Below are 144,179 nucleotides of genomic sequence, written 5' to 3'. Positions count from 1 at the left end.
CACTCTCAGGCCCAGCCCCACTGCTTCAATTGGGCCTGAAGTCCAGAGGCCATACCTACATCCTCAAGAGTGCAGTTCACCGAATCCTTCAGGATACAGCAAACATGCCAGGTCATTCAGACAGTTCAAATACACAATTCTCAAAGGAAAATCACAGGCTGCAGATTGCTATGATCATAATCCAGAAGCATACTTAAGAAAACATTTAATAGTTCTGCTCACTCAGAAATGGAAAATACTTCAAAACATGTTTGCCAGCACTTCAAAACAAAACAATGATGGTTTGTGTGCTTCATACAGCACTTCATTGCTCATTGCTAAATCTGGAAAGCCCCACATAATTGAAGAAGAAAGGATTCTGCAGGCAGTAAGGGAGATTCTGGGTACAGTTTTGCCTAAGTCACCAGACCAAATAATTAAAGTGATTCCACTCAGCGACAACTCTGTTCAAAGACGAATAGATGAAATGTCTGAGAATGTGGAAGACACATTGTGCAACGTACTTAGGACAACAGAATTTGCTCTACAGTTGGATGCGTCGACTTTGCCAGCTAATCTTTGCTTCTTGGTTATGTTCACTCCATAAAAGATGAAAGAATGGATCAAGAGTTTCAATTTGCAAGGAGACTAGAAACAGATATGAGGGTGGAGTCATTATTTCAGTTTGTTAAGCAATTATTTCAAAGAGAAGAATATTCCACTCACGAACATTCTTGTTTGTGCAACAGATGGGGAACCATCAATGTCAGGATGCAACCATGGGGTTATTATTTCCTTTAAAAATATGTAGCTAACTTCTTTGCCATTCACTGTGTAATTCACAGACATTTTGTTGCAAAAATCCTGAGTGATCAGCTGCACAAATCGTCAATTCTCAACTATCTTGGGAGTTTTGTATTGAGGATGATGAACAGTTTGAACACTTGCTGTTGTAGTCTAAAGTCAGATGGCTCTCAAAAGGAAACTGCCCGGAACACTTTTGGGTGCTTTTTGAAACTGTGATGAAATTCTTTGAAGACTTGAATGCTTCATTCAGTAATCAGCTCAAGAACATGAGGCATGTCTTTGCTTATTTAGCAGAATTATTCACAAAGTTTATCAAAATCAATCTTCAATTGCAAGGAAATTCTGTGAATCTTATCAAAGTCAAATCAGTGATCCCTGGTGTGTATTTAATATTTCAGTAATATTTGAGAAGCATTGTAAATATATTGCTGATTAAGAATTCATTGTTTATTTGAATAATTATTATGGGTTACATGTAAAAGTACATGAATGACATATGTCGTTACGCCGCCACATCATATGTGCACAGCTTGCTGAAAGTAAACCAAAAATAAACATACACAAGTTACCCCCCACCAGCGCTCACATACTTTTCTTTTGATTAGTTTTGGAGTTACAAAACATAACAGTGACGACAAATAAGTTTTAAGATGAACCTGAGACAACTACCTACCTGTTGAAACAAGGTGTTCAAGCTTTTTAACAAATGCAGCACGTTTCATTTGCAAGTGAAAACAAACATACCATGCTTTCTTTGCAAGAGGAGAAGACAGTTGAGTTAAAAAAAAGGACAGGAACATTTAGAATGCAGGAATATTTAGAACTAAAACCATCACAAAAAAGAGAAAATCTGCAGGTGCTGGAAATCCGAGCAACACACACAAAATGCTAGAGGAACTCAGTAGGCCATGCAGCATCAATGGAAAAGAGTACTGTTAATGTTTCAGGCTGAAACACTTCAGCAGGGCTAGAGGAAAAAAGCTGAGGAGTAGATTTAAGAGGTGAGGGGGGAAACACACGGTGATAGGTGAAACCTGGAGGGGGAAGGATGAAATAAAGAGCTGGGAAGTTGATTGGTGAAAGAGACAGAAGGTCATGGAAGAGAGAAAAGTGGGGAGGAGCTCCAGAGAGAGACAATGGGCAAGCAAGGAGATAAGGTGAGAGAGGGGAAAGGGGATGGGAAATGCTGAAGGGGGGGCATTACTGGAAGTTTGAGAAATCAATGTTTGTGCCACCGAGTTGGAAGCTACCCAGACGAAATATAAGGTGTTGCTCCTCCAACCGAAGTGTGGCCTCGTCAGGACAGTGGAGGGGGCCATGGATAGACATGTCGGAATGGGATTGGGAAGTGGAATTAAAATGGGTGGCCACTGGGAGATCCCGTTTTTCCTGGCAGATGGAGGATAGGTGCTCAGAGAAGCAGCCTCCCAATTTACACTGGTTCTCACCAATATACAGGAGGCCACACCGGCAGCAATGGACACAGTATATGACCCCAATAGACTCACAGGGACGTCCATTTCAATTTAATTGAAGAAATTGAGCATTGCAGTTATGTAATGGCTTAGTGATACACTGAGAACATTCAGTTTGTGAAATCTCATTTAAAAAAATCATTCAAAAACAGTTTCTAACTGAAATACAATTCTCATCTAAAAGAGCAGTTGAATTCACTTTATCAATGGAAACCGCAGACAGAGATGCAATTGAGTTGCAGTCAGGAATGAAAGTGGACATGAACAAAAATGCAACATCTAAAAGAAACCTGCCTAGCCAAACAAACTGTGTTGCCATTGTGTCAGTGGCATATATTCACCAGGCCAATGCAGGTTTAAAGGTGAAACTTGCAGAAAATTCAACAAAGTAGGACAAAGATAAAAAGTCAAGTTGCAATTTCAAGAAGAGCACTAATCTGAATGCTGTTGATGAAAAATCTGATAATGATGAGAGTGACACAGGACTGAGTAGCCTTAAAATGTACAATGTGAAAACCAACAAGAGACAAGCAATATGGCTTACACCAGAAGAGAATGGCAAATTAATTAAAATGGCATTGGACACTGGCTTGGCTGTTTCAGTCATTCCACAAAATAATTGTGCGGCATTTCAAAGATACTGAACTGAAGCCAGCAGATAGCTAACAAAGAACTTATACTGGAGAAAAGAGAACTCCTGTGGGAATGACATCGGTAATAGTGAAATACAACAACCAACAAGCCACATTGGGCTTACATGTGATAAAAATAGGAGGGTCAACATTATGGGGCCATGATTGGCTGAGACAACTACAACGTGATTGGAGATTCATCCACCATTTGCATGCCATATCTCATGCAATGGAGTCAACTGAAAGCGAATTAAGGAAGGTACTGGATGGTGCCACAGCAGTGTTCAAGGATGGCATTGGAAAACTCAAACATATCAAGGGTAAAATAATGTTAAAATGGGTCCATCAGGATCTGTGCTGATTTTAAGATCACCATCTTTTAATTAATTTTGCAGTTACAAAACATAACTGTCTCCACCTTTCTGTCTAAGTAAAACCTATTTAAGTTGCACATTGGCTGTTGTGACCTTTTCCAATTTCCAAGCTTCTCTGAGTTGGAAGAGAAAGAAAGAATTGCAAATGATGATCTTCAAGTATAGGGTGCCCACCTGGGTGAGCTGCATAAAGTCATGTCAGAGAGATTTCAATCTGAATTCCAGAGCACTTGTAATGAGGAATTAACAGGAAGGATGGAGGAAGAACTGATCTCGCTACAAAATGTCTTTGCGCTGAAGCCAACGATTTGAAAAAATCATATCAAGACTTTTGGTTGCAAAAAAAAATCTCTGAATACTATCCGGCACTGTGGAAAAAAGTCAAGATGTTCTTTATTTCCTCTCCAATGTCATATTTAGTGGAGCTCAGTTTCAGTACAGTCACTCATTTCAAAGCAACGAAATAGATGGCAAATTATTGAAGGTGGGGATCTGAGGCTCGTTCTGAGTGACATTCAGCCTGATGTTGAGAAGCTGATATCACTCCACCAAGCCCATCCATCTCACTGAAAGGTGAAAATGCAATGAAGTAGTGAATAGTTGGACTACTAATGCATGCTCTAAAATTGTTTTTACTGTAATTAAATAAATAATTTTATTTGTGGCTTTAAATAGATTAGAATAATTTTTGCAAGTATTTGTCACAGCTTTGAATTTGCAGTTCCTATTTTCTTTCACTGTGCATCATCAGCCAAAATTCTATATACTTTTTATGTAGTGGCGGGAAATGGAGAGGGGAGTGCAGGGGATGTGGTCTGGGTGCCAAGGGGAGGTGGGGCTGCAACCCAAAAAAGTTTAGGAACCACTGCATTAGATGAATTGTTAATATTCAATATGACTTGCCGGCGTCAAAACAGCATAGCATATCTTGAAAAACAACATTGCATAACAGCTACAAATGCTGGTGTGTCCAGAGTGAAAACAGAGAATGCAGGAAACACACAGCAGGTCCTGGCGAAGGGTCTCAGCCCGAAACGTCGACATCGCTTCTCCCTATAGATGCTGCCTAGCCTGCTGTGTTCTACCAGCATTTTGTGTGTGTTGTTGCAGGAAGAGCAGTATCTGTAGAGACAGCAAAAGAGTTATTATTTCAGACCCCCCGATAGAATGGAGAAAAGAAGAAAAAAAGTTAATTTTCAGTTGCTGAGAAGTTGAGGGTGGATGAGAGGGATGGATAGCAGAAGGGTATAACCTCTCCCGATCTCTCTACAAATTAAAACCAACATACTTTGCCCAATTCTAAAAATGCATTTACCTCCAAACATTACCTTCGTTCCTCTGTCCACAGATACTATCTCACCTGTTGAGTGCTTCCACTGTCTATCATGGCCTGCTCGATGAAAACACTTCCAGTGTGCATGAGCAAACATGCTGCAATCTTTACTGACATTAAGGAGAACACAATCTGCCCTAAGGCTCCATGTGTGTGCACACCGTGCTTAAAATTCAAATTAGTACCCACAACACTCAAACAACTGGCACTGCTAAATCTACATTCAAGTTTCATATTGACCTCTGACCAATGAATTCAATCCAGGTGCAGTGCTGCACTTAGAGTGAATTTTACCCTGACTATTCAATCAATTGAATCAAAACACATTTATTAAGAAAGAATGTATAAATTATACACCTTGAAATTCGTCTGCTTACAGGCAGCCACAAAGCAAGAAATCTGAGTTCCCCAATTTAAAAAAAGACCAAAAAAACAAAAATCACTGCAAAGAGAAAGAGAGAGAGAGGAAAAAACACACTTCATGCAAATAATGGAAACAAGCCAACGGCATTCCAAACGAGACTGAGTTCCAGATCTGCTCCTGAGTAGGAGCAGCCAGAGTAGGCCCAAACCTCAGTCCCCGGTTTATCATACCAGCAGAGCAAAACACACACAGTAGCTGAATCAGTTCACAGCCTTGGTGCCGCAGAAAAAGGAATGACTATTTGATACTATCTACAAATTGATTTCCATCGACAATGTCAAATTGTAGATAGTATCGAGTATAAATCGTTCTACAACTAAACTTCAAAGATGGTATATAACTAAACCCTTTTAGAAGACTTCTTCTGAGAAAAATGCAGAAATGCATGTGATGGATATCTAAAACAAAACTGCTGTAAAGTTGATTGTAAATCCCAGAATAAAGATTTGGCTATGAACCAAAATATGCCCAAAACCAAGGTCAGCTGGTAAGATGTGACTTATCTGCTGCTTTCAATGTTACTAATAATGGGCTACCAATAATTATTACCACTGTATATTTGAACGAGATAGCAGAGTTATGTGAACCAAGGCCATATTCCACCAAATAAAATTTACCGTATAATTCCTACAATAAGTAGCTGTAACACTCAAAGATTGAGTAGTGTCTTGTTCAATGTTTATTCCTCAATCAACATAATTAAAAACAGATATTTGCTATTCATCACAGTTTGTTAGAGACATTTGATTGTTTGTAAATGGCTACAATGTTTCCTAGAGTATAATAGTGGCCCACAGATTTAATTGTGCTTTACAAGGTCTAAAGCTCTTTGAATCAAATCAAATTCACTATGCAAGCAAATTGTGCAAAAACTAACAGACCAAAATGCCAACCAGAATTTTCACTTTCGTTGGCTTTCTAAAATATTCACGTGAATGTTGAACATGGGAACAAATCAAATTGTCATGCCCCCTGTAAACAAATAATTCATTAATACTCACATCCCAGACCCAATAAGTACTGCCACCAGGGTAAAATTTCAATTGGTGGTCAAGATTCATGCAAATATGAATTGCTTCCTTCAGGGCTGGAGGGAGAACGTTAGGTAGAAATTTCCTATTCAGTGGCATTTAAGATCCAACTTACAGGCAGCAGTGTAAGAATTTAACTCTTTCTCGAGGGCAATTTGGATTGACAATGAATGCTGGCAATGTCACCAACATATAAATCTTAATGAATAATTAAGAAAAAGCACAACAGAAAAAATCTGAAATATTCATGTTACCCAAATGTTCATCTGATAAGATTTTCCTTTCCAATCATAAAGTTTATACTTCCCCTTCATTACCAACTGCAATCTCTTAAAAGTTTGCTGCCTGATGCTGGAAATGGCCGTGCTGGCATTGGTCACTTCTGCAGGCTCACTATTGACCATCCTCACACGTATGTGTCGGAAACCATCACAGAACACTTTGTTTTTACACAGAATCCAAACACCTGTGATTTCCAGAAGTCTTTGGAAAAAATGAAGAGAAAGGTCCGTGGCTACACATTTCCTGCTGATGCACCATCAATAACTCTCTCTGAGACGTAAAGTCGAGATATCGGCTTTTATTGACTGGAAGAAGGAACAAGCAGTGGTTGACCACCATACTACATCCTGGAGACAGAGAGGCCGGGCTCAGACCTCTATCGCCTTTATACCGGGGTCTGTGGGAGGAGCCACAGGAGCAGTCATCAGGGGGCGTGTCCAGACAGGTATATGTAGTTCACCACATTCACCCCCCCCTTTGTTTTAAAAAAAAGAGTCCCCATGTGGCGAAGTTTCTTACAAGTATATTTACAGGTTAAGTCTATCAGGTGGTCGAATCTGTCGCTGCGATCTACGTAGCACCGGCTGTGATTGCACAGGTGCCGGTGGTGATTACACAGGTGTCGGTGGTGATTGCACAGATGCCGGTGGTGGTGATTGCACAGGTGCCGGTGGTGGTGATTGCACAGATGCCGGTGGTGGTGATTGCACAGGTGCCGGTGGTGGTGATTACACAGATGCCGGAGGTGGTGATTACACAGGTGCCGGTGGTGGTGATTACACAGATGCCGGTGGTGGTGATTGCACAGGTGCCGGTGGTGGTGATTGCACAGGTGCCGGTGGTGATTGCACAGGTGCCGGTGGTGGTGATTACACAGGTGCCGGAGGTGGTGATTGCACAGGTGCCGGTGGTGGTGATTGCACAGGTGCCGGTGGTGGTGATTGCACAGGTGCCAGTGGTGGTTTCACAGGTGCCGGTGGTGGTGATTGCACAGATGCCGGTGGTGGTGATTGCACAGGTGCCGGTGGTGATGATTGCACAGGTGCCGGTGGTGATTGCACAGGTGCCGGTGGTGATGATTGCACAGGTGCCGGTGGTGGTGATGGCACAGGTGCCGGTGGTGATGATTGCACAGGTGCCGGTGGTGGTTGCACAGGTGCCGGTGGTGATGATTGCACAGGTGCCGGTGGTGGTGATTGCACAGGTGCCGGAGGTGGTGATTGCACAGGTGCTGGTGGTGAATGCACCGGAGACGGAGGTTGTGCTGGTTCCGGCCTAACTGGAGGTGTCAGCCCACTAGGCGTCAGTGATCCCTCACACGTGTGCGAGCCGCCTGGTATATACGCGTACAAGACGCCCGGTATATGAGTGTCGTGAGGGGTCAGTGTAGGGCTTGGTGTGCGCGGTGTCACCTCGGGTACAGGGTTCATAGTTACCATGGAGTGTTTGGGGTAGTGATCTGCTGCTCCTGCGGGCGCCAGGTCACGGACGGAGACCGTGTCCTCACACCCATCAGGTAAGACCACGTAGGCATACTGGGGGTTCGCATGTAGAAGGTGAACCCTCTCGAACAGCGGGGAGTATTTATTACTCCTCACATGTTTCCGGAGCAGCACTGGCCCTGGGGACGTCAGTCAAACCGGTAGGGTGGTCCCAGTGACAGACTTCCTGGGAAAAGAGAATAGGCGCTCGTGAGGGGTGGCATTGGTGGACGTACATAACAGGGAGCGGATAGAGTGGAGTGCCTCAGGGAGGACCTCCTGCCATTGAGAGACCGGCAACCCTTTTGACTTAAGGGCTAAAAGTGCAGCCTCTCCACCCTCAAGATCCCTCCCCCACCGCTGTTCGCCAACCTGACCCCCGACTGTAAACCTGTGGCAACTAAAAGCAGGAGGTACAGCGCGGGGGACAGGGCCTTCATTCAGTCAGAGGTGCAGCGGCTGCTCGGGGAGGGGATCATTGAGCCAAGCACAAGCCCTTGGCGGTCCCAGGTGGTTGTTGTTCGGACTGGGCAGAAAAATAGGATGGTTGTGGACTATAGCCGTGCCCCTTCATAGGTCGGCAGGTCCCTGATAAGTGAGTAAACTTTTGGGGTGACCCTCGAGAGGAGAATTCGGTGCATAACAGCGGGGTCAGTTGCACGAGCCTCCTCTAAGTATGATTAGAAGCATGCAAGCCAGAGTTCAAAGGCAAGAGCTGCTTTAGGGTCTTGGGGGTCCAAATCCAATCTTTCCGGATGTAAAACGGTTTCCATGTTTTAAAACTTCCAGTCAATAAAATTGATGCACCATCAATAACTCATTCTGAGACATAAAGGCGAGATATCGGCTTTTATTGACTGGAAGAAGGAACAAGCAGTGGTTGACCACCATACTACATCCTGGAGACAGAGAGGCCGGGCTCAGGCCTCAATCGCCTTTATACCGTGGTCTGTGGGAGGAGCCACAGGAGCAGTCAGCGGGGGGGGGCGTGTCCAGACAGGTATATGTAGTTCACCACACCTGCTGAGCACAGGTCAATGGCATCGCACTAGCTGAGGCCCAATAGGACCATGAGTCATAGAAGCAGTAGTAAGGAGTAGGCTGTTTAGTCCCTTGTTCCTGTTCTGCCATTCGTTAAGATCATGACTGATCTTGTAGCTTTGCACCACTTCTTCCCATGTCTCCTGATACCCTTAACATCCAAAAATCTTAACAAGCTTTTTCAGGAACATAGTCTCCAGGGACCTCTTAGATAGAGAAGTCTGAATATTCAAAAAAAAGTCTAGCAACTTCTCAGTACAAATCAAGTTCTGCATTATCTTAATTATCCAGTAACAAAGGAATCTAATTTACCATTGTGGTCACATGATATGTTTATATATTTTCCCAATAACAGTGATTAATTTGCTTTCAATAAAAATGAAAGCAATGACTCCAGTCATTCTGATATAATATGTCAGAAGAAAGCTGATGGTCCAGAGAGAGCTGATGGCTAACAGCATCATGTGGATCAACGTGTTATGTTCCTTTTATTTTGATTAGCATTCAAAATGTTTTAATCAATTTTTATCCCTTAAGAGTACCCTTAAGGAAGTACATCAATTAAAAAACAATTATTTTTAAATCTAATGCTCTTATGATTAGAGCCATTTAAAAGCAGTTCAATGATCTTTAGATCACAAGATATAAGAGCAGAAGTGGGCCACTTGGCCCATTGAGTCTGCTCCTCTATCTCATCATGGCTGAAAGATCATTACTAATGCCACCTCTTTCAGAAGTCTATGGTGTACACCATCTGGTCCAGGTGACTTATTTACCTTCAGATTTTTCAGTTTCCCAAGAAACTTCTCTCTACTTATAGTAACTTCACACACTTCATCATCCACACTCCCCCCCCGACAGCTGGAACTGTCTGTGTCTTCCACAGTGAGGACTGATGCAAAATACTTATCCAGTTTGTCTGCTATTTTGTTGTTTCCCCATTACTAACTCTCCAGCATTGTTTTTCAGCAGTCCAACATCCACTCTTGCCTCTCTTTTATATTTTTTATATCCAATGAAAATTTTGGTATCCTCTTCCATATTATTGGCTAGCTTACTTTGTATTCCACCTTTACCTTCTTAATGACTGTTTTAGTTGCCTTCTGCTGGTTTTTAAAAGCTTCCCAATCCTCTAACTTCCCACTAATATTTGCTCTATTATATACTGTTACGTATCCCGTAACTGGATCACTTACCAGCAAAGATAGAGAGGTCCGCTGAAGTCTGATGGTACCATTTTCAAACGTTTTTATTTATAAAGGGGCACAAAAGTAAGGTTAATACAAACATTCAGATAATATACATCGTCAATACTCAATCTAAAGCGCAGGTATAGTAATAATCAATAAGAAATAAGCTCTATCATTGTCTAGGGGTAAGGTATATATTGTCCGCTGTATATCTAAAAGTCTCTTGCGTTCACTGCAGTTCCACCAGCTGCCGTCTTCTGGGGTGTCGCGGTGGTGCACTTTTGTTAGAAAGAGAGAGAGAGAGATTGAATGAAACAGTTACCCGGCGGGTTTTTTCCAACCTTTAGGAGTTCGATCTGTCGGAGTCTCGTTGGGGGGTGGCCGTCCACTTGTGGCCTCTCCGGTAGCTAAAGCCGTTCTTTCGTGGTGAGGTCGCCAATCCCAGGCAAGGAAAAGACGCACACGAACCCCCCCCCCCCCCCCACCGGCTGTCGCTATTAAACGCTGTCACAGGATTTCTAGCGTGTCTTCTGGTGCGTCTGGGGGGCCGTCTTTACAACCCCTCTTTTATCTGAACTCAAGGGGTCTCAGATGTCAATCAGGTTGGGATGATGCAATCTCTCTCCATCCACATTGCCCTGAGGGTATACACGTAGTACAGTTCCCAATTCACAAAGGTGTCTCCACGAGACAATGACCACAGTCGCCAGCTTTGCCTCGCCGTGAAACGAGGGACACCGCACGTATCTCTCTCTTCTCTTGGGTCATTGACCCCCCCCCCCTTCACTAGGGCTCTGGCGATTCTCACAAAGGAGGGGGCTGGGATCATAACAATACCCTCTGGCTTTTATGTTGGGTTTAACTTCTCTTGTTAGCCACAGTTGTGTCATTTTTCCTTTAGAGTACTTCATCCTCTTTGGGATGTCTATACTATGTGCCTTCTGAATTACTTCCAGAAATTCCAGCCATTGCTGCTCTGCCATCATCCCTGCCAGTGTTCTTTAACAATCAATTCTGGTCAACTCCTCTCTCATGCCTCTGTAATTTCCTTTAATTCACTGTAATACCGATACATCTGGCTTTAGCTTCTTCTTCTCAAATTCAAGGATGAATTCGATCATATTATGATCACATGCCCCTAATGGGTTCGATTACCTTAATGTCTCTAATTAATTCTGGTTCATTGCACAGTGCCCAATCCAGAATAGCTGATCCCCTAGAGGGCTCCACCATAAACTGCTCTAAAAAGCCATCTCACAGACACTCTAGAAATTCCCCCTTCTGTAATCCAGTGCCAACCTGATTTTCCCAATCTACCTGAATATTGAAGTCCCCATGACTATTGTAACATTGCCCTTTTGACGTGCATTTTCTATCTCCCATTGTAATTTGTAGCCCACCTCTTTACTACTGTTTAGGGGTCATTATACAACTCCCATCAGGGTCTTTTTACCCTTGCAGTTCCTTAGCTCTATCCATAAGGTTTCAACACCTTCTGAGCCTGTGACACCTCTTCCTGATTTGATTTCATTTTTTACCAACAGAGCCACACCACCCCCTCTGCCTTCCTGCCTATCCTTTCAATACAATGTGTATCCTTGGACATTAAGCTCCCAGATAAAATCTTTCAGCCATAATTCAGTAATACCTACAACATCATACCTGCCAATCTGTAAGTTCATCTAACATATTCTATGTACTGTGTGCATTCAGATACTACACCTTCAGTCCTGTATTCACCCTTTTCAATTTGTCCACCTTTTACATTGTTGACTGCGTTTGCCCTATCAACAGCCTCTCCTCACTACACATTGCCTCTGTTTGTGAACCAGTGACCTCATCTTCAGTACTATTATCCACCTTGTCCTACGATACTTCTTGTATTGAAATATATGCAGCTCAGGACACTGGTCACACCATTCTACACCTTTTGATTCCTAACTGTTCTGGGACTCTGGTTCCCAGTCCCCTGCAACACCAGTTTAAACTCCAGCGTGCAGCATTAACAAACTTTCCTGCTGGGGTATTAGTCCCCCTCCAGGTCAGGTGCAAACCATCCCTTCTGTACAGGTTTCACCTTCCCTGGAAGAGTGACAGTGCTATGCCCAGAACTCCCTCCTACATCAACTCCTCAGCCACGTATTAAATTCCATAATCTTCCTAGTTCTAGACTCACAAGCATGTGGCATGGGTAACATGGGCCCCTGCCCTTCAACTTAGCACCTCTCTATGCAGAATCTCATCACTCATCTTATCTAAGTCATTGGTAGCTACATGGACCACGACTTCTGACTGTTCACCCTCCCACTTAAGAATGCTGAACATAGAACATAGAAATCTACAGCACATTACAGGCCATTTGGCCCACAGTGTTGTGCCAACCATATTACCTACTGTAGAAACTGCCTACAATTTCCCCTAGCACATCGCCCTCTATTCTTCTAAGCTCTTGGATATGTACCTATCTGACCCTACAGTATCTGCCTCTACCACCGTTGCTGATGGTGCATCCCACATACCCACCACTCTCTGTGTAAAGAACTTACCCCTGACATCCCCCTTGTACCTACTTCCAGGCACCTTAAAACTATGCCCCCTTGTGTTAGCCATTTCAGCCCTGGGAAAGAGCTTCTGGCTATCCACACGATCAATGCCTCTCATCATCTTGTACAGGTCACCTCTCATCCTCTGTTGCTCCAAGTTCACTCAACCTGTTCTCATAAAGCATGCTGCCCAATCCAGGCAACATCCTGTAAATCTCCTCTGCACTCTCTCTACAGCATTCCACATCCCTCCTGTAATGAGGTGACCAGAACTGAACACAGTACTCCAAGTGGGTTCTAACTAAGGTTTTATATAGCTTTAACATTACCTCACGCTCTTGAACTCAATCCCACGGTTGATGGATGAATTCACACCATATGCCTTCTTTAACAACACTGTCAACCTGTGCAGCAGCTTTGAGTGTCCTATGGTCACAGACTCCAAGATCTCACTGATCCCCAACACTGCCAAGAGTCTTACCATTAAGACTCTGTCTTCAGATTTGACTACCAAAATTAACCACTTCACAGTTATCTGGGTTGAACTCCATCTGCCACTTCTCAGCCCAGTTTTGTATCCTATCAATGTCCCATTGTACCCTCTGACAACCCTCCAGACTATCCACAACACCCCCAACTTTTGTGTCATCAGCAAACTTACTAACCCACCCTTCTACTTCCTCATCCAGGTTATTTATAAAAATCACAAAAGAGGACAGGTCCCAGAACAGATCCCTGTGGAACACCACTGGTCACCAACCTCCATGCAGAATACAAACCATCTACACTCTTTGCCTTCTGTGAGCAAGCCAATTCTGTATCCACAAAGCAAGGTCCCCTTGAATCCCATGCCTCATTCCTTTCTGAATGAGCCTTGCATGGAGAACCTTATCAAATGCCTTACTGAAATCCATATATGCTAAGGGCTTGAACTGAGATATTCTGAACCCTGGCACCTGGGAGACAACATACCATCTGGGAATCTCATTTTCACCCACAGAACCTCCTGTCCATTTCCCTAACTAACAAATCCCCTATCACCACAGCATGCCTCTTCTCCCCCCTCCCCCCCCCCACCTCTGAGTCACAGAGGTAATCTCAGTGCCAGAGACCCAACCACTGTGATTTTTCTCTGCCAGGTCACCCCACCCCCCTCGACAGTATCCAAAAGTGACATGTGTTGTTGAGATGGGGATGGTCACAGGGGTACTCTGACTGGCTCCTTAACTCCTTTCTCCTTCCTGATTGTCACCCAGTTTTCTGTGTCCTGCACCTTCTGTGTAACTACCTCTCTATATGTCCTAAAAATCACCCCCTCAGCCTCCTGAATGATCTGGAGTTCATCCAGTTCCAGCTCCAACTCCTTAACACAGCTTGCTAGAATCTTCAGCTGGGTGCACTTCTCATAGATGTAGTGACCAGGGACACTAGAGGTCTCCCTACCTTCCCACATCACACAAGATGATCATTCCATTCTACTGCCTGACATCCCTACTGTCCTAGCTGAGCAGATACAAAGAAGAGCAGATATAAACTTAAACATTTCTTTCCTTTGCTTTCTTTCAGTGAAGCCTCTCTTTGCTGAAGTCTTAAAATCACCACTCTGACTCTGTCCACTCAGATGACAGCCACTGCACTTGCCTCTGCCTTCCTTTAAATTGCTCGTACTAATCAATCCCAAGCACCGACTGGCTGCTGGCCAAAGCTCTATTACTCCGTCATCTCCTGCTTCTGCCTTTTATCCCTGGGAAATGGACCTGATTGAAATCTCTGCCTCTCCAAACTTCCGATGTCCAGATTGGCCATTGGTCAAAGCTCTATGTTTGACAGAAGTGAGATGTCTTATGGTTTGGATCAGGGCCTGAGGTTGTATTTCTGCTTGTAGACTATGCTGCTACAGTGAGGAAATGGAGTTGAGCTTCTCCCATAAGATCTCTGAAGGTTACTGTAACTGCTGGAATATCATGGGCAGTCAATCGGAGATACGGGAGAAATAAAGCGTGATTCAGCCCACTGCTTTCTACAATACAGTAAACCCAGTTTTATATCTATATCTACAGAGAAGAGTAAGGGCCAAGGCCCTTCATCATGAACCCTTCAACTGATGAAGGGTTTCGGCCCAAAACATCAACTGCTTACTCTTTTCCATAGGTACTGCCTGGTCTGTTGAGTTCCTGCGGCATTTTGTGTGTGTTGGTTTAGATTTCCAGCATCTGCAGATTTTCTCTTGCTTATCTACATCTATACTGATTCCCCTTCACTGAAGTTAGGTGAATGGATTTATTAGGCCAGAAAAGATAAAATGGCCACTGAAACCACCCTACTATTTCTCTTCAGGATCTCATGTACAAGTGACTAGTAACTAATGTGAATATAAAACTAGTCCAGAATAAAACATAGAGACAGGCCCTTCGGCCCACAATGAATCTTAATATCAGGCTACTAGGCAATAGCAGACTACTAACCTGAGTATCTGGCTTGCTTTGGCAAATACGAGTTTCACTTTACTTGTACCATAACCTAGGTATATACTCTGCCGTATACATCCGGATATTCAGGACCTTCACACAGAAGTTCTTCAGTCACTCAAAAAGACCAAATAAACACCCGACATATGCCTTTAGTATGAACCATCAAGCTGCATTATTTATCAACAAGCTTATAATTGTATTCACTCTGGAAATCAATATCACTATCCTTGTGCACTGATAGATTACAAGAAATGCTGTAAATTCCCTCCACATGGGTCATCTTAGTTGATTTAAACATAGTAACTCATCCTTGGACAGGGCCACTTTACGCAACAATCTCTGAACCTTTTTTCAACCTTACTCCAGCTTAGCTTTTGGTTAAAACGATTAACCCTAAATCCTCTCTCCTCTGAACTCAATGGCTACTTTTAAAATGCACAATGTCAAAATCAAAATCAGAATTCTCCAACATGACAGAGAAACATATGTCAGTCTGCTCCTTGTCAATTACAGCTTGGGTTATACCATCATCCCTTCACTACTAATCAACAGGCTTCAGAACTTGGGCCTCTGTGCCTCCCTTCACTTCCTCACTGGGAGAAAACAGTCAAAGGAGATCATTTCCCACTCTCCGACAATCAACACAGATGCACCTCAATGTTATGTGCTTAGCCCACTGCTCTAATCTCTCTATACTCATGACAGTGTGGCTAGGCACAACTTAAATGCCATCAATAAATTCACCTATGACACAATCACAGATGGTGACAAGGAGGCATACAGGGGTTGAGTGATGTCACAACAACCTCAAACACAACATCAGCAAGACCAAGGAACTGATTATGGAGAGGACACACCAATCCCCATTTAGGAGTCCGTGGTGGGAAGTGCAAGCAACTTCATGTTCCTGGGCATCAGCATCTCAGACAATCTATCCTGCGCCCAACATATTGATGTAATCATGAAGAATGCATGCCAGTGGCTGTATTTCATTAGGAGTTTGAGAAGATTTGGTTCGTCAACAAAGACTCCAGCCAATTTCTACTGATTTCTTTATTTATCTATTGAGATACAGCACGGAGATCTTCACTCACTGCATCAGAGCCTGTACAGATGATAAGAGGTTCTGAAAGACTGTAGACTCATCCATTTCCATCATGGACACAACCCACAGCAACATCGAGGACAACTTCAAGATAACTGCCATCATGAAGGAGGTACAGGAACCTGAAAATCTACAGTCAATGTTTTAAGAATAGAGATCTAAAGACCTAGAGATAAGGATTAGCTTTATCTGTCACCTAAATATTGAAACATACAGTGAAATGCGCCATTTACGTCTATGACCTTCACAGTCTAAAGATTTGCTGGGCGTTGCCCACATGCTTCTAGTGCCAACATAGCACCCCAGTACCTACTAACCCTAATCTGTACCTCTTTGGAATGTCGGAGGAAATCCACATGGTCACTGGGAGAACACACAGACTCCTTACAGACAGCAGTGGAGTTGAACTTACTTAACCCTTCGTCATTTAACATCATCATTGAACACCTGAACCTCACTCCTTCAGAGCACCCCTTTCCTTCCGCAACCTTCACTTCTTCTGGAAGATCCTTTCTAATCTGTGTATTCTGGGCACAGCGTATTAATGCAATTGTGGAGAAGACAGGCCACTAGCTGTGCTTCATTAGCAGTTTGAGGAGATTTGGTATCTCACCAAAGACTCCAGCAAATATCGACAGATGCACTCTGGAGAGCATTCTGACTGGCTGCATCGGGGCCTGGTTTGGAGGTTCCAATACGCAGGATTGAAAGGGGTTGCAGGGGGTTCTGAGTTCAGCCAGCTCATCGTGGGAACAAACCCTCCCCACTACTGAGGACAGCTTCAGAAGGCTGTGCCTCAAGAAGGTGAGATCCATCACTAAGGACGTTCAGCACCCAGGACAATCTCTTTTATCATTATTACCATCAGGGGGCAGATACAGGGGCCCAAAGAACCACACTCAACATTTTAGGAACAGTTTCTAGGCAAATGAGATAGAAGTTGTCTGAACAGAACTTCATAAGCTTGGTCCTTAGACCAAAAGTTTACACTAGGATGCTGGTAATTTTCAATTAACAATGATGTTCCATAATCTGATAGCATAGCTTGTCTATTCAACACACATAAAATGCCACTGGAATTTAGCAGGTCAGGCAGCATCTATGGAGGGACAATCGACATTTCAGGCCAAGACCCTTAACCACAACTGGAATGGAAGAGGGCAGGAGCCAGAATAAATGGATTGGGATAGCGGGTGGAGCATGAGCTGGTAACTAGTTCCAGGAGAGAGGGGGAAGACAGAAGGATAGGGGAGGGGTGCATAAAGGGAATAATATAAGCTGGGAGGTGTTAGGTGGGAGAGATAAAGGGCTGAAGGAGGAGGAATGTGATAGGTAAGTACAGTAGACAATAGAATGAAGGAGAGGAGGTGGGAACCAGAGAGAGGAAGGTGAAGGTGATGGGCAGGGTAGAGAGGGGGTAAAACAGAGGTGTTGGTGGGCAGGGTAAAAACAGAGGGGAGTGGTTATTGGAAATTAGAGAAATCAATGTTGAAACCATCAGGTAGGACACTACCAAGACAGAATATGAGGTGTTGCTTCCCCAGTCTGCATCTGGTTTCAACATGGCGGCAGAGAAGGCTGTGCACAGACATGTCCGTATGGGAATGGGCAGGGGAATTAAAATCGTTCACCATTGGGAGATCCTGGCTGTTGTGGAGGATGGAGTGGAAGTGCTTAACAAGGTGATTCTCCAATCTGCATCCAGTCTCACTAATGTAGAGGAGGCCGCACTAGATACAATAAATGATACACATGGATTCACACATGAAGCACCTCCTCACCTGGAAGGATTGTTAATAGCCCAGAAGATGATGAGGGAGGAGGTGTAAGGGCAGGTGTAACTAGCTGACTTTTAAAACCTAGCCTTTTTACATTGTGTATTGATTTTCCTCAAAAATATCTGAGGGTGTGTTTTGTGAATTTTTAATCTTGTATATTTGGGCTCATCTTCTTTCACAAGTTTGGTAAACACTACTTTAAATTTCCATCTGTATGAATGGAAAATGTCAGGTTATATTTCATAGCAATTTCATTTAGAGATTTTAATATTGTGAAAATTGTTTTATGATTTCATCTAAACAAAAATTTATAACAAATGGACACCATTCTTTTTGTGTTATTTCAATGTGCAGTGTTACAAAGGCAATAAACCATCTAGAAAAGCAATAGTGATGATAACAGAGTGTTTGTGACGATTAGAGTCAGGTCAGATTCAGTGATAGAAGGATGTTCTGATGTCTGACTGTCATAGGCTTGTCCTTTCTCATACTTCCTTGAAACAGATATCCTAGATAGAAAAGTGACAAATCGTCTTGGCATTCAATGGCACTGCCATTGTAAACTTCCCCACCTTCAATATTCTGGAGGTCCCTAAAATATCTCAAGAATAAATCCAAGAGAAAAGTCACATAAATACTTTAGCTCCATAGGCAGAGAAGAAGCAATGTATGCTGTCGTGAAAGAGTCATTTTCTAACACCCCAAAGCATTGCTATTTTCTATATGGCACTGATCAGTGAAGGAAAACTCTCCATTTATCTGGATTAGTGTCACATTAACAGCAATCCAGATGGCTGATATCATTCAGGTCAGGGCAGTCTTCTTGATTGGTGCTCCAAGCATTCGCTCCCTCCGGGTCTGGCACACGCTGTGTATCATCTACAAAATACACCACACTTACTTGTCCAACTTACCTCAACAGCGCCAAGTTTCAGGCACCAGAGAACACCACCACCTGCATCTTGTCCTCCAAGACTTAAGAGTAACAATGATGACAACGACAGTGTTTGTCACAGTTCAGGATTGTCCTGTCCTTAGCTTTGATTGCAAAGCCTTGTCATTTCTCACCATCCTCTGAAACAGATACCCTCAGTTAAAATAGGATTGGTTGTGAATCTTGGAACTTTTGTCCTCATAGCACTGAGGAAATAACTTCACCAGAAAGTCTTCAGCTATTCAAAAACCTGGCTCATGACCACCTTCCATGCAAATACTCAAACGGCAAAATAGTACAACCATGGCTGACAAGGGAAGTAAAAGCTAATGAAAAAGCAAAAGAAAGGGCATACAACAAAGCAAAAATTATTGGGAAGACAGAGGATTGGGAAGCACCTAAAACCTCACTGAGAGCAACTAAAAGAATCATTAGAAGGGAAAAGATGAAATATGAAAGCAAGTTAGCAAACAATGTCAAAGTAGATAGTAAATGCTTTTTCAAGTATGTAAAAAAATAAAAGAGAGATGAGAGTGGATATAGGACCGCTAGAAAATGAGACTGGAGAAATAATAATGGGAGCCAAGGAGATGGCAGATGAACTAAATGAGTATGCTGCAATCAGTCTTGACTGTGGAAGACACTAGCAGTGTGCCTGATGTTGAAGGGTGTGAGGGAAGAGAAGTGAGTGCAGTTACTGTGGTAACTTCTACTTTACAAAAAGACCACTCGATAACTTGATGGCCAAAAGAGCATCTTTATCTGGGAAGGCAAATGATATCTACAATACAGAGGCTTCCAGGTACCTCGTGCGGCATGGGTGGAGGAACTACATACAATGCATACTGGGAGTAGAAAGAGCGGAAGTAAAGACCCCGCCAACCCCGGATCCCGCCTCTTGCTACCAACAGCTCCCCCCGATTAGTATTAACTTACTTTTAATAATACTCACATTACAACAGTTACTATTACAAGGGGGAAGGTGCTCAAAAAGCTGAAAGACCTAAGGGTACATAACTCATCCGGACCAGATGAACTGCACCCTAGGGTTCTGAAAGAGGTAGCGGTAGAATTTGTGGAGGCATTAGTAATGATCTTTCAAAAATCATTGAACTCTGGCATAATATCAGCAAGTGTCACTCCACTCTTTAAGAAAGGAGGGAGGCAGCAGAAAGGAAATTATAGACCAGTTAGTCTGACCTCAGTGGTTGGGAAGATATTGGAGTCATTTGTTAAGGATGAGGTTATGGAGTACTTGGTGACACAGGACAAGATAGTACAAAGTCAACATTGACATTCTCTAACTTCTGTTAATGCCCCTCCTCCCCTTCTTACCCCATCCCTGACATATTTAGTTGTTTGCCTGTTCTCCATCTCCCTCTGGTGCTCCCCTTCTCCCTTTCTTTCTCCCGAGGCCTCCCGTCCCATGATCCTTTCCCTTCTCCAGCTCTGTATCACTTTCGCTGGCCACTAATGCTGGCAAAACATTAATTCCTGCCCCACCTCCAATAAATAAATAAAATTTTTGCTCAGTTATCCACAATTTGTTCAAAAGACGACACTGATCCATTTTCCCCCTTTAGATTGGAGACTGTTAATAGCTTTGACAAGCTATGGACACATATAGGAAGCACGAGATTCATTAAACCCCTTGTTACCCACTCCAGACGGGAAAGGAGAGAGGAACTGACAAACCAGTATGAAAGGTGAGTGAGGTACATAGTGCAATCAGAAAACTCCTTTTTTCTTCATTACCTCAAGCAAACCATTGTTCAGCTTGTTTAGACTGCACGGTCTTGTTGTTTTAAAGCAGGAACTTTGAATACCATTAACATAGTTTCTCTGCTTTCAGAGAGCGCATCTTTCTCCTTCCTGGAGCCTTCTCAGGTGAAATTACCAACCTTACAATTAAAATTCTTCCTTAATACACGGGTGTGTGAGTTTTATTGAAGTTGATCTGCTGAATGGCGTGCATGCCTAAGGCCATCCCCCATTGTGAAAACTGCCAGCTATGTTCCTCAGCGCAGGTGTGGCTGGTACAGGAGATGTCCCTGTTCTTCGCTGCATGTCTTTCATTGCAGCAGACTGGTAAAATCTTTGCTGAGGCCAGCAATTACTTGTGTGGATAACATTTATTGTAAATAGAATTGATTAACTTAGCAGTTAACAAAGCTCAAAAGAAAAGTAAGCACTTCCACAAAGGACTAAGGGATCCTATAATTTAAATTGGGTGGATGTCCTTGGAATGTAAATTATAGCACCAGGAATGATTAAAATCAGGACCTTCAAATTCCGACTGTGCCTGTTACAATGGATAATCAATCCAAAACAAAAGCAGACACATCCATTACAGGGACAGGCACTTTACGAAGACTCACCAGTGAGGTAATGCTAATGCATTAGGTGCCATTTAGGCAAATGCATTTGCTCTGTCTAGATTAGTGTTGGATTATCCAATTTTAACCAGGGTATTATCTTAGAGTGAAGGGCCAATTTTAGCTAAATTCACATGCAAGACCGCTTGGACTCAGCCGCTTCCATTCCAATGAGACCATCTGTTGCCTTTCAGCAGCCTGGAGACAAGAGGAAATGCAACATGCAATTCATAACATCTCCAGTCATTTACTAACACTTTAATAATTAGCATTATTAAACTTTGGAAGCATAATTGCAATTGGGGGGCACAATAGTTTTAGTGATTCCTGGTCTCCTCGCGCAGCTGTTCTCACCCTGAATGGTGGTGGTTGGCATCCGTCCGTCTCAGGGGACAATGGGTGCTGGTGATCATCATCACAAGCCTGGGTGGGAGGTATGGAGATCCTGAGATGCCCAGTCGTCCAGATCCCCCTCTCAGCCTCACCAGTGTAGTCCGAAGGAAAGCTTATGAAGCAATACGTTTGGCTGCAGGAGCTGTCGGAAGGATGTTCAATGACGTCCAGCCTCCTTAGAGCCTCCGCTCTGGGCTTGCTGTCTGAGTTTACTTCTGTAGCCTGCGTCTTTCCCTCAGGCAGTGGGGCTATTGCCCCCTAGCCAGGGATCTGGTTCACGAGCACCAGGGCGTGTCCACACACTGGTGTGGGCCTGCGTGCTACAGGTGCAGGAGTCAGACATCTTCCCTGCCCTCTGTGGTTCAGCCCGAATCCGAAAGGAGTTCAGTTTCCATGTGTCGCCCAACCTGAACGACATCGCTCATGAAAGCCGAGGATTATAAGAATAAGGAACAAGAATTTCATTGTAGCGAATCCAAATGGTTAACATGTCATTAACTTTGGTATGTAACTTCAGAAACGATGCTACCTCAGCCTTAGGGTCAGCAAACAGATCGCCATACACGTTGGGAGCTGCCACTGAATCCTGGAACTAATGCAGCACAGAGGCAAGGACTGATGCAAACACAAAACAGGAGAATTTCGTCTGCTTTCCAAGGACGCTATATGAAAAGGTGTCTGCAGAACCTGAGGCACAATTCTGGAACATTCCAATCAGGGTGAGATGGCAGCGTAGCGGTTAGCATAATGCTTTACTGTGTCAGTGCCCAGAATCAGAATCAGGTTTAACATCACAGGCGCATGTCATGAAAGCTGATGTTTTGCAGTAGCACTGCAACGCATAATAATAACTATAAATTACAATAAGTATATGTAAAAATAAGCAAGTCATGCAAAAAGCAAAAAAAGTGAAGTAGTGTTCGTGAGTTCATTGTCCATTCTGAACTCTGATGGCGGAGGGGAAGAAGCTGTTCTGAAACATTGAGTGTGCTTCTTCAGGCTCCTGTACCCCCTCCTTGATGGCAGCAATGAGAAGAGGGCGTCTCCTGGGTGATGGGTGTCCTTAATGATGGATGCCGCCTTTTTGAGGCATCGCCTGTTGAAGGTGTCTTCAATGCTGCGGAGGGTCGTGCCCATGACGGATTCCATTGCCATTGTTGTCTGTAGCAGTTTGTACGTTCTCCCTGTAACAGCGTGGGGTTCCTCTGTGTGGTAAGAGTCAGTAAGTTGTGGGCATGCTACGTTGGCTGCCCCCAGCCTACACCCCGACAGTATTGATTGTTGACGCAAACAAGTAATTTCACTGTACGTTTCAATGCACATGTGACAAAGCTCATCTTTGAAAATAAAAGCATATTCTCTTGTGGAGCCTGCATTCATATGAGGCATATTTATAAAGAATGCGGGTTCAACAAAGTCCAGGACTGTTTGGGACAGGACTCAAAGTACATCTCAGAAAGCATTCCTCAGTGAGAGTTTAGCCTGAAGCACAGTCGGCTGGATCAATATTCCTTCTAATTTGTAATGACTGGTGTGTGCAAAAATCTTGTGCTGTGCAATTTTTTGCCCAGTGACAACAATGTGTGTGCACTGAACAATTTCTTCAATAAACAGGGTATAAATAAGTCAGTTCTAAAATCTGCAGTCAAATCATGGCAAGCTCCACTGTCCGCATCAGAAACTGAAAAAGGAATTGCGATTGTGTCCGATTGTGAAATATACTTACACGCCAACGAGCTAGAGGGCGACAAACTTTTGTGCACAGTTTAAATTCCTTTGTGTGCTAGTAGAAAAAGATACATGCACACTGTCACAGGTAACCCTAGTTTGGAAAGGGGTCCAGAATTGACCCTATGAACTGTGCTGCTATTAAGGGGGAGAGAGGGAGGCGTCCAGTGCAATGAGAGAGAGAGACAGAAACTGCTCGAAAGATTGATGTTATGGTTTCTCTGCAAATTGTTTACCTTTCCCCGCGGTCACTTGCCTGATTGTAGAGTTCCTGCAGAAAGAGGAGGGCAGATCAGGGTGATGGACAGCTGGTGTCCAACGTGTGGAGATAAAAACCAGGTCCGCTGTTACACAGACAGACACATCACAAGACACACGGTTTCGGACACTGAACGAGCTTTGTGAACCCACGTGAAGGTGGGGTTTTGGAGGATCGATTCGGGGAAATCGATCAGTGGCTCACAGAGTGAAAAGGTGCGACCGGTGGGAAATTATTTGTGTGTCCACCCTTGCCTGGATGATAATTCCACCACTGAAGAATGGTCGTATGTGTTATGGTCATAGTCGGTGACCACAACAGGACTTCGGAAGACAACAGGAAGATCGACGCCAACACCTCTCACCTCTCTCTCTCTCCCTCCAATGTTACTCAACTAACTACCTCAAACTGAACTGAACTCTCTCCGTCATCGTAAGACTGTATCCAATCACCCCTGGGTTTGAAAGAGCCTAGTTGTGTTCCTATTTCCCTACACACACACACACACACACACACACACACACATATATATATATATATATATATATATATATACACTAACCTGTTCAATATATTTGCATTTATATTACTGTATTGCTTAGTTCCTAATAAACACTATTAGTTTATAGCAATACCAGGCCCAGTGCGTTCTCCATTTCTGCTGGTTCTTTAACCCAGTCATGGGGACACGATTGTGTCCGATCGTGAAATATACCGGTACTTAACATGCCAATGAGCTAAGAGGTGACAAACTTTTGTGCGCAGTTTAAATTCCTTTGTGTGCTAGTAGAAAAAGATATGTGCACGTGTACACACCTTAGAGGGAACATTGGTTGGGAGCAAATGTCAGTGAAAATTCGATTTTTGAAGTGGGAGCGCAACATGTTCTCCATAGACATGTTTGTGGACTGCTAAGAAAGCTTAAGTGGGAAGTTTGAGAACCAGACTTCACGAGTATTTCTTGAATTCCGTTAATTTGTAAGGAAGTGGTGGTGAATTCATTTTAAATTGCTTTTATCATAGATCTAAATTTAATGTAAGTGGCACGTGCTTCATGGGACCCAGGAAAATGTTTGAGGAAAACAAAGGGGAATCTGAGAAGCAGCAGTTCTGGTAGGTGCTTAAAAGCTCATTGTGCTTTCAGTATAAAAGCTGACTATTGCAGCTGCTGTCTTGGTTCCCTCCAGCAATGTTTAATAGAGTGGGCTTTGTGTGAAGAGAATTTGCTTCGAACTTTGATGCACAGATGAGACGTAGGAGCTGTCTGAGCTTAGTTGATTAAGAGATACCATTGACTGAGGCAAAAGGAAAAGCTCCCCTATTTGCCTTCAAAATAATGCCATGGGCTCTTTCACATGCATTTGAAAGAGGAGGCAGGACCTCATTTTAACATGCCAGCCGAAAGACCAGACCTCAGGCATTCCTTCACCATCAGCCTAGATCCTTGTGTTTAATTCTCTGTGCTAGGATTTGAACTCACAAGAGGTGAGAGTGCTTTCCACTGAGCACGACTAAAATCTACTTTTTCACTTGAAGGATACAGTACTGGACAGTGCATAACGTTTGGATGAGTATCAACTGTAGATGGACAAATGGGCACGCAACAAGGTACATAGAAAGTGATGCTGCTGAAAGTTGAGCAGCTGTGATGGAAAACATTCAGCAGAACAGAGTGAAGATTTTGGTTATAGTTGTGGGTTAGTTTGCTGAAACATCTCCAGTCATTTTTCCATACCTGCTTAGTGAAGTTGTCCACTTCCTGCATTGTGCTCACGACTTGGGAATAACACTGCTGGTTCACTGCTTCTGCTATCTCCAGACGTGTGCTTTCAGTGCAAGAGTAAAAGGTTTCTTAATCTTGTTGCTGGAGAAAAGCCATGGTTCTCCTGATCGGAACGTGCAGTAATACAATGAGGTTTCATTAAACTTAAATATCATCCACAATTTGGATCACCAACCATTGTGAATATCTCCAATTTCCATTTGTATGGTTTCTTCTTAAGTACCTCTGTGTTTCTTTATATTGATGGGCTTCACACCAGCTGCAGAGCTTGGGAGAACATCCTGGAAGATAAAATTAACCAGTACAGTTGAGGTACAACAGCAAATTAACCTCTGGGTTTGCTCCTCACAATTAGATAGATAGATAGATAGATACTTTATTCATCCCCATGGGGAAATTCAACTTTTTTCCAATGTCCCATACACTTGTTGTAGCAAAACTAATTACATACAATACTTAACTCAGTAAAAAAAAATGATATGCATCTAAATCACCATCTCAAAAAGCATTAATAATAGCTTTAAAAAGTTCTTAAGTCCTGGCGGTAGAATTGTAAAGCCTAATGGCATTGGGGAGTATTGACCTCTTCATCCTGTCTGAGGAGCATTGCATCGATAGTAACCTGTCGCTGAAACTGCTTCTCTGTCTCTGGATGGTGCTATGTAGAGGATGTTCAGAGTTATCCATAATTGACCGTAGCCTACTCAGCGCCCTTCGCTCAGCTACCGATGTTAAACTCTCCAGTACTTTGCCCACGACAGAGCCCGCCTTCCTTACCAGCTTATTAAGACGTGAGGCGTCCCTCTTCTTAATGCTGCCTCCCCAACACGCCACCACAAAGAAGAGGGCACTCTCCACAACTGACCTATAGAACATCTTCAGCATCTCACTACAGACATTGAATGACGCCAACCTTCTTAGGAAATACATTCGACTCTGTGCCTTCCTGCACAAGGCATCTGACATTACATATCACTCCTCAACCATTCCCCCTCCACATCTCTCCTACCTTCAAAATGTAGAATCTATATTCATATCATTGGGTTCTGTGCGTCAACAAAAAAAAAATGTTATCTCTTCATTCTTAGAAAATACACGATACTGTCCAGCACTTATCATCTTTAACTAACCTCTGAACTGAAGGCTTATAAGAACTTTCCAGGGAGCATTTTAGTGTCAGCCACAATGCTGTGAGTTTGGAGCCACATAGGCTAGAACCGATTAAAAATATGTATTGGTTAATCTGGTGACACAAGAGACTGCAGATGCTGGAAATCTGGAGCAGCACGGAGAGGAGATGAAGGATCTCTGTGAGTCAGGCAGATTCTATAGAAGGAAATGGACAGTCGTTGTATCGAGTAAAGACCCTTCTTGAGGACTGGGTCAGGATGAGCACCTGGTCGAAGAGTCAATGGACAAAAGAGATCGCAGAGAAGGGGGCAGTGAGAGAGGGTCTCACAGGATTCCAGCAGGGGGGCGGGGGAGGGTGCTTCCATTGATGAAACTTCAGAGTAAGGGTCTTGACCAAAAATTTCAACTATCCATTTCCCTTCATAGATGCTGCCTGTCCTACTGAGTTGCTCCAGTTCTTCTAGGTGTTGCTTTAGTTAATCTGGTGGAGCTTTGAAACGGTCCAATGGTGTTAACGTCACATGACAGTTACCAGCTCTGTGATGTGCATTACCGACACAGACTCTTTTCTAGAATTACATTTATTAGGGTAGTCATAGAACCTAGAAAGACAAATGACTTTGTCTGTTTGAAAGAAGCTACAGGGCTAAAAAAATAACTCCCAGAGTTGCCCTTCCAATTCTTTTACCAATTATCTTAAATCTGCATTAACCCATCCATCAACAAACATTGTTTACTCCTCTTGTGTTTCCACTTAACTGAAGCTTCCTATTCCTGCTATTATTCCAATAAATCAGCTGTGAACTTCTCCAGGAACTTTCTGAGCTGGACCCAAGACGTCAGCTCACTGCAGAGTGATTTACGGTACATTGTTCTGGTCAGGATTGGAAAACTGTCGCAATGAGAAAAGACTGGATCTGCTAAGGTTATTTTCTCTGGAACAGAGAAGGTCAAAGGGAGACTTAATTGTGGTGTATAAAATTGTGAGAGGTCTAGAAAGAGTAAAGAGGAAGGATTCATTTTCCTTAGCAGAAGGAGGGAAAGACAGGGGATATGGATTTAAAGCAGTAGAATGATTAGAAAGAGGATGCAGAAACTTCTGGGTGGTGGGAGTCTGGAATCTGAAAGATTAGTACGAGCAAAACCCTCCTCACAGTAAGGACGTGTATTTGAAGTGCTCTGACTAGAAAGCTATAAACTTGTACAACAAGCTGGAGGAACTCAGCAGGCCGGGCAGCATCCGTGTAAACGAATAGTCAACGTTTCGGGCCGAGACCCTTCGCCAGGACTGAAGAGGGATGGAGCAGGACCCTATAAAGAAGGTGGAGGGAGGCTGGTAGGTGCTAGGTGAAAAACAAATAAGAGGAAAGATCAAGGGGTGGGGGGTGGATAGGCAGGAAAGGTGAAGAAGGAATGTAAGTGGAAAGCACTGTGTAGTAGAAGAAGGCAGAATCATAAGAGAGGTGATAGGCAGCTGAAAGAGGAGGCAGAGTGAAAGTGGGATGGGGGAAGGGAGAGGTAGAGAATTACTGGAAGTTGGAGAATTCAACGTTCATGTATGCCTACCCTGAAGAAGTTATAACCTTGATGCCAGAAGGTAGGACTACAGTGGGCTGGAGAACATTTTTTCAAATGAGCAAAGATATTATAGACGAAATGTTCAAAGGCAAAGAGAAAATCTGCAGATGCTGGAAATCTGAGCAACACGCACAAAATGCTGGAGGAACTCAGCAGGCCGGGCAGCATCTACGGGGAAGTGAAACAGTTGACGTTTTGGGCCGAGGCCCTTCATACTGAATGTTTGTCTTCAGACTCCTGTACCTCCTCCCTGTGGTAGTAATGAGGAGAGGGCACGTCCTGGGTGGTGGGGGACCTTAATGACAGATGACGCCTTCTTGAGGCATCACTCCTTGAAGATGTGCTGGATGCTGGGGCTAGTGCCCATTACAAAGCTGACCAAGTTTACAATTTTCTGCAGCTTATTATCGGTGCCATCCCACCCCACGCCCCCCAATCCCAGCCAGTGATGCAAACTATTAGAATGCTCTCCACAGTACATCTGTAGACATATGCCAGAGTCTTTGATAACCTACCAAATCTTCTCAGACTCCTAAAGAAATATAGTCACGGGTGTGCCTTCTTCATGATTGCATCAATATGTTGGGCACAGGATAGGTGTTCAGAGATGTTGACAGCCTGGAACTGGCCCCTCAACAACGACTGTTGTGTGTTCCCCTTCCTGACGTTGAGCGCAAGGTTATTGCCGTGACGCCTCTCGATCGGCCAATCTATCTCGCTCCAGTACGCCTCCTCATCACCGCCCGTGACTCTGCCAAGAGTTGTGTCGCTTGCCGACAGGATGTTGGTGTTGAACTCAGTAAACAGCAGCCAGAACACCCACATAGAATATGCAAAAAATAGAAACGTAGGTTTCTATATAAAATGCCATAAATGTGTCCATTTCCAACTTATTTAATCATTCCCAATAAAATGACAAAAAAAGGTGCAGTGTATCTGCTCCTGTTTTTGTTTGTGGTTTTGTAATGGGGAAAGCATACTCTGAGGAGGTGGGCTATGCTTTATGATTGAGTCCTCATGGTGCACCAACATGGTGGTTTTGTCCCGGTCCTGCTCACCCAACCTGGAACATCTAGAGATCAAGTGTCGTCCATTTTTTCCATTGTGGGAGTCTTCGGCCATCATCCTGGTAGCGGTGTGCATTCCACCACAAGTCTGTGACAAACAGGCTCTAGACGAACTGAGCAACGTAATCAACAAGCATGAAACAACACATCCTGATGCCTTCTCCTTCATTTTGGGGGACTTTAACCAGGCCAGCTTGAAAAAGTCTCTAAATAATTATCACCAATATATCACTTGTGGAACCAGAGAAGCCAACACGCTGTTATACTCCCATCGAGAGTGCTTACCGTGCCAACCCACACTTTCCAAAGCCCGATCACTTCTACTCACTGAGCACAGGCAGAGACTGAAGACTGCAGCACCAGTAGTGAGGACAACAAGGTATGGTCAAGGGAGGCGGAGGAGCACTTACAGGACTGCTTTGAGTTGGTGGACTGGACAATATTCAGGAATTCACCTTCAAGTCTGAATGAATAAGCCGCGCTGTCACTGACCTTATTAAAACCTGAGTGGACGATTGTGTGCCTACGAGGACTTACTGTACATAGCCAAATCAGATTCATAGTCTGCCGAGGGCCAGATCTGTACCATTCAAGTCTGGTGAACCAGGACTACACAAGGAGTGCAGGTATGACTTTAGGAGGCTACCTCGAGAACAATCCCGAGCGAGGCTGGAGGTGACATCAGATGCACATCAACTCTGGCAGGACATTACTTCCTACAGAGCGAAACCCAACATCGTGAATGGCAGCAATGCTTCACTGTCAGATGAGCTCAATGATTTTTATGCCTGCTTTGAATGAGAGTATACAGCTACAGCAGCACCCGGTGACCCTGCGATCTCTGTCTAGGAGGCCGATGTCTTTCAAGAGGGTGAACCCTTGCAAGGCAACAGGCACTGATGGTGTACCTTGTAGGGCTCTGAAAACCTGTGCCAACCAACTGGCAGGTGTGTTCATTTTCAACCTCAGTCAGAAGTTCCCACCTGCTTCGCACAACTCTCACACCAGTGCCCAAGGAGAGCAGGGTGAGTTGCCTTAACAACTATTGTCCAGTAGCAATCACATCTATGGTGATGAAGTGCTTTGAGACATTGGCCTTGAAATTTGCCTATTTCCAGAACAGGTCTTCAGCAGATGTGATCTCATTGGCTCTTCATGCAGCCTTGGATCAACCTATTTATGTCAGAAGGAGAGGAGTAGCCCTCAACTCGGCAGTGAAGTTATCTGGCACCGCCATGACGGTGTTTCCGTAGCAAGCTATTCTTGTTTTTACCAGGCCGAGTTGCTAGCTCGACGCTCAACCCGACTTGGATTTGAACTCGGGAACCTTCGCTCCGGAGTCCGGCGCTGATATTATTGCGCCACCAAGCGGGACCTATTCATGTCAGACTGCTGCTTATTGACTATAGCTCAGAGTTTAACATTTCCATTCCTACCAGTCTCATCAAAAAGATCAGACCTGTACCTCCCTCTGCAACTGGATCCTTGACTTCCTCACCAGAAGACAACAGTCTGTGCGGATCGGAAATAACATCTCCACCTCGCTGATCATCAACACTAACATCAAGGACGTGTGCTTAACCCTCTGCTGTGCTCTCTCTACACCCAGGACGGTGTAGCTCAAATGCCATCTATAAATCCTCTGACAACACCGCTACCGTTGGCAGAGTTTCAGATGCTGACAAGAGGGTGTACAGGAGCGAGAGAGATAACCTGGCTGAGAGGTGTCACAGCAACAACCTGGCACTCAACATCAGTAAAAGCAAAGGACTGACTGTGGACTTCAGAAAGGGTAAGACAGGGGAACACTCATCAGTCCACATAGAGGGATCAGAAGTGGAAAGGGTGAGCAATTTCAAGTTCCTAGGTGTCAACCTCTCTGAGACCCAACATATCGATGCAATTACAAAGCAGGCACAACAGTGGCTCTATTTTATCAGGAGTTTGAGGAGATTTGGTAGGTCACCAAAGACTCTCACAAATTTCTACAGATGTACTGTGGAGAGCATTCTGACTGGCTGCATCACTGTCTGGTATGGGTGGTTGGAGGGGGGGAGGGGGAAGCAAAGCGCAGGATCAAAATAGGCTGCATAAATCTGTAAATTCAGTCAGCTCCATCACAGTCACTAGCCACCCCAGCATCCAGGATACCTTCAAGGAGCGATGCCTCAAAACAGAAGCATCTATTATTAAGGGCCCCCATTACCCAGTACATGCCCTCTTTTCATTGCTACCATCAGGGAGGGGTACAGCAGCCTGAAGGCACACACTCGATGATTCAGGAACAGCTTCTTCCCCTCTGCCACGGACATGAAACCCATGAACACTATTGCACAATGGTTTTCTCTCTTTGCACTAATTATTTAATTTAACTTTTTAAATATACTTCTTACGTAATTTAGCTTTTGTTATGTACAGTAATGCACTGCTGCATAACAACAAATTTCAGGGCATATGCCAGTGATATTAAACCTGATTCTGACTTCAGCTGTATTGTTTGTGGTGTAGTGTCACCTGGTGGCTAGCAAAGGTAGTGCAGCAAAGTTTTGTTATGGAACCGGATATTCAAAGTTCAAGGTAAACTTATTATCAAAGATATAAATATAACCTGTTTAAGATTCCAGCAAAAAAAATTATGTAAGTGTAGTTAATTTCACCCAGACTTTAAACATAAATAAAAAATGCATGTAATAAGGTGGCTGAAATTTGCAATTCAGCAATAGATTGATCAGGCTCCCCCCGTTAATAGTAAACTGCAACAGGACTGGGAGGATAAATGGGAAAATATTTGCAACATACACAAAATGCTGGAGGAACTCAGAAAATCAGGCAGTATCTATGGAGGGGAATAAACAGTTGATGCTTCAAGCTAAGTCAAATCTTTCCCTTCACCTGGTGTTACTTATCACCTACCAGTTTGTTCTCTTTCCCCTCCTCCCACTTTTAATTTTGACCACTGCCCCTTTCCTTACCAATTCTATGGAAGGGTTTCGGCTTGAAACATTGACTCTTTATTTCTCTCCATAGATGCTGCCTGACCTGATGAGTTCCTGCAGCATTTTGTATGTGTTTATAAAAGGGAAAAACATCAAGTAGGTGAGTTGTGCATTAAAAGGAGTTTTAATTTGGCCTGTCCAGGAACATTTGCTTGTAAGGAAGAGAGTAATCAGGACCCTGTAAAAGTCAATACATGACCATATTTGGAGGGCAGGGTGATTGCGCGAACATTTGACTTCCTGGGCCGTGCTTATGATGATTTGCGGTAAACAGACTTGATCTTTGTTTATAAATGTCCCAGCCTGTTAAGGTAATTTTCTGGTATTTTGCAAACAACACTAAGGTCAAACACTACTTGGCTTAAAATATGAGAATCAGGTTTGCCCCCAACATCCCAAAAAAAATTACAATTTCTATCTTCGAGATATGTTAAAATTAAAAATGTTTTTCCCAAAGTGAATCTGTTAAGGATTGAAGGCACAACATATTAAATCCAGGTCTAGCTAATGGAAAATATTTTCTGAACAATGGCATAAAGCAGCTTCATGTGAAGTTTCTCTCCTCTTGAGTTATAAAAGGTAGCAAAACCCAAGAGCTGGCGTGACACTTCCTGCCAGCTCCCTCAGAAACGTATTTGCATTGTGTAATAGCAGTATCACTATTAGCCAGAGACTCTAGTAGTGAAGTAAGAGGGTTTGTTTCCCAACCAGACATCAGCCAATAGGACCAAGCTACAAAACATCAAACTGGTCCTTTACTGTACTACAAAACATCAAAACCCTTTACTGTAAACCATAGGCTTTCATGCAGAACGTTTAAATAACCATGTCAGGACAGGATTGGGCAACTTCTAGCTGGAACAGAAGCACTCTCCTTTCAACCACATTCACAAATCTCCTTTATTGTTCAAAGGCTAACCTTTTTTGGAGAAGAATTGCAATTTAAACTCCATATGACGCTGACTCATACAGCAGAATGAGGTCAGTAGCTGCAGTTGCTGAAGAGGGATGTCAGCCAAATAGTTTTCTCCCACATTGAAACAATTGGCCTCTGGAACACTAAAGTGGATGGAAATGGCAAATGGAGTTTGATTCTATCATGTTTAAGTATCAGCCGGTTGTATTGTGTAAACAGCTGACATGGACTTGGTACTCCATGAATCAGAATCAGGTTTATTATCACCGACACGTGTCGTAAGATTTGTTAACTTTACGGCAGCAGTTCAACGAAATACACAATAAATAAATATAGAGAAAAAACAGAATTACATTAACTATATAATAGTTAATTATATATATATTAACTATATATAACTATTAAATAGTTAAGTTAAAATAAGTGGTGCAAAAAAAAAAGTAATGAACTCATGGGTTCAACGTCCATTTAGAAATGAATGCAAGATGCTGCAGAACAAGATGAGCAAGTGTTGCTTTGCCCAAAAATTAGATTTTTAGTTTGAAAATTCTCTTCCCCAGCCACTTTCAGTAAATGACACCACTTGACCTTAGTGGAATTTAAAGTGCTAATGACATTCTAATGGAATGGACAGACCAGTAGACTTTAAAGCCATTTTTAATGGAATTGTATGTCCTTAAAGGAAATATCATCACTTTCCTACACTTTAACAAGTGACATTTGAGGATTTTCCGACATGGGTTAGTTATAGGTTCCTGGCTGGACCCATTAGATTCTGTTTCCTGTGGCTTCCTTCAACTCAACTGTAATAATACAGAGTGCTCTTTGTCAAATAATGGGCAATTTATCTAAAGGATAAGAAAAGTGTCTTCAATTCCACAGAAGAGTTACACTGAAGCATGTGGTGTGCAGGACATGAAGGGACATAAGGGACTGCAGATGCCGTGATCTGGAGTAAGAAACTAACTGTCCTAGGAAATCGGTGGGTCAGGCACAATCTATGAATGCAAAGGGATACAGTGGATTCCAGTTAAACCCAACAGCTGCCTATTTGGGACAATTCTTAAAAACAAAACTAAATCGAGAAAATAGCTGGGATTCCCTTTGTTTATTTGGGACACGATGCTGTTTAATTGGGGCAGGAAACTGCTGCCAGAATGTTTCTAACTAACGTAAGTCAGATGCACTTGCATGGCCGCTAAGACATTTCACCATGTTTAGAGCAATCCTGATAGGATGCTTTCCGTGGTAAAATTTGGTGAGGGTCATTGGGCTATGCCAAAGGAAGCAGGGTATGCAGGTTACCAGGAACTGGAAGGTTAAATGTTCAACGTACTGTAGGCTACCCAGCTAGAACGCAAGCGCTCTTGTTTTGGTTGATGTTTGGACTCACCCAGGTAGTGAAGGAAGCAAAGCGCAGATCAGTCATGGTGGGAAATGGCTTGCAACCAAGTGCTCAAGGTGGGCACTGCCGGCAGAGCCCAGGTGCTGGGCAAAGTGGTCGCCCAGTCCACACTTGTCGCACCAAATGTCAAGGCTGGAGGAAGTACATGTGAATGTCTGCCTCGCCCGGAAAAAGATGGATAACCTCAAATGTGGATACTACTAGAGCAGAGTGTTGTGACCCATATATAAAGTGCACCAATGTCACCTCACCCTTTGCACACTGTCTGAAATTCATTTCCCAAACCAACTCTGCCCTTCCAATTTGCTCTTTTTTTTTAAAAGACTCCTGGGAGTTTATCCAATCAATGGTGAGCCAATCAGATACTTTAAATATTTTCCTCTCACGCTCAGCAACATTTCTATCCCATTTCCAACAATCCTCTTAACAACATGGAAGACATGATGGAATTTCAGGCTACTAATGTCATTGACACTCTAAACTATAGACTGAGGTGGAGAACAGAAAAGGCAAAGGGGAAGCTGCTAGTGGAAATGTTATATAATGCAATAGTGTTCATTTTATATAACCTGGGTCCACTATTAATGAGCAACTTCCTGAACTTTGCTTAAACTGTGCAGAGTCATCACTATTGCTTCTGCTAATAAACCGGCACTGCCACGAGCTCATTTTGTTAACAGAAATAATACAGGATGACAGGAAGTGAAATCTGTAAAGTATTTTTTAACTCCGGAAACTATTCAAAAGAGAAACACAGGAGCCGGGAAAGTGTGTGTACTTAGTTTCTTTTCGTTAGTGAGGTGCTCACACATGATGAGCTGACATGATGACATATGTCATTCATGTACTTCTTACGTATGAATTATGTAAACAACAAAAAATGCTTTATTAAACATTTACAATGTTACTGAAATATTAAATGCACTACCCTCCTCCCAGCTTAGCTCTAAACTCCAACTCAATGCAACTTGCGTCTCAACTCAAATATATAACGTATTGCTCTCTAGTCATCTCTTATACGCAGTATACTATGTAATACAACCGCTAAATAGACATCCACAGCAGGGTAAATTTTAAATTGTCCCATTCAGGTCTGAAGATTTAATCGCTTTGGAGGATTTCTTGCTCTTGTGGGATAACGTCTTTCCTGACGAGGGGAGAGGGTTAAAAAAACCAGATTTATCCAAATATTTACAAACTTGGCATCATTTTTTTTAAACAGAGCATCTGCTATTCATTAACATGTCTCTTACTGACCCTAGCACAAAATAGTGCCCCTGTAGGTATGAAGGAGTTAAGCAAGCAGCCTTCAGCAGGCCCAAACCCTGGGGGTTCTATCCAAACCTTCACCATGTACACTGAACTTCCTGCACAGCAACTCAGTAAAAGAAAATATTAACTGGATTTACCTTTTCACTGCATATGCAACATAGCTCACCAATATTAATAGAGTCAGAAGGCACAAGCTAACAATTATTGACAGAAGCCGTCATTGCGAAAGAGGCAAACATTGTGAAGTTGAAGAGGGACATCATAGGACTAAAACTTAAACTTACTCTTCCCGTTAACTTAAAGTATCAACAGCTCATAATCAGTCATTTCTGGAAGACTTGTTCAATTAAATGACAGCACCACGACTTCAGCACATTCAACATCATCTTGTAACATCAAAAAAGGTAAGATGGCTCAATTTACAAAGCAACAAGTCAGGTTTGTAACGGTAGCTTTGCAGCTGAATCTTCTGAGAGATTTCACCACTTGCCAGGGTTTGAATTTCCTCAAGCTGTCAAAAGGCCATCAGGGCAGACCAGGGGCAGAGCCCAAACATCTGCCACCTGAAGACTACTAACTCTTCCACTTTTGGGGCAACCATATAAATGACAACTAGAGATTTATCTAACCGGACACAATAAACAGTGCTTCCCGGTGAGGCGACACTTCACCGGGCTCTGTTGGGGTCAAATACTGTGTCTGGTGCTCCTAGTGTGGCCTCCTGTATATCAGTGAGACCCGATGTAGATTGGGAAACTGCTTCGCTGAGCACCTACACTCCGTCCACCAGTAGAAGCGAGATCTCCCAGTGGCCACCTATTTTAATTCCACTTCCCATTCCCGTTGCAATATGTCAGTCCGTAGCTTCCTCTACTGTCATGATGAGGCCCCACTCAGGATGGAGGAACAACACTTTATATTCTGCCTGAGTAACCTCCAACCTGATGGCATGGACATCAATTTCTTGAACTTCTGGTAATGCCTCCCTTCACCATTTCCTAACCCTTTTTCCCTCTCTCACCTTATCTCCTTGCCTGCCGATCGCCTCCGTCTGGTGCCCCTCCCCCCCTTTTCTTTCTCTGACCTCTCCTTTTCGATTCCCCCTTCTCCGGCCCTGTATCTCTTTCACCAACTTCCCAGCTCTTAACTTCACCCCTCCCCCCTCCAGGTTTCACCTCTCACCTTGTGCTTCTCTCTCCCCTCCCCCCACCTTTTAAATCTACTCCTCGGCTTCTTTTCCTCCAGTCCTGCCCAAGAGTCTCAGCCCGAAACATCCACAACACTTTTTCCCATAGGTGCTGCCTGGCCTGCTGATTTCCTCCAGCATATGTTGCATGTTGCTTGGATTTCCAGCATCTACAGATCTTCTCTTGTTTGTGCTCAAATTCACTTGGTCCATCTCTGACACCTCTCTCCACCTCTTTGATCTCTACCTCTGGAGACTGCCAGTCTAATAATATCTTTAATAATAGCCACTGACTCTCACGGCTATCTTGACTACCTTGTCACTTGTAAAAATGCAATTCCCTTTTCTCAGTTCCTTCCTCTCTGCTGCATTTGTTCCAGAATGAAATTTTCCATTCCAGAACATCTCAGATGTCCTCCTTCTTCAAAGTACAGTGTCTCCCTTCCTCTACTATCGATGTTGTCCTCACCTGCACCTTCTTCATTTCCCAGACATCTGCCCACAACTCATCTTCTTACTGCCATAAAAGGGTACAGAATTTCTCTTGTCCTTACCGACCACCCCGTGAGCCTCCACCTCCAGCACACCATTCTCCGAAACTTCCTCCATCTTCAATTAAACATATCTTTGCCTCTCCCCCCACACCCTGCTTTCGACAGGGATTACTCTCTCCATAACTCCCTTATCCATTTATGCCTCCCCACTTAAATCGCTGCTGGCACTTATCCCTGCAAACAGAGTGCTACACCTCCAACTTCACCATCATTTAAAGCCCCAAACAGTCCATAAGACATCGGAGCAGAATTAGTCCATTCTCCATACACCTGACTTCTTGCCATATCCTTTGATGCCCTGACCGATCAGGAAATGATCAGCTTCCACCTTAAATATACCCACAGACTTGGTCTCCACCACCGTCTGTGGCAGAGCATTCCACAGATTCACCACTCTGGCTAAAAATGAATCCTCCTTACCTCTATTCTAAAAGGTTGCCCCTCAGTTTTGAGGCTGTGCCCTCTAGTTCTGGATACCCCGCCAGAGGAAACAACCTCTCCACATCCACCCGATCTAGTCCTTACAACATTCATTCCAGGTGAGGCAACACCTCACTCACGAGACCATTGTGGGTTCCCAGTGCAGTCCCCCCTACACCAGTGAGACCCGACGTAGAATGGGGGACACTTCGTTGAGCACCTTCAGAACCCAACAGGCAGGATTTTATGGTGGCCACCCATTTTAATTGCACTCTCCATTCCCATTCTGACATGTCAGTCCTTGGCATCCTCTACTGCCACTCTTGGGGTGGATAAACAACACCTCATTTTCCATCTGGATAGCTTCCAACTTGATGGCATGAACATCTACTTCTCTAACTTTGGGTAATTTCTCCACCCTCCCATTCTCTCTTTTCCCATTCCCCATTCTGGCTCCCTTCTTCCCCCTCTCTTCTCCTCATCTTCCTATCACCTCCATCGGGTGCCCCTCCTCCTTTCCTTTCTTCTATAGTTCTCTCTCCTCTCCTATCAGATTCCCCTTCCTCAGTCCTTTACATTTTCCACCCATCACCTCTCAGCTTCTCACCTCATCTCCCTTCCCCTCACTGGCTTCAAGTGTCACACATGGTCTCAGTGAGATTTCTATGTACTGTGTAAAGAAACTTCCCCGAGCACATTTGACAAACTATCACATCTAGTCCTTTTATATTATGGGAGTCCCAATCAATATGCGGAAAGTTAAAACCACCCATTGCAACAACCTTCTATTTCTTGCAAACGTGTGCACTCTCTACAAATTTGTACCCGTAAATCCCTAGGACTGTTGGGTGCTCTGTAATATAGCCCCATTAACATGTTCATACCTAACTTATTACTCAGTTCCTCACCCATAACACCTCACTAGACAACTTCTCCAGTCTGTCCTGACTGCACTGCTGTGACATTTTCCCTGACTACTACCCCTTCTCCAATAATCCCTCCCACTCCGTTGCATCTAAATCAACTGAACATTGCACTGCCAGTCCTGCCCCTCCTGTAATTAAGTCTCACTAATGGATGCAATATCATAATTCCAGGTGTTGATCCATGCCCTGAGCTCATTTGCCTTTCTTACGGTGCTTCTTGCATTGAAACATACGCAGCTCAGGACATTAGTCACACCACATGTACTCCTTCCCTTTTCTTATTCTGGCTTCTTCCCCCTTCCTTTCCATTCCTGATGAAGGGTCTCAGCCCGAGCCGGCAACTGTTTATTCCTCTCCATAGATGCTAACTGACCTGCTGAGCATTCTGTACGTGTTGTCACAGAAGGTCAATGGCAAAGAACGGGAGGAAGGTGAGAGTGGAAGAGAGAGCACAAGGCGTAATGTGCCACCTTGTGAAGCTGAACCCATAAATGGAGAGAGAAAAACACAGCCAATAATGCAGTTCTCAGCTGTGTTTGCAACTTTTACATGTCTCTTTGTTTTCTCTACCTCTTGCTCTCTCAATCTCTCTCGCTCTCTAATTATCTTCATTAACCTCTCAGCCTGTTGGCTTCACTGGCTGCATATCATCATGCTACCCCTGACGTCGTCCTTTGTTCTATCATTCCACCCTCTCTGCAAATTAAAGTAGCCTTTTTTCTCTTTCTACTAGTTACAATAAATCTTCTCAAGTAAATATTCTTATTTATTTAGTTTCTCTTTAGACTGGTGCAGCCAGACCTGCTAAATATTTCCTGCATTTTCTCTTATTCTACAGATCCCTCTGCTCTTTCACTTCACCAAAGATTTCCAAACCCAAACAATACTTCTATCATTGATGAAGCCACACTGTTCACAACACTGTTGCCTATTTTGTTCTCACTCCACCATCCTACTAATAATCTCTTGAAGCTTTTTGATCCTTGGAAAATTTACTGTACTTCTGGCTTCAGCATCCTCTTCAAATGTGACCAGTGTTGTTAGACGTGTATCCAGAGATGTACAGAGAATCCAACAATATAAAAAACATGTTCAGGAGCAGCTCATTTGAACGCCTGTATCTGCTTCAGCATTCGATAAGATTACGGCCAATACTTTATCTCAGCACCACTTTCCAGCACCAATCCACTATTCCCAATATGAATTCCTGCACTGGAACGCCTACCATTCTCCCGGCTGAGAAATGCTAAGGATTCTTTTTACCACCTTAGCAAAGGGATTTGTATCTTGAAGAGCAGCCTTTACTTTAAGACCTTGCTTTTAGATGTCCGCCCATGGGCACCTAGATCAAACTTGCATCTAGCCAGTCAAGTCCCAGAAGTATCTTGTAATTTTCAACGGCATCACCCGTCATTCTGCCAACTCAAGAGACTACTACTATTGTCTGCTCAATAGCTTCTTATCAAACAAACCCAGCTGCAGGGGGATGGGGACCAGAGTGCCAGAACAGATGGTGGGGAGGTTACGGGGACAGACGTTGGTAAGACCTCAGACACAGTCTGTACTCTGAAGGTTGAGCATGTTGTGACTAATGTCCTGAATGACATATATTTCAATGCAAGAATGATCACAGCAAAGGCAGATGAACTCAGGGCGTGGATCAACACTTAGAATTATGATATTGCATTCATTAGTGAGACTTGGTTGCAGGAGGGGCAGGACTGGCAGCTCAGTATTCCAAGGTTCATTTGTTTTAGGTGTGACAGAGTGCGAGGAATTGAAGGAGAAGGAGTGGCGTTACCGGTCAGGGAAAATGCCACAGCAGAGCACTGTCAGGACTGATTAGAGATCTTGCCTAGAGAGGCGTTATGGGTGGAACTGAGTATTAAGCATGACCACATTAATATTACAACTACACAACAGTCCTAGGGATTTACAGGAACAAACTTGTAGAGAGATTGCATGCTGTTGCAAAAAATATAAGGTTGTTATAGTAGGTGATTTTAACTTTCCATATATTGACTGGGACACCCATAATGTAAAAGGACTGGATGTGATAAGAGTTTTTCAAATGTGTTCGGGAAAGTTTCCGTAGCCAGTGCGTAGAAGTCCCGATGAGAGTATGAGTGATACTGGATCTGCTGTAAAGGGAATGAGACAGGGCAGGTGACAAAGGTTGTGCAGGGGAACACTTCGCACCTAGTGGCCACAATGCCCTTAGTTTCAAAGTAAACATGGGAAAGAGAGGTCTGTGTCGTGAGTTGAGATTCTAAAATGGGGAAAGGCATTTTCATGGCATCAGAAAGGATCTGGCAAGTGTGGATTGGGACAGGCCGTCTTCTGGAAAAGAAGGCCTTCAAAAGTGAAATGTTGAGAGTACGAAGGTTGTATGTGCCTGTCAGAATAAAAGGTAGAGGTAACAGGTTTATGGAATCTTGGTTTTCAAGAGATATTAAGACCCTGGTTTAAAAAAAAAGGTGCATAGCTAGTATAGACAAGGTAGGAGCAAATGAGGTGTTTATGGAGTACAAGAAATGCAAGAGAACACTTGCACAAGAAGCCAGGAGGATTAGAAGGCAAGAAGTTCCCCTAGCAGACAAGCTGAAGGAGAATCCTAAGGGATTCTGCAGACATGTTAAGAGCAAAGTGATTACTACAGACAAATTGGTCCTGTGGAAGATCAGAATTTGTAATCCATGCACGTAGCCAATAGATTTTAAATAAATTTTGCATCTGTATTCACTCAGGAGATGGATACACAATCTATAGAAGTAAGGCAAAGCAGCAGAGACTTCATGGCCCCTGTACAGAATACAGAGGAGGAGGTGTTTGCTGTCTTGAGGCAAATGAGGGTCGATAAACCCCCAGGAACTGACAAGGTGTTCCCTCAGACCCTGTGGGAGGCGAGTGCTGAAACTGCAGGGTGACTAGTGGTGTGCCGCAGGGATCAGTGCTGGGTCCATTGTTGTTTCTCATCTATAGCAATGATCTGGATGATAATGAGGTAAACATTAGGCTCGATTAACTCATGTTCATCTAGGGGAAGCTGGCCTTGGCCCTGCCAGATGGTGTAATACCTTTGGGTGGATGCTATGTAACGCACCCCGGTCAAACCCACAACATAAAATATCAGACAGTACACAATATGCGATTAAATGATTGCACTTTATAACTCTTAATCGGGCTATGTGGTTAGCAGAGAAACAAAATAACAAATAAAATAAAAAAAGAAAGGAGCCACTTTTAATAAAATAGTTTGTGCACAAATAAATCATTGGAGCTCTCATCCACCAAACAACCTCTGCTGAAAATGCCACTGACACTCCGACCCTTGGATTCCCGTCTCCCCACTCTCCACACGTCCTTCCTCTCGTTCCTCCTCCACCGAAAACCTGGTTCCCAGACATACAAGAATAATGTGCCTCCCATTGGTTAACTGCCCGTTATCTAGAGTTATAACCCAAACGTCGCAGCTACAGAGAAACCGTTCCATTAGCCTTAGCTTTACTGAGAACCCTACAACTGGATCAGCAAACTTGTGGATGATACCAAGACCTGATGGTGTAGTGAATGCATGGAAGAGTATCAGAGCTTGCAGCAGGATCTGGACCAGATGGAAAAGTGGACTAAAGAACGAAAGGTAGAATTTAATGCAGACAAGTGTGAAGTGTTATACTTGGTAGGCCCAACCAGGGTAGGTCTTACACAACGAATGGTAAGTCGTGTAAGATGTTGATTGAATATTGCATGCAGTTTTGGGCACATACCTATAGGAAAGATATAAATAAGGTTGAAAGAGTGCAGAGAAATTTTACAGGGATATTGCCAGGACTGGAGGACCTCAGTTATAAGGAAAGATTCAATAGGTTAGGAAATTATTCCTTGGAACATAGAAGATTGAGGGAAGAACTGATAGACATATACAAAATTATGAGGGGTATAGATAGGATAAATGCAAGCAGGCTTTTTCCACTGAGGTTGAGTGGGACGACAACCAGTGGCCATGGGCTGAGGGTGAAAGATGAAATGTTTAGGGGAAACATGAGGGAAAACTTCTTCACTCAGAGGGTTGTGAAAGTGTGAATGAGCTGCCAGTGCAAGTGGTGCATGCAAGCTTGATTTCAGTGCTTAAGAGAAGCTTGGATAGGTATGTGAATGGTAGGGGTATTGCTGGGGGTGGGGTGGCTAAGGTCCCAATGCAAGACAATGAGAGTAGGCAGTTTAAATGGTTTGGCATGGACTAGATGGGCCAAAGGGCCTGTTTCTGTACCTCCATAACATCACAGTGTCAAACTAGTGATATTCACTGTATTTCTACTATCACAAATATAAACTAAACTCACACAAAATATCCTATGTGTGGTCTCACTCTACATAAATGGAGCAAGATGTTTCTATCCCCTTGCTTCATAGCATTAGGCTTCCTAATTGTTTATCACGCCCACAGTGTGACTTTGTGATTTGTATATAAAGGTCTTCTGGTCTCTCTGAACACCATCTCCTTTCAGTCTCTCAGCTTTTGAAGAACATTACACTTTGAACTAAATTGGATGGAGGCACAATTTTCTCACAGCATATTCCATCTGTCATTTCTGCTGCAGCAGATGGTCGGTCCCTCAGTTCTAAACGGCATCCAGGTCTTCACCACCACCCCATGTACAGCCCATGCAGGTGAATAGGCATTTGGGAGGCAGGCAGGATGGTTTTGCTGCCTGCTGCAGGCATCTTCTGGTGGGAACTCAGTTCACAGTCACATTTCCCGTTTGTGAACTGTCCGCGTTATAAACAGTTCACAGGACTGAATCCTGCCGTGACCTGGAGGACCTGCTTGTTCATTCACTTGGTATAAATCCCTGAAATCCAATCTACGTCATCAATACATTCTCTTCAGATTTGCAATGTAAGCAAACCAGGATTTATTATATGATCAAAATTATTGTTATTGATCGTGAACAGCTGGAACTGCAGCAGTAATCCGTCCTCCCCCATGTCACAGATTTCTAATCTGAAAATGACCTGTTCATTCCTACCCTCTGCTCTCCAACTATTAACCAATTCCTCAGTTCACACCAGTATATTACCCACAATACTGTGTACTTTCATTTTGTTGAATAATATATTTCTTCAATTCAAAATGCTTCCAAACATCCAATTAAACCATGCTAATTGGTTCACCCTTACTCCTTCTCTTCATAGTGAAAGGACACTACGTGGGACGTAACCAGGACATGCCCACGTCTGTAATCAGAATCAGGTTTAACATTACCAGCACATGTCGTGCAATTTGTTAACTTACTGGCAGCAGTACAATGAAGTACAAGTTAATATAGAAAATAAATACAGGTGTCCCCCGCTTTATGAATGTTCGCTTTACGCCACTTCATTTTTACAAAAGACTTACATTAGTAACCTGTTTTCGCATTACAAAGAGGATTTCGCTTTTACGGAAATTTTTCCCATATAAGTGAATGGTTCTTGGCTTTACGCCATTTCAGCTTAAGAAAGGTTTCATAGGAACGCTCTACCTTTGTAAAGGGGAGGGGGGGTGGACACCTGGAAGTGAATTACACTTTAACTTTACTAACTTTAATCCAATTTGTTTTAGCCTCAACATTAATCCATTTTCCTCAATCATCTCCACCGGACTTGCCTGTGATGTCATGAGTTGAAACATGTCAGTCTGTACGTGGCAAATCCACCGTTTTTTCTTCATCGATAGATCAGTAACCTCTCGAAAACTTTTTTCAAGTTCCATCTTTTCTGTTACCTAGCACCAATATTTTGTTTCTGAAGGAAACTGGTGACAAACTATTTTTTTTTGGGTGGATTGAAAAGGCAGCAGAGGAAAGGTTGCATCAAGTTTAAATCTTAACAGATGTAACATATTTCTGGATATCCCCCAATTCCAGAAACAAACAAAAATATTACCAAATAACACAGGAACAGGCCCATTATGCTGTGTCATACTAATCTCCAGTTAATAATCCCTTCTGCCCACATGCCTGCATTCCTCCATTCTCTGCAAATTCCAGTGGCTAAAATCCTCTTAACTGCCTATATATTTGTTTTCATTACCACACCCCGCAGCGCATTCCAGACGCCCGGAAACTCTTGTGTGAAAAAAACTGGACCCACACATCGCCTTTGAGCTAAAATAAGATCTGAAATGAACGTGGTCACTAACATCTGAGTGGCAGCAATCTGCTCCTACACCCTGCTGATTACTAGTTTAATCCATAAAACACAGGAGCTGAGTTAGACTATGACGGGGTGGCAATGGGGTGGGGAAGACTTTAGCCTCGAAAGGTCAACGACAGCACAAAATAATCTGTACACAAACAACAGAGTTCATTCCCAAATCACATGCCGCCTAGTTTTCACCCATTCACTTGCGGAAACTGGGTGAAAATCTGGGGACTCCATGTCCAATAACATCTCTCTGGTTGTATAGAGACGGGCAAATAATGTTGGCCTAGAACCCCAAGAGATCGGTTTTATTCCTCTAATGTAACACATTTGTTGCGGAGGGTAATATTGGGCTGGGAGAAGATACACACAAGCCTTGTTGCCTGCTGTAGCAACACCTTTATACTAACTGGTGAGCAGTGGCTGCTCCCAAGAAGGGCAGTATGATGTACATCATTGACTGCAGTCTGGTGTGCTACTGCCCATTTCTACCAGGCCGCTCAGAACACCAATCAGTGCCCCAATTTAATGTGGAATCCTCGACAAACCAGGAGGACATCTCTGAGATATTTAAAAAATACTCACCTGGCAGTTTCCCCTCCTTCACTAGCTGAAGATCTGAGGGGAATGTGTTATGAGTTGAAAGTTTTAGGCAATTTTCTGTTAACATTCTTCTAGGAATACAAAAATATTCATTCAACATAGTAGCTTCAGTGAACTTTTGAGCACCTTTTTGCAACAGAGTAACTCCTGGGAGCACGACATGTCTCAGAGCCCGCTAACGACTCACGCCCTCAACACGGCCCGAGGGATGCCCGCTGCTCGCCTGGCGGTCACCGTTTCCCGGTTGGAGAATGAGGGATGGAGAGAGGTGGCAAGAGGGTACGTCCTATCACCATAAACAATGAGCGATATGTAAATGCTTTCATCGGCCTTACTCAGGCCCAGACCTCTGTCAATCACAATTCCATAGTCGAGTTTATTGTCTATGCACAAGTACGTGTATGCACAAGTACGTGTATGCACAAGTACGTGTATGCACAAGTACAATGAAAAACTTACAGTGTTGCATCATATAGACAACATTCACAAAAATAAACATAAATTATTTGCTACCTACCCCGTAACGGGTTTAAAGAGCCAGCAGAAATAGAACACACCTGGAGTCTGGTTTTGTTATTAACAAAACACTATTTATTAGTAGCAACGTAATATAGTAATATAAAACCAGATAAATCAAACTGGTTAGCAGAGTTTATGCTTATATAAGTGTGTAAATATAAAACCCCAAACTTCTTCAAGTTTACATGGCAAATTATCATCTTACGATAGTATAGGTATGAAGTCAGTTCAATTCGTGATACTGAGTTGAGTAGAATTGAGGAGAGAGAGAGAGAGGTGATTTGTTTTCCAAGTAAGCCAATGCCGTCGATCTTGCCACATTGTCCTCTGAAGTCCTTTTAAAGTCACCGACTGTGACCACACTAAAGGGACCGTCTTCACGCGGTAAAGCTATCAACCCAGGCAAGGGTTAAGCACACCGATAGCTTTCCACCGGTCACCCCTATTCCCACACTGCGAGCAAAACCCACCCTTTTGTGGGCACTCAAAGCTCACCCAGTGTCTGTCTGAAAAGCCAGCTGACCTTGTATATATCCCAAACATGCTGAACATCAACTGTCCATCATACAGCTCCGCCCTTCCGTAACTATAGCGACTCACGAGCTGCTCGGTGCTCTCTCTCTCTCTCTCTCTCTCTCTCTCTCTCTGAATCAATGACACACCCTCTCTCTCTTTTTTAAAGGCACAGCCATTATGAATAAACCTTAGGATTTCGTCACATATACAACAATTTTTACAAGAAAGAACACAATCAGAACAATATAAAATAAAATCCATGTTAGTGCAGTGATCAAAGTGATTCGGGCGCATAAGGACAGTAAGAGTTCCAGAGCCACACTTAGAAAATGCTGGAGGAACCCAGCGTGTTATGCAGACTTGATGGAGAGAAATGGACAGTTGACATTTCAGGTCAAGACCATATCTGTTGTGTTTCAAAGAAGGAATTCTGGTCTCAGTTAGCATCTTAGTAAATCTGAATGAGTTCCGGGAGTGGGGGTGGGGGGGGGGGAGCATTCGATGCTACCGACACATTAAAGGAGAATTATTTAAATCAGTGCTGTTCCAGTTTGTCGGAGACTTCAGCCTCTACACTGTTAAGTCTAATGGTGACAACGTAAACAGACAATGTAGGAATCCGTTTGTATAAACATGAGAATCGATGGCTTGGGATGCCCTTCTTACATAAACGTCCTGAACACACACTGTGTAGATTTGAATTTCTAAAGCATCTTTCACATCCTTATAACTACAGGCTAATTAATGTATTTGAAAGATGGTCCCTGTTGTAGTCAATTAGAAGGAAGGAAATTTTCAATATTTAAAAAGGAGTAAATACACGAGACAACAAATTTTTTCAAAGTGTTGCTTCCTCATAATTTTTTAAATGATAGACCCAGTGATGCTAAACACAAACATAATTTCAGATTACTTGTATCTCTTAGGAATTTGGAGAAACAAGAAATTACCGGTAGCTTTTATTGAATATGATGTATTGAGTAATGGTGCTGATGATTTGCAACAGTTCAGCTAAGTTAAAATGTTTTACCGATGATTTTTGTTTGTACTCAGCATCTGAGGCTTCTCGCTTAAGTGTCCAATCACCCAGCATTGATGGATTCCAGTTTCCCAGATATCATTTCTCTATGACTGCAATGTCTTGGTGAAATCTTTTGCCATGTTTGTCATTGATAGTGCCAAGATTTGCAAGGAAGAAGTCTAAATGGAAATGCAGAGAATGAATCTTTAGTGACATGTTGCACTTTGTGGTTTTGTACACTTGAAGCATTTTGTCAACCGGCTGCTAGAAAATTTTTAACAGCATCCTCAAATGCCTTTCATGCAATTTTCTCCAGTCTCACTAGAAGTTCCTCAAGTTGCCTGTCATTGATTTGTGGACCAACAGAAATGCCTACCTTAACCTTTGCATCAATTATTCTGTGAAATATCCATCTCATATATTGAAATCCTTTGCTGAAATGTATAGCCTTCCTAAAACTTGTTCTGCCATGCAGCATTGGCCCTGCCTAAGCATGCCTGGACAAGATAGAAAACTTTTCAGCTTCCATTGTGGGCAACATTTTAATTAACTCGAATAATGAATCGAAATAACAAATATAGATTATTTTTTTAAATAGTGCATGATAGGGAAACTTCATGGTAATTTTCATGATCTATAAGATATACCCAAAAGTAATCAGGAAGAAAAATCTTTACAACACACACAAAATGCTGGTGGAACACAGCAGGCCAGGCAGCATCTATAAGGAGAAGCACTGTCGACATTTCGGGCCAAGACCCTTCGTCAGATTTGTCAGAAAAATCTTTGTTGTCTGATGCTATTGGCTTCTGAGTGCTAGGGGTTATTGGCTTGCTCTTCAAAATATTTGATGTGAGGAGGAGCCTCACTGGGAATAGTTGAGTTTGTTAGGATTTAAACTCGTATGGCAGTGGGATGAAAAGAAGAGAGAAGTAAAACACTAGAAGCAGAAGGTGGGGTGGGGGGTTCAGGCAAGTAGGTATTCAGAAGGAAAAGGCAATACTGTAGTGCAGTGCAACAAGAGCTAGAGTTTGCACAGTATGCAAATGTTTCGGAAGCCTGAGACAGAAAATGATAAAGTTAAAGGCAATAAAGCAAGATGAAATGAGGAAGGCAGTTCACACTTGGTCAGCGTAAGGAATTTAACTGTGTTGATATTGCAATACACCAGTGAGATTATGTCACAAAAAAGTCAAGAACAATCTTATTAGGTAAAACTAAGAAACTAAAAAGGGAACATTACACTGGTGAATGTATTCTGTAGGTCTTCAATAGCTGGGAGAGATAAATGGGAGCAGATATCTAGGAGATAATAGAGAAGTGTAAAAACTACAGGGTAGGTATAATAGGGATGTCAATTAGCCCAACTACTATTACTATGAGTTAAGGTAGAGTAGTTGAAAACTCTCTGAAATGTGTCTGGGATATTTTGTAGTGCAGGATGTTTGACTTTTACCCCAAAATTTCATAATATCTACAGTAAAGACAACTGGGGCTTCTTCCTCTATTGACATAATACAGTTACTATGTCAAAGCCACTTCCATTATCTCCTTTAGAAATTTGTCCTTGAAGCAACAAAAAAAGAACTGAGCCAGGTGTATCAAGTTTTGATGGGAAGCATTTAGGGAGCAATCTTAATATTTATGTTCATAGTCAAGATAAGTATATAAAATGTACATTTCAAAGTAAAAGAAAATCATTGGAGGAAGATCAATTTCAATGGGAAGTTTGTCAATCCAGCCCAGCAATATATACACAGATGTTGAGGGGAATATTAAGGCACTAGATGAATACTTTGCACCTATCTTCACTTGAATATGTCATTCCTAAAGTATTCTTTTAGTTTTTAATTTAAATATTTAATATTTGATAATTTTGAAATGTATATATACTTACTAATAATATAAATAATTATACCAGATAAATGATAACCTAAATTTTTAAATTAAACCTATACAGTATAATCTAAAGCATTTATAAACACATCTAATGTGAGATAGTTGAGAAAAGTTGACAGCATAGACATTATCAGAAAAGTTAGTTGAACTTAAATAGGTAAGTCACCAGATGGGACACATTGTAAGATTTGGAGTGGGAGGGAATGCTGGAGGAAATTAAGGGGATACTGACCATAATTTTTCAATGCTATTTGAATACATGGATGGTGCCAGAGGACCAGAGAGTGGCAAATGTTACTCTCTTATCAAAGTCACTATAGGCTAATTAATTTAACATCTTTAGTGGGAAATCTTTCAAGATAAGATGCTGGGACAAAGGATGCTGTTATAGAAGGAATGCAGGAGAAAAATGATCAAAGGACATGGGTAACCCAGTCATTGAAAGAGGCAAGGCATCATGAGAAAGTGGCTAATAACTTTATCGAAAGAGGCATAAGCTACAACAGCAGGAAAGCCATGCTAAACCTTTAGAAAGTACTGGTTTGAGCTCATCTGGAGACTTGTGTTCAAATTTAGTCACATCATTATAGGACAGGATTGATTGCATTGGTGAGAGTCTGGAAAACATTTGCGAGAATTATTTCTGGGATGAGGGATTTCAAATACAAGGACAGAGAGACTGAGACTTCTATCTTTCAAAAATACTAAAGGGAGCTTTGATGGAAATATATTTTAAAGGAAGAGGTGTCATGCCTATTCTCACTAGTTCAGAGTTCTAAGACCAGAAATCACAAGTATAGACCAGAGAAAGATAATTAAGCATAACACAACAAAAAAGTTATTTTCTTACACTGTGTATGGTTGGAATATGGAATGCACTGTCTGCATGAAGGCAGGTTCCACTTTGACCTTCAAGGGGGAATTGTACAAATACATGGTGAGGAAGAAATTGTGGGACTACAAGAAAGAGCCAGATATTAGAACAAGTGACTTGCTCTGATAGAGAGCCAGCATAGACCCAGTGGGCCAAATGGTCTCACATGCTGTGCTCTAATAAAACTTGTGTATCCATTTCCTCTCCTTTCAAGATCTTCCTTAATAGTCACCTCTTGATCAAACTTTAAGTAACCTTACTCAGTGTCATTAACTTAGCATCCATTTTACAAAATGCTCTCTTGCGGAAGTTTATTTTTTAACTGTTGTAACTAATATAAATGTTTAGAGTTGGCAGTTTTATCAAGAGAAATCCTATATCAGGAAACAGAATCATCTTCATATGGTACTGCTTCCTTAGTTCAAATACTGTTGACAAAAATGAGTTTGATGCAGTCTATTTTTCACAATATACAGTAACTTAAAAACAAAGAGGATGAATTATACAATGTGTTTGCATTAATATTTTAAGGAAATAATTGGTTAAAAACAATATTGAAAGCAAGTAAATTTATCTGCATTTCTGTTGTGTGTAGGGTTACTAATTCAGATGGCAGATGCCCTGGTCTGCTAACATCACAGACTTTTATTCCTGGGATATACAAGATGAAATTTGCAACAGATGAATATTGGCAATCATTAAAAGTGGCCAGTTTCTACCCATATGTAGAGGTAATAACAACAAAAGCTTTAATTTTCTATACATATCAATAGAAATCACACTTTTCAGAAATGAAAAGTAACATCTACTATGCTCAAGTCGCTTCAAAAGTTAATGGAATATGATTTTAGTTTAACATGTAACTGAACATCATTATTAACTGCAGTGAAGATATCTGTTTCCATTTGCAAAGTACCTATCCACTAGAGGTAAAATCAGTCATAAATGTACAGCAGTTTTAAAAGGTAAATGTTACTTAATTAAAGGATTTTTAAAAAATGTATTGGAAATATTCAGCAGGTTCGATAGTTTCAGTATTGAAACAAAATCAGCATTTTAATATTAATGCTTTTTTTCTCTTTCTACCAGATATTTTCTGACCTGCTAAGTATTTTCACTAATATTTGCTTTTATTTGAAAAGGAGATCTTTATTTTTACATCAGGATACAGCTTAAGATAGATTTAAATGATTTTATATGGGGTAATTTCAACATTCTATGGCGATGTAAAATGTGTGATGGCAAATTGCTAACTAATTTTAAATCTCTCCCAATATTTTCCAGTTTCATCTATTGTAAAAAGATAAAATAGCTGAAAGGCAAATTTATTTAACTTGATTATACATCTAATTTTCTCATTATGTTTCTTAGATTGTCTTCAACATTTCAGATACAAGTCAGAAGTACCACATTGCTCTTCTCCTGAATCCATTCTCATATACTACCTACCGAGGATCCTAAGTGTCCTTATCATTACAATAATGCAGTGTGGATTAATTTTTACATTGTAATAAGATTCTGTATGTTAATATGTGTATTTTTCACTAACTTCTATACAATGATATAAAGTATTAGTTATAGATTCAAATAGAAAAATAAAAGCATGGCCTTTATTTACACAAAATTGAGGAAGCTATGTATCTGCTATATTTTCTTATCTTTGGTCAAACCCTGTTTATGGCACTGTGTTAAGTTTTGGGACGCGGGTTTTAGACTTATTTTTAAGACAAATTGTTTCAACTTGGCTTGCATTCACTTCAATAATAAAAGTAATGTAATTAAGTTTTTTAAATGTTTCCTAGAATTTCCAGGGAGAGGTTATGATACAATACTGATAGCAAAGAATACCCTGAAGTAAGAATTTTTATTTTAATGCCAAATTTGAAACTGGATTGGTGAAATGAGCAGGGCCTGTCCACTACATAATTAGTTGGGCTAATCTCATAAGTGTAGTTAAAACCTGGAAACTTGTTTGAACATCAGGAATCTTTCTGTAATTTGGGTTGCAAATTTGAAGATCAGACATTGCAAGAGGCTAAAATTCTGAGAGTATCCATGATGAAGTTACTTTTTAGTGGGGAAAATTGTTTCAAGCTCACATGTAATCAGGCTACAGACTTAAAGTTGGTGGGAAGCAAATCATAAATATAATTATTTGAAGAGAAACAACAATTATTTGTTGGAGGAAAAGATATTATTTTGGAGACATCCGATTTGCACATTTTGGCTTTTATTTCTCTAATAGCTAGGAGGGCGCTCTTGCTTAAATGGAAGGATGTTGCTCCGCCTACTCATGCTCAATGGTTACATGATGTTATATCATGCTTAAATTTAGAAAAGATCCACTATTCAATTTCTGAATCTAGTCAAGACTTTCAGACATTGTGGGGACCATTTTTGAACTATTTTCAAAACCTTTGATTTGCTGTTAAAGTACAGATGTTGGCTAATAATATATTTCACTATATGATAAGAATTTTTTTTCCTTTTTTCTTACTTTACCAAAGAGCATCGATCTTGGTAGTGGCTTTAGATTTTTTTTGGTATAATAAAATTATCACATTTCAATATTACAATTTAACTTAATTTACATGAATATAGGATAATGAGATTGCATGTGTGATTCAAATATAATGTATTTGGTATTATTTTATCTTTTTTGACTTATAGTATATATCTTCTTGTACTCTGTATTCTTCTATGTAGAAATTAATAAAAATATTGAAGGAGAAGCAAAACAATGTTATTTTAAATTTAAAGAACATACCCAAGTTCAAATAAGGCAAAAAAAAAGCCAGGTAAACACGTGATCTTGCTACTAGTGGTGGAAAACCTAGACATTGAGCATTAGATTTAATTTTTTAAAATACTAAACACAGGCAATGCCAAAATCTCATTTATTTTAAACCATGGAGACAGGGAACAATTGTGACCAAGAAGAATTCTGAACGTTTGTAATAGTACAGAGCATTTTGTACATTGTAAATTATTCATGTAATTTCCCCAAATAAATTTGAGGATTTTTTTTTGTATAAGCTGAAAATAGAATTGACAGGACAGAATTCAAATGTTCTGTGTGTTCTGTGCTAAACCATCTGGTAAGTAGAACTTGTAGCCCCTCACTGAATTGACGTTGAATAAAAGCACAAATGATGAAAGTTATGAAGAAATTATACTTCAATAGGCATGGTGGCCGCATCATTAAGCCAAGTTATTACATTAGCTATCATTTTCATGAGTTTCATATATTAGTCTGCTGAAGGAATGGGCTGGGTGGGGGTGGAGAGTATTTTCCATGGATGTCTCCACAGTCACAATTAGACATCTAATAAACCAGTGTATTAGTCTGCATAATCACAAAGCAGATCTGATACTGCTTAAGGAAGGTCATTGTACTTACAGGAGATTGAAGCCTGGTGGAAAGAGGATTCAGGGTGAGGTCTTGATGTGGCATGTTGGTGTAACAGCCCAAGGAAAAACTTCATTGTGGGCAAATATTAACTTTACAGCTGATATTTGAGATTTTAAAAGGCAATTCTTGAAAGATTTTGGAAAACTTTAATTTTAAAACATGAGAAGCAGTAACAAGCAATGTTACTGTAAGCACAATGTCTCAAAAATACAATTATATAATGCACCACACACAAAATGTTGGAGGAACTCAGTAGGTCAGGCAGCACCTACAAAAGTGAATAAACAGTCGACCCTTCGTCAGGACTGAGAAGGAAGGGGAAAGACATCAGGATAAAAAGGTTGGGGGAGGGATGGAGGCTAGCTGGAAGGTAATAGGTGAAGCCAGATGGGTGGGAAAGGTCAAGGGCTGGAGAAGAAGGAATCTGATAGGACAGAAGAGTGGACCATAGGAGAAAAGATAGGACGACCCAGGTGGAAGAGATAGGCAGGTGAAAAGATGGGAAGTGTCAGAGTTGGGAGGGTTTACCAGGAGGAAACTGAATTTCATGCTACCCAGATGGAATATCAGATGTTGCTCCTCCACCCCGAGATTATATAATTTCTAGTTTTGACAAACAATGTACTGGCTGTTGGGTAATTTGCAAACTGGTAACTGCACTATTGGTAGTTCTGAATGCCCCACTGTAAAAAGGGTATTGGATTCTTGGAGGTGTATTGTTACATAGATTCAGCAGCACATCAAAGACAAGTAACTATAGTTGAAAGAAGGATCTGAGATTCAGATATTGCTTTATTGTAAACATAAGCATGGACATTTCTGAAGTTTTTGTATCATATACAGGAAAAGTTTGTTTTCTCTGGTTAGTAAAGCAAAGAGTTAAGTTTTTCAAATTGATTAATAAGGGAATTATCAGAATGGTTAAATCTTTTAGTGATAGAAGCAATAGTAGATTCAAGCCTAGATGACAAGTGAGGTCACAGGATTAGCTCTGAATTTCTCTAACAAAATGGCCCTAAATGTGTTCTTTTGTACTGCTAACAGGTTTCAGTTTCAGTTTCAGTTCACTGGTTTTTATCCCTCCATTGATTCTTTATAGGATTTTCCAGCAAAAGATGTAAAATATAAATAATTGTTTCTTCAAAGAAGAATTGAAGAATAAACCCATAAGACTACAGGACATAGGGGCAGAATTAGGCCACATGGCCCATTGAGTCTGCACCACCATTCCATCACAACTGATTTATTATCCCTTTCATCCAATTTTCTTGTCTTCTCCCTGTAACCTTTGATGCCCTCACTAACCAAGAATCTATCAACCTCTGCTTTAAATAACCTCAATGACATGACCTCCACAGCTGTCCATGGCAATGAATTCCAGATCCACCACTCTCTGCCTAAAGAAAGACCTCCTCATCTGCATTCTAAAAGGGTGCCCCTCTATTCTGAGGCTGTGCCCTCACACACTATAGGAAACATCCTCACTACATCCACTCTAGGTCTTTCAATATTCAATACATTTCAATGAGATCCCCCTTCAATCTTTTAAGTGAGTACAGGCCCACAGCCATCACTAAATGCTCCTCATATGTTAATCCTTTCATTCCCACAATCATTCTTGTGAACCACCTCTGGATACTCTCCAACGTCAGCACATCTTTTCTTAGATAAGGGGCCCAAAACTGCTTACAATACTCCAAGTGCAGTCTGACCAATGCCTTATAAAACCTCAGCATCATATCCTTACTTTTATATTTCAGTCCATAAGGCAGAGGAGCAGAATTAGGCCATCTGGCCCATCCATTCAATCACGGATGATCCCTTTTTTTCCTCTCTCCTCCTCAACCCCAGTTCCTGGCCTTCTCCCAGTAACCTTTGATGCCATATTCAATCAAAAACCTATCAATCTCTGCCTTAAATACACCAAACAACCTGGCCTCCACAGCTGCACATGACCACAAATTCACTAGCCTTTGGCCAAAGAATTTTCTCCACATCTCTGTTTTGAAAGGGCGCCCCTTTATCCTGAGGCTGTTCCCTCTTGTCCTAGACTCTCCCACCATGGGAAACATCCTTTCCACATCTACTCTGTCTAGGCCTTTCAACATTCGAAAGGTTTCAATGAGATCCCCCCTCATCCTGAATTCCAGTGAGTACAGACCCATAGCCATCAAATGTTCCTGGTATGATAACCCTTTCCTTCCTGGAATCAATCTTGTGAACCTCCTCTGGACCCTCTCCAATGCCAGCACATGTCTTCTAAGGGACCCAAAACTCAAGGTGAGGGCTCACCAGTGCCTTATAGAGTCCCAGCGTCACATTCTTGCTCTTGTATTCTAGACCTCTTGAAATGAATGCTAACACGGCATTTGCCTTCCTCACCATCAACTATACCTGCAAGTTAACCTTCAGGATGTTCTGTACAAGGACTCCCAAGTCCCTTTTCATCTCAGATTCCTGGATTTTCTCCCCGTTTAGAAAATAGTCTGCACATTTACATGCGTTTGTATTTCTACTACCAAAGTGTATGACCATGCACTTTCCAACATTGTATTTCATTTGCCACTTTCTTGCCCATTCTCCTAATCTGTCTAAGTCCTTCTGCATCCCACCTGTTTCCTCAACACCACCTGACCCTCCACCAATCTTTGTATCATCTGCAAACTTTGCATCACCTAAATTATTTATATACAGCATACAGCACTAGTCACTGGTAGCTAACCAGAAAATGATCCTTTTATTCGCACTCACTGCCTCCTACCAATTAGCCAATGCTCTAACCATATTTGTAACTTTCCTGTAATACCATGGGTTCTTAACTTGGTAGGCAGCCTCATGTGTGGCAGCTTGTTAAAGGCCTTCTGAAAGTCCAAATATACAACATCCACTGCATCCCCTTTACCTATCTTACTTGTAATCTCCTCAAAGAATTCTTACAGGTTTGTCAGGCAGGATTTTCCATGAAAGAAACCATGGTGACTTTGTACTATTTTGTCCTGTGTCACCAAGTGCTCCATCACCTTATCCTTAACAATTGACACTAACATCTTCCCAACTGAGGTCAGGCTAACTGGTTTATATACAAACTTTGTAATTTCCTTTCTGCTGCCTTCCTCCTTTCTTAAAAAGTGGAGTGACAGTTGCAATTTTCCAGTCCTCTGGCACCGTGCCACAGTCCAAAGATTTCTTAAAGATGCCACCACAATCTCTTAACGCTACTTCTTTCAGAACTCTAGGATGCAGTTCATCTGGTCTGGGTGCCTTATGTACCTTTAAGTCTTTCAGCTTTTTGAGCACCTTCTCTCTTGTAATAGTAACTGCACCCACTTCTCTTCCTTCACACACAATATCAGGCATACTGCTAGTGTCCTCCACAGTGAAGGCTGATGCAAAATACTCATTTGGTTCATCATCCATCTCCTTGTCCCCCATTATTATTTCTCCTGCTTCATTTTCTAATGGTCCTATATCCACTCTCATTTCTCTTTTATTTTTAACATACTTGAAAAAACTTTTACTATCCACTTTGATATTATTTGCTAGCTTGCTTTCATATTTCATCTTTTCCTCTCGAAATAAGTGCTAACATTGTATTGGTCTTCCTTACTACCAACTCATCTGCAAGTTAACCATTAGGAAATCCTGCAAAGGGATTCCAGAGTCCTTTTGCACCTCAGATTTTTGAATCTTCTCCCTGTTTATAGTCAATTTCATTCCTTTACCAAGATGTAGGACCATACACTTCCCTACACCATATTCCATCTGCCACTTCCTTGCCCAGTCTCTCAATCCGTCCAAGTCCTTCTGCAGACTCAGTACTTCCTCAACACTACCTGGCCCTCCACCTGTCTGTGTATCGTCTGCAAACTTGGCCACATAGCCATCAACTACATCATCGAAATCATTGACATGTAACACGAACCAAAGCGGTCCCAATACCGACCCCTGTGGAACACGACTAGACACTGGCAGCAAACCAGAATAGGTCCCCTTTATTCTGACTCTGCCTTTTGTCAGTCAGCCAATCTTCTATCCATACTGCCACCCTTCTTGAAATACCATGAGGTCTTATCTTGTTAAGCAACCTCATATGCAACACCTTGCCAAAGGCCTTTTGAAAATCCAAGTAAACAACATCCACTCACTCTCCTTTGTCTATTCTGCCTGTTATATCAGAATCAGATTTAGTATCATCAGCATATGTCATGAGATTGTTAAACGCAGGAGTACAATGAATCCCTGATAAATAAATAGAGAAAAAAACTGAATTACAGTGAGTGTATATATATGTCTGTAAAATAGTTAAGTTAAAATAATTAGTGCAAAAAAAAACAGAAATAAAGAGTAGTGAGTTGAACCAAGGGTTCAATGTCCATTTGGAAAGTGGATGCAGAGAAGAAGCTGTTCCTGATTCACTGAGTGTGTGTCTTCAGGCTTCTGTACCTCCTTCCCAATGGTAACAATGAGAAGAGGGCATGTCCTGGGTGGTGGTGATCTTTAACAATGGACGCTGCCTTCCTAAGGCACCAGTTCTTGGATACTATGAAGGTGAGTACCCATGATAGAACTGACTAATTTTACAAATTTCTGCAAATTACTTCAGTAGCCACCCCCATCCCCAATACCAGACGGTGATGCAACCAGTCAGAATGCTCTCCACAGTACATTTGTAGAAGTTTTTGAGTGTTTTAGTTGACAAACCAATTCTCTTCAAATTCCTAATGAAATATAGCCACTGTCTTCCCTTATTTATAGCTGCATCAACATTTTGTCAAAGAATTCCAAAGGATCTGTCAGACAAGATTTCTACTTAAGCAAATCATGCTGACTTTGACCTACTTTATCAAGCACCTCCAAGTACCCCAAAACCTCATCCTTAATACTGGACTCCAACATCTTCCTAACTACTGAAGTCAAGCTAACTGGTCTATAATTTCCTTTCTTCTGCCTCCCTCCCTTCTTAAACAGTAGAGTGACATTTGCAGTCCTCTGGGACCATTCTGAAATCTAGTGATACATCTACAAATGTTTGTAGACTTCAACTCATTCCACTGTCTGCAATTTTGCCCTATCATCTCCCTGTCCTTCCTCATAGTCTCACATTCAGGTGCAAGTTTAATTATCATTCAACCATACATGAATACAGCAAATGAAACAGCACTCCTCCAGAGCCAAGGTGCAAAACATTCAAGATAGCAAGCAAACAAAGTCACACAAAAAAAAAATTTCGCCCAATTCCCTGAGTGACATGCCCCGCAAATTGATGGTGCAGTTCCTGGCAGTCCGCAAATGAACACATGCAATCCAGCTTATCGTTCCACCGATCAAACGCTGGAGGACAACATTGACGAGAGAAGCCACCCCCCAAGTGAGCATGGATTCTACACTACACTGTCTCTGATGTCTCCTCTAAGGGACTGTAGCAGCAGGCAAGCCCACAGCTTGAGGTCTAGTCCTCACTACAACCAAGGCCACGCAGCTCTCCCACCATCTGTTACGCCAACAAACAAGGGAAACGGACCTGCGGCATCTTACATTATCAATGTCCAACGGGGTCTTGTGATCACAAGAGAGATGTCCCAGACAATCACTTTTCATTATACTACACACCACATTTGTGCACCAACTCTAATACCGTCGATGCATTCCTGTAGCAGGCAGCATCATGATCTGCTCCAAAGAGCAGCTCGCTGATGGGATAGACCTGCAGTACCCATAGTTCTTCAAGTCCAGCAATCTCTTGTGATCGTAAAAATTACATTTAAAAAAAGACAAAAGCACATTTGATTGGCTCCCGAGAGACCTCTGCGTCCAAGTGCACTGCCATTTTACCAGAAGCTTGCACAACAAACTGCATTGACTTGTACACCAACTGCCCCATCATTAGCTCTGTCATTCCGGTTCCTATGAGTGAAATTGTGAGAAATGTCACAACAAAAAGCTATATTTAGTCTTCAGTGATCAACAAAATGTTATGGTAACAAAATATTTCCCAGGCTTTTTCTCTTAACCAAAATAACTCATTCTGGGTTACAAGAATCTAATAAGACCATAACAATTTTTCACTAAATATATATATGAAAATTTTATTCATTTAGAAAGACACATGTTCATAAATCAAGATATTTTCACATTTTGTTCATTTTCATTTTCAAAAAGTCTGAACAGCCAGATGGCTATTTTGATAGAAATGAAATCTGACAAAGTGTAAGATCGATGATTGTTCTTCTGCTTTGGGAGTCATCATTTGAGAAAGGAATCTTGAACACAAAACTAAGAGACCTTCTTCAAATAATACCGTGGTATTTTTAACATATAATCTGAACTACCAGAATGTGCTGTGTGTTTTATCATAATCCAAAGATGGTACTTCACTTCTACAGAAGACCCTTAGTAATGTATTCACAATACTGGGCTAGAACATGACCAGTCGATGTTCCGATAAATTTCTGATGCATCATAATTAGAAATATTACCAATTACATTTATTGATACCACAGGAAAGTGTAATTTATTGTCAGTTTATGACCCAGAGGCGACCAGCCCAGCTGGACCCTGACCAATAGTCTGGCCACACAAGGCAGTTTCCAGTGGTTTGAATCCAAGCTCCTCTAGTGGAATTCCGAATGCAGTAAGTTTTGACTCATATGTTCGCAGCAAGTCATTGTGAGCCTGTACAACAAGCAGAAAGGTGATTTTTAATAGAAATTCCTTAGAAAATATATGTTTTTGGCTTATCCATTGTAACCATACAACTTTAAATAGGCATTGCTTTATGAAAAATGACAAATTAACACCATTATAGAGACAAATTCAGCAGCTGTTTTGATTACAGTGGAAGTCATCTAACTGTATGAGATTATTAACCAATTTGATTTGATAATGCTGGTAGAGACTACCAGCATTATCTTATATGCTGGTAAAGACTAAGGAGTTGGTGGTGGTGGATCTGAGGAGGGCTAAGGCACCGGTGACCCCTGTTTCCATCCAAGGGGTCAGTGTGGACATAGTGGAGGATTACAAATACCTGGGGATACGAATGGACAATAAACTGGACTGGTCAAAGAACACTGAGGCTGTCTACAAGAAAGGCCGTCTCTATTTCTTGAGGAGACTGAGGTCCTTTAACATCTGCCGGACGATGCTGAGGATGTTCTACGAGGCTGTGGTGGCCAGTGCTATCATGTTTGCTGTTGTGTGCTGGGGCAGCAGGCTGAGGTTAGCAGACACCAACAGAATCAACAAACTCATTCGTAAGGCCAGTGATGTTGTGGGGGTGGAACTGGACTCTCTGACGGTGGTGTCTGAAAAGAGGATGCTGTCCAAGTTGCATGCCATCTTGGACAATGACTCCCATCCACTCCATAATGTACTGGTTAGGCACAGGAATACGCTCAGCCAGAGACTTATTCCACCCAGATGTAACACTGAGCGTCATAGGAAGTCATTCCTACCTGTGGCCATCAAACTTTACAACTCCTCCCTCGGAGTGTCAGACACCCTGAACCAATAGGCTGGTCCTGGACTTATTTCCGCTTGGCATGATTAACTTATTTTTATTTAATTACTTATGGTTTTATACTGCTATATTTCTTCACTATTCTTGGTTGGTGCGGCTGTAACGAAACCCAATTTCCCTCGGGATCAATAAAGTATGTCTGTCTGTCTGTCTGAGACAGCAAAGTTGGTTATTACATCAAATGTCGTATGGAATTGTTAACATGGAGACAGCGGAAAGCTGTAGTTTTATCATCTAAAAATGGTACTATCAGTGATACTTCAGTTCACTCTTTGGCCCAAAGCCAGAATATCCCACTATCTCACTGGGGTTAGTAGTACTAATGCAACCAAATGGGATCAACCATACATTGTCATGAGAGACCCAAGAGCCTGCAGATGCTGGAATCTGGAGCAAAGAATAAATGGCTAGAGGAACTCAGTAGGTCTATGGAGGCAGAGGGATGGTCAATGTTGTGGGTCAAGAGCCTGCATCTAGACTAAGAGTGTAGAAGAGGGACAGCCAACACAAAGAGGTGATGAGGAGAAGTGACGCAGAAACTGGCTAGCCACTTCTTTCCAGGCCACTTCCTCTAAGCCTCCCATTACCCAGTTTCTCTTCCTTCCCCCACCTGATTCCACCTGGCCATCACTTCCCTCTCCATCTGTTTCCACTTGTCTGACAGTTCCTGTGTCACCCCTTGTCCTAACCTCTTTACACTGACCAATTTCTCCTTATGCAAATGCAGCACTTTGACCTGAAACATCACCTAAGCCTCTGCCTCTATGAATACTGATTTCCTCTAGCAGTTTGTTTTTAGTTCATAAATTGTCATGCTGTTTTATCGCTTGAGAGAATTTACGATTTGGAAAAAAAAACAGTGAAAATGTATTTCTGCCTATTACTTGGGCTATTTTTTGTCAATATGTCACTGAGCAATTACTGAAGTACCAGTCATTATTTATAACAGAGAGCTTGACACAGGGATTCTCTGACAAAATATCCTAAGCAAATAGTCTTTTTTAACAAAATAAAGGAGTAATAAACCTCCATTAAACTTTATAGACTGCTATTAAGATCTACAGTTTAATTTAATCTGGAACCATCACAGCTTAATAAGGCAAATGGTTTGCCCAAGACCACAAGAAGCTGCAGAGCTGTGGACACAACTCTGTACATCAAGGCAATCAGCCTCTTGTCCATGCATTCTGGCTATACTTCTCACTGCCTTGGTAAAGCACCAATAAAATCAGACTCCACCCGCCCTGCATATTTTCCTCTCCCCTCTCTCACTGGGCAGGATATACAAAAGTCTGAAAGCACACACCACCAGTCTCAAGGACAGCATCTATCCCGCTATCATAAGACTATTTAACAGTCCCCTAAAAATGATAAAATAGACTCTTGACCTTGCAATCTACTTTGTTATGGCCTTGCCCCTTGCTGTCTGCCTGCACTGTACTTTCACTGTAACTGTAACACTTTATTCTGCATTCTGCTTTACTATATTGCTTTGTATTAACTCAATGCACATCTGTAATGAAATAATCAATATGGATGGTGTGCAAACCAAATTTTTCACTGTACCTCGGAACGTGACATTAATAGTAAACCAAACTATTCAATTTTTTAAATCAAGAATCCAAAAATCTGCTCTGCATCTGGCAGTGTACTCAAAGACAGCATAATGATTTAAAGGCACGGAGGACGGAAAACGTCTTACTGAAATACCAGACGTTATTGAATGAATTTTCTAGTTTTGAATACACGAAGCAAGATACCAGCAGCCTGCTAAAAATGCAATTTTTGAATATTTAACTTATAACTTACCTTACAAACACGAGCCAATTCATACTGTAAGTCTTTGATTACGTTATTCTTAGAGTCCAGAACATCCTAAGAGAGAACCAAATAGGTAAGTGAGCTTGATGTAATATTCAGAATCTGAAACAGCTAATAAAAATATCAACAAAGGTATATGAATCTGAAATAACAGGTATGTAGTTAAAGATTACGCTCTATCCAGTAAGTAATGTAACACAAAATATACTCGTTCACAAGGAACAATAAAAGTTAAATTAAACATAAATTATTCCCAGCGTTTTGTGTGTTGCTCTAGAAATTACTTAAGATATTTTTTTAAATGTTTCAAACATCTCTGAATGCACATAGTCCAAATAACCCTAACCAGAATCTTGTTTGCCTTATTATTTGTCTTAGACCACTGTTCCACAGAAATATCTTCCAATTCACCTACCTATCCATGAAATTAAATCGAATACATTGTGCAAATTCAGTTCCAAAAACAATACTTGATTTCTCAGTAATCTTCATTGACCTGCAAGATGTAGTTTGAAATATTCTAAGCAAAATGTGAGCACTGAATGTCTACCCGATGGTATTGGGGAGTAGGGGTTGGGGGAGGAACTAAGCTGGCCTTAAGGATTTCAATCTATTTGTCAAGTAGTCTCTTTGTCCTCTATCCCTTTATGATCACACTTCCCTTTGTGCCTTTCTTTGATCTTTTAAAGCTCTTTTATCTCAAATTTTATCCTGTTCTGATGAAAGATTATCAACCTGTAACATTTACTCAATAAAGATATTTAATATCAGAGAAATGTACACAGTATGCACCCCGAAATGCTTCATTCTCTAAAGATGCTGCCAAACCCGACACCGCTTTCCATTTATATTTCAGATTTCCAGCAACTGCAATATTCTGTTTCAACATGATTTTAATATGACGTTATCTCACAAATAAATCCTTTATCTTCAGTTTGTTCATGGAATCTCGCCAAAGGCAAAGGATTCTGGGTACAGATAGGGTACATTGAGACAAGTATATTTTAGCCCAATTAAGCAATTGCCCAATTAGAGCCACAGAGTCATAGAAAAGTACAGCACAGAAACAGGCCCTTTGGCCCATCTAGTCCACGCCAAACCATTTAAACTGCCTAGTCCCATCGACCTGCACATCCATACCCCTACCATCCACGTACCTATCCAAACTTCTCTTAAATGTTGAAATCGAGCTCACATGCACCACTTGCACTGGCAGCTCATTCCACACTCTCACCATTCCCTATAACTGAGGTCCCCCAGTCCGGTAACATCCTTGTACATTTTCACTGTACTCTTTCAAACTTATTTATATCTTTCCTGTAGGTAGGTGACCAAAACTGCACACAATACTCCAAAATTAAGCCTCACCAATGTCTTATGCAACTTCAACAGAACATTCCATCTCCTGCACTCTATAGTTTGATTTATGAAGGCCACTGTGCCAAAAGCTTTCTACCTGTGACACCAGTTTCAATAAACTATGGAGCCATATTCCCAGATCCCTTTGTTCTACTGCACCCAATGCCGTACCGCTCACTGTGTAACACCCACCCTGGTTGGGCCTACCGAAATTAACCAAAGTTTCATGGAAACTGTTAAAAAGGTATAAAAAAACAAACTGAGTAATAAATTATATGTTTAAATGAAATCCAGAATAAATTAGAATACTATCAATACTGCTACAGTACTATAAAATTGTGTATTAGTTCCTAAGTTACCGATGGAGAATTCATCCAGTGTATGCTGCCATGTTCTTTTGACTGACTGTAAATGAACAAAATCAGCAGAGATACGTAGTGTAGATAATGGACTGCCTTCATTCAATGCTATCGACAATTGCATCCTCCAACTCTTCACTTTCATTGTAACATTTAAGATTATTGACTGTATCTTCAAATTCTTTATAGTTTCTAACTTGAAGTAGTGAAATTGTTTCATTTCACTCCTGGCCATTTCTGGCTTCTCCAAGCCTGAATGCTTGAAACCGCAGTGAGAAAAACAGTTCTGAATTGTATTACTCATCAACTATCAGCAACCAAATCACTGCTTTTTGAGCATTACATGCACAATTGATGCTATATAAAAACCTTTCGCTCTAAGCACAGGGTAGTACCTAATGGCCATACACAGGCACACTAATTGAAAGTGTTTGGCAACAGTCTCCTGCTCCAATTAGTGTAGTGTTCCACATCAACGAAAGGAATCCCGGCTATTTTCTTGATTAGCTTTATTTCTTTAAGAGATGTCCCAAATAAGCGGCTGCCCTGATTAACTGTGGCTCCAATTAACCAGAATCCATTGTGGTTTGTATCTGATAATCACATTTCGTTGGCATTAAGAAATTTCCCAGTGAGATGGGTATTGTTCCCATACCAACCACAAGAATAAACAAGAAAGATTATTATTACCTCCAGTTTGCGAGTGATCATAGTGAGTGCAGTTGGGTCAAGGTTGGAAGCAGCAAGCACCTCGTTCAGTTGTGCTTCCTTTTTCTCCAAGCAGTCTGACAGCGCATTAAGTTTTTGTTCAAGAATAATATTCTTCAAACCCGTCTTCTGCTGAACCTCCTGAATGGCTTTTTCAAACTTGTTGTACAGCTGATCTCGCTCTTCTTGAACCTCAATGCAAAATAATATTTAAAACATTGTAACGGTAGTAATGTATGCTGATATGAATCAACCATGTTAATTCTGCTGAAAGTATGCCACATACCAATTACCGTAGATTCCGGACTACAGAGCGCACATGATTAAAAGCCGCTGGCTCTAATTTTAGAAATAAAATCAATTTTTTACTTGTAAAGGCCGCACCGGATTTTAGGCCGCACCGGATTTTCGGCCGCAGGTGTCCCACGTTGTAATATGAGATATTTACACAGAAAGATATTACACGTGAGGATTTTTTAACTTTTAATTAAATCCATATGGTAACAAAAACAAATACATATTGCAAATGCTTTTTTTCGAACCGTGCCCGCAACGCGGCTACTTTTAAATATACGTTGCGTATACTTCTTTACTGAACAACATTCCAATATCTCCTAACGACTGGTAAAAAATATATATACTGCAGCCTACCAGGAAAAGTTATTGATCGCCTTTAACTTAAAAGCAGCGTTTTCGCTCCGCCGCTCCCCCCCGCCGTCCCGTTTATCGCAAACCGGTATCCCACAAGACGTGGCGAAACCGGGTGTGACGTCATAGCATCCCGCGATGTAGTACAGAAAACAAATATAGTTAAAACTCTTCTAACTTTAACTAGAAAATGAATTACTAAGCGAAAATATTATAAACTAAATAACTGCCATAAAGGCAGCACAATGCTTTTCTTCGAGTGTTTTCCATGTTGATGAGGGTGAGTACAAATGACTGATTTACAATAATTTAATTGTGAAAGTGCGCTTGATTTATCGTACAATTTCATTGGACCTCTGTGAACTACTCATCAATTTTATTGGTCTACTGTTACGAGGCAAAATATTTTCGGCGGCATGAAAAAAAATAATATATTAGCCGCTCCGTATTAAAGGCCGCAGAGTTCAAAGCTGTTCAAAATGTGGGAAAAAAGTAGCGGCTTAAAATCCGGAATCTACGGTAGTTGAACAGATATTGGAAAGTATTTGAAAACTGTTAACTTCTTATGTAAAATAAACATTTTTCCCTTCCTCGAATTGGTTTATTTCTTGTAGTTATCTGACAGTGTATTATTGCATCCAGTTCTTGTTAACTATATTTCAGAAGCAATTTAGATTTAGATATAGAACATAGAACAGTACAGGTCCTTCGGTCCACAATGTAGTGCCGATCTTATAACCTACTCCAACGCTTCTTTCCCACATAGCCCTCAATTTTCATTCATCCATGTGCCACTGAGTCCATTAAATGTCTAATGTATCTGCCTGTACCACCACCCTCAGCAGTATGTTCCAAGCACCTACCTTCGACTCACCCCAATATTTCCCTCCAATTACCTTAAAATTATGTTATCTTGTAATAGCCATTTTCATCCTAAGAAATAGGTGCAGGCTGTCCACTCTATCTATGCCTGTTATCATCTTATACATATCTATCAAGTCACTTCTCATCGCCCTTTGCTACAAGGAGCCCTAGCTTACTCAGCCTGTCCTCATAAGACATAATTTTTAATCCAGGCAGCACCCTAGCACGTTTCCTCTTTTATCCCTGATCAGTCCTACCCTCGGTCTAAATCTTCCACAAACTTCATATAATGAGGTGACAGAAATTAAGACAGTGCTCTGAGTTTTATAAAGCTGCAGAATTACCTCGCAGCTGCTAAACTAACAATATCCCCTGAAACTTCTTCATATTATTCCTCAGTTAATTTTGTTTTCATTGCCTCTGTCTGTATCTCCGATGCTTCTTGATTTTCCTCTTCCGTAACCCAACATACCATACATCTTTCTAACCACCCTACCAACTTGCATGGCAACTTTGGGGAATCTACAGATGTAGATCACAAGTCCTCCACATGGACAAGAATCCTGCCATTCACCCTGTACTCTGCCTTCCAAAGTGTATCATGTTACACTTTCGGATTGAACTCCATCTGCTACTTCTCAACCCAGCTCTGCATCCTATAAGTGTCCCTTTGTAACCTACGATGACCTTCTGCAAACTTACTAACCACACCTCCACTTCCTCATCCAAGTCATATATAAAAATCAGAAAGAGCAGTGGTCCTAGAACAGATTATAGCAGAACGCTAATGGTCACTAACCTCCAAGTGAATACACTTCATCCACTACCACTCTCTGCCTTCTATGGGAAAGCCAACATTGAATCCACGCTGCCAAGTTTCCCTGGATCCATTGCCTTGTAACTTTTTGAATGAGCCTACCACGGTGAACCTTGTTGAATACCTTACTAAAATCCATATACAACATATCCACTGGTTTTCCTTCATCAATTTGTTTTGTCATTTCCTTGAAGAATTCAATCAGGCTAGTGAGGCATGACCTGCCCCTCACAACGCCATTCTGACTGCCCATAATTAGACTATGCCTTTCCAAATGCTCGTAAATCCTGTCTCTGAAAGTCTTCTCCAATAATTTACCCACCACTGATGTAAGACTCACTGTTCTATAAATCCCAGGATCATCCCTATTACCTTTTATGAACAAAGGAATAACATTTGCTACCCCCCCCCCACCCCAATCTTCTGGTATTACGCCTGTGGACAGTGATGACTCAAAGATCATCACCACAGGTATAGTAATCTCTTCCCTTGCTTTCTATAGTAACTTAGGACATATTCCACCTGGAACCGGAGACTTGTCTGTCCAAATGTTTTCAAAAGTTCCAGCACATACTCTTTCTTAACATTAAAATGTTCCAGCATATCTGTCTGTTTTAGGCTGTCCTCACATTCACAAAGGTCCCTCTCACTGATGAATACTGAAACAAAGTATTCATTAAGGACTTCCTCCAACTCCAAGCACGTTTCCTGTTTTTGTTCCTAACTGCTCCTACCTAGTCTGCTCATCCTCCAGTTCTTCAAGTATGTATGGAACACCTTGAGGTTTTCCTTAATCCTACTCATCAAGGCTTTCGTATGTCCTCTTCTAGCTCTCCTTAGTTCCTTCTTAAGTTCCCTTATAACTCTCAAGAACCTTGTCTGATCCTTGCTTCCTAAACCTTAAGTATGCTCCTTTCTTGTTCTTGACTACAACCATGGACTCACTTTCAACGACTGCATTTCTCATGTTCTCAATATTTATTATTATTACTATTATTATTCTTTTTTCTTTTGTATTTGCAGTTTGTTGTTTTTTGCACATTGGTTGTTTGTCCATCCTGGTGGGTGCAGTCTTTAACTGATTTTATTGTGTTTCTTGGATTTACTGTGCATGTCTGCAAGAAAATAAGCCTCAGGGTTGTACATGGTAACATATATACATACTTTTATAATAAACTTATTTTGAACTTTGAATATATTCCACAAGACTTATCTTGCTTACCATCCTTTCCCTGTGTCAATGGAATACAGTTTGAATAGTCTTGCTGAAAAAGTGACTGTGACTTTTCCAAGAGAGTTCAATGTCAGTATAAAGTATAATGTGAATTTACTTCATATAATTAATTATATTTTTTTCATATCCTTTTCATGGACTATAATTGGGCTATCACCTATCCTAATACTATTTTCTTTATCAAAATAATCATCTTTATTTCTGTTAATGTTTCTTGATTAACTTGTTCACCAGTACATTTACTCGGAAAACATTTCATATTTAATTCATTTCACTATTGAAACTGAAGATCAGAATTATTATCATCATTATTATTACTTTATTACTAATGATTATCTCTGATCTTGAACTTTAAATTTCACTTACGTCTCTCCTAACTCAGACTGGTGATGGACATCTGCTCAGGTTTAACATTATAACAAAAATCAAGACTAACCTGACCAAACTGAACCCAAGAGCAAGGATTTATAATTTTTTTGATGCCCTAACCACACCACACTCAAATTGTTGGATCCCATCAAACTCAAGTTGAAAATCAGGCTCTAAATAAAGTACTCACACATTTATTTTATAAAGCCTGAAAGGACTTAACACTAAGACTATTTGAATTTTTGATGCTATCAATATATAACTAGGACCCTTACGACTCAGGTCAGGTTGCTAAACTGTAATTTGCTCTGTATGGATATCAAGCAAAATGGAATTAAAGTGAGTAAATACAGCTGAGGTAAAGAACAACTATAACCTAACTGGATCAGGAGAATGTTCAAGGAGCTGAATAATTTACTCCTGTTCCTAAACTCTGGTTTCAGTACACCTCTTGTCATACAACCACTGCCAATGCAATTTCTCAAAATGACATCTGATTATAAAGCACATGATTTTTAAACAAATAATTACTTTTAATAAAGTTCCTCTTCTGGTGTGCAGGGCTGTGGGTGCGCTTTCATCATTGGCATTTTAAACGCCATCAGTTATATTTCAATAAGTAACTTTATTGTGACCAACCTTGCAAAAACGCTGCTCCAGTACTTCATATTCCCACCTGAATTGCTTCATTTCTTTATCCATCATTTTAAGCTTTGCTCTAGCTCGCTGCAAGAAGAAAATCAATTAATTCAATAGTTAAATTCCGTGTTCTTTACCAGTGGTTTGTGCCTTCCATCTTTACTTTGAAGTCAAGGGATGGGTCAACCACAGCTCGGATATTTTAGTAAGTAGTCACTAATACCACGCTCATATTTATTGACAGTGCACATAATTGTCAGCCACAAGATGGAGCTGTGTTACTTCTGGAAAATCTTTAGCTTATATCTAGTACGACAATTATAACTCAGAAACGGCCAGGAAATCATTCAGTCTTCCAATTTTTTTTATATACCTAAAGCAATTATTGCTCACATTTGTTAAAAAACACTAATATATTTTTATTATCTATGAATAAACTGGTATATTTAAGTTTAAAAAAGAGCTTTTTCTATAAAACAAATACATATTTTGGTCAAATATTCAAGTATCACAAATGTAAAGTGCTGATAGCCTTGAATTTTTACAAGCCCCATGTAATTCATAAATAGTTTTCAGCACATCCATTTTCAAAAAGGAACCCATGGTACAGTAAGCAGGTTAGTGAAGCAAAAGAAGACCAGAGCCACCAAGTGATGAGTAATGATCATCTACAACAGCCTATCTACCTTATCATCATCAGGCCTTCTATCACCAAGTTCACGAGGGTCACCGCTTACCAGAAACTCAAGAAAAATCACAAAAACACCATGAAATAGCACAGCTACAGAAGGTATTTCTTTAAGTAGCTCACCTTTTGAGTTTCTATCCACAAAGTAGTGATAGAAAACACCAAGAGAGGACAAGTAATGAACCAAGGTTAGAGTTACTATATCTGAATCTTGAAACTCCTTACAAAACAACTTTGAGGGCATACATTTAGCACATTGACTTCAATCTTTCATTGCTGACCCCTATATATTTAGGTTAAACACAAATGACAATTTGCTCAGAACATCCACAACAGCCTTTCTCAACCTTTTTGTCTTGGAGAAAACATTGAAATAATTTTAGGTCTCAGGGAAACCCCGCATAAATATTATTCTATCGACAACTCACAGTACATTAGTATTATCAGTAAGTTGTAGATATAATAATCCACAAATAATTGTCAATGCTCTTTTGAATACAGAAAGAATTTTTAGCTAGCTTTTCTTTTAAAAAACAGGTAGTTAAGCTTAGCTTACCTTTCTTGAAATTAATCTATTTCTTTCCCTTTCACAAATATTAAAAATTCATAAGGCAAACATAATAAATTTCTGTTAACTAACTGGCTTAAGCCAAAAAGGGATTATTTTTTCTAAACGCTCAGGAGATTTAACTTAAATAAAGATTGTAAATTGATTTTAATTGATGTTATTTACAACATGAAATTTATTGACAGTTGAATAGTAAACTTACTAAAAACCATAAGCCAAAGCAATATGAATGAAAATATAGCCTAAAGCACAATTTTATACAAGACTTTGAAAAAATCATTTTCTTACTAAGTGGCATGATCAGACTCAAATATAGGCCTAGCATGTAAAACCTGTGCTTGTTTTTTGCTGCACAAATACTCAATTCTGGGTTGAACTTGAGATAAGCACATACAGAACTCACCTTCAACTGAAATGAGACAATCTCTATCCTTGCTACTGATGCTTATTAAACAAGAAAAAGCTTGCTCACACATGCAAGAATTTGAAAATTGCAGCAAAAAGTTCATTGTTTTCTTCTGATTGGCAGGATACTCTTTTACAGAAATCCAGAATTCATCCAGGGGCAGGCAATAAATCTCATCTTGAGTGCAAGAACAGACTGCCTCTCACAAAGTTTTTCCTCTTCTCTCAAAGTCAAGTCCTCAGGCTGAACAGAAGATTCATAGAAAGGGCTCCTCATTCAGCCATACACTTGTGTTGAGAGGGAGGAAAGTACTGCTCAATTTTGTTCTGTAGTTCTTCCAGTTGGTTTTCAATAAGACTTGATACTTTCTGATCCTCCCCCGCTCTCAAACCCAAGCAGCAGTGGAACCATTTCAAGATTTCCTCTTGCAACATTGTGGGTTTTTTTTGCAACAAAGATTCAATTTCCTTTTAAATCCAAGAATATTGTCACTTTAAGTTAAAACATTTTCTCCAGGGCCTCGCAGACATTTGTTCAAATGGTTCATATGATGAAAAATGTCTGCTAAGTAGGCTATTTCTGCAGCCATTCTTCATCTTCAAAGCACTCTGCAAAATCTGGCTTACTATTTTCCTGAAAGTACCCGGTACTCTTGCAATTCACCTTTCAGCTCAGATACCCTGCTGAGAATTCTTCTTCTACTAAGCCACCAGATTTCTGTATGCAGCAGGAGATTGGTGTGCTCTTTATCTTTAAAAACTTTATACAGTTTTTTAACATTCTCAAGTGAACTGGTCTTTGTTTAATAAAGTTAATCATTTTTGTAGCATGATCCAGAACTTTTTTCATTTCATCTCCAAGAGTTTTTGACATCAGCACCTCCCTGTGAAGAAAGCAGTGTGTTGTGAACAAAGTCAGGATTTTCCTTTTTTACAAGAGAAACAAAACCTCTAATGGAGCCAGCCGTTGATGGGGCACCATCAGTACAGATGCCAACACAGTTCCTCCAAGACAGATCTTTTGTTTCCAAATCTGAAGACAAAACATTAAATATATCTTGGCCTTTGCTTGTTTTTTGGCAATTCTTTGCAATAGAAAAAGTTTCCTTGAATTTCACCATCATTTACAAATCTTACAAATGCTACATGACATTTTTAGTGAAACCTGTTGACTCATCAACCTTGATAGAGAAGCTGCTGTTTTTCAGTTCATCACACAAATCCTCATCAGCTTCATGAGACATTAATAAGTCAACTTATCATACTGTTTGAGTGACCACCTTCTTGTCTGAACAAAAACCATGCAAGAGCCCATTCTCAAGTTACTATATACAGACAACTGTACTCTTCTCACGCACACAGAGGACATGCTATATGCTGCAGTCACAGTTCGCCAAGGCTGCGGGAGCTTTCAGGTTAACAGACAGTCTGAAGAAAACAATGATCCTCCATCAGAAGCCCCCTTGCGGCATTTACAACCAACCTCTGATCATTATTGATGAACACCCTCTCACCACAGTTGAGCAGTTCACCGACCTGGGCAGCATCATCTCTAACGACACTACGGTAGTAAGGGACATTGCCAATCGACTCCCCAGAGCCAGCAGTGCCTTCAGGTGCCTCCAGAATATGTGTGGAAGAACCACCTGCTGCATCTGTCCACCAAAATCCAGGTGTACAGGGCTGCCATCATCACAACATTGCCACACAGCTCCAAAGCCTGGGCCTTGTAGCACAGGCAAATCCGGCTGCTCAAGTACTTCCATCAGCACTGCCTCCACTCCATCATGGGAATCGGCTGGCTGGATTGTGACTGCAACACGGTCCTGGAGAAGGTTCAACTTCCAAGCATTGAAGCCACTTTGCTGCTCAAGCAACTCCGCTGGCCAGGCCACGTGTCTCGTGTGGACAACTCCAGGTTACCGAAAGCAGTACTCTACAGAGAACTCTCTCAGGGCAAGAGAGATCATGGTACCCCGTACAAGTGGTACAGAGATCAACTTAAGCAGCAGCTCTCTCAGGCAAATCTCAAGGTCAACGAGTGGCAGCAACTGGAGAATGCTGATCCAAGGCACAGCCAAGAATATTGAGGAATCCAGAAGAGTGACTGCTGAAGAGAAGAAGAGACATAGGAAGGATCCTACTACCCAAGCACCTGCAACCCAGCTGCTCGCATCTCCCTACAGGCCCAGAGTCCGCAGATCCAGAATTCGCCTCTACAGTCACCAACGATAATGCTCTCGCTCCTGAGGATTCTTCTTCCCTCCTGATCTTCGCAAGCGAAGAACCAGCCATCATTGAGCATGAAGCCTTTTCAATTTCTTGTACTGCATCTTGTCCTAGTATTTTACCCACTATAATTTTACGTGCTGGCGTTATTAGGTTCTCACCAACTGTGGGACTTTTGCTTTTCTTGGTAATAAGTTCTGCTACTAAGTAGCCTAAATCCTGGTTCTTTTTACTAACTGTGACTTTATTAACAAAAGCTTTACTCTGGTTGTTTTGCAATTCCAATAGCTGTTTAAAATAATTATCACATTTATGAGTCATATGGCTATGATTTGAAGTTAAGCATCTTTTCAGTTTTGCTGGAGCCATTGCTGCATTTGTAAATGGTTTGTCACAGACTAGGCACAACGGAATCAAACAACTAGGATCACCAGTCCATGCAAAACCTTTCATGTAATGACGTATTTTTTGTGTCCGTTGTTGCACTCGTGCCGTGAAGTGACTCAGAAGATTGCAATTCAAAAATCGCCACATTTGACCATCTGACATCTCTGTAAAACACAGGGGTTAATAAAATATAAAAACAGGCGAGTCTATTCAATGCTCGTAAAACGCACTTCACTTTCCTCCTCAGCCTACCGTCCTCCCCTTCGTGCAATACAGTATTCACCAATTACCACAGCATCCCCTACCTTGGACTCAACCAAATAAACACGGTCATACAGTGCACCACCATACTGGGCTGAGAAGCCTCTAATGAGATTGCTAACGAGGCTGCTCAGTCACTGTCCAACACTGTGAGCACTAGCATTGTGCAAAGTTAAAAAAATGATTTTTAAAAAATCACAATCTCTTGTGGAACCCTGAGCGACCTCTCACGGAACCCCAGTTGAGAAACCCTGGTTACAGAAAATAAAATATGACATTGTAATATTTTATACATATGGACTTGAATATTTTCAAGAATTTCACAAATAACAACTTATTCTGTTATCATCTTGTAAAATTATAACCTGAATTATAATTCAATATTTGTGTTGTGATATTTATGTTGATATTGTGATAATATTCTCTGGATTTAGCAGAGCTGTTTCAGAAATATTAAATTACAATTCATTATAATATACAGATAGATTGGATAAAATAAATATTGGTTCAAAAATCAGTATCATAATCATAATTATTTCCTTAAATCAATTCCAGAAATTGACAAACTAGTATACAAATTGCCAAGTTACCAAAAAACTTACTGTAAGGAAACCTTTATCCCGCTCATAATTAACCAAAAGTTTAGTAAGTCTTGCCACCTCTTCCCGTGCCTTCTGAAGTGGCTCTGTCAGATGTTTGTTCTGAATGCGAAGGTCTGCCATTTCATTCTCCATTCGTTCTTCTTTTGCTTTCATTTCTTCTATTTGTTCCTGAAGAATGAGAACAACATCTGATCATCCCATTTCCCCACTGCTCAGTGACAGCACAGCAATTTTGTTGCAGCAAATCACAAGCAAGAAACATAACTTACAATTGTGTATCCAAATGAACTTATTAATACCTATCACACAGTGTATGAATATGAGGAATTTTTAAATAGTGCAGGAAATTATATATTTGGTCTATTTCGTTCAGCTCCCAAGACCTTGCCGTTACTTTACTATCTTCGGGTCAAATCTATGGAACTCTGTCCCAAATAGCATTGTGAGAATATGTACACCATACGTACTGATCTGGTTCTTTGCCACGTTCTCCAAGGAAATTAGGAGTAGGCATTAAATGTTGATCTTGCTGGCAAAAGCAAAATTATTTGATGGAACTTAAAACATCTTCATACATTTAGATGCAAGGTAGCTCCCTTATAATGAACCTTCACAATAAGAAGTAACACTTAGATTAAGGTAAATGCATGAAATAAATATGGTTCAGAGATTACATCTTTTTTGGTAAAATCTATATTTTATCAATGTTCAGTGAGTGATCAATATTGCAGATAACCTGCAATATTGCTATACTGCCTTGCTTACATTCATCTGAAGGGTAGAACAGAAGAAATTTACTGAGTACCTTTTGCGTACAAATGCATAGATCAGAAGCCTTTAATTGACAAATGTCTCATATCCAACCCTCAAAGAAAAAGCTCTCCATTCCTCAGAGTTGATTACTTTCCAATGGAAAATTAACAAAAATAAATGGATTAATGACTTAGAAACCTAAAACTGTGTTGTGGTTATCTAAACCCATTTTTCATGGGTGCTACAGCCACCATGAAGAAGATATGACATCAAATTGAACTTGATTTGAACTCAGATCCAGGAATGGATAAGACAGTATACAAATACATCCAGCTGTTAGTTTCTGGCAGAAATTAAGCTTTTGTGTCACTCAGCAAAGAATGCAACAGTTCTAATTTTACTTGTAACCATGTACAATCATTTACAGCAAATCTGTTTAATGATGTGAAAACCCCTAACCTTCAATGAATTAATGAGTGCCAAGTTGTTAAGAGTGATATCATTGTAGTAATTTTTAATATCACTGAAAGCTTTTTCATGATTTTTCATCAATGCGTTGATCTGACTATTCTTTCTCTCTTCAATTTCATGAATTTCTGTTTTTCTTTTCAATTCCATCTCTTCACGCAGCATGTCCATCTTCTTCTGATACTTGGCTTCGATATCTAGTATGAAATCAAGGTTAAGTGATTTTCTGTCTCAACAAAATTTTCATTTTTTCCACTTAGAAACTATAATTCAATTACATATGTTAGATCCTAATGCTCGAAGTTTCTGAAGTGCAGGAGAGTGAAACTTGGGCAGACCTTGGATTGGATTGAAGGTACAGGCGGCCCCCACTTTTCGAACGTTTGCTTTACGACAGCTCGCTGTTACGAAAGACCTACATTAGTACCTGTTTTCGCTAACCAAAGAGGATTTTCGCCTTTATAAAAAATAGACGCCCGCTTTATACTTGTGTTTACCCGAGAAAGACTACCATGACCGTGAAGCCTTGTGCGGGCAGTTGTGTGTGCATGCGTGTACGTGCATATGCGTGAACATGCGTACGCATGTACGTACGTATGTGTGTACGTGTGTAGGCGTGTATGTGCCAATTTTTTTTCTCCAAATCGATTTTGGCTCACTGTCTTCCCGATTTTTATAAGTGAAGCTACACCGTACATACAATATTTCTACTTCATACAGGCTGTATATTTATCATATCATTCCTGCTTTTACTATATGTTAGTGTTATTTTAGGTTTTATGTGTTATTTGGTATGATTTGCTAGGTTATTTTTTTGGTCTGGAAAAACTCAAAAAATTTTCCCATATAAATTAATGGTAATTGCTTCTTCGCTTTATGACATTTGGGCTTACAAACGGTTTCATAGGAACGCTCTACCTTCCAATAGCAGGGGAAACCTGTAATCAATTTAGTTGCAATAACAGCAATGATTTTCCTTATAAACCTCTGAAGAGACTCAATTCCTATCAGAGGCAAGTTACAAGTTTGATTGCTCATCTTTTCATTGGGCAGGTGGCTCCACAATCACAGACTAACCTCATAATCATCCTATTTTTAGAATATGAAGCATGATCATATATCCAAAGTTACTGACAGTATGAAGCCTGCCTTACCATATTTCTAACAGCAAGATGTGATCCTTTAAAGTGTATGTCTTAAAAGTTCCAAAAGCTGTATCTAAAATGTACTCAAATGACAAATATTCATATCATGGTTTACTTTTTATGTACTCTATTTAAAGAGCAGTAGAATCCAGCAAAGTATAGTGATAACACTTGATCTGGAAATCATATGTATAATTTTTTTAAAAAGTCTGGTTTCTTTAACTAGAAGAACTTTCGCGTTCATATTTAGATTCTGCAGTTACTGACAAAGCAGTAATTCCTGCCACTGTTGTCAAAGGAATCTGCCCACAAAGCTCTCGAGTTCTGTTGCATTTCTCTGACAATGGTTACTGTCAGACAGCAGCTGAAAGAGATTGCTAGAATTCAGAAACAGAAATGACATAAGGTTCACTGTATAGCCATTCACAAAAAGGAATATTCACAGATTGCAAAGCAGGAAGTAAAGCATTTAGAACATTTTACAGAATGAGAAAGACTGAAGCTTAAATATCAGACTAATGAAATATTTTTAAATGTCACTCTAAAATCTATCTAATATGAAATATTTCTCCTAACTACAAACCACATTAATTTAATGACATTGAATTAATGATCTAGAATGCTATTGAGAATTTACCTCCACCTAGTGCAACAAAGTGTTAAGTTTTAGGGATTTCTGCAGTAAGGGTAATTAGCAATTATCCATTTTCTCTATTTCCAGACTTTCCTTGACAACAATGGAGAATTTTGAATTTCCAGTGATTACACTTAGTTTTCTAAAGAACTCATGAACATCTCTCAATCTCAAAAGATGCACTGAATGCTATTTTTGCTATCATTACAACTACACAATCCAGGTCAAAGTTCCATGTTATTTATATTCAGCATATACTGTATGTGCCTAACCAAAAGCAGGAAGCAGATGCTGAACCAAGTAACATCATCATTAAAACATCCAGACTGACTCCAAAGGGGGAAAGAAAATCTAATATTTGACCTTCGCCACTTTAAATTTTTTTTGAGATCACTGCTGTGGTAAACTATGGATTTTATTTACATAGGCATTCAAATAGATTAGTAATATTGCATGCAATTAATAACAAAATATAAGTACGAATAACTGCAAATCAGAAACTGGCTAGAAAGTATAAGACAAGAAATTGAAATAAAGGCAAACAACTATGATTGGCAATTTGTGTTTTCCAGGAATCTGTACAGGGGCAACCATTGTTTAATCCTCTCCTGTGTGTTAATGACTTAGAAATGAAGTATAAAAACATCCAGAAGTTGATCATTTAGGGGATGAGAACAGGAAGGTGACATGAATTGATTAAGTGCATGGATCAAATAGTGTCAAAATAAATTCAACATTGGAAAATGTAAGGGCATCTATTCTGGACTGCTCTCCAACTGGACCACCAGTCGAAACTTCACAGATAATGAATGCTACATTTTTTTGTCCAAACAATTACTAAAACAGCAACTACAGCCTTTTGCTCGTCATTAGATTCTAATTTTCATATTAAACTGCAACTAACCTGCTTTTGATGGTGCTTCTGAAACCATATTAAGCTTTAAGTAAACCAGCAACAACCACACGATCAGCAGGGATGCAGCCACACGTCAGACTCCAAAATTTTTGAAATGCTACCATCCATTTTCACTAGAGAGAAGGTCTCACAAATGCAGCTCTGTATCTTATTTCATGGTATGCATTATACTAGTATTATTTTAAAAAGTTATCTTGGCTGCTGCCTATTTTTCTCCCCTGCTTTTTTGCTAGTTAGTTAAATTGAGTAATCATAAGTCCTTCACTTTTATTGACAAGTTAGAACTCAATGCCTTCTACATTTTACAAAGATCTGAATTTTTAATGTGATTAATATAGGTTTCATTTTAAAATCTACCAATAGATAAACCATACCAACCTTCTATTTGTTTCTCAAAGTCACTCCACAATCTTGTAATTTCTTCATCATTTTTCTGTTGGTGAACATGAAGCAAATTTTCAGCACAAATGTATTACAGCAATAGTGAAGGATGAACTTTTACTGATAGACTTCTAGCATTTCTGTCCTTACCTCAGAATTCCAGAATTTTCTAGAATTTTGCTAGCATTTGCCTTCTATGTCTTGGTGACTCACTTGCTGGCCTAGATTCTTCTAAAATGTTGTGAGAGTACCTGGATTTGCCGACCACTTGGGGAGAGCATTTCAATTTCCAATTACCCTCTAGGTGAACATTTTCTTCTTTGAATCTGCTTTAAATCTCTTATCCCTTACCCTAAGCCTTTACCCTCTAGTCTTAGATATCTCTGTCCAATGCGCTGTACAGCCATATAACTATACAGCCTTAATCAATACATTTTGTGATCTCAAAAAGGTTCAATCACATTGGCAGGCAGAATTTGGCTCTAGCAAAACCATTCACTTTAATTGACACTGTGCTTCCAAGCGTAGATTAATCCTGTCTTTTGATTTTTTTCCCCAATAACTTCACCAGAAACATTAGTATTCTAATAATGCATTCAATGTTTGTGCTAGTATTCAAATAATTCAAGATATCTGGCAACGTATTCAAGGTTTTTATCAATACTTATTGAACCACATTTGCTTTAGATATCCTTAAATATGCTCTGGGTTTGCACTTATCAAATTATCTGTTCATAAAAAGGGTCTTAGCTAATTCTAACCTCTCCTCTCAATACTTTTCAAAATTTTATATTCCCCAACTTAGACATCTTGGAGAACATTTTAGACTCAAAGTGATGCAGAAAGATATTGACCCCAATATTTTTTCATTCCGGAACACAATTTTCAAACATCTTTCACCAAGACCACCACCTTGCTCCCATTCTCAACTCAGCCTAAATATTTATCATCTATCAACTGCTTTGCATTTTTTAGGATATTACATACTTCTAAATGCCGATCTGAAATCTAGCTAATCATTACAACACCTATAAATTTACAGTTGAGTTTGCAGTAAACACATTAAAAGGACTTAACCATGATTCTGCAAAAACGTACCAGCTTCAAGATTTTCACCATGTTTTCATTAGAGAGTTCCTGTTCCCTCAGTTCTAGCTTTAGATTTCTCATATCATTTACTAAATGACGTTCCTGATCATGATGCTCTTTTTGATCCAGTTTCAGGGCCACTGTATTTTCTATCTTCAACTCAGCAAGATTATTCTGGTGTTCATATAACAGATGTTTGACTTTTTGCTTGTAGACCTATTAAAAGAACGTAAACCAAAGTAATCAAATTAATTTTGCAATTAAAAACCCTATGTACAAGAAGTTTTAAGGAATTATGAACCCCTATATTTGTAGTGGTTATTTATCCAACAGTGTTAAATTTCCTGGAGCATAAGTAAAAAATAAACAGCAATAGTAGCTAGTCTTGGATTTTTTTTACATGTGAAATAGGAATTGTAAAATTTAGAAATTTCAAATAAACTACTTGCTTTTAATAAATTGAGTTCTCCATAATTTGAAAATTCTCCCATTACACTTTACTTACATTATTATTAAAGGTTACTGAGGTGTCCAGAACAAAATATAAGAAAGTTTAAAAAGGGTTAAGAACTTAACTTTTGGCAACATGGAGATAAATTTAAGAGGGGTGGTGAATACAAAGTTCAAAGTTTAAGGTAAGTTGATTATCAAAGTACATATATGTCAGCATATACTACCCTGAGATTCATTTTCTTGCAGGCATTCATAGTAAGTACAAAGAAACGTAATAGAATCAATGAAAAACTGCTCTCAACCAAGATGGACAAACCACCAATGTGCAAGGAACAGCAAACTATGCAAGTATAAAAAGAAAAATAAACAAAATAATAATAATAAGTAAGTAAGCAGTAAATGTCGAGAACACGAGTTGAATAATCCTTGAAAGTGAGTCTATATGTTGAGGGATCAGTGTGGAGGTGAGTGAAGTTATCCCCTCTGGTTCAGGAGCCTGATGGTTGAGGGGTACTAACTGTTCCTGAACATGCTGTACATTCTTCCTAACGGCAGCAGCGAGAAGAGAGCAAAACCTGGATGGTGGAGGGCTTGATGATGGGTGCTACTTTCCTGTTACTCTGCTTCTTGTAGATGTGCTCAAAGGTGGGCAGGACTAAAGGTATTATATTTCAATGCACATAGTATAGGAAACAAGGTCGATGAGCTTAAAGCACAGTTAGAAATTGGCAAATACAATGTTGTGGGCATCACAGAATTGTGACTGAAAGAAGATCATGACTGGGAGCTGAACATCCAATGATGCAGGTACATATCACTGGTGACCAATCCACTTTCAGCTTTCCAAGCACCTTCTCCCTAGTAATTTCTGGCACTTTGCGGCATCTTTCATTGTGAAGACTGATGCAAAATATATACGTACTCAATTCATCTGCCATTCCTTTATCTCCTACTACTACTTCTCCAGCAATCCAATGTCCACTATTGCCTTTTTTTTACATTTTAAATATCTGAAAAAAACTTTTGGTATCTATCCTCTTTTATATTATTGGCTAGCTTACCTTTACATTTCATCTTTTCTCCTGTTACTGCTTTTTTTCCAGTTGCCTTATATTGGTTTATAAAAACTACCCAATCTTCTAGCTTCCTGCTAATTTTTGCAATATTGCATGCCCTTGCTTTCACTTTTACGGTGTCTTTCACTTCTGTTGTCAGCCACACTTGCCACACCCTCCCTTTAGAATTCTTCTTTGGGATAAAATAATCCTACATCTTCTGAATTACTCCTAGAAACTTCTGGCATTGCTGCTCTACTGTCATCTCTTTAGCGCGTGGCCAAGTGGTTAAGGCATTCGTCTAGTGATCTGAAGGTCACTAGTTTGAGCCTTGGCCGAGTCTGCGTGTGTGACCTTGAGCAAGGCACTTAACCACACATTGCTCTGCGACAACACTAATACCAAGCTGTATGGGTCCTAATGCCCTTCCCTTGGACAACATCGGTGGCGTGGAGAGAGGAGACTTGCAGCTTGGGCAACTGCCAGTCTCCCATAAAAAACCTTGCCCAGGCTTGTGCCCTGGAAACTTTCCAAGGCACAAATCCATGGTCTACTGAGACTAACAGAGGCCTACTACTACTACTACTACTACTGTCATCTCTGGTAGAGTCACCTTGTAATTAACTTTGTCCAGCTCCTCTCCCATGCCTCTGTAATTCCCTTTACTCTACTGTAACACTGATACTTTAGCTTTTCCCTCTTATACTGCAAGGTGAATTCAATGATATTATAATCACTGACCCTTAAGCATTCCTCTATCTTAAGCCCCCTAAACAAATCTGGTTCATTGTACAACACCAAATCCAGAATTGCTGTTTTCCATCTGAGCTCAACTACAAGCTGCTCTAAAAAGCAATTGCATGAGCTTTCTACAAATTCCTTCTTTTGGGATCCAGTATCAACCTAATTTTCCCAATATACCTGTATGTTGAAGTCCCCATGATCAAAAATAAGTCAGAAGGGAGCACAAACTGCAGCTCCATTCAGTTGGAAGAGAGCATAGGGACCAAAATTCGAGAGTGTCCATAGGAAATGTAGGAACTGGTGCTGCAGTGAGTTTGAAGGAAGCACAGCAACCGAAGCAAAGGTATGTTGAAAAGGAGAGCAGGAACCATCATCTGGGAAGCCAGATGGCAAACATCAGGACTTCCACATCTGGATAGCAATTATCAGTGTTAAGGAACCTATGGCCATAATAACCAAGGCTTATGTCTTATATTGATCCAGGGAAAGATTAAATCCAGCAAAACGAGCCCAACAAAAATAAGAAACTAATACCAAAAAGTAATAAAAGATTCAGAAAGGAATTTTAAAAATGAATTCAAGGACTTATTAAATATTTTTATAAACATTTAAGAGTGATAAAAGGAAATATGGGTTCATTAAAGATTAACATAGGCATGGTTACATTGTATAGTAAAAAAATGAACATTTATAATTGGATACAGTACTGAATATCATTAAGACACCACAGAAAAAGTTAAGACAATACAATGCTTTGTAAAAGCATTCCGCCCCCAACCCTTTGTTCACAAAAATGAGTATTACAACCAGAGATTTTGATCAATTTAATTGATAATTTTTATATATGAATCACATGCTCCTTTTTTCACAGTAGAGCCGAAAAGAACAGGGAAAAATTGTAAAGGATGAAAAATTAAAAATTAAAACTCAGAAATGTCAGCAGTCCAGAAGTATTCATCCCTTTGCTCAGTACTTAGTTGAACCACCTCTCACTGCGACTACAGCCTGCAGTCTTTGGATAAATCTCTATTAGCTTTGCACTATGTGATGGAGCAAGATTTGCCCATTCCACCTTGCAAAAATGCTCAAGCTGTGCCAGGTTAGTTGGAGAATGGTGATGGACTGCAAACTTGAGATCTTGCCACAGATGTCTGATTGAGTTAAAATCAGGACTCTGACTGGGCCACTCACGGACATCGATTTTCTTCATTTGAAGCCCCTCTGGTATTGTGCTTTAGGTCATCGTCCTGCTGAAAGACAAACTTACTTCCACGTTTAAGCTTTCTGGTAGAGGCAGGAGGTTTTTATCCAGGATCTCTCTGTATTTAGTAACTTTCATCTTCCCATCAGTCCTGACCAGATTTTCAGTCCTTGCTGCTGAAAAGTATCCCCACAGAGTAATGCTACATCTGCCATACTTTACAATAGGGATGGTGTTACCACAGTATTAAATTTACACCATGCATACCGCTTAGTGTTGAGGCCAACTTGCTCCACTTTAGTCTCATACAATCACACTTTGCAAAGTCTTTACAGGCAAGGATATGCCTTTTAAAGTGGTGCATATGGCATAAATCTAATATTAGCTGGGCAGTAGGATATAGGTAACAGCAATAAAAGAAACTTTCTTCAATTGCTGATATATGGCAAGTGGTCTTCTCCAAGAACGTGTATTGACATCTCAGCTTTTCACCTTAAACGTTATTGATACCGAAAAATGAAGCAAGTAATAAAGAATTCTGATCTGTAGGGAAGTAAAGATACTTACATGCCTATGTAATCACTAAAAATAGAAAATGAAATATTAACTCCTGAGAGCTGGAGTTTAATAGTAAGATATTGTACACAACCTACTTGAAATTCTGCTTTGCAGTACCGGACACTGAATTTCAAACAGGTATATTGTCCTTAGAAGGGGACCAAAGTAGTCTGCAAACAATATGTTAAATGAAAAGATTTTGCAACAGAGCAAATGCAGAGAAACTACTTTTCTTGCTGGAGGAATCCAGTATTTTGAAAATCAGAGTTATGCCAATTAAAAGCCAACACTTAGACCATAAGACTGGAAGGTAAAAGAGCAGATTTAGGCCTTTTGGCCAATCAAGCCTGCTCTCCCATTTGATCATGGCTGACTTTTAACCACCATTCGCTCACCTTCTACTCGTGACTATTAATCTCCTTTTCGATCAAGAACCTCTGCCTTAAATACACCTAATGACCTGGCTTCCAGGGAACTCTGTGGCAACGAATTCCATAGTTTCACCACCCTCTCGCTGAAGAAATTCCCCATCATCTCAATTTCAAAGGGGATGTCATTTTAAAACTGAGCTGTGCCCCAAGATCCTAGACTCTCCTACTTATGGAAACATCCTCTCTCCACATCCACTCTATCCAAGACTTTAAGTATCTGGTAAGTTTCAATGGGAACTTCAACATTGAAAAATTGTTAACTTCTTCACATTTAGTTGTGGAAAAAACAACTAAATGTTTCCCCAAAAGACGATAGAAATCTGCTGAATTGAAATCTTAGAAACCTGCTGAATTGGATTATTCAAAAACCTGAGATATTTACATTTTTGTTGGTCAGGGATTTTTGTTAGCATTCATTTCAAGGGGTCTAGAATACAAGAGCAGGATGTGATGCTGAGGCTTTATAAGGCACTGCTGAGTCCTCACCTTGAACAGTTTTGGGCCCCTCATCTTAGAAAACATGTGCTGGCATTGGAGGGTCCAAAGGAGGTTCTGGGAATGAAAAGGTTATCATACGAGGAACGTTTGATGGCTCAGGGTCTGTATTTGCTGGAATTCAGAAGGATGAGGGGGGATCTCATTGAAATCTTTCAAATGTTGAAAGGCCTATACAGAGTAGATGTGGAAAGGATGTTTCCCATGTTGGGAGAGTCTGGGACAAGAGGGCAAAGCCTCAGGATAGAGGGGCACCCTTTCAAAACAGAGATGCAGACAAATTTCTTTAGCCAAAGGGTGGTGAATTTGTGGAATTTGTTACCACGTGCAGCTATGGAGGCCAGATTGTTGGGTGTACTTAAGGCAGAGATTTTACAGGTTCTTGATTGGACATGGTATCAAAAGTTACAGGGAGAAAGCTGGGAAACGGAGTTGAGGGGGAGGAAAATGAATGATTGAATAACAGAGCAGACTTGTTGGGCCAAATGGTCTAATTCTTCTTCTATGTCTTATGGATACCCAAGAACAAAGTCAGATACAAATTGCTGATATTAAATACCAAAATAAGTCTAGGGAAGCATACATCCCTCCATGTTAATTTCCCAGTGATCTTGTCGAATTACAGCATTACCTTAATTTCCACCTGATGCCGTTCCTCTGCATCCTCTATTTCTCGGTCTTTGTTTCTTAATTCTGACTTCTTCTCCTCCAGCTGCCGTTTTGTGATCTCCCAAAATGTATGGATTTTATCACGTTCAAGCTGAAAGTAATTCCGTTCTTCTCGTTCCCTGTCAAGCTCTTCACGTAGCCGAACAATATGTTCTTCCAACTATGAACAGTTAGAAAATAATTATTTTAACCTATTGAAAATCTTGAACTATAAGTTATTAAAACAAATCACTGTGGCAACTCTGCCCATCATTCATAAACCTTGTCCTAGAAATTAGTGCCACTCCCATGTTTTTTTTTTCATGGTGCTGTAAATTATTCCTTTCCAATTATTTATCCAATTTCTTTTTGAAAATTCTTCTACTAACTCTTAGGAAAGGGATGATAAATTAGTGTTCCCCCCCCCCCCCCCCGTTAGCCCTCTTGATCTTTTCTGAATTGCCTTCCTACAAATATAAAACCACCTTCCCAGAGTGGACTCAAACAACCAAAGTTGTTTTTTTTAAACAACTAAATGTGCAAGCTGGGGTGCACTGAATAAGGTTCATGCAAAGCTTCATTTTATATAACATAAGAATGTTACCTGCTCCTTAGACATATCCTCTGTGGAAATGCCATCGATCACAGCTGCTGTTTTTGCTTTCTTGCCAGCTTTCCCCTTTTTCTTTTTTGGTGCCTGTTTAATGGATAATTTTCATTATTATTACATTTGTTTCGATATAAGCAACTAAGTATACTGAAATTATCCAGTCAAACTGACATTATTCACTTTAATATTGAAGATGTGTTTTCTCTTTCAGAGGTACGATATCAAGACAAGCATCGTGCCTCTTGGCTTGATGTAATTCTTGCAACAATGAAAGTTGTACGGAGGATGTTATGCCTTGATTGGGTGAACAACTCCCATGGATTCACAAATCTGAAAACTCTTTGAAAACACATTGTGAATGAAGCTGGGTTTGATTCAGTAGACCAGAATAATGTGGAACAGTTATTAAAATTATAAGGCAAAAGAGAGATTACAAATGAAGAGCAACAGAGGTTACAGGAGAAACTAGAAGTCAACAATATAGCAGTATCATCACCAACACATCTCATGATCAAAAGACTTTCAGAGAGGTTAGTTCCCATTCTAAGAAGTATCATTCTCAAAGACGATGATCTGAAATAATAAATGTGGTTACATGATAGAAAGTGCTGTGTTTTGCTGTAAGCTTTGTAAGATGAAAGAGAAAGTTATCCGGATTTCCACTGGCATCTATTATAGTCATTATTCATCAGCTAGCCAGAAATAGTCACAGGAATGATGGTTGCCATCAAATTCACAGACTCCATCAAAGTCATTGACATCATCCAAATGCCGGTGACAACTCTGCCTCTCATCTCCTGCACTGACAACTCAACGTAAAGCACTATAACCACTGACATACAAGAATATGAATTAGGAGACCACGACTTGTATCATTGCAATAACCTTTCACCTCCTTGATTATCAAATATATGTTAAAATATATATATCAAATATATCAGAATGTTCAAAGAACATTCTGGTCTTTCAGAAAAACAGTTCCAAAGACTGTTGATACTCTAAGAGAATATAAAAATTCACCTCATCTCTGCCTTAAAGAGACAGTAATCTCCTTCTCCCCTGTTCCAAATTCTCCCACAAGACCAAACATCCTCATGTCATCTGGGGTATATTATGTATTTTTATCTTAATTTTAAAACTTAGTTGATAATCAAATTGTATTTTATTATTTTCAATAATGATGTATTAGGCAGCATTTCCTCTGAAATCTTCGTGCTCTGGAATGCAACCAAAATTTTACATTGAAACTAATGGCATTATGATTTATGATTTTTTAACAAAACTTTTTCCAAGTTTGCAAATCTTTCATAAATTGAGCACCTGTATTCGCTTTCAATTTCTTTTTTGTTTGGACATCTATCTTTAACAGCATTTTTCAGATTATTTAATGTTTGTAGTGAGATGCTGAAGATGTTCTATAGGTCAGTTGTGGAGAGCGCCCTCTTCTTTGTGGTGGCGTGTTGGGGAGGCAGCATTAAGAAGAGGGACGCCTCACGTCTTAATAAGCTGGTAAGGAAGGCGGGCTCTGTCGTGGGCAAAGTACTGGAGAGTATAACATCGGTAGTAGAGCGAAGGGCGCTGAGTAGGCTACGGTCAATTATGGAAAACCCTGAACATCCTCTACATAGCACCATCCAGAGACAGAGAAGCAGTTTCAGCGACAGGTTGCTATCGATGCAATGCTCCTCAGACAGGATGAAGAGATCAATACTCCCCAATGCCATTCGGCTTTACAATTCAACCACCAGGAGTAAGATAGGTTAAAGTGCCGGGGTTAGGACTCAATGTATTTAAGTAAACTACTTAAGAACTTTTTAAAAGCTATTATTAATGCTTTTTGAGAGGGTGATTTTAGATGCATATCATATTTTTACTGAGTTAAGTATTGTATGTAATTAGTTTTGCTACAATAAGTGTATGGGACATTGGAAAAAATGTTGAATTTCCCCATGGGGATGAATAAAGTATCTATCTATCTATCTTATAGGTTGAACAGACGGAATGATGCGGTAGTAGTGGATAAAATACTAAACAAAGATTATGTCCCTGTTTCATGTTGAGGTAAGAGCTAGCGCAGGACCCTTGCCCTGATGACTGGAGCAAAGGGAAGCAGGAAACGTTTGCTGGAAGGGGTGTATGCGTGGTAACCAGGTGAAGGCACAAATTGGCCCAAACGGACTAAATGATGTGTCCTCTGTGGAACGGCCCGCACTTTCTTAATAGTCGAACACGGGACTTCAGAGCGGCCAGCAGGGAAACCCAGCCAGGAATCAGTGCCTTCGGGGGGCGGAGTGGGTGTAAGTCCATCTCCTTCCCTCTCGGTAGGCACAAACCACTCTCCCTCAACAACAGCTGCCACTCACCATGCTGCCGGCGGTGTTCACTCCGGGTTCCTCCGAGCCTTCTGTTTACCAACAGCGCCATGGAGACATCGCGAGAGCCCGGCGCACTAAACACCGCGAGACTACGTCCGCCATACCTTTGCGGGGCAGTGGGACGACGGCTTCGGGAAACGGTCGGAATGTTTCTTTGTAGGGAACCTGCCAGCGCAAAAGTTATCTCGGACAGGCTGGAGCATCACCCGCCTCCCCCCCAATCCATGGGGAAAGAAACAAGTCGAATCAGAGCACCGCGAGAATAAACCCATTTGCTGGAGCAACTTGCAAACAATTCCAGGCGGTGAAAGCGGGGTTGCCTTCTCCGCCGTTTTCATGGGAGCCGGTCGGCACTTATTAAATTGTTTCACGGCCTATAAAGACCCGGTTAATGGTCTCTCAGCGTCCCACAGACAGCTTTGGGATAAAGGCTTGATGTCAGTAATAGAGAAGTTTTGGGTAGGAAAATAATGGTCCTGCTCTGTTTCAAAATCACGCCGCGATTTTCTATGTCCATCTGAGTAAACTTTAAAAATGTGATACCATCAGCTGTATTGTAGAAGCATGCCAAACTAGGTTATTGTGCTCAGGTCAAAATGGAACACAACCTCAGACAAGTTTGTCATCCTTGTCAAAAAAACAGCTCACATCATCATCATGCTGAAAAAATAACAATTATTTGTGACTTCAAAGTAAATTTTATTATCAGAGTACATACATATCAAGACATTCAACCCTGAGATTCTTTTTCCTGTGGGTGTACTCAGCAAATCGATAGAAAAGTAACCATAAATGGGATCAATGAAGGATCCAGTAGAGCATAGAAGACATGAAGTAACAAAATAATGAGTCCTTAAAGTGAGATCATTTGCTGTGGGAATAACGCAAGATAAGTGTCCTCATTCTCTTTTGCTCAAGACCCTGATGATTGAAGGGTAGTAATTGTTCTTGAAACTGATAGTGCGAGTCCTGAGGCACTTGTACCTTCTACCTGGTGCCAGCAGTGAGAAAAGAACATAGCAACGTTTCATGTAGATATGCTGAATGGATGGGAGAGCTTTAACCATGATGTACTGGGCCAAAGCCACTACCTTTTGTAAGCTTTTCTGTTCAAAGGCATTGGTATTCCCATACCAGGTCATAATGCAACCGGTCAATACGCTTTCCACCACCCACCTAAAGAAGTTTGCCAAGGTTTTTGATGACATGCTGAATCTCTGCAGACTCCTGAGGAAGTAGACGCACTGTTGTGCTTTCTTTGCAATTATATTCATATGATGGGTCCAGGACAGGTCCTCTGAGATAGTGACACCCAGGAATTTAAAGTTACTGACTTTCTCCACTTTTGATCCTCCAAGGAGGATTGGCTTGTGAACGTCTGGTTTCCTTTCCCGACGTCTACAATCAGTTCCTTGGTCTTACAGACATTGAGTGAGAGGTTGTCCTTATGACACCACTCAGGCAAATTTTCAATCTCCTTCCTATATGTTGATTCATCACCACCTTTGATATGGCCCACAACAGTGGTGTCATCAACAAACTTGAATGATGTTAGAGCTGTACTTAGCCCACAATCATAGGTGTAAAGTGAGTAGAGCAGGGGAGCTAAGCACTTCCCTGTGCTGCATCTGTGCTGATGGAGATTGTGGAGGAAATGTTTTTGCCAGTCTGAACTGACTGGGGTCTACCAGTGAGGAAATCCAGGATCCAATTGCACAAGGAGGTAAAGAAGGCCGAGGTCTTGGAGTTTATTGGTTAGTTTTGAGGAGTTGATGGTATTAAATGCTGAGCCGTAATCGATAAAGAGCATCCTGATACATGCATCTTTGCAGTGCAAATGTTCCAGGGTTGGGTGAAGAGCCAATGAGACGGTATCTGCTGTGGACCTGCCATTCCAGTAGGCAAATTGGAGCAGATCCAAGCTGACAGTTTAATGTTTGTGAATATAAACAACACTTTTAACTACACATTGCTAACTGGATTATATTGATTAGCAGGGAATAGAATATCTGCCTCTTCTAAGTAGAGAAAGAGGAAATATAGGTAAAATGAAAATATTCTTTATGGAAAATGACATTGCATGCTCTAGGAGTACCTGTACAGTCATATCTGAGTCCAATTTTACGCATTTTCAGTAACAGTCAACCGTTTAACTTCATTTTTCTCTTGACTGGTTCCACAGAATGGTTAATATTTCAGAGATCACCTGCTTACAGATTTAGCATCATATATTCTGCAACTATCAGACAGCATATGGTTGAGAAGAGTAAAAGCAAATTAGCTGTTCCTTCCATGCTGGAGCAGAGGGGAAATATGTTCCCCTGCAGCTCTGTGTCCCATGAGTTAAATCATCTACCCTCCTCTTAGATCAATGGTATTGCATAGCATGACATGGAGAGGTGGTTAAACTGAAGACAGAGACAGTAGATTCACAACAATTCTTCGGACCATACTGATTTGGAAATATATGCTATTTCTCCATTGTCACTGGGTACAAATCTTAGTCTTCCCTTACCAACAGCAGAGAAGGGAGTTGAAAAAGGCAGCACCGAAGAAGCTGATGCCATTGAGAAGGCCTCGAAGTCACCGGAGACAAAAAATTTATATGTCTTTCAGTGTGCCCCAGGGGAACACTTACTCCACCTCTCAGTCTATATCTGACAGTTGTACTAGCCAAGTGACTGGTGATACCTCTCCTGGGGGCTGAATGCAGGTATGGCCGCAGCAGCCGTTGTTATAGTGGACGTAAGACTGGATTGAGGCTGCAGGACCCGGGCCCAGGAACAAATAACAAACCAATGATTATCCGATCTAAGCACCGAGCCAGATTAAAAAGATTAAGGCATCCAGGTGAGTGGCAAAGGTTGAACCGGTGTTCAGCTCATTACACCATGAGGCTTTACTCACCTCTGTGCTGAACTGACTCTGGAACCGAGCTCCTAGACCGGCTGCAGCTCTGAGCTGGCTTTGTGGCTGTGGACTGACATTTGTGGACTTTGTGGTTCATGTTCTGTGTAATATCTCTTCACTTTTTTTATTGTTTGCACGGTTTGCTTTTTTTTCACACCTTGGATGTTTGATGGTCTTTGTGGTGTCGTTCCTTTTTGAGGATTCTTTTGTGTTTCTTTCTTTGTTTTGTGAAGATGAATCTCAAGGCTGTGTATGGACTCCAGGAAGACAATGAATCCCTGCTGGAGGGATTGCTTCAGAGTTCCTCATCCATGACTCTGTGCCTGATGCAAGTGGCCTTGACTCCATTCCACAGCACTCTATTCAGCACAATTTTGCTTGTACTTTGAACTTTGTTCACTACTAATCTCAGCAGACTGCAGGACTTAGCTTGGAGCTTTGCACCCGTGACTGGTCTTTCTCAGATGCAAAGCGTGACAGACAATCATGGGATGCAGTCATTAGAGCACATCAGTACAAACAGGAAATGATTATTAATAGAAAATGATATCACACCATAAGGCTGCTGATGGATATTGTGGAAGTCCGTGTAAGGTACATGGTATTTGGGTTCTCTATTTAACTATGGTGTGAAGTACTGACAAACTCAGGAGCTCCAACAACCTTTACTTTTTATTTCAATGAATTTATCAGATTGTCTCTGGAAACTTCTACAATTTTGTAGCCCACATAAAAGTTATGCAAGTAACACTTAAAGGGGTAACAACCTTGAAGTGACAATTATCCATAATGAATATCGCATAAACAATATGTACCTGGTAAGCTAAATGTTTCACTGGGAAGTCAGGAGAAAAAGGTAGAAAAAAGAGGCCTAGAGGTTGCACATAATAACATTAGGTAAGTAGCAGAATTAACTATTGATTTCCACATAAAAAGACTAAGTTCCCTTGCTTCTCCAAGCTTCTCGTGTTTTTCTCATATTCATTTTTGATGCATGAATGTCACTGCGAATAAGTCTATGATGACTCAAAGTTTGGCTTCCTAGCCTGTGCAAATGTGAGTGTCATCTGCATAATGCAACTCAGCTACTGAGGTTTGGGTAACCTTGGTTCAGAGTGTAGATGCCATGGTTTTACATTAATTTTTATTAGCTCCATTCCAGGTAACTTTATTGGGGTTGGTACATGTTAATAATAAACCATTATCTACCAATAACAAAACCAGTCAGTAAGATTGACAAACCGGTGTAGGGGAATGATGTATCTTCCTTTGACAGTCTTCCTCACCGAGGCTGTCTGTGCTGTGGCTCTGTAGTTTAGGACATGGCTTGCATGGTTACATGAAGAACATTTAAAATCTGAGGAGTGCTGCACAGTCCCTCTTGGTTGACGGAGTCACACACAGGTTAACGAGGTTGGAAAAGGCTTGGCCCAGGTGGTTCATGCCACTCACTGCATGTTTATTTATTTATTTAGAGTTACAGCAGGTAACAAGCCCTTCCAGCCCAACGAGCCATATGACCTATTACCCCACTGACCCATATGTCTTTGGAATGTTGGAGGAAACCCACATGGTCACAGGGAGAACAAACTCCTTACAGACACTTATTTTGAAATTTATTTTAGGGAGAAGTTTAAGTTAGATGTATCAATGTAACAGTGGAGTCAAGGGAATTACAGAGGCATGAGAGAGGAGCTGGCCAAACTGATTGGAAGGGAACACTAGCAGGGATGATGTCAGAGCAGCAATTCGGAAGGTGCAGGGTAGATACATCCCAAACAATAATTCTAAAGGCTGTTTGAATCAACCGTGACTGACAATGGAAGTCAAAGCCAACATTAAAGCAAAAGAGAGCGCAATCAATAGCGCAAAAATTAGTGGGATGTTGGAGGATTAAGAAACTTAAAATGGGGGGGTGTAATATGAAGGTAAGCTCGCCAATAAAGAGGACAAAGGGGATACGAAAAGTTTGCTATTACTAGGGAGAACGTGCCTAGAAAACTGAAAGGTCTGAAAGTAGTTAAGTCACCTGGAACAGATGGACTACACCGCAGTGTTCTAAAGGAGTAGCTGAAGAGATTGTAGGGGTACTAATAATGATCTTTCAAGAATCACTAGATTCTGGAATGGTTCCAGAGGACTAGAAAATTGCATATGTCACTCTACACTTCAAGAAGGGAAGGAGACAGAAGAAAGGAAATTATAGGCCAGTTAGACTGACATCAGTGTTTGGGAAGATGCACAAGTCAATTGTTAAGGATGTGATCTTGGGGTACTTGGAGACAGATGATGAAACAGACCAAAGTCATAATGGTCTCCTTAAGGGAAAATCTTGTCTGACAAATCTGTTGGAATTCTTTATGGAAATGACAAGCAGGATAGACAAAGGAGAACCTGTTGGTGTTGTGTACTTGGATTTTCAGTAGGCCTTTGACAAGGTGCTGCACAAGTGGCTGATTAATAAGTTAAGAACCCATGGTATAACAGGAAAGATACTAACAGAGATAGAGGATTGGCTGACTGCCAGGAGGCAAAAACTGGAATGAAGGGGGCCTTTTTTAGTTGGCTGCCAGTGACCAGTGGAGTTTCACAGCAGTCAGTGTTGGGACCATTTCTTTTCATGCTGTATGTCAATGATTTGGAAGAATTGATGGCTTTGTGGACAATATGAAGATAGGTGGAGGGCCAGGTAGCAGGGAGTTGAGGAAGCAGGGAGGTTGCAGATGGACTTAGACAGATTAGGAGAATAGGTAAAGAAGTAGCAGATGGAATACAGTGTTGGGAAGTGTATGGTCATGCACTTTGGTAGAAGGAATAAAAGTGTAGACTATTTTCAAAATGGAGAGAAAATTGAAAAATCTAAGGAACTTAGGAGTCCTTGTGCAGGGTTCCCTAAAGGTTAATTTGCAGGTTGAGTCGGTGTTGAGGAAGGCAAATGTGATGTTAGCATTCATTTCAAGAGGACTAAAATATAAAAGCAAAGATGTAATGCTGAGACTTTATAAGGAACTGGTGAGGCCTCACTTGGAGCACTTTTGGGCCCCTTGGAAAGTATGTGCTGACATTGGAGGGGGTTCAGAGGAAGTTCACGGGGATGATTCTGGGAATGAAAGGGTTATCGTGTGAGGAGCAATTGATGGCTCTGGGCCTTTCCTCACTGGAATTTAGAAGAATGAGGGGGTATTTTATTGAAACCTGTTGAATGTTCGAAAGGTCTAGATAGAGTGGATGTGGAGAGGATGTTTCCTATGGTGAGGGAGCCTAGAACCAGAGGGTGCAACCTCATAATAGAGGGGCATCCATTTAGAATGGGGATGAGGAGGAATGTCTTTAGTCAGAGGGTGGTGAGTGGAATTCATTGCCATAGGCAGTTGTGAAGGCCAGGTTATTGGGTATATTTAACATAGAGGTTGATACGTTCTTGATTAGTCAGGGTGTGAAAGATTACAGGGAGAAGGCAGGAGAGTGGGCTTGAGTAGTAAATGGATAAGCCATGATGAAATGTTGGAACAGACTCAATGGGCCAAATGGCCTAATTCTGCTCCTACATCTTATGGTCTTATTAATAGTGTTAGATTAACCACTACACTACTGTGCTGCTCTTTGTTTGGGGGGACAGCGAAGATCATAATCAGCGTACCAAAGCTACATTGCACCAGAGAGCTGAGCAGCCCTTCCATAATCAATATAGTTGGATTTTTCTTCTTTCTTAAAGCTAGTCATTATCACAGTTTTCCTGAGATCCTCTGGTGTATTAAATTATAGATTCATAACTGAAGCCCATACTGAGTTTAGAATTTCAGAGGGAGGATTATCTGGTTACAAGATTTTGCTATATTTTAGTTGGGATACAGACTTTGCAACTTATCTGGAGCAAAAGCAAGGCTGAGCTGAATAGAGTGCTGTGGAACGGAGTCAAGGCCACTCACATCAAGCACAGAGTCATGGATGAGGAAGCCTGAAGCAATCCTTCCAGCAGGGATTTATTGAATCACTGTACTTAATATTCCCCTTTATTCTTGGCTCTCACCTGTTTGAGGTCTTGGGTGTTTGTACCATAGATCATCTTGACAGTGCTGAAGAATGTCAGAATCAGGTTCTTTATCACTGATACAGCATTTTGTGAAATTCACTGTTTTGTGGCAGCAGTACAATGCAATACATAAAATAAGAAATGCAATAATGGAGCAAATTAGAGTTAATGGGGTTCATGGACCAGTCAGAAATCTGATAGTGGAGCGAAACAAGCTGTTCCAAAACTCTTGAGTGTGCGTTTTCAGGCTCCTGTACTCCTCCCTGATCCCGGTCGGTGTTGGAAGTGTGACCCAGTACATCCTCACTGATTTGATTTGATGCAAACAACACAGTTCACTGTATGTTTCAATGTGTATATGACAAATAAAGCTAATCTTTTGTAATGAGGAGTGGCCACATCCTGGATGGTGAGGATTCTTAATGATGAATGGTAAGGCATCACCTTCTGAAGATGGTGGGGAGGCTATAGTGTCCATGATGGAGCTGCCTGACTTTACAGCCCCCTTCTCTTTCCAATCCTGGGCACTGGCACTTGCATAGCAGATGGTGACATATCATTGTCACTGTGCATGTTATTCCTGTTAGTAATTTGCTAAATTTCCATTCTGTCCCCTTGTTCTTTAGGTTTCTTGACTGGACCGCTGCCTCAAGTGCTTGTTGAGGTGTTCCTTTTCCCTTCAGGAATGTTGAAACTTCCAGTTATAGAATGTCTTGTAGTTGTATTGCGACAGGCTTTGGCTCATTCAGGCTTCAGCGAGGTAAGTGGGTAGGTGGACTTCGTTTTTGGTTTTTCTTTGCATTTTTTTTAGGAATAGAGAGCACTCAGTAGGGTTAGTATTTTGCTCTGGGTGTCAGATGTGGGAATCCTGGAAATCTTCCAGTCTCCCAGATGGCCACATGTGCACCGAGATGCAGCTCCTGAGAAACCGTGTTAGGGATCCGGAGCTGCACCTCGATGACCTACAGCTTATTAGGAAGAGTGAACAGGAGATAGAGAGGAGCTACAGGGAGTTAGTCACCCGAGGCTGCAGGAGTTTGATAAGTGGGTGATGGTCAGGGAAGCGAAGGGAAGAGCTCAGATAGTAGAGAGCACCCCTTGGCCATCCCCCTCAGTAATTGTCATCTCATATTGGATGCAATCCAGGGAATGACTTGACAGAGGACGACCATGGCGATCGGGTCTCTGGCACTGAGCCTGGTTCCGTGGTGCAGAAGGGAAAGAGGAATATGAGGAATGCAGTAGTCATAGGGGATTCCATAGTGAGGGGAACAGACAGGAGGTTCTGTCAGCCTGATAGAGATACATGCATGGTGTGTTGCTTCCCAGATGCCAGGGTACAGGATGTCTCAGATCGGGTGCAGAGTATTCTGAAGGGAGAGGGTGAACAGCCAGAAGTCTTGGTACACATTGGTACCAATGACATAGGTAGAAAAAGGGAGGAGGTCCTAAAGAGAGAAGAGAGAATTCAGAGAGTTGGGTAGGAATCTGAAAAGCAGGACCTCTAGGGTAGTAATCTCAGGATTGCTGCCTGTGCCACGTGCTAGCGAGGGCAAGGATAGCATGATCAGTCGTAATAATGCGTGGCTGAGAGACTGGTGTAGGGGGCAGGGTTTCAGATTCCTGGATCATTGGGGTGTCTTCTGGGGGAGGTATGACCTGTACAAAAGGATGGGTTACACCTGAACTCAAAGGGGTCCAGTATCCTAGGGGCACATTTAATAGAGCTGTGAGGGAGGGTTTAAACTAAATTTGCAGGGGGATGGGAACCGGAGTGGTAAGGGGCTGATGAAGGGGAAAACAGAAATAAATCAAAGATAGCATGCAACAGAGATTTTAGAAAGAACAGGCAGGAGAGGAGGCTTAATTACAGCCAGTGGCATGAGTTACAGGGTGATAGAGGCGTGGTGCAGTTAAAACAGAAAGCAACAAATACTGGATTGAAAGTGTTATATTTGAATGCACACAGCATAAGGAATAAAATGGATGATCTTGAAATTCAGCTACAGACTGGCAAATATGACATTGTGGCCATTTCTGAAACTTAGCTAAAGGATGGCTGCCATTGGGAGCTGAACGTCCAAGGACATACGGTGTATCAGAAAGATAGGTTAGTAGGCAGAGGGGGTGGTGTGTCTCTGTGTATAAGAAATAATATTAAATCATTAGAAAGAGATGACATAGGATTAGGAGGTGTAGAGTCTCTATGGGTTGAGTTTAAGAAATGGAAAGGGTAAAAGGACCCTAATGGCAGTTGTATACAGGCCTCCAAACAGTAACCAGGATGTGGATTACAAATTACAGCAGGAGATAGAAAAGAGGTGTCAGAAGGGCAATGTCATGATAATTGTTGGGGAATTAACATGAAAGTGGATTGGGAAAACCATGTCAGTTCTGGATCTCAAGAGAGAATTTATAGAATGTCTAAGAGATGGCTTTTTAGAACAACTTGTTATTGAGCCCACTAGGGGATTGGCTGTACTGGATTGGGTGTTGTGCAATGATCCAGAGGTGATAAGAGAGCTTAAGGTTAAGGAACCCTTAGGGAACAGTGATCACAATATGATCAAGTTCACATTGAAATTTGAGAGGGAAAAAATAAAATCCAATGTGTTGGTATTTCAGTGGAATAAAGGAAATTACAATGGCATGAGAGGGGAGCTAGCCAAATTTGACTGGAAAGGGACATTTGCAGGAAGGACAGCAGAGCAGCAATGGCTGAAGTTTCTGTGAAAAATGAGGGAAGTGCAAGACAGATACAGTATATTCCAAATAAGAAGAAATTTTCAAATGAAAAAAGGGCACTACCGTGGCTGACAAGTGAAGTCAGAGCCAAAGTAAAAGCAAAAGAGAGGGCATACAAGGAAGCCAGAGCTAGCGGGAAGATAGAGGATTGGGAAGCTTTTAAAAACTTGAAGGAGGAAACTAAGAAGGTCATTAGGAAGGAAAAGATGAATTATGAAAGGAAACTGGTGACTAATATCAAAGAAGATACTAAAAGCTTTTTTAAGTACATAAAGGGTAAAAGAGAGTCAAGAGTAGATATAGGACTGATACAAAATGATGCTGGAGATATTGTAGTGAGAGATGCAGTGATAGCAGAGGAACTGAATGTGTATGGTGCATCCAGACATTCAAGAGTGTCAGGGAAGTGAGGTTTGTGCAGCGAAATTTACGACTGAGAAGGTGCTCAGGAAGCTTAATGGTCTGAGGGTGGATATCTCTGCTGGACCTGATGGAATGCACCCTTGGGTTCTGAAGGAAGTAGCTGGAGAGATTGCGGAGGCATTATCAATCGATAGATTCCAGCATTGTATTGGATGACTAGAAAATTGCTAATGTTACTCCACTATTTAAGAAGGGTGGGAGGCAGCAGAAAGGAAACTATAGACCTGTTAGCCTGACATCAGTGGTTGGGAAGTTGTTGGAGTCAATTGTTAGGGATGAGATTACAGAGTACCTGAAGGCACATGACAAGTCAGGCCAAAGCCAGCATGGTTTCCTGAAAGGAAATTCCTGCCTGACAAACCTACTGCAATTCTTTGAGGAAATTACAAGCAGGGTGGACAAAGGAGGCCTTTCAGAAGGCCTTTGACAAGGAGCCACACATGTGGCTGCTTAGCAAGATACAAGCCCATGGAATTACAGGGGAGTTACTAGCATGGGTGGAGCATTGGCTGGTCAGCAGAAAACAGAGAGTGGAAATAAAGGGATCCTATTCTAGCTGGCTACCCATTACTAGTGGAGTTCCACAGGGGTTGGTGTTGGGACCGCTGCTTTTTACGATGTATGTCAATGATTTGGACTATGGTATTAATGGATTTGTGGCTAAATTTCCCAATGATACAAAGATAGGTGGAGGAGCAGGTAGTGTTGAGGAAACAGAGAGCCTGCTAAGAGACTGAGATAATTTAGGGGAATGGACAAAGAAGTGGCAAATGAAGTACAATGTTGGAAAGTGTATGGTCATGCACTTTGGTGGAAGAAATAAACAGGCAGACTATTATTTAGATAGGGAGAGAATTCAAAATGCAGAGATGCAAAGGGACTTGGGAGTCCTTGTGCAAGATACCCTAAAGGCTGAGTCAGTTGTGAAGAAGGCGAATGCAATGTTGGCATTCATTTCTAGAGGTATAGAATATAAGAGCAGGGATGTGATATTGAGGCTCTATAGGCACTCATGAGACCATACTTGGGAGTATTGTGTGCAGTTTTGGGGTCCTTATTTTAGAGAGGATATACTGACATTGGAGAGGGTTCAGAGAAGATTCACGAGAATGATTCCAGGAATGAAAGGGTTACCATATGAGGAACATTTGGCAGCTCTTGGGCTGTATTTCCTGGAGTTCAGGAGAATGAGGGAGGATCTCATAGAAACATTCCGAATGTTAAAAGCTCTGAACAGATTAGATGTGGCAAATTTATTTCCCATGGTATGTGAGTCTAGGACAAGAGGGCATGACTTAAGGATTGAAGGATGTTCATTTAGAACAAAGATGCAGAGAAATTACTTTAGTCAGAGGGTGGTAAATCTGTGGAATTTGTTGCCACAAGCAGCTGTGGAGGCCAAGTCATTGGGTGCATTTAAGGCAGAGATAGATAGGTTCTTGATTAGCCAGGGCATCAAAGGGTATGGAGTGAAGGTAGGGGAGTGGGGATGTCTGGAAGAATTGGATCAGCCTATGATTGAATGGCGGAAGCAGACTCGATGGGCTGAATGGCCTACTGCTGCTTCCATATCTTATGGCCTTATTTAATTACAGTATGTCTTTTAGCTCATGGTATTTTTCATCTTAGCAGTCCTGCTTCTCTTTTTGTAGTCAAGTCTCTTCACAGATGCCAGTTTCTCTAACTTCTGGCAGTATTTCCCCCCTCTCACTCCTCTCTTTTTCCATTCCTCATTCTGGCTCCCATTTCACTCCTTCTAACCTGTTGATCACCTCGCTCTAGTGCCCCTCCTCCTTCCCTTTCTCCCATGGTCCATTTGCCTCTCTTATCAGATTCCTTCTTCTTCAGCACTCTACCTCTTCCAGCTTTCACATCCTAGCATCTTATTTCATCGTCCCCCTCCCTCACCTGCCAGCTTGTAATCTTTCCCCTCCCCCACTTCTTTTTCTGGCTTCTTCCCCCTTCCTTTCTAGTCCTAATGAAAGGTTTCAAACAAAAACATGGATGCTTATTCCTCTCCATGGATGCTGCTTAATTTGCTGAGTTCCAACACCATTTTGTGTGCGTTGCTCTGGATTTCCAGCATTTACAGAATCTCTTGTGTTTATGATAAAAATTCTGCTGGCTCTAGTCAAACCAGAAGGCAAGATATTCAAATATTTGATTAAACTTATTGAAGAATGTTAGTGTGCCAATCCGTCAGGCCCATAGTTCAATAGTAAAAGCTTAGCAGCTGGAATTAACAAGCAGGTGAAACTATTGCAGATTTTGACATAGATTTGAGATCAGTTTCTGCATGCTGTCAGTAGGATACTGTAATTTTGGAGTAGCACTGTGGAATCACATAACTTTGGAATCCACTATGCAACTGTTTAGTGAGAAGAAAATTTATTTCAGACAAGCATTTGTTATTGTGCAAGTGGTGGAGACAATGGTGAAGCAAGTGTAGAAGTTGGAATATCTCCCAGCAAAAGTGTAACTTGTTTACCTGACTTGTTAGCATCTTTAGGAAAAGAGATCACGTTATCACTGTGGAAACACCAAAGCACCGAACCAATTAGAGAAAACAGAGTCTGTTTGCCATTTCAATAATTTCCTTGAAATCAAAGAAAGACCATGGCAAATTCAGGAAATGAAAGGGTACAAAGCATAATGGAAAGAATAGTAAAGAGTCTTGTGTCATAGAGTACCACAGCAGGGAAACAGGCCCTTTGGCCCATCCATTCCATGCCAACCCAATCTTCTGCTAGTCCCATCCACCTGCACTTGGACCATAGCCCTCCATATCAAATTGTACAAATGATCTAAGTGAAGAAGGAGTCTCCTGAGTGGGCTGTACGGACTCTTCATGATAGGTTAGAATACTACAGAATCTTTCTGTGCAACAGTAAATGATGAAAGAACGAGAATGTCAATGAAAATTGACACTGGTATTGCAGCTTCAATCCGTGCAAGCAGAAAACGAATTGCTACAGTGAGCCTGAAAGAATTGTTTGTTCTCTTTCATGCCAACGTTGTGGAATGGGTCAAGAGGATAATGTCATGTATTATCATTGTGAAGAGCAGTGGAAGTGAAGCAAAGCTCCATCTTCTGACTGTTCGACAAAGATTCAAAGGTAGGCAGATATACTTTACCTCTCTCAGGATACGTTTGATCAGTAAAGAGGCCTTTATTATATGTGATATGTCACATATTTCCCAGCAGAATGAGTAGAATAACATCAACCCTGAGTGTGCTTAAGAGGACAATGTAGAAAGTTAATGTAGTTAAAAGATCCATTGTCTCTCCTGACCTGAATTTTCTGATAACCTCTCCACTGTTTTCAGCCATGCAGTATGGTTGCAATTATCTTTTAGCGTATCGCCTCTTTCCTTTTCCTTGTATCCCTTGATTTTCTTCATATCCAAATCTATTCATCTCAGCCTTAAACATACTCAGTGACTTAACAGCTGGAGAAAGTATTCCAAAGAATTTCTAGATTTTGGATGTAGAAATTGCGTCATACCTCAGCAATGAGTGACCATTCCCTTACTTTGAGACTATAAGCTCTGGTTCACAATGGCACTGTTGTGGCATCCACCCTGCCAAGCCTAATAGGATAATTCCTCATTCTTCTAAATTATAGAGTATATGCCCAATCATCTCTCAAATCAGATGACAGGATGATGTGCCAGGAGACTTCAGAGGTGCCATAATCACGACCAATGTAGCAGACATGTTTGTAATATCCTTTGATAACCATCCTCCCTAACTGCAGCTCCACTAATTTTTGTGTTGTCTGCAAACTTACTAACCAGACTAGCTAAATTTTCATCCAGACCTAATACACCACAGAGGTCCCAACAGTAATCCTTACAGAACACGACTGGTCACAGACCTCCAGTTAGACAAACTCCATCCCACCACTACCTTGAGAATTGCTGTAAAATGTCTTCAATATTAATGGTGCAATGTACTTGTATTAATAATTAAAATTTATGCACTCAGTGGGAATTTCAGAGGCAGACCACTATTGTTCATATACCCTCACTCCTAAAATCGGCACTCTACTCAAAGATCTGCAGCAAGACAGTACAAAATTGTAGATTAGTGCCATTAATTCAAAATAAGAAAGAACAGAATTAATGCAGTTAAAAACATATTGCAAGGCAGTTTGATTGGAATGTAGCCACTTAAAGCTTTTGGTTCATTCTGCTTCTTTTTCATAAGTACACACATTGCCATTTCTGCACTATACGCATAGCCCCTTAAAAGCCTGAGGGGGCTTGCCCTCTGATTTTCTCTCCAGAAACATGTAGCCTCCCATTTTACATGTTTTCCGATGATTTGGCTAAGATTTAGAAAGCTCCAGCACGGAAAATTCTGAAGCACAGCCCCTTTAAGGATGTACACACTGTGAACAGAGGAAACCAATGTGCAGTGCTTCCTTTCTATTGTGAGCAGATCTGAGACAGCAGCTGCCTGAAACAGCAGACAGCTTAATTGTCAGCATGTAATTCCGATTCAGGGGCAGCTGGAATACCTCTCTCAGAAACCCACAACAAAGCGTACAATTAGATAAGGCTGTAAACCAATCTGAATTTTAAAAAACTCCAATAATTTAGTTCCTTTTAACAAATCATATCTTTCTGAGCATTGTTAAAATATCTTTAAAATACTTGTAAATATAAGCTTTATATTGTTTGAATAAACATGATATAAATGAGTTTTAAATACATATTTCATTCAGAATGGTAAAATGACAACTCCTTGAAAAGCTTATCCATTCCAAGTAGAATCTGCAGTATATCTTTGAATCATGATATTCACAGTTTCAAAAATTAATATCTGTTGGGTATCATGAAATTATCTAATAACATTACTCTCTGCCTTGATATATTCACAATCAACTTTCATGCTTACATTTTCCAGTTGGTAATCTATGCCTTTCTTTTAATACTGGGACTAAAGTAATGCCAGTTGGAAATATAGGAAATAAAAATATTCCAACCTTTACAGCCATTTTCTGTTTTTAATGTTACTATTCTTTGCAAGAAGCAAAAAAATCTTTATAGGGCATAACTTTCAACCTGAAGCATACCCAAACCACTTAAAAGTCAATGAACAGCTTTACTTTTTAGTGTGCTGCTACTGTTATTATCATACAATCACACTGAGCAGAAGAAAGCCACTCAAACCATTGTATCTGTGCCTGCTCTTTGAAAATCCCTTAGTCTCATTTGAGGTGGGAGACAGGTGTTTGGTTTAGTCTTCCATTTGAAAATCAGATCACACTGATTATTGGTCAGAGGTGTCAGCCTACATTATACACTCGAGTCTTGGACAAGAGCTTCAGCCCACAGCCTTCTGAATCAGAGTAAAAAGTGCTGTTACTGAGTCAAGTAAAATTCCCATGACAGTCTCTAGTGACGGGTCTTTTATCCATTAGTGAGTTGTTGTGTTCAAGAGTAATGGCTGAGCTATTGCAGTGATGTCTAAGTCACAAATACTAGCCTAGCAATCTGAATGGGACTTCTGCACCATTTATATGTCAAATAAATTGGTCTATACATGAACTCATACATTGTCACATTGAGATTGTGAAGGCAGAAGTTAACACTACAAATTCAGGGCTCACATTGCATTAATGAATTGGAAATCACGTGACCCAACTCTCAAAGGGCTGCATTTTTTGTTACACCAATTCTGATATGTATGATACGAGTTCATCAATCTTAATACTAATTTAATAATCAACCAGAATTGTGGCACAGCTGCTTCTGAAAAAAGTTACATTGGAGTCTGGGCACATAGATTAATAGGGGTCTGTCTAATTGTGAATATTTACTGGTATGAAATAAATAATGGTGCATGTTCCATTGGTATCTAGCTATAAATTATTTCTCTTGCTGTTGAGCTTTTGTAAATGAACATAAAGAAACGTTTTATATTGGTAATATAACACCAGTTTAAAATAATAAGTATAATATTGAAGATCACAGCTTCTTTTAGAATATTGAATATTTCTAAAGAAATTTCTTTCTATCCAGTTGATTGTCATAATGGAACTACTGACAATCATCACCAGTGTAGTAAGGATGCTGCTACATCTTTGTAGAAAATCTTTTTGTTCTGTCCACATCAAGCATCTTACATCTCCTGACTTTAGATAACTTTACATGGTTTTCACTTTCTGTTCAGATAAATGGCTTTACCCATTTTTTCCTCTTACAGTCTCACTTTAATTCATTTCTTGACAATGGAACTAATTGATTCCAAAACACCATCCATCACAATAATGCTATTTAGCAGGAGTTTAAATCTTAGCTTAAAAGACTGGAAAGTTGTACCTTTGGACAGTTCTACATTAAAACCATTCTGGAGTCCAACAACATTGCAGTCTGTCAATTTCAGACAATGTTGTTCCCATTGCTTACAAGGACATTTCAGAGCTCATGTTCTCAGTAGTTTCTGTATTTGCACAGTTGTGTCTTCCTTTGCACATGGGTTATTTTCAGTCTTTGTTTATGTATAGTTTGTATTTTTTCCCTGCAAGAAAATTAATCTTACAGTAGTAAATGGAAACATATGCTGTACATTCTTCAATGATACATTTAATTTTGCACAAGAGGGGTTCTTGAAAAAGTATGTGAAGATCCCAACTAGAGGGGAAAACATATTGTTAATGTAAACAAGAGCATGTGCGCTAACCCCCCCCCCCCACCACCCCCCTTCCTGAAGTCAATGACCAGCTCTTTTGTTTTTCTGACATGGAGGGAAAGGTTGTTGTCATTAACACTATGTCACTAGGCCTGCCGTCTCCTTCCTGCACTCTGGCCCATCGTTATTTTAATAAACTTTTTGGTTGTTCTCCCTAGAGCATCTGAGGTTGAGGAGAGCCCTAATAGATTTTTAAAGTTACGAGAGGCATAGATAGTGTGGACAGTCAGGGTAGAATATGTGCTTTTAAAGTTAGAAGGGGAGAAGTTCAAAGGTGATGTGAGGGGCAAGATTTTTTTAATGCAGAGAGTGATAGGTGCCTGGAATTGGTAATAGTGGAAGCAGGTATTTTGGTGGAATTTAAGAGGCTTTTGATAGACACGTGACTACAAAGGCAATGAAAGGATATAGATGATACATAGAAAGAGAACATTTAGTATAAATAGTATTGAGATCAGTAGAATATCATGGGCTGAATGTTCTTTCTGTTGCTTGTTCTATGTTCATTGGTGTCAGCTTGGCCTGCTCCAAGGTGTTGTCCTAATGATTCATCTCTTCTGCAGCCGAGGTAAGAATGATGCACAATATTTTGAAATAGTTACAAGATATATCCTTTCATCAAGGCTAAAAGCAAAGTAGGCCAGTACTAAAATAACCAATGCATGTGACTGGAGATATGGGTTTGAAACACAAATTCATTATATAAGATATAACACTTCAGACAATGTGACTTGGTGCTACAAAAAGAAAGATTTTTTTAAATTTGTGAGTTTTATGTCATCCATGTAAAATAAGTGTTGAAAGGAATGTCTTTATATTTGTTTATATAAAGATATTCCTGTTTATGTTTATTATAATAAAATTCCATAATGCAAGGCTCTATTAATCGATTTATAGCTTCCTGATCAGTCCATTTATCCACTGTGATCCAGATTTTAAAATCCATCCAGAATTATTTGATTTTTATTCAAATTATTCATGGTAAAAGACTTTTTAGAAAATCATCTTCTGATATTAATGCCTTTTTTTTTACCTTAAAAAAAGGATATCTCAATAATAACAGAAAATTGAGGTAAATGGGATTGTGATACAGAGTTGCCTTATATTTGGTGTCTAATTTAATCCTTAGATGAACAATGTTCTTTGCCAGGTATAAATAAATGCTGAGTGTGTTGGAGCAGTCTTTTTCCAACACCAGGCACATGGTTCTATCTACATTGCTTTTAGTATCGGCTATCTCTGTGTCATTGACAATATGAATATGCGACTATCCTGTCATCTACACTGCTAATAAATAAAAATGAATAGAGATACAAACACAGATTCTCATGGGATAGCACAGCATGGCACACATTAAAGAAGATGTCATTATGAGAATCTATAATCATTAGCAGTAACTAATCCTCTTCAGAACTCTTAGTTCCGGACTTTTAGGCAGATTTTGACCTCAACAATAACACATAGCATTTATGCAGTAATATTAAATGTAAAACCATCCCATCTAATCTCAAAGGAGAGTTATTGAAGGAAATTTGATGCTGAGACGTACACGAAGGAATTCTGGCAGATTATTGACAGGACACAGAATGGGTGTAATTGGTAGATACTCTCATTAGCAAGGTGGTACTAGTGGTATCCCTGATAACCTGTGTCAGTATCTCAACTATTCACTGTATTTATGAACAACCCAGATGATAACAGTGTCACACATTCAAAACTGTCATTGGCACAAAGCTTTACAATACTGAAAGAACCATAACATTACAAATATATTATTTGTGTATGAGCAAAATTGTGGCAATGGATTGTAATGTAGGCAAATGAGAACAAAGAAAAACCACTAAATTTTTCTTCTAAGTAAGTCTGTGAGCAGTGTTCCATTACCACATCAAAATAAAAATCATGGACTTAAAAAGAATAGGTTCAAATCCCCTTTGAATGATAAAAAGTTAGAAACAGACAGTCTATGTATATAGATAATTCAGATGTAATGATCAAGTACAAAAAACAAACAAGAGACAGAAGCTTTCCTTTATAACTAGAGGATAGTTGTATTCTGGAACACCGTGCCTGAGAAGATGGTAGAAGCACATACTCTCAGAACACTTAGTTAGTATACAGACAAAGATTTGAAGGCTATGGAAAGAGTGCTGGAGTAGTATAGATGGTCTAGATGGACATGGTGGGTGGAAGGATTTGTTTCTGAGTGTATGGGTATACAAGAATTAGACTGCACCGTGCTAGAGATTACACCCCAGCCCATATAGATTCCCAGTGAGACCGCATTCTAGAGAATATTTAATCCTACCAATGCATCTGAGAGAAGTATACGTTCACCATTGAGAGACTGTAATATGGATTTACTGTGAAGGTACATCAACTCCTGTCCCTTTACTGAGTTTCCAAAAAAATGTTCTAAATTATTAGCATCATTGCTGTGCATAAGTGATCATCAAATATATCTACCTTTAAAGATGGGTATTAATGAGACTGAAAAATAGCAAGAAAGTACTCACATTTCTCCAATATCTTAATGTTCTCTGGATTCACAAATATATTCAGATATTGTAGCCAATTCATACAAACAAATGTTTTTGGTGATTTGTTTTCTAATTCTAAGAAATAAATTGGTGGCTAGTTCAATGCAAGTCCCTGGTGCTCTGGAATTTTTGATGTGCCTCTCAACTTGGTTTGCTCTAGCTCAAGGACTGCTCTTCAATCTTCTGGAATAAAAGATTAATCCCTCCAACAAGCAGCCCAGAAGACATGACAGGGTATTATATAAAAGTGAGATTTTTCATTTTCTTTTAATAAATAATACATTACCTATTTATTATTTATTAGCATTATTTTACATAAGATAATGCAATACGTGACCCAAGCAAACAACGTAGCCTGAAAATTAAAACAACGATAAACTTCTTCAGAAATTTCTTATCTCATTCCCATTCATTCTGAGCAACACACACAAAATGCTGGAGGAACTCAACAAGTCAGGAAACCTCTGGGTAGGGGAATAAAAAGTTGATGATTTGGATTGAGACCCTTCATCAAAACTGGAAAAGAGGAGGACAGAATAATTGGGGAGGATCAGGTGAGAGGGGAGACCAGGTGACAGGGAAGGTGGGTGGGTGAAGTAAAAAGCTGAAAGGTGATAGGTGGAAGAGGTAAAGGGCTGAAGATAAAGAAATCTGATAGGAGAAGACAGCAGACATGGAAGTAAGGGAAGGAGGAGGGACACCAGAAGAAGGTGATAGGTGATTAGCAAATGAGAATCGGTGAGAGGGGAACCAGAATTGGGAATTCATAAGAAGGGAAGGGGGAGGGAGCTGAAATTACCTGAAGTTAGAGAAATTGATGTTTATTCCATCAGCCTGGAGGCTATCCAGATAGAATATGAGATGTTCCTCCTCCAACCTGAGTGTGGCCTCATCAGTCAGTAGAGAAAGCCAGGGGCTGTGGTAAACATATTGATTAACATATTTGCCACTGAAAACATTGTGGTGAACTACATATACCTGTCTGGACACCCACCCCCCCCCCACCCCGCTGACTGCTCCTGTGGCTCCTCCCACAGACCCCGGTATAAAGGCAATTGGAGGCACAGCTCCAGCCTCAGTCTCCAGGATGTTGTGTGATGGTCGCTTGCTGCTTGTGCTTTCTTCCAGCCAATAAAAGCCTACCTTAACTCACGTCTCCGAGAGTTATTGATGGTGCATCAAACATTAATTTGATTAACCTTTACTTCTGACATGTTATTTTACCAAATGCAATAATGTAAAAATGTTCTCTACAATAATGATCTCATTTGTGAACCTTAAATATAAATGGGGAGAGAAGGAACATATGCTGTCATGAACACATCTGTACTATCACTTCTACAAATGCTGTTTGTCAGGCTGAATGTTTCCAACCTTCTCTGTTTTTCGTTGCTACAACCAGCGAGGCTTTTTCGTCCTGTCATGTCCTTTGATTCCACTTTTGCCTCAGTTATCCTAGAACCCACTGGGACCTTACGATGTATGATGAGTTTGGGTCAGTATTGGTGTGTTGGGTCCAAGTTAGGTTAGATTGAGCATGTCATGCCCTTACAGCCTGGCTCAGTACTGTGTCTGGATCCTGATGACCTGCTCAGTACTCTCACTAAAATAGGATATTTGAAAAGATATAATTATTGGAGCTGTTGAGAGTATATTTGTGTTATTGATCAAGTTCTTTTTTCATCCTCAAACAGAACCATACTATGTTTGGGATTGTTGTATTTATAGTGACGTTTGGCTTGGATCTGGTATGGAAAATATTGTAGGAATTTGGAGCCAGGTTGAGTCAGGTCTTGTTACCTCCAGATTGACAATTCCAGTGCGCTGTCTGCTGAAAGGTTCCCTTGTCCTGCACTCTGTAATCTTAACGTCCAGAAACTTCAGCCTAATGCGTATTCACAGCAAGTCCCCTTCTTTTATCATTTCTGTGTTTCTTGACCTAAATTAATTTATGGTTAAACAATGCCTCTTTTAAAAAATTCATATACCCGTCATCAAATCCCTCCATGAGCTTTGCCCAGACCCCTCGGCAGCTAATTGTAGCTACTCCACCATCAACAGCTGCGCCCTCAGCTGCCAAGTCCCCAAGTTTTGGAATTCTGTCCCTCAATCCCTCCATATGTTCCTAACACCTTTATTAATTTCCCAAAGCCTCCTCTTTTTTGACCAAGTTTTTTGTTTATATGTGAAGTAGATACCAAATTGTATGTTCTGATATCCTGCTAATGTTGCACATTGCTTAAGAAATAAAATTTGTAAGTAGTCGCAAAGGACACTTCTTTGTATTTTTTCACTTATATATTTTGAATAAATTAACGTCTAGACTCAGGAGACCCCTCCCCATAAGCTTTTTTTAAATATAAATTACTGATTTTATTGTTTCTGGCGGGCCGTTTTATCTCTTGGATGTTCCTTTTGCTCAAAACGGGCTTGTATCTAAATATGTTCTTGTACCTGACCACATATATAGCAGGCTAACCTATTCATTACAGTAGTTTTCATACAATCCACAAAAAACACATTGCACCCTTGATTTTCCCCACCCTCTCTAACGATCTCAGTCGCTTCATCTTCTACCCTCGCACACCCCAGCCCAGCCCCATTCAATGTTACAGCACTGACCTTGATAAATGTTCAATATTTCTTTTAAAATGTTTTACTTGCTTCTCACATACTATATTTTACGTGAGGTGAGGTTTAATGATGAATAAAAGGTCAACCTCGGCTTGCACATTCCATTTAAGCATTTTCGTCAGAGAAAACTATCAAAAAATTGAAGAGACGAGGTTTTAACAAAAATCCCCGTGGGACAATACAACGCAAGATGGTGTAGTCCACATGAATTATTGAGGTAGTTTTAGTTTTACGTTGAAAGACTGATTGATAAACAATGTTTTTTCTGTTTCCCTTTGTCACAGCGCTACGTGACTAAATTGGTCCAGTCCTTTTGTTAAGAATATGATTAAGAATTATGTAACGATTCATAGAGCTATTGAACGAGACACTGTGCTGAATGGTACACCCCACTCAGTTTCCCTATCTGGGCTAGCTGCCAGACGGTGTCTGCAGTCTCTTATCCTCATTTGCAATGCAATGCTTACTTTGCACTGTAATCTCCCAATTTGCAATGTGATATGCTTGCATTGCATTGTTTTTGGTGTGTGTGTGTGTGTGCTGGTGCAATGCTCAGATTTTTGAGATGAGATGCTGGCTCTGAGACCAGGGTGGTGTTAAATTTTTGGTGCTACAGCTGTTTCTTTTTTTTACGCGTTCGCCTTTCTCTCCCGTTTTCTCTTCCCCTCTGATGGTGTGGAGTTTGCAGGAAGGTGGAATCGAGTCCAACTGTCTGGATGGAGAAACAAGGAGGGGCAGTAGCTCAGGGTAAGCAAAATCTTACACACAAAAAAGTTAACCCTTTGTAACTCAAGGATCTTTGTAACCTGCAGCATTGAATGTGCAAATGTCTTATTTCTGAGAAGTGATATTCATCAAATTTGTATTTTTGTGTTTATTGAGAATAAGTCAAAAAGTATTTATAGACCATTTGAACTGGAAAGGATCGTGCGACCAGAATGGAGGGAGGGTTGTATTTTTTTCATGTACAGTCACCACACAAAAACTAGTCGCAAACTTCCATTCTTTGTCTAACATTCTTTGTATAACATGCGAAATGTTTCGATGATCAATATTTTTGTGATATTTTCCAGCAGAGAAAACCGCCTTATACAGGTCTCATCTAAAACTTTGTGAATATTACACTTAATTCAGCTCTTTACTATTTCCTCACCGTTTGTAACTGATACACCCATTGAGAGGTACATATGTGCATGTTATATGGCGTTATTGTATTTTAGCTTTAGAATTTTTACATTAATAATTTATTAAATGCAGCTTAAATCCGTTTTTAAAGACTGAATTAGTTACATTAATTTGGCAGAACACAAGAATAAAAAAAAATCGGTGGGAGAGACGGGATATTATTTTGATTCGCATTCTTTCCCTTGAAGCCGAACAATGCTTCAATGATCTTGTACTTTGCCCTTTTTCAGATGTGAACTTTCAGTAAGAATAGCATAAATTGTTTAACCAGATGGAGCATGACAGCTGAATCAAATTCTATCTTTACCTCGCTTCCAGGCAGGTGCATTTCAAAAATCTCACACAACATTAGCTAACTTATTTTCCAACCCTTTAACCAAGGAGCACCAAGGCTAATTGTACCCATTCTAAAATCCCTTTTCTACCTGACTCATATACACTCTTAAGTTACAAGTCGTATTTTAACCCACTATTTCTGCAGCAGGGTGGCGGGAAATGTGTTGTGAATGGTGTTTCTAATGAGTGTTCACTGATTGCTGAAGGGGATTTAGGAAAAATGGGTTTAACCAGGTCCTTATCTCCCATATGATCACACGGAGGATTTTTTTTACCTCGTCACTGGATCAACCAATGTTCAAGGAAATATATTCCAAGACCGAAAAAAGGGAAGTCAAGGCAATTTGATTAGTTCACTATTCAGTGATTTAACATAAAATCTGTCTACAAACATTCTGTAGATAAAGAATAACACATATAAATTGAGCTCTGAAAGATATAAGCAGAATTTTACTCTACAGCATTATTGTATAAGCATTCAGCTCTGATGAAGTAAATACGGTGGAAATAACCACTTCAACTCTATCTCACCTACATCTGTGAGCTGTTACAAAGCCAAGATTTGACTGAATTCATCTGATGTGCTGAAGGTGAATACAATTATAGAATCTTAGGCATTGTTATACCAACTGCTTATTAAGTCTCTAGACACAATGAATATACATTCTGACTTGTTCAGAAATATAAGAATACAGTGAAGTTATTTTGCTGATAGTGGGATATTATTTTGAAATTTATTGTTTTATTTAGTTGCATTCTCAAATATTGCAGTTATCAACATAAAAAGCTGCAGTGAAAAACATGGAAATGATTTACAAATTAACCAAAAATCATAGAAATGTTTGAAAAAGTCAAACATTTTGGAATAAATTTGAACTCGGCTGGCAAGGGAAGGAGGGCTGGGTGTCAGAGGGGAGGAAAAGATGAAGTAAAAGCTGGGAAGTGATAGGTAGAAGAGGAAAAAGCTGAAGAAGGAATCAATAGGAGAGGACAGTGGACTATGGAAGAAAGGGAAGGAGGAGGAGAATCCGAGGGAGGTGTTGGGCAAGTGAGGAGAAGAGAAAGTGTGAGACCATAACCAGAATGGGGAGTGGAAAAAGAGAAGGGGCAGGAGGATTTGCCAGAAGTTCATGCTATTAGGTTAGAGGCTACCTAAACAGAATGTAAGGTGTTTCTCTTACAAGCTGAGTTTGGCCTCATTGTGGTAATAGAGTATCATTCCCATTCTGACATGCCTGCCCATACTCCTCTAACGTGTTATTTATAAATGTTCCCCTGCCATTAATGTTTGTCAGTAATATCCTTGCTTACTCTCCCAGGAGGCTTCCAGCTAGCCAAACTTGACAAACTATAATAAACTGCATTTCGAGGTTATACACTTACAACGTCAGCATCTCCCTTGATTTCTTCGTTGTTGCTGTAAAATACAGTACTGTGCAGAAGTCTTAGATTTATGAGAGAGAGAGGCTGGGACTATTGCACAGTACTGTAGTAATTTTATATATTGCACTGTACTGCTGTCGCAAAACAAACCATGCCATATGTGCAAGGTGATAAACCTGATTCTGATATGGTTCTCTTGTGGACTGAGAGCGGGAAGGGAGCAGGGAGGGGAGAATCATTGTTGGGAAAAGGGGAAGGGAGAGGTAGAGTGTGGGAAGCACCAGAGAGACACTCTATAATGATCAATAAACCAATCGTTTGGAATTAAATGATCTGCCTGTTATCTCACCCTCTGCCGCTGGCACTGCCTCTCTGCCAGCTGTCCCACACCCCTCCCATGGTGCTCCACTGTCGCTATTCCCAATATCCTTTGCTCTGCCAGATTTACAAACTCGCTGTCCACTCCACGTTGACAAATACAGTACAGTGCACCCTATATATGTCAAAGACTTTTGCATAGGACTGTATATACAGTGGATTCTGGTTAGTTGCGACAGACACATCTGGACAGTACATTTTGGCCCAATTTAGTAGTTAATGGAAATAGTTAAAAAGGACAAACTCAGCAATAAATTATGTATTTAAATGAATACAGAACAAATTGTAACACTTCCAATACTACTACTGTAGTACAAAACTGTATTAGTTCCTAATATTTATCAACGGAGGAATTCATCCAGTGTATACTGCCGCGTTTTTTTAAACTAACTGTATGCAAACAAAATGAGTGCAGGCACCTAGTGCAGGTAATAGACTGTCTTCATAGAATGCATCTTCAAATCTTCACTTTTATTATAACATTCAAAATGGATTATCAATACCTTCAAATTCTTTGTAGTGCCTAATTTGTTGAAGTAGTGAAATAGTTTCATTTTCACTCCCAGTGTTTCTGGCTTCTCCAAGCCTGAATGCTTGAAACTACAGTGAGCAAAGCAGTTCTGTATCGTCTTAATGTTTATTTCTCTCAAACTATCAGTGAGAAAAGTCTCTGCATTTTGAACACAAATACACACAACTGAAGCTATTTAAAAACTGTTCTTTCTAAGCAGGGTGTAGTGTCTAACAGCCACACAAAGGTACATGACTGATGCTCGTTAGAAACTGTTTGTCTCCTGCCCCAATTAAGCGGCATAGTGTCCCAAATAAATGAAGGGAATCCCAGCAATTATCTCTATTAATTTTTTTTAAGAGTTGCCACATATAAATGGTTGCCATGATTAACTGATGGCACAGTTAATCAGAATCCATTGCAGTTTGGCTGAAAATATTACAGGCCTAATTGGCAAAGTATTGGAATATAATTCTGAGCTAAAGCACAGGAATTAGGAAAGAAATTAATACTGCTGCCACATTGAAAAGGCCATCTGCAAGACATTGTTAAATAAATTTATAAGAAGATTATTGCAAAGATCAATAGTTCATAAATATTTAATTTTTTAAATAACTTTGCTTTTTTGGCATTAAGGGTGTTTAGAGTAGGATTAATTGTGTATACATCTGCTAACATCATGATATTATTTCAAAGTAAGGCCAATAGGAAAAAGGGACAAAGTTTAAACCACCAAAAGAAATTTCACAAAAAGTTGATTGTTAGTGCTATACTGACGGAATGAGTTTCATTGCGTTTACTCCCTTACCACTTTACTGAAGCACAATTATGAATGTCAAAGTCAAGTCAAGTCACTTTTATTGTCATTTCGACCATTACTGCTGGTACAGTACATAGTAAAAATGAGACAATGTTTCTCAGGACCATGGTGTTACATGACACAGTACAAAAACTAGACTGAACTATGTAAAAAAAAACACAGAGAAAGCTACACTAGACTACAGACCTACACAGGACTACATAAAGTGCACAAAAACAGTGCAGGCATTACAATAAATAATAAACAGGACAATAGGGCAAGGTGTCAGTCCAGGCTTCGGGTATCGAGTCTGATAGCTTAGGGGAAGAAACTGTTACATAGTCTGGTCGTGAGAGCCCGAATGCTTCGGAGCCTTTTCCCAGATGGCAGGAGGGAGAAGAGATTGTATGAGGGGTGCATGGGGTCCTTCATAATGCTGTTTGCTTTGCGGATGCTGCGTGTAGTGTAATTGTCCCAACATATTGAATAAATTCTCAGTAGAAATGTCTTTGGTGTATGTGCAGTATTCAAGGCAATATTTAAACTAGAAGATTAGCTTGATTTCAGTGGTTGATGTTAGAGTTCATTATTGAGAATGAGCTTTCAGGGTACTTGGATGCACATGATGAAAAAGGCCCAAGTCAGCATTGTTTCCTTAAGAAGAAATTTTGCCTGTCAAATCTGTTGGATTTCTTTGTGGAAATAAGAGGCGGGATAGACAAATGAGAGTCAGTGGATATTGTTTCCTTGGATTTTCAGAAGGTCTTTGCCATGGTGACGCACATGAGGCTTCTCAGTAAGATAAGAGCCTGTGGTATTACAGGAAAGATACTAGCAAAATTTGCAGACTGGCAGAAAGTAAAGAGTGGGAATAAAGAGGAACGTTTCTGGTTGTCTGCCAATGACTAGAGGAGTTCTACAGGGGTCAGTGTTGGGACTGCTTTATTTCACAATTTATGTTAAAGATTTAGATGACGGAATTGTTGGTTTTGTGGCTAAGTTTGCTGGCAGTACAAGGGTCGGTGGAGTGATACATGGCGCTGAAGAAGCAGGGAATCTACAAAAGGTGTTGGACAGATCAGGAGAACGCGCAGTGTAAGGAAGCGTATAGTTATGCACTTCAGTAGGAGGAATAACAGCCTGGACTATTTTGTAAATGGGGAGAGATTTCGGAAATTAGAGATGCAGAGGAACTTGAGAGTTCTCATGCTGGATTCCCTAAAGGTTACCTTGCAGGTCGAGTCATATTAGCATTCATTTCAAGAAGATTAGAATATAAAAGGATATAATGCTGAGACTTTGTAAGGCATTGATCAGACCACATTTGGAGTGTTGTGAGCAGCTTTGGGCCCCATATCTAAGAAAGGATGTGTTGGTGTTGGAGAGCCTCCAGAGGAGGTTCATGTGAATTACCCTGGCAAAGAAAAGGTTAATGTATGAGGAATGTTTGGTGGCTCCGGGCGTGTATTCACTGGAATATAGAAGAATGGGGGAGGTTTATTTCATTTCAAATATTGAAATGCCTAGAAACAATAGACGCAGAAGTAGACCATTCGGCCCTTCGAGCCTGCACCGCCATTTTGAGATCATGGCTGATCATCTACTATCAATACCCGGTTCCTGCCTTGTCCCCATATCCCTTGATTCCCCTATCCATAAGATACCTATCTAGCTCCTTCTTGAAAGCATCCAGAGAATTGGCCTCCACTACCTTCCGAGGCAGTGCATTCCAGACCCCCACAACTCTCTGGGAGAAGAAGTTTTTCCTTAACTCTGTCCTAAATGACCTACCCCTTATTCCCAAACCATGCCCTCTGATACTGGACTCTCCCAGCATCTGGAACATATTTCCTGCCTCTATCTTGTCCAATCCCTTAATAATCTTATATGTTTCAATCAGATCCCCTCTCAATCTCCTTAATTCCAGCGTGTACAAGCCCAGTCTCTCTAACCTCTCTGCGTAAGACAGTCCAGACATCCCAGGAATTAACCTCGTGAATCTACGCTGCACTTCCTCTGCAGCCAGGATGTCCTTCCTTAACCCTGGAGACCAAAACTGTACACAATACTCTAGGTGTGGTCTCACCAGGGCTCTGTACAAATGCAAGAGGATTTCCTTGCTCTTGTACTCAATTCCCTTTGTAATAAAGGCCAACATTCCATTAGCCTTCGTCACTGCCTGCTGCACTTGCTCATTCACCTTCAGTGACTGATGAACAAGGACTCCTAGATCTCTTTGTATTTCTCCCTTACCTAACTCTACACCGTTCAGATAATAATCGGCCTTCCTGTTCTTACTCCCAAAGTGGATAACCTCACACTTATTCACATTAAACGTCATCTGCCAAGTATCTGCCCACTCACCCAGCCTATCCAAGTCACCCTGAATTCTCCTAACATCCTCATCACATGTCACACTGCCACCCAGCTTAGTATCTTCAGCAAATTTGCTGATGTTATTCTCAATGCCTTCATCTAAATTGTTGACGTAAATTGTAAACAGCTGTGGTCCCAATACTGAGCCCTGTGGCACCCCACTAGTCACCACCGGCCATTCCGAGAAACACCCATTCACCACAACCCTTTGCTTTCTATCTGCCAACCAGTTTTCAATCCATGTCAATGTCTTCCCCCCGATGCCCTGAACTTTGATTTTACCCACCAATCTCCTATGTGGGACCTTATCAAATGCCTTCTGAAAATCGAGGTACACTACATCCACTGGACCTCCCCCGTCTAACTTCCTGGTTACATCCTCGAAAAATTCCAACAGATTAGTCAATCATGATTTACCCTTGGTAAATCCATGCTGGCTCGGCCCAATCCTATCACTGCTATCTAGATATGCCACTATTTCATCCTTAATAATGGACTCCAGCATCTTCCCCACCACCGATGTCAGGCTGACAGGTCGATAGTTCTCTGTTTTCTCCCTCCCTCCTTTCTTAAAAAGTGGGATAACATTAGCCATTCTCCAATCCTCAGGAACTGATCCTGAATCTAAGGAACATTGGAAAATGATTACCAATGCATCCGCAATTTCCAGGGCCACCTCCTTTAGTACCCTAGGATGCAGACCATCTGGACCTGGGGATTTGTCAGCCTTCAGTCCCATCAGTCTTCTCATCACCGTTTCCTTCCTAATGTCAATCTGTTTCATTTCCTCTGTTACCCTATGTCCTTGGCCCATCCATACATCTGGGAGATTGCTTGTGTCTTCCTTAGTGAAAACAGATCTAAAGTACTCATTAAATTTTTCTGCCATTTCTCTGTTTCCCATAACAATTTCACCCAATTCATTCTTCAAGGGCCCAACATTGTTCTTAACTATCTTCTTTCTCTTCACATACCTAAAAAAGCTTTTGCTATCTTCCTTTATATTCCTGGCTAGCTTGCGTTTGTACCTCATTTTTTCTCCCCGTATTGCTTTCTTAGTTAAGTTCTGTTGTTCCTTTAAAACTTCCCAATCATCTATCCTCCCACTCACCTTAGCTCTGTCATACTTCCCTGTTTTTAATGATATGCAATCTCTGACTTCCTTTGTCAACCACTGTGGCCCCTTTCCCCCCTTTGAATCCTTCCTTCTCTGGGGGATGAACTGATTTTGCACCTTGTGCATTATTCTCAACAATACCTGCCATTGCTGTTCCACTGTCTTTTCTGCTAGGCTATCCGTCCAGTCAACTTTGGCCAGCTCCTCCCTCATGGCTCCATAGTTTCAACTGCAACACTGACACCTCCGAGCTGCCCTTATCCTTCTCAAATTGCAGATAAAAACTTATCATATTATGATCACTACCTCCTAATGGCTCCTTTACTGCAAGATCGTTTATCAAATCCTGTTCATTACATAACACTAAATCCAGAATAGTCTTGTCCCTGGTCGGCTCTCGTACAAGCTGTTCCAAGAATGCATCCCGTAGGTACTCTACAAACTCCCTATCCTGTGGTCCAGCACCAACCTGATTCTTCCAGTTCACCTGCATGTTGAAATCCCCCATACCTACTGCGACATTACCTTTGCCACATGCCAATGTTAACTCCCTATTCAACTTGCACCCAATATCCATGCTACTGTTTGGTGGCCTGTAGACAACACCCATTTGGGTCCTTTTGCCCTTACTGTTCCTCAGTTCTATCCATACAGACTCTACTTCTCCTGACCCTATGTCCCCCCTTGTAAAGGACTGAATCTCATTCCTCACCAACAGGGCCACCCCACCCCCTCTGCCCACATTTCTGTCCCTACGATAGCACGTATACCCTTGTACATTCATTTCCCAGGTCTGATCTCCCTGCAGCCATGTCTCCGTTATCCCAACAACATCATAGTTACCCATTCGCACCTGGGCTTCAAGCTCATCCACCTTATTTCTGACACTTCGTGCATTCAGATATAGAATTTTTAGCCCATTTCTCCTCTCTCTGTTGAATCGTTGCCTATTGTGCTTAGCCCAGCTCCCTGAACTCCCAGCGGGCTATACGCCCTTAGAATTTTGTTGTCCTTCCTAAATTTACTTATTCTTTCAACACATTTAACTCCATGTTCCGTCAGACCATCCCTCTGTACATGTGTCCTCCTTATCACTTGTTCTGCCTCACCTTTCTCTACTACACACTTAATATTTTGGAACCGTGTAGTCCCCACCTGTCCTTTATTCTTCCTCTCACTATCCTCTCTCACATTCTGGATCCCCGCCCCCTGCAAATTTAGTTTAAACCCCCCCCAAGAAGCACTAGCAAACTTCCCTGCAAGAATGTTAGTACCGCTCCAGTTCAGGTGTAAACCGTCCCTTCGGAACAGATCCCACCTTCCCTGGAACAAAGCCCAATTATCTACAAACCTGAAGCCCTCCCTCCTGCACCATCCTCTCAGCCACGTATTAATCTTTATAATCTTTCTGTTCCTTGCCTCACTTGCACGTGGCACAGGTAGCAGTCCTGAGATTGTTACCCTGGGGGTCTTGCTCTTCAGCTTCGCACCTAACTCCCTGAACTCCCTACACAGGACCCCCTCACTCATCCTACGCACGTCATTGGTCCCTACATGGACCATAACATCTGGATTCTTGCCCTCCCTCTCGAGAATAACCTGCACCTGATCTGAAATGTCTCGGACCCCGGCACCAGGGAAGCAACAGACTCCCGATCTTCCCCACAAAATCTCCTATCCGCCCCCCTGACTATAGAATCCCCTATCAATACCGCTCTCTTCTCTTCCCTCCTCCCCTTCCTAGAGAGAATGGGCATGGTGAGGACATTTTCAATAGTGGGAGAATCTAGGACCAGAGTGCACAGCCTCAGAATAGAAGGAATTGTCATTCATACAGAGGCGGTGTATCTATGGAATTCATTTCCACAGATGGCTACAGAGGTTAATGTATATAAAGCAGAGGTTGATAGTTTCTTGATTAGTATGGGCCATCTAAGGTTACAGGGAGAAGGCAGGAGAGAGAAAATAAATCAGCCACAGAATGGTGGAACAGACTCAATAAACTGAATGGCCTCATTCTGCTCCTATGTCTTATGGTCTTAGGCTAAATTGAAGCTGAGGTTGGCAGTAAGTTTGAGGTTAGTAAAAAGGGAATAGTTATAGGGGTCCTCAGTTCATTGTAATCTTTCATTGAGCACCCCGGTATGCCTAGCCTGAGATGCAAGGATTAAGCAATAAGTAGTGAAAAATCGGGACGAGATAGATTTGGTAGTCTACGACGTGGAACATAGTCTGAGTAAATTCTTTCATTATGTATTATACCACGGAGAAATCTTTTGAGATTTGCAACAATAGCGCTCACTTGATTATGGACCAAGGAATGGAGAGCTTACCAACTAAGTTCAAAGACACCCCCCCCCCCCACCTTCTTACTCTGACTTCTTATCCTTTTCCTTCAGTCCTGAGGAAGGGTCTCGTCCCGAAACGTCAACTGTTTACTCTTTTCCATGGATGCTGCCCAGCCTGCTGAGTTCCTCCAGCATTTTGTGTGTGTTGCTTAGATTTCCAGCATCTGCAGATTTTCTCTTGTTTTGAAGTTTAAAGAATTGATAACTGCTAGATTATCAATGGTTCATTTTGAGTTGTTAGGCAAGTCCTGTACAAAGACTTATGGTGGGAAGATCTCTAACTGAAGCACCAATTTACACTAATCCTGTTCTATTTTTCATTAGCTGTTCTCCAGGTTTTATCTCTCATCTGTACATTATAGGCAGTTAATCTTCCAAATCCTTGACTTTGGGATGTGGAAGGAAGATGGAGCACCCAAAGAAAACCAATGCAGGCAAATTCTACACAGCAGCCAAGGTCAGGTTTGAACTTGGCACTGTGGAGTCACCTGACTTACAGGGGAATAGGTTGAAATTTAGATCAATGAAACAGTCAAAAATGAAAATTTACAAACCAAGGGAATCTTGCTGTCTGTCAAGGACAATGGTGATTTTATAAGAACATAAGAAATAGGAGCAGGAGTAGGCCATCCGGCCCATTGAGCCTGCCTCGCCATTTCATAAGATCATGGCTGATCTGTCCGTAAACTCAGCTCCATCTACCTGCCCTTTTCCCCATAACCCTAAATCCCTTATTATGTAAAAACCTATCTAACTGTTTCTTAAATATATTTAGTGCGGAAGCTTCAACTGCTTCCCTGGGCAGAGAATTCCACAGATGTATCACTCTGTGGGAAAAACAGTTTCTGCTCATCTCCGTCCTAAATCTTCTCCCCTGGATCTTGAGGCAATGTCCCCTAGTTCTAGTCTCACCTACCAATGGAAACAATGTTCCTACTTCTATCTTACCTATCCCTTTCAAAATTTTGTATTTTTCTATAAGATCCCCTCTCATTCTTCTGAACTCTAGAGAGTATAGTCCCAGGTGACTCAATTTCTCCTCATAGGTGAACCCCTTCATCCCTGGAATCAACCTGGTGAAGCTCCTCTTCTGTACTCTATATTTTTGTGCTGAACAGAACTGCATGTAGTGTGGCCAAGAAAATAGGCAAGGTAAGAAAGGAATAGAGGAGGAAGGAGGAAAATGGGATTCACATAGGTAGACATCTTAGTCAGCAAGGACGAGAAAATCTCCTTCCATCCAAAATAAGCTGTTATAATGAAATTTCTTGATTTATGTATGCAATGTAGGGTCTGATTCTTATATGAATAACACAGCAGAAGTAATGGGGTTTTTCTTCCTACACCATTGATGCCGCCCTCACCCACACCTCCTCCATTTCCCGAACTTCCAAACTCACCGCATCTTCCCACCACCTTAATAGTGATAGAGTTCCTCTCATTCTCATATACCACCCATGAGCCTCCTCATCCAACACATCATCCTCTGCAACTTCCACCATATCCAAAGGGATCCTACCACCAAACATATCTTCACCTCCCACCCTCCACTTTCCATAGAGACTGCTCCCTTTGTGATTCCTTTGTCATTTGTCCCTCCCCACTAATCTACCCCCCCCCCCCCCAGCACTTAACCCTGGCGATGAGGATGGGATCCCATTGATACGGTATCCAGTGAACTGTTATACTGTGAATTCCTTTAAGGAGCAATCTAACAGTACCCCCTCACCTCCTTTCTGGGGCCCAAACAGTCCTTCCAGCTGAGGCAACACTTCACCTTGTGAACCTGCTGGGGTCATCTATTGTGGCTTTCTCTACATTGGTGAGACCCATCATAAATTGGGGGACCACTTTGTCAAGCACCTCCACTCCTTCTGTCAAAAGCAGAACTTCCCTTTGGCCAAACATTTTAATTCCAGTTCTCATTCCCGTTCCAGCATGTCAGTTCATGGCCTCCTTTGGTGCCAAGATAAGGCACCCTTAGGGTAGAGGAGCAATACCTTATATTCTTTCTGGGTAGCCTCCAACCTGATGGCATGAATATTGATTTCTCCTGCCAATTAAAAAAAAAGTTCCCTTCCCTCCCCTCTTTTCCCCACTCTGGCCACTTGACTCTTCTCACCTGCCTGTCACCTCCCCCTGGATCCCCCTCCTCCTTCCCTTTTGCTAAGGGTCTGCTCTCCTCTCCTATCAGATTCCTTCCTCTCTGCCTTTTGTCTTTCCCGCTCTCCTGGCTTCAACTATCACCTTCTAGATGTCCTCCTTCCCCTTCCCCCACTTTTTAATTTGGAATCTTTCTCTCTCTTCCTTTCCAGTTCTGAAGAAGGGTCTCGACCCAAAACGTTAAACTGTTTATTCATTTCCATAGATGCTGTGTGACCTGCTGGGTTCCTCCAGCATTTTGTGTGTGTGGAGTTCTGTGTCAATTGACTTAATTGTGGAATATACGATGGATGGTGCACTGCTGTGTTGATGCAATGTGATGGATAACACTGATAAGCTAACAGCAGCCATGCTGACAACAGGATCGCACTTACAGAATACTTTGATGAAACAGCAATGTTAGAAGGTGGAAATGTAGTGGATTTTTAACAAACAAAAAAGTTGGCAAAGTAGCATGCTGTATAACTCAATGGGAAATAAAAGCTTAACTCTCCCAAAAATTAGAAAGAAGCTAGATTAAAATAATAATGGTGGTGGTAAGAGTGGGATGGTGAAATAGATGGAATGACCTGACCTCTAGGCAGAAAGTGAGGAAGAATATCCTAAACTTTAGCTAAGAAGCTCTTGCTGGGCTAGCTTCTCTGAAATCAAACAGGAGCACAACTCCAATCCATACCTGTATTTGAAGCTTGCTTTCGTTAAAGAGACCTAGAGCTGAAGTATTTTGCAATGTGAATTTCGGAATTTGCGATGGTTTACTGCACAACCTTTCCATCAGGTCCTGCTAGCTGAATGGTGTGTAGCAAAGAAGCAGAAGTATGAAGTAACCTTGCCAGCCCTATTCTGCCCAGAACGTACACAAAGAACTTGCTCTGCACAATTTCAATAATCGCAGCCTTAGATTTTTTTTTTATTCACCAGCTGACCCACACCTTACCTTCTCTCTGTTGTGGACCAATACAGGGACCATATGATTACAATGCAAAACACAGCAAATACTGGAAATCTGAAGTCAAAATAGAAATTGTTGGAATCAGCAGGTCAGGAAGCATCTGTGGAGAGAGATAAAGAGTTTCTAATCAGTGAAACAGAATTCACCACAAACTAATCAATAATCTTCATTCTGAAATGTTAACCGTTTATATCTCCACAGAAGCTGCCTGACTTACTTAGTATTTTCAGCATTTCCTATTTTTACCACCATAAAATAAACATTTCTAACTAAATTTATAAAGAAAGTCACACTTCAGTACATACAAGGGTTAATGAAACATCACATATTTCCTTGTTGCCTTTGTTCTGTGAGCAGTTCCCACATACTGCTTCTCCAATGGCCACAGTATGGCTCGTGGAAGCAGCTGACTTCCAGTACATCAAATTAATTATCACCTTATCGGACAGAGACTGGGCCACCGGCAGGTGGTCTTGGAAACAATCAAGCTAGAAAATACTTGCAGAGATTTAGTGCTCGAGGTCAATGACTTAGTGTGTGCTCATATGGGGACTTGGAAGGGCTGAGTTAATAACCAAGATTAGGAATTTTCACATCTTTAGTTTCCACTATTATTCCATCTTTTTAACATCTGACGTTAACTGATCAAAGTACATCCTTTTATTTACATCAGATAAGCAAAAACTCTACTAATGTAAGTATACAGTAACCTGATTTATATATCTTTAACACAAATATAACTTCTCTCCACTAAACTGAAAATATCAGAAATTATCATCAAGAAAACAGTTAGTGTCTATGTCTTATTTTTACAGATATGCTGTCAAATATCATGTACATTTCATATTTTCTCTTTCAATACTTGTATATTTCATATTTTCCTTTTCAATACTATTAATGGTTATTTTCAATATAAATATCCTGCTGTATTTTTATATATTTAACAAATAAATTACCTGCTGTGACACCAGATTACATTCAGAATGTTGTTTTTAAAGGACTCAAATTTAAATTTAATCTGATAATTTTCATTAAAATTGAAGCTTGCTCAGTCCTTATTAAACTGACATATTTTACTGCAGAAGGCTGCTCTTATGTTTTTGTTATGTTTTATTTTTACCCAAGGTAGAACTCTATTAATAGCTGATGAATTTTAATTTCTAGGGGAGTTCTAATTGCACCAGAGGGGGGGAAATAGTCTGACCTTACAATATTTTATAATGGAATTATTTTCCCATTTGTTCAGCAGATTTTATTTATTTTTCTTTGTCTTAAATGAAAACTTTTTTCTGTGGGTTTTGTAGAATCCTTTATTGCATGCACCATGACTGAAATATGAAAGGGTTCTATTTGATCTTTTTTTTCACGCCATGTAATATAATTATTGGCAACACACCACTGCACTCTGTCTGCCAAATTGCCTATCAATATTTAATGAGTACTGGTTGAGAAATTAATTAATTATCACCCTTATCAGACAGAGATAAGTCCAAACGGCAGTTGCGTTATACAAATAATTTGCACAGCGAAATTTATGGCCACTCAGTATTCTTCTCATAAATACTACACTCATATTCATGTGATCCTCTGTTTTGAATGCAAGCATATACACTTTAGTATTTCCTCTAAAACTTGTTTCTTTAAAATCATTAGAGACAGAGTGGAACTATATGTGTCACTGCACATGTAAATATATGTTAGTCCAGATTTTTGAGCTTGCATTGAAGAAGGGGTACTGGTTGCTGACCTTGATTATGTTGCCCACAATGGACAAAGTGCACCAGCCACTGATTTTTCTCAGTTGTGACAAGATTTTGAATGTGGTTCCAGTCTGAGGAGTCTTGTGGCCCAAGGAATCGTTGCGTTTCAAACTGCATATCCCCACGGACACTAAGATTAGATTATAAATTCTTAGTACAGAGCAAATTCAGATTCTGTCATACACGTGGAATTATGTTCTTAAATATCAAGAATAAACCTCTTTTAAAAGTTATAATTTTAAAAATGTTAAGATGAAACTCTAACCGTGAAATTAATTTTCTCGGGCAGACAAACTCAATAATAATTGTCAATTAATATTCTATTAAAAACTAAATTAGAACACATTGAAGAAAACACCATCTTTGTGTTTTTCCAGCAAGAATGTTAAAAAAAACACACATTGCTTGCGTTGCAGACTGTAGCAGTGCATCATGTTAAGGCGCAGGATGTCATTGACAGCCACTAAAGTTTTCTTGTGTTTAACTCTACGTGTGTGGTTGTCAGAATCTGCTGCTCACTTTACAAAGTACTAAAACACTAAAGCCTTCATCACAAATGCAAATTTTAACCCATTTAAAAAATGAATTCTGCTTCATGCCACCAAGATCTGCAATGTACGAATACATTGACACAGACACAATCAAATGCAGTTTTCTTCTTCTTGCCTTATAAACTTAACAAGCAAAATACACTAGAAGTATACTAAACACGTGCCAGCCGTTGGCATAGTGGCGTCAGCACTGGACTTCGAGGCCAGTGGTCACAAGGTCGAAACCGATTCGCTCCTTGCACACTATCCATCTGTGCTGGTAATCACTCGGCCTTGTAAACAGAAGTCAAATGCTATAGAGACGGCCAAAATGTCGCCTGATGCAATGATACCAAACATGTACTGTGTACACAGGCACATGTTTGAGTGTGTATGTATGTCTATTCTACACATGTAGAAGATATATATTTGCATTTGGTATGAATAATTAAGATTATAAATTGATATTATACTAGAAATTATTAATAAAGCTTGGTAAACTAGAAACAGCTTTATGGGAATGATAGGTGAATTAAAATTCTGTTGTATGATTTTTAAAAAATGATATATTTACTTCATGTGCATTCTCCCAACTTAGGAGAGTACAACAAAACTAATCATAGTCCAAAGAAACCAAAGGATCGTGAACAGTCAGAATCTCACATTCCCCCTGCAAATGAGGAGGATGGAATCCCAATTTCCACATCAGGATTACTGCAGGTGGTAGAAAGAAGACGTATGTATTAACTAACTTATTTGACTGCCTGAAATGTAGGCATGTATATCTTGAATCTGATTTATTGTAATAGATACTGAAAGTCGTTCTGATTCACAATATCCTCCTGGTTCCAATGCAAAATATTAATTAACATTGTTGTTCATTGTACCATGACTTGGGACAATGCTTTCTTTATGGTCAGATTGATCTTGGAGTCAGCTAAAGGGTTAGCACAACATTGTGGGCTGAAGGGCCTGTATGGTGCGGTACTGTCCTATGTTCCACCTACTCAGCTTTACCAATCATGAGTTCAGAGTTTTGTTCACTGTTGTAAGTTAACAACAGTTGTAAGAGAAAATTAGCAGGCCAGCCTAATGGTGAAAGCAATGTTGTTAAATAAGAGCAAAACTTTTCCTCATCTGTCCTGTGCATTTTATCACTGCTCTAGATTTATAGAATTGCATACAAACTTTTCTGTGTCAGATCTTCAATATTCTTACTCATTTCCCATAGCTCTTCCCAAGTCTTTTCCTCAAGTAACTTTAGAAGGATGGTTTTGAATCTGTTTGAATAGAAGCAGGGCTGGCACATGTTCCCTCTGGCTGGACGGTTGAAATCGGGGTGTGTGGTGTCAAAGTGAGTGGGAAGCCATTTGGAACACAATTGAGAAGCAACTTCTTCCAGACAGTGGTGAATCTTTGGAATTCTCCACCCAAGAGGGTTGTGGAACCTCAGTTTTTGAATATAGTACGTGCTGGACAGAGAGTGATATTTTTTAAACTTTGAAGGTATGGTGTGAGTGGGTGCAGAGGTAAATGATCAGCCAAGTTACTGAATGGTGGAGCAGGCACAAAGGCCAGATGCTAATTCCTTCTGTTTCTGCTGTACTTATTTTTTCTTCTGGGGATTAAAAGTTCCCTCTACTCATGAACGGCCTCTCAGAAATCCATTCAGGCATTTTTGCCTCGGTATCCAAAGTCACTAGAGAAAATTTGAAAGTGAGTTGGAACATGATGTAGATGATGAGACAGTAGAAATGCTAAGAGTGGAAAAACCTTCACAATGTTCACCATATTAACCATATGTGAAGACCAAGCTATCATAATGCACTCACACATATTCCACTAGTCCTTCAAGATTAACTGCTTCTTGTCAGAGGACTGAGGACAGCTTCACAGGAATCAGTGAGTGTGACAGTGGGAGAGGCTTCACTTTTCCTGCAGTTCCAGGGTTGCTTTTCTCTGTCATATTACAAGCTGGCTGGTGGATTGTTTCCTCCACTTCTCCTACCAGACTGAACTGTAAACAGCAGTGTAACCCAAAAATGAACCGATTCTCTTTATTAACCATGTTTTTCTTAAGCACTTTCATAATTCAGTTGCTGTGGAAGAAATGCATGTAATGTTCTCACTTATCCTGCATTTTGTAGCTAAGGTTTTATAGATTTACCCTGGAACTTGAGTGCTGACGCCTCCACACGTACAAAGCATTTGCTCGTCTGCGTTTGTATTCACAGAGCCGCTCAGCAGTGTCTCGTCTCTCGAGGTGCACTTTGACCTCATGGATCTGACTGAGCTCACTGACATGTCTGATCAAGAGCTTGCGGAGGTTTTTGCTGATTCTGATGATGAGAGTCAACCACACGATTCACCTGCAGGTCAGTGTCGGTGCGGGTTTGCTGAGACAAGGGCAAATTCTCGGGTCTGCCACCTCATTTTAAAACGGAGGAGCAAAATTGACTTTGTGTATTAATTGCCTATTTGTTAGCTAACTTGTAGTAGAATATAATTTATAAAAAGTTTTTAAAAAAGCATTTCAGATAAAAGGATATTAAATTTAAACAGTGGTCTGTCATTGACATCTTGCAAATATGATGTTGAAAAGTGAACCTTTTCTCAGTTTCCCTACCCTGCTGTCATGTCTCTTCACCTGCATGTGTTCAGACAACTCTTTATGCATATCAACTTATTTCTCAACTTCTCAGTTATGTGGAAACTGAATTTGTGAGAGAAACATTTATTTTAAAGAAGTATCTGAGATGATCTTTGTGCAATTGTGTTTAAAGAGCAAATTTTTGGAATGAAAAAGACCAGAATGATGTCCTGCCAAACATTGCAAATAATACAACGTACAGAGATGAGAGACAAACTAAATTTTCATTTTCTAAAACTAATCAGAAGACCTCCGTACATGGCAAGTGCTGGAGCTATTTGCATGTATCCTGCCATTTGTGTCTTCTCTCGTTGTAAACTCGTGCGGAAAACAAAACTTCATTTTTGGATTGTTGGTATTGTTTAGAACTTGTACCAGTTTCCAACTGCTCTTGAAAAGGAAGCACTATTGTGCTAAGGGTATTCCTACCTTCTCTTTGTTAGTTTCTTTGATTAAGGGTGTTTGATCCAGTGACAATGAAGAATTGATAATGTCTTTCCAAGTCTGGATGGCACATGGTAATCTTTCACACCATTAAGTGTATCACTTAAATATATTAGTTAGAGTTAAAGCAATACTGTATACAGTGCCTATAAAAAGTATTCACCCCCCCCCCAGAAGTTTCATGGTTTATTGTTTTACAACATTGAATCACAGTAGATTTAATTTGGCCTTTTTAACACTGATAAGCAGTAAAAGACTCCGTGTCAAAATGAAAACTAATTTCTAATCTCTACAAATTGGTTTAAATTTATTACGATTATTAAATACAAAATAATTGCATAATTACTCACCCTTTTCAAGTCAGTATTTAGTAGATGCACTTTTGGCAGCAATTTATAGTCTAAGTTTGTGCAGATAGGTCTCTGCAACACACACAAAATGCTGCAGGAACTCAACAGGCCAAGCAGCATCTATGGAAGAAAGTACAGTCAACATTTCAGGCTGAGACCCTTCGGCAGGATTGCTGAGTTCTTCCACCATTTTGTGTATGTTGCTTGGATTTCCAGCGTCTGCAGACTTTCTTGTTTGAGGATAGGTCTCTTATCAGCTTTGCACATCTGGACACTGCAAATTAACCCTATTCTTTTTACAAAACTCCTCAAGCTCTGTCAGATTGCATGGGGATTGTGAGTGAACAGTTCTTTTCAAGTCCAGTCACAAATTCTCAATTGGATTGAGGACTGGACTCTGACTTGGTCACTCCAAGACATTAACTTTGTTGCTTTTAAGCCATTCCTGTGTAGCTTTGGCTTTATGCTTGGTGTCCTTGTTTTGCTGGAAAACAAATTTTCTCCCAAGTCGCAGTTCTCTTGTAGACTGCATCAGATTTTCCTCCAGGATTTCCCTGTATTTTGCTGTATTTATTTTACCCTCTACCTTCACAAGCCTTCCAGGGCCTGCTGCAGTGAAACATCCCCACAGCCTGATGCAGCCACCACTATGCTTCACGGCAGGGATGGTGTGTTTTTGATGATGTGTGGTGTTTGGCTTACACAAAACATAGTGTTTAGTCTGATGGCCAAAAAGCTCAATTTTAGTTTCATCTGACCATAGAACTTTCTTCCAGCTGACTTCAGAGTCTCCCACATACCTTCTGGCAAACACAACCTGAAATTTCATGGTTTTTTTCCAACTGTGGCTTTCTCTTTGCCACTCACCCATAAAGCTGCAATTGATAAAGCACCTGGGCTACAGGTGTTGTATGCACAGTCTCTCCCATCTTAGCTTCTGAAGCTTGTAACTCCACCAGAGTTGTCATGGGTCTCTTGGTGGCCTCCCTCACTAGTCCCTTCCTTGCACAGTCACTCAATTTTTGAGGATGGCCTGTTCTCAGCAGATTTATAGCTGTGCCATATTCTTTCCATTTCTTGATGATTAGAATATAAGAGCAGGGATGTGATGTTGAGGCTCTATAAGGCACTCATGAGACCACACTTGGAGTATTGCGTGCAGTTTTGGGCTCCTTATTTTAGAAGGATACATTGGCATTCGATATGGTTTGGAGAAGATTCACAAGGATGATTCCATGAATGAAAGGGTTATTGTATGAGGAACATCTGGCAGCTCTTGGGCTGTATTCCCTGAAGTTCAGGAGAATGAGGGGGGATCTCATAAAAACATTCTGAATGTTAAAAGATCTGAACAGATTAGATATGGCAAAGTTACTTCCCACAGTAAGGGGATTCTAGGACGAGAGGGCACAACTTCAGGATTGAAGGACTCCTTTTAGAACTGGGATACAGAGAAATTACTTTAGTCAGAGGGTGGTAAATCTGTGGAATTTGTTACCGCAAGCGGTTGTGGAGGCCAAGTCATTGGGTGTATTTAAGGCAGGGATAGATAGATTCTTGATTAGCCAGGGCATCAAAGGGTATGGGGTAAAAGGGGAGGAGGGATGACTGGAAGAATTGGATCAGTCCACGATTGAATCGCAGAGCAGACTTGATGGGCTGAATGGCCTACTTCTGCTCCTATATCTTATGATTGATTTAACTGTACTCCAAGGGATTTTCAGCGACTTGGGAAATTGTCTTGTATCCATCTCCTGACTTGTGCTTTTCAATAACTGTTTCGTGGAATTGCTTGGAGCGTTCTTTTGTCTTCATGGTGTAGTTTTTGCCAGGTCACTGACTCACCAGCAGCTGGACCTTCCAGATGATCCAGGGATATTTTCACCGCAGTCAATTGAAACACCTTTTGACTGCTCACAGGTCTCCAAAAACAGATCTGCATTCAACTAATTATGTCACTTCCCAAACCAATTGGCTGAACCAGTGATGATTTGGCGTGTCATATTAAAGGGAGTGAATTCTCATGCAATCAATTATTTTGTGTTTTATATTTGTAATTAATGTAGATCACTTTGTAGAGATCTGTTTTCACTTTGACACGAAAGAGTTTTTTTCTATTGATCAGTGTCAAAACAAAGCCAAATTAAATTTGAAATTTAAATTTGAAACCCTCCTGATGAAGGGTTTCGGCCCAAAACGTCGTCACTACCTCCTCCCATAGATGCTGTCTGGCCTGCTGAGTTCGGCCAGCATTTTGTGTTTTTATTTATTTCCAGCATCTGCAGATTCACTTGTGTTGCCAAATTAAATTCACTGTGATTCAATGTTATAAAACATGAAAACTTCCAAAGTAGGGTTGTGAATACTTTTTATAGGTACTGTATGTTGTATTAGATTCAAACTGGGAAGTAATTACAGTATATTTGCACAAAGTATCGCATTCATTAAATAGTTTTTTCTTTATTTTTATACAATGAAGCTGCATAACAAATATGTAAATAATTGAAGACGAATCAGAATCAGGTTTATTATCACTGACATACGACGTGAAGTTTGTTGCTTTGCAGCAGCAGCACAGTGCAATACAGCAACATTACTGTAAGTTACACTAAAAAGTATAAAAATGTGTAAGTAGTGCAAAAAGAGGAAAATGGTGATGTTGCGTTCATGGACTGTTCAGAAATCTGACGGCGGAGAGCAAGAAGCTGTTTGTAAAATAGTGAGTGCGGAGCTTCAGGCTCCTGTACCACCTCCTTGATGGTAGTAATGAGAAGAGTGCATGTCCCCGATGGCGAGGGAAATTAGTGGATGTTGAATATACTGCAGAGATAAAGATTGATCCACAGATCACATCAGCAGCTTAGGAAAGGTTAAATTGCTGGTGGTGGGAAAGTTGGTTAAATAGATATGTGATGAGGTCAGGTCAGAATCAGAATGATTTTACGTGCAGAATAAACACTACTGTGAGCCAGGCAACATATTGCTATGCTTTTGTTTATATTTCAATGCATAAAAAATCTGTACAAGTCTGCTTTGCATCATGGATAAAACTTGGATTTAAGTAGAACATGATGTTTCCTTTGAGGAAACAGCTGTACTGTTTTTCCCATGACTTTTTGAGGGTAAGTATTGCAACAATGCAAGTGTAGAAGTTACAAAATGATTCTTCACACTCGTTCCTCTTGCATTTGGGAAAGGGAGGAGGGGAAGACCTCTTCCTTGCAGTTGACCTGATCCCTTCCCTACAACTTGCTAAAGATTGAACATTTTAGGATTAAAACAAGGTTTTGTTCCTGAGAATTCTTTCTAACCCAAACAAAAGGCACAACAATGGCTGTATTTCATTAGGAGTTTGCAGAGAATTCATATGTCAACAAAGACGCTTGCTAATTTCTACAGATATACAGTGGAGAGCATTCTGACCGGTATGATCACCAAATGGCATGAAGGGGATCAGAAAGTTGTAAACTCAGCCAGCTCCATTAGGGCACTAGCCTCCCAAGTATCCAGGACACCTTCAAAAGGCGATGCCTCAAAAAGGCAGCATCTATCATTAAAGACCCCCATCACCCAGGACCTGCCCTCTTATCATTGCTACCATCAAGGAGGAGGTACAGCAGCCTGAAGATACATACTCAATATTTCCAGAACAGCTTCTTCCCGTCTGGCATCAGATCTCTGAGTGGCCGATGAACCCATGAACACTACTTCAGTATTTTTCCCTCTCTTTTTGCACTATTTATTTAAATTATTTTGTTATATATATACTACTTACTGTAAATTATCATTTTTATTACTGTGTTGCAATGTACTGCTGGCACAAAACAACAGATTTCATGATTATATCGGTGGTATAATGTTAAATGCAAGGTCATCTACTTTGGAAGGAAAAATGAAAGAACAGATTATTATTTAAATGGTAAAAAATTGCAGCATGCTGCTGTTCAGAGGGAGTTGGGAGTGTTTGTGCATGAATCACAAAAGGTTGGTTTGCAGGTGCAGAAGGCTATCAAGCAGGCAAATGAAATGTTGGCCTTCATTGCTAGAGGGATTGAATTTAAGAACAGGGAGGTTATGCTGCAACTATGCAGGGTACTGGTGAGGTTGCATCTGGAGTACTATGTGCAGTTCTGGTCTCTTTCCTTGAAGGATAATGGCTCAGGAGGTGGTGCAGAAGGGGCTCACCAGTTTGATTCCAGAGATGAAGCCGTTAGACTATGAGGAGAGATCGAGTTGCCTGGGACAGTACTCGCTGGAATTCAGATGAATGAGAGGAAATCTTATAGAAACATATGAAATTATGAAAGGAATTGATAAGATAGAGGCAGGAAAGTTGTTTCCACTTATAGGTGACACTAAAACTGGGGGACATAGCCTTTAGATTCGGGGGAGTAGATTTAGGATGGAGATGAGGAGGAACTGATTTTTCCAGATAGTGGTGAATCTGTGGAATTCGCTGCCCAATGAAGCAGTGGAGGCTACCTCAGTAAATATATTTAAGATGAGGTTGGATAGATTTTGCATAGTTGGGGAAAAGGCAGGTAGGTGGAGATGAGTCCATGGCCAGATCATCCATGATCTTATTGAATGGCAGAGCAGGCTCGACAGGCCTGATTGCCCACTCCTGCTCCTATTTCTAATGTTCTTATGATATTAAACCTGATTCTGTTTCATTTTGCAAGTTGGAAATGTGGCTACACAGAAATATTTAAATAAAACATTGTCAACCAAGGGCAACATGTAGTTAGTTAAACCAGGGCATTAAACTCATTCACTCAGATCTTGCTGCATCTAAGTTCCCAAGGCAGCAGCCAGCAAATCACCCCACTTGTCTTTCTCATTCTTGTGTATGGGCAGTATGTAAGCAAGTCTGGTGTTTGTAACAGATTGAGGTGACACAATTGAACCAAAAAAAAACTTTGGTATAATGTCTTTTTGACCTGGAAGAGTGCAGCATATTCTTATGTTGAATTACTGCCTTAAATCTCCTTGCGTGGCTCAGTGTTATTTGTTAAAGTTTCTGCGATCTTCCAGGCAATGTTTTGCTCCATTGAAAGTACTATGCTTCTGCAATGTTATTATTTGACAATAAGCATCCACAAGGAAACCTTCAGATGACAGGGAAAAGTGCTTAATTCTATTTGATATACAAGGGGCATTAATGCAGCAAATTTGGATTGAAAAATCAAAAAATTGCAGACAGGAAATCCTGGAATAAAAAGCGAACATGCTGTAGGTCAGTCAGCATCTGTGGGAGGAGAATCAGAGTTGGCATTTCGTATCATTGGCAATTTGCCCACATGGTGTTTGACACTGGTCCAATCAAATCATTCAACCATTAATCTTATCTGTTCACATAACACATTGAAATTTTATTGCATTTACCCCATAAAACATGGTTCCTCAGTAATTGGGTAAAGGCTAGAGTCCAGTGTTTTTTTAAAACTTGTTTTAGCAAAATATCCAGAAAATTATTTTAAAACCTGAAGCATAACAAAGCACAAGACTGTGGCCAACAACAGTTATATTATGAACAGTGCGTCCATTTATTTCATTCTGAGCTTGGCTGTTGCTCATGAGATTGCTATGGAATATCTAATTCCCTTAATTGGTTCACCTATAAAGGCTGAGCCCCATGAAAGAGCGGACGGTCAGTGGAGAGCACTGTATCATGTTCGACCCCAGACAGCATGCCCAAAGGATGGAAATGCTGCAGTGGTTGGGCACAACCCCCACCCATCGAGAATTTGACAGTCAGCAAAGGCCATTCCCCAACCCAGACAGGTGTAGGACTGGTTGTTGAGAGCTGGTGCAGGGATGGCAATGAGGGAGGAGGAAGAGGAAGGGAGAGGAGGGGAAAAATTGCCATTAGTTTCATACTGGACAGGGTACAGCATATTTAATGGGAAACTGGTAGTACATATAACTAATGTTCAAAGTGGTCCAGTCCCCATTTAATTTTAATGTCTGCAAGGCTCTGTTGTCTCATAGTTACCAAATATATGTAAAGGTTTCTGTTTATAATCTACCAGTTTACTGCTGATTTCAAGAAATGAGAGCTTCTCAGAGCAATCCACCAAAAGGAGCTTCCAGTGCCAGAATCCTCCTCAGTGAGACAGATTAAACTGGCTTTTCTTCACTTTAGTCACAAGCTGTCGTCTATTTCTGAACTACAGTCTTGGACACACCAACTAATATACATCCCGTACTTCGGGGATAGCGAAGCGGTTAGTGCGACATTATTACAGGTCGGGGCATCGGAATTCAGGGCTCATTCCCGGCATCCTCTGTAAGGAGTCTATGTACGTCCTCCCTGTGGAATGCGTGGGTTGTCTCTGGGTCCTTAGGTTTCCTTACTGAGTCCAAAGATGTTACTGGATAGGTTAACTGGGCATTGTAAATTGTCCTGTGGTTAGAACGTAGAACATTACGGCACAGTACAGGCCCTTCGGCCCACAGTGTTCTGCTGGCCTTTTAACCTACCTGGCTGCCTTGTGAGTGCAGAAATTGAAGGGGATTCTAGCAGAGATATTTAAAGTATCCTTAGCCGTAGATGATATGCTAGAGTATTAGATGATAGCTAATGTTCTGTTATTTAAGAAAGGCTCTAAGAATAAGCCAGGAAATCATAGTCATGTCAATGAGCCTGACATCAGTAGTGGGAAAGTAATTGGAAGGTATTCAAGTAGACAGATATATGAATATTTGGATAGTCGGGACTGATTAGGGACAGACAGGGGACTGATCAGGGACAGTCGGGGACTGATTAGGGATAGTCAGCATGGCTTTGTATGTGGTAAGTCACGTCTAACCAGTATTTTGAGAAAGTTACCAAGGAAGTTGATAAAGGCAAGGCAGTGGATATGTCTACATGGACTTTTGCAAGGCCTTTGACAAGGTCCAGCATGGGAGGTTAGTTAAGAAGTTTCTATCGCTGAGGTAGTAAATTGGATTAGACAGTGGACATGTGGAAGAAGCCACAGAGTGGTAATGGAGGGTTGCCTCTCTGACTGGAAGCCTGTGACTGGTGGTGTGCCGCAGGGATCAGTGCTGGGTCCATTGTTATTTGTCATCTATATCAATGACATGGATGATAATGTGCTAAACTTGATCAGCAAATTTGCGGACAACATCAAGATTGAGGGTGTAGTGGAGAACAAGGAAGACCATCGAAGCTTGCAGTGGGATCTGAATCAGCAGGAAAATTGGTTGAGAAATGGCAGATGGAATTTAACGCAGACAAGCATGAGGTGTTGCACTTTGGGAAGACCAACCAGGGTAGGTCTTACACTGAGTGGTAGGGCACTGAGGAGTGTGGTAGAACAAAGGGATCTGGGAATACAGGTTCATAATTCCTTGAAAGTGACATCACAGGTAGATAGAGTCATAAAGAAAGCTTTTGGCACATTGGCCTTCATAAGTCAATGTATTGAGTACAGAAGTTGGATGTATATGGAAATTGTATAAGACATTGGTGAGGCCTAATTTTGGAATATTGTGTGTAGCTTTGGTCGCCTATCTACAGTAAGGATGTAAATAAGATTGAAAGAATGCAGAGAAAATTTACAAGGATGTTTGCTGCCAGGTTTGAGGATCTGAGTTATAGGGGAAGGTTGAATAGTTTAGGACTTTATTTCATAGAACCTAGAAGATTAAAGAGAGATTTGAAACTTATAGATAGGCTGGTTAGGGTTAAATCAGGCTTGTCGGGAATTGCAGCTCAAAGGCCCTATTCTACTCTATATCTCTAAATAAAAATAAAAAATCTCCAAATAAAATGGAGATTGCTGGAGTTTTTGAGATGTATTATTCTGTAACTGTTTCTTCCTGTTTTGTAGAATTGAACCAACTGTATCCAATTATTTCACATGGAACGCATTTAAAATCTCCCTCATGGACAAGAGCCAAGAGTGAACAGACCCATGACCGGAAGCACCCAAATGACCCGGATGCTTCTTTAAAAATGTCTGACCACTTTCAGACAGTTGAAGCACACAAGAAGCCCTAGGGACAAGAGAGGAGCTTTGCTTCTGTATGGAACTAAATGTACAGTGCCGAATATCTCTACTGCCTCATTCATAATTGTTCTTCCTCTCTGCTATTCTTCGGTTTTTACCTAAATTAATGAAAACAGACTTGCACAATCTGTCCCTGCAGTGACATTTCTACCAGAGGTCATCCAAGCTGTGAAAATCAAAGTTCATTCTCATGCTTTTGACGCTGTGTATGGGACGGTGCTGTGGCCTTCATATGAAAATATCTGTAGAACTAAAACTTCGTATTGCCTTGACTAACTCAATCAGGTCTCTTCATCTATCATTTAAAACAAAAAATCCTCACATTATATATAGTTAAACATTTCATGGCAAAAGCTGCCACTTGCTGTCAAACGGAGAATACCTGTCTTCATTTGGCAGCTTAAGTGGACAAGTCTGACATATTCTTTTCACTTCACACAGGTAGTGCCTGCAACATGCACATCCTAGAGGGAGGCGGATGCAGGCAGTGATGCACAAAAGGGGGATTAAACCTATGCAAATAGAAATAGGGAATCTCTCACCTTTGATGGTTAGAACTCTTCCACTGCAAGGAAAGCCAAGTAGTTAATAAGTGTGTATACATTTTGTCAATTTTTCCAGCATATCAAGATAAAATTGAGAATTTTCATTTCTCAGGCAGCATCATTGGGTGGCATGTATATCATATTGAATAAGTTTATTTGTATGGAGATTCTCATTAATCTATAGACTAATTTCTAAATGAAACCAATGGTTTTCTTTTTCATTACCCAAACTGTGCTTATAATACAGCATTGTCTTTCCAGTTACAGTTATCCATTTGATAAGTAGTTGTCCTTCCTGCTCCAATGCAGAAAAACATATTCATTGAAAGTAAAGGCCTGGCTGAGCCAAAATATTAACTGATATCGTGTGATTTACTTACATGGGTAAAGAAAATGAATTCAGCTTCACTTTTTGTTGTACAGAAGTCATTACTCTAAACCAGAATATTGCACTAGTTGAACTTGTGTACAAATGAGCAATTTATGTCAATTGCTAACTTTATTAGTTGGTAAGCTGTCTTTGTAAGTTAAGGTTTATCCATGTAACCAGAACACTGCTCTCATTTCCTTTCAACAAGAATAATCAGTTGCATCCTTATTCATTCCATTTGAATGCTATGGTTTGAACCAGGTGCTAAATCAATTGAGATGGATTACTTACTTTGAAGCCTATGTCAATACCAAAACATGTTACGGTCAAACAAGCCAAATTTGGCTTTGGAGTCAACTGCCTGAATTTAATGTCTTTGTTTGCAAGTTTTAAATTTAGCCTTTAAGACTTGCAAATAATCTTGAAGCTCAAGTCATCTTTTATATTGGTTTGTTAAGTCGTTACAATGATAGACCATTTGTCATTTCTTGTACAATTCAATAAAAAGGAATGTTTTTGATTTGTGTGATTTTTATTTATTGTACTGTAGCTTTGCATTTTCATACATTCCATGTTTCCTGAGCATTGAGTACTTCTAGAAAAGTAACTGTGTGCCTTATTTGGCATATTCAATATCATTACTCCTTCGTGGAATACAAAAATAATCAGAAGATGAAGCAATGTTTAAATATCAGTACCAGCTAAAATCCAGCAAGTAATCATTTTGTCTAATTAGAGAAACTATTCTTCAAGGACAAAGGCAGATAAACAGGACCCAGCACTGATAAGGCAAAAAAAGTGAGACAATACTTAATTTTACAAATTTCATTTTTTGTGTTTTTGAATGTCAGATAGATTGAGTGTTGACAGACAGCAAAGCTAATGACATGACATCTCATGCTTTTCAAAGGCCAGGTTGTAACGGTTACAGTATAGAATCTCCTAAGGCTATTCACTGTTTGGCTCTAGAATGATCATAGCCAAAAGAATACCTTTCCAGACACAGCATAAATACACAGCATCAATATTCATTTGCAAGTGCAGGTGATGGACTCTGCTCAGCAGAATCTACACCAATGGGCTCCTCTCCACAGAAATAACCACAGAGTTGGACGGATCACCAGAGAAAGCAGCAGAACACACACTCACCATACAGAAGGGGGAGGACTGCATTGAATTATCAGTCTCCAGTGGGAGATGCAGATCAGACGTTTCGGCATGGCTTTCGTAGGAACTTGGTCAATCTTTGGGGAATGAAGTGAAATTGTCAGCTTGTATTCTGCACAATGATCAGCGCAGGAAAAGGAGGATTCTGGATAATTACAAATGTTGGGAATATCTTGTGGAGTGGATAGAAGTGTGACACACTAGCAAAAACATCTATTTTAAATCTAAACAACTGATAATTAAGCATTTTCATATAAGATAAATCATGTGTAAATTGAATATGCTTTCATAACATAAATGGCAGTACAAGTTCACTGAACCATGGCCACAATTAAATAAATTTGTTCAATTAGTATTTCCCATTCCAAGCATCATTTGGCACTTTTCTACTTTGCTGAATATGCAGGATTTAATCACTATCATTTATAAGACTATGGTTTTCTACAAACTCCATGAGCAATTTCCTGCCTTACTTGATCATCCACAGCACTACACATGGGGACTTGATGTGTTACCCTTTATAAGTGGTGAAGATTTTACAAAAGGAACACTTGTATAGTGAAATCCTGATTTTAAAGCATATTACAAAGCATTTTTTATTTATAGGATAAACTTATATGCTTGCAGTCCTAATGGAAATTATTTGGGTAAGCTTCTATTTACCACACTCCAGCAACAATGCAGCTGTTCTATCTAAGGAAATATATTCACACTTCATTATAAATATGGACATTTAAATTTGTAATAAAGAAAAACATGTTTGTGCAAAATTTTTTAAAATAATATCAAAGTTCAAAAAGTTTAAAGTTCAAATTTATTATCAAACTTATAGTTGCAAGAAAAAGTTTGTGGTTTTCTGCATTAATTACTCATACAATGTGGTCCGATCTTCATCGAAGTCACAATAATAGACAAACACAATATGCCCATTCTAATAACACAGTCTTATCATGTCTTTATTGAACACATTGTTTAACCATTCACAGTACAGGCAAGAAAAAGACATGAACCCTTGTATTTAATAACTGGTAGAACCTCCTTTAGCAACAATAACCTCCACCAAATGTTTCTTGTAGCTGCTGATCAGACTTGTATCATGGCAAGGAGGAATTTTAGACCATTCCCCCATACAAAACTGCTTCAGTTCATCAGTATTTCTGGGATACTTTGCATGAACAGGCTATGCCACAGCATCTCATTGGGATAATGTCTAGATTCTGACTTGACCACTCCAAAACACAAATTTTCTTCTTTTTAAACTATTCTGTTATTGATTTACTCTTGTGTTTTGGATTATTGACTTGTTGCATCACCCCGTTTTTATTAAGTTTCTGGTGATGGACCACAACCCTAACATTCTCCTGTAAAATGGCTTGATACAATTTTGAATTCATTGTTCCCTCAATGATTACAAGCTGTCCAGGACCTGAGGCAGCAAAGCTGCCCCAAACCATTATGTCCCTTCCACCATGCTTCATAGTTGGGATGAGGTTTTGGTGTTGGTGTGCAGTGCCCTTTTCCCTCCAAACATGGCAGTGTGCATCTCTGCCAACAAGTTCAACTTTTGTCTCATCTGTCCACAGAATATTCACAGAAGCTTTGTGGGGCATCCAGCTGGTCTTTTGCAAACTTGAGATGTGCAGCAATGTTTGTTTTGGAGAGCAGTGTTTTCCTCCGTGGCATCATTCCATGAACACTATTCTTGTTCGGTGTTTTTCTTATAGTGGACACACAAACAGAGGCTTTAGCAAGTTCTAGAGATTTCTGCAGGCCTTTTGAACTCTTGGGTTCTTTCTCACCTCCTTCAGCATTGCACATTGTGCTCTTGGTATGATCTTTCTGGGACACCCACTCCAGAGGGAGAGTAGCAATAGCACTGAATTACCTCCATTTGTAGACCATCTCCCTTAGGTGGACTGATGAACACTCAGTTCTCTAGAAAGCTTTTGTAGCCTTTTCCAGCTTCATGCATCTCTATAATTCTTCTTCTAAGGTCCTCTGAAAGTTGTTTTGATCCAGGCCTAGTGCACAAAAACAGATCTTTCTTGTAAAGAGTAGGCTCTATCAGTAACCTGACTTTGTGTGTCTGTTTTTTTTTACAGGGCAAGGCACCTCTACAACCCACACCTCCAATCTCATCTCATTGAGTGGAACACCCGACTCCAAATAGCTCTTGTAGAAGGCATCACACCAGAGGTTCACATACTTTATTGAACCTAGACTGTGATGGTTTAAATGCAGTGCTAAGTATTGATGAGAAGTAGTACAATTGTTTGTGTTACTAGTTTAGGCAGGTTGTGTTTGTCTATTATTGTGACTTGGACGAAAATCGGACCACATTTTATGATTAATTAATGCAGTGAACTAAATAATTGCAAAGGATTCACTAACTTTCTCTTGCAATTGTACATATATGTCACTATATACTACTGTGACATTAATTTTCTTGCAGGCTTTCATTGGGAATATGGTCCCAAAGCTAATTAATGACAAATGCATAAAAATGTACAATAGGCTTTATGGCAGGTATTAATTTGTGAACAGTGTTAATATATTGATCACTGTTGATATATTGATCACAATGGTGCACCTCAGTTTGGCAGTCTCTTTCAAGATAGTTCTGCAATGTTTAATTTTGAGCAAAGTATTACAACAAAAAGTTTCAGATTAACACAAAATATTGATAATGGGTTGGATTCTGTAATATCCAGTATTTTTGTGTGGAGCTTTTTCTTATTAAAATCTGGAGTTCCTTTTTTTCCTACATTAGTTTCAATTTGTTCCTTTCTGCAGGAAATTTGAGACCTAGCAAGAGGTCAGGGAGCTTGTTGTCCCAATAAACTTGCTGTTGAATAAGGATCTGAAAGGCTTCAGAATAAATCAGTGTTAAACCTCTTTCATAGCATGTGAAATAAAGTTTAGACTATACTCAAAGGAGAAATACTGGCAAAACATTAATTTTTAAATCTACAGTTTTTAAACATTCTTTTGACAGGATGAAACCCCATTCTGTTGGATATTATTTTCCTGGTTAGGGAAGTTGTTCAGAAATTATTGCTCACAGTATCATTAACAATTTGGTTACCCTGATTAGCAATTAATCACTGTTTCATGCTAATGTTTGTAGAAACCATCATTATCAACTTAAAATGGAAACTAGTTAATATTTATGCCAAATCAGTGATCTTCAAGTGATTTTGTTTGCTAAGCTGCAAAAGTGTATTCTGTGAAAAATATTCTGGATTTCTGTATTTAACCTTGGCAGATGACAGATTGTTCATGGGTACTCATGGAATCCAAGAGGAAAAGAGAGATGAATCTGTCAACTGAATGTTGAAGATGCCTCAAGGGCTTCAACTGACTGACTAGCTAAGACACTGAATTTGATGGATGTCCTACCACTTAATGAAACCCATACTAAGAGCAAGGAGTAAGCATGTCTTCAAAAGAAGACAGATGACTATAGGTTTGCCACTGATG

General features: G+C 40.5%; 3 protein-coding genes across 6 annotated transcripts; 2 read left to right on the top strand and 1 right to left on the bottom strand.

Moving 5' to 3' along the window:
• Positions 1 to 36,000: 36,000 nt before the first annotated feature.
• Positions 36,001 to 53,128, top strand: uraha (urate (5-hydroxyiso-) hydrolase a). The gene is made up of 4 exons (XM_073070229.1): positions 36,001 to 36,187; positions 45,798 to 45,937; positions 51,083 to 51,218; positions 51,859 to 53,128. The coding sequence occupies exons 1-4, from the start codon at positions 36,134 to 36,136 to the stop codon at positions 51,946 to 51,948; spliced, it is 420 nt and encodes a 139-aa protein (XP_072926330.1). The 5' UTR covers positions 36,001 to 36,133; the 3' UTR covers positions 51,949 to 53,128.
• A 6,829-nt stretch (positions 53,129 to 59,957) lies between these two features.
• On the bottom strand, positions 59,958 to 111,392 carry gas8 (growth arrest-specific 8). Of its 2 annotated transcripts, XM_073070233.1 has the most exons (12): positions 111,306 to 111,392; positions 109,483 to 109,599; positions 86,952 to 87,044; positions 86,331 to 86,528; positions 80,772 to 80,978; positions 79,671 to 79,725; positions 76,589 to 76,794; positions 75,377 to 75,544; positions 70,237 to 70,323; positions 65,648 to 65,857; positions 63,228 to 63,293; positions 59,958 to 60,571 (listed from the first exon to the last, which is right to left on the bottom strand). In XM_073070233.1, exons 3-12 carry the CDS (start codon positions 86,964 to 86,966, stop codon positions 60,422 to 60,424), a joined length of 1,362 nt encoding a protein of 453 aa, XP_072926334.1. In that variant the 5' UTR covers positions 86,967 to 87,044; positions 109,483 to 109,599; positions 111,306 to 111,392; the 3' UTR covers positions 59,958 to 60,421. The 2 variants fall into 2 exon arrangements, with proteins under 2 accessions (XP_072926334.1, XP_072926333.1); XM_073070232.1 differs by lacking the exons at positions 109,483 to 109,599; positions 111,306 to 111,392 and adding an exon at positions 89,321 to 89,446.
• Positions 101,933 to 140,052, top strand: dbndd1 (dysbindin domain containing 1). 3 transcript variants are annotated; one of them, XM_073070235.1, is made up of 6 exons: positions 102,488 to 102,559; positions 106,660 to 106,711; positions 111,999 to 112,064; positions 127,754 to 127,891; positions 129,390 to 129,530; positions 138,438 to 140,052. In XM_073070235.1, the coding sequence occupies exons 2-6, from the start codon at positions 106,687 to 106,689 to the stop codon at positions 138,605 to 138,607; spliced, it is 540 nt and encodes a 179-aa protein (XP_072926336.1). In that variant the 5' UTR covers positions 102,488 to 102,559; positions 106,660 to 106,686; the 3' UTR covers positions 138,608 to 140,052. The 3 variants fall into 3 exon arrangements, with proteins under 3 accessions (XP_072926335.1, XP_072926336.1, XP_072926337.1); XM_073070234.1 differs by lacking the exon at positions 106,660 to 106,711 and having other exon boundaries at positions 101,933 to 102,559; XM_073070236.1 differs by lacking the exons at positions 102,488 to 102,559; positions 106,660 to 106,711 and adding an exon at positions 108,916 to 108,930.
• The last annotated feature ends 4,127 nt before the right edge of the window (positions 140,053 to 144,179 follow it).

Source organism: Hemitrygon akajei, chromosome 17 (assembly GCF_048418815.1).
Source record: "Hemitrygon akajei chromosome 17, sHemAka1.3, whole genome shotgun sequence".
Lineage (NCBI taxonomy): Eukaryota > Metazoa > Chordata > Chondrichthyes > Myliobatiformes > Dasyatidae > Hemitrygon > Hemitrygon akajei.
Note: the sequence above shows the minus strand (reverse complement) of the source record. Positions and strands in the feature narration are given on the sequence as shown.

Excerpts from the sequence above, each read along its gene's own strand:
- uraha (XM_073070229.1), top strand. The coding sequence starts at position 36,134 with ATGACAGCACCACGACTTCAGCACATTCAACATCATCTTGTAACATCA. Across the intron at positions 45,938-51,082 it reads TGGAGAGAGGTGGCAAGAGG|GGTTACTAATTCAGATGGCA; the intron begins GTACGTCCTATC and ends TGTTGTGTGTAG. Across the intron at positions 51,219-51,858 it reads GTTTCTACCCATATGTAGAG|ATTGTCTTCAACATTTCAGA; the intron begins GTAATAACAACA and ends TATGTTTCTTAG.
- gas8 (XM_073070232.1), bottom strand. Across the intron at positions 70,324-75,376 it reads GGGATAAAGGTTTCCTTACA|CGAGCTAGAGCAAAGCTTAA; the intron begins GTAAGTTTTTTG and ends TTCTTCTTGCAG. Across the intron at positions 60,572-63,227 it reads AATTGGCTCGTGTTTGTAAG|GCTCACAATGACTTGCTGCG; the intron begins GTAAGTTATAAG and ends CTTGTTGTACAG.
- dbndd1 (XM_073070234.1), top strand. The coding sequence starts at position 102,352 with ATGTCAATGAAAATTGACACTGGTATTGCAGCTTCAATCCGTGCAAGC. Across the intron at positions 102,560-111,998 it reads TGTTCGACAAAGATTCAAAG|TTTGCAGGAAGGTGGAATCG; the intron begins GTAGGCAGATAT and ends GATGGTGTGGAG. Across the intron at positions 129,531-138,437 it reads ACCACACGATTCACCTGCAG|AATTGAACCAACTGTATCCA; the intron begins GTCAGTGTCGGT and ends CCTGTTTTGTAG.